Genomic DNA, 140,745 nt, shown 5'->3' with positions numbered 1-140,745 from the left:
GCTCCAGCTCACCCGGGCGCCTGAGCCTCGTTACAGCGGGCGAGGGCTGCCCTCCCTCCGCGCCTCCGGCTTTTAAATTACACTCTAGGGGTAGGGCAGACAAGACTACGTGGAGTCGGTTTTGCAGCGATTCGTTTCTGTCACGTTAGTTTTGTGGCACAAAATATTGCCTGTTTTGGACCATTTCAAATTAATTTAATGTTAAAATACGATTTAATACGAATAAAGACATCATGAGTTTCAATAATATGGATAAATACACTTATGAGTAATAAATTTATGAAAACAAATATTAGGATACATCACATTTATGAATATTATAGTTATTTATTCGAATGATTATGAGCTTCGATCATTAGTATAGAAAAATATATGAAAACAAATATTAGTAAAAACTAAGTGTATGATTAGTGATATTATGAATATCAATGATTATGTTTTTAAATATGTAGGTTTTAAATTTTTTATGAAGAATGATCATTATGGTATCAAATTGTATGAGAAATATTTTCGGAAATCCAATGATAGGAATTGAAAAGTTATGTAAGAAAATGCGCTACCGATTTTAATGTCTAAAATCGTTATTTCCTCATTTTGGTAGATTCTTCACTTTTATTCGGGTAGGTTCTTGGACTAAATTATTCAAAACCTTAATAAGTGAAGAATAAAATAAGTAAGTTTAAAAGTAGTATACGCATAGTACATAATACATCACTTGTATTTTTTAAAATTTAAACCTTCCAAAAAAACATTTTATACAATACGGCAATTTTCTTACTTTTCCTTAAAAATCCGGCAATTTTAGAATTGGAATACGGCAACCCTAAATTTGTCAGGAACAACACTGCAGCTTGCTTAAGATTCTTTCCTTGCCTTTTCTCTATGTTTCCTTGCTTTTTTACTTTTGGAAGTAATAATCCCACAATATAGGGAAAATACAATAAACCTATGTTTTAATCTATTAACAACTAGTAATTAACACAAATGTAAGTAGTTCTTGTTTATTCGATTTTTATAAATTTATTATTATTCTGTCTAATGGCTTCAATGGTGCGAATTTACAGCACACTGGTTTTGCCNATTATTTTAAATTTATTGCGTACCTAGTTGTAAATGAATACCACAACTTTTAAAGATTCATTAACTTTAGAAAAAAAGGTTTATTTATGGTATATTTATTGGTCATGAAAGTCTAAAACGATATTAAACAGGCTATAGGTACAATCCTCCATAAAATTCTGTTCACTCGCCCAGCATTTATGAATTTTGTCATTTCGATTTTAGATAAATATGGAACTGCTAGGTGTTATGAAAACATTGTCTATTAACAATGTTGAAACTGAGAGCGAGCAGTTATTATTTCGGTCTGTAGCTGCCGATATTGACGAAACTCCTACTGAAATTGTTCTTGCTGAATATACTGATAAAACTTTACTTATTGTATCTCAATACCAAAAAATTGGAAGTATGTTGATGGTTCAAAAGGATCAAGTCCTTAATCCTTTATGTGCAAATGACATTTATACAACAAAAGTTATTTTTGGTGATACAGGAGAAGAACAGCAAGTAGCTGCTAGATACCTGGCGGAAGCAATAAAAATTACAAAACCTCTTTGCATTTTTATAAACTTGAAGACATATGACATTGAAACAGTAAAAGCGTGCAAAGATATAATTTTAGACTTAAAAAAAGAAGATAGCTAAGAAAAAATGAAGCCAGTCCACAAATATTATGGTCAACTAATAATTGGTCCCCCAGGCGCTGGAAAAACTACTTATTGCTATAGAATGTCGACAGTGTTGAAGAAGAGTGGAAGAAAAGTTGTTTTGGTAAACCTTGACCCGGCTAACGATGGAATGTGTTATGAACCAGACATTGACATAAGACAATTGATACACCTGGAAAATGTCATGACCCAACAGAACCTTGGGCCAAATGGTGCCTTACTTTATTGTATGGAATATCTAGAAAAAAATATTGATTGGCTGTTAGAGCAAATAAAAGGTGAAAATTTTGCCGATTTCATATTTGATTTACCTGGTCAAGTGGAACTTTATTGCCATCACAACAGTCTAAGCAATATCATTAACAATCTAACTAACAATGGAAATCTTCAATTGTGTGTGGTCCACTTGGTGGATTCACATCATTGCTCAGATGCTGGGAAATTCATATCAGCTCTTATGTTATCATTGAATGCAATGTTGAAAATTGGACTCCCACATGTAAATCTTTTGACAAAAGTAGATTTGCTTAAGAAGCACATAAATAAATTAGACTTTGGAATTGATTTTTATACTGAAGTTTTAGATTTGAACTACCTTCTTGATTGCTTAGACAGTGATAATTTTACAAGCAAATATGAAAAGTTAAATCGTGCTTTTGTTTCAATTATTGAAGACTATAGTTTAGTCACATTCCAACTTGTTAACATGATGGATGAAAAAAGTTTGATGGCTGTTAAAAATTTAGTTGACAAAGTAAATGGATATATTTTTAAGAGTAATGAAGGAAGACATATAAATAGTATGTTAGCTTGTGTAATGGGTGTTACAAATCCTGTTACTGATGATATTGTGGAGTAAATAAAGGATTACTATGCATTCTAAATGTGTTTGTTTTATTTTTGTAATTACAGTAGTATACATATGCTATACTCCCTTCTGACCCGTGGAACACCAAAGTGGTACGTCGTCAAATAGTATATCCCTTTCAGGCCGGATTTCAGATTTTTTTAAATTATCATTTTTGACTACATAACATGTTTTATTATTGTATAAGGTACTCAAAAAAAATAATTTTAAAAATCCCCCTCGCCCCCCTCTGCGTGGGGGGACCCAGCACGATCGTGACGCTCAGGCTTAAATTAATTTACTGCACGAAAGTGACGGTGTCAGGTTTTGAAGTTAAAAACCTAAAAAACAATAAAATATTTAGAAACATATATTTTTAATACTCTTAAAAGGCGAAGGAACTTTAAGTAATATATCTGATTTAAATTGCAAATCATTTTAAAATAGCTAAAACGGTAGGCACTAGTAGATTTTTATTACATCTCTTGATGAGGAAAGAATCCTCTCCTGATGTAAAATTGGATGCTACTAAGACGGGTTTGTTATCCATTATCCGTACATTTTACAATAACAATGTCATTACTAATGAATATTTGGGACTCTTGCTTGATGTCCTTATTTTTCGTCCTAGAAATTCAGTTTTCATAAATGTGCCAGTTTCATGAAGCCCCATTTTATTAAATTTCTCGAATAAAAGTATGGATGAGAAAAACCAGTCAAAAGCTACAGAGCTAACTGCTTGCAATCTACTTGAGAGAGATGAAGAATTGCAGAAGTTCAAAAACCTAGAGATCTTCAAAGTTTATTGTTGCGGCCTGATAAACTTCGAAGACAATCATCAAACCATCATGGTTAGTAGCGACGAAAGCTCCTGTGAATATGGCTTTGTTTTTTTAATTGTCAAAAACCATGTGAACATGTCCCAGAGAATGAAATCCATTTGCTCGTCTACGGAATAAAAAAATGTTGGCTTTCTACTTTGTCTCAAGCATTCTAGACTTGAGTAGGCACAGTATGCCCTTCCTTCCGAAACTCAATTCTGGTTTTCCTACTGCAAGAGCTTCATCACTGTTTACAACATGGAAAGCCACACTAAAACTCAAAAAAGATCTCTGAAAATTTTGTCAGCAACTAAAGCTAATCTCATTCTATTTGACGCCAATACACGTGAATGCGTGGGGACGGAATACATTCCATGAAGAAATTAATTCAAACTTCTTTTTGAACTTTTTTGCTGAGGTATTCAATACTTTTCCCGTGGATAATTATTGGTACAAACAGTTGTTTGTACCAATGTTCAAAAAACATCGTCAAAAGCCTTCACTGTAGGTCAAAGGAGCCTACTACTGCTGACAATAGTTCTGGATAGTAATAATCCCTCTCCCTCTCCCTCTGGTTCAATGGCATCTGTATCAAGACCCTTTGGCCAGTCGCATGGCTTTCCGACGACTTTTAGAGAGCTATTGGCACAGTAACTGACAATGGACCTGGTCTTGGAGGTGATTGAGGCTCATCAGTAGGCATCAATGGCAAACCAAGACTTCTACATTGCCTTCATCATGTTCCATCTCTTCAATTTCGGAATAATTAACATGCCCAATAAGCTGAAGCAACAATTCATCCGTTAATTCTGTTCCTTAAAGCCGAAATTTAATTGAAAGCATTAAAATGGAATAGTTCACCGCCATACAAAGTATGTCACCGAATGTTGGGTTTGAGTCGGATCGTCACTATCGTGCAAACAAAATTTTGAGAGGTAATATTTCCCACTGCAAAATAAATAATGCCAAAAATTTGATTTACCGAATTACATTACTAACTAAACAAAATATTAAAACCAAAATTCTAGTAAAATAGTTGAATTAATTACCAAATAATTAGTACTAACGCTGACCACTCCACTCAACAAAAGAGGTCGACATCTTTACCTCGGTGTCAAAGAACACTGACGGCCTTCTCTCTCGCACCTGTGCGTTTAATTCATAAACAGACTAATGCACGATCGTTGGCTAGCGTCTTGGGCCCGAAAAGTTGATTAGAAAAGTTGCGAGATTTTTTTGAAATAACGTGCACGATCGTGTTAGGTCGTCCTGAAAGGGATATGACACCCAAAGTTGGCAAATAGTTCTAACCAAACATGTCTTTGTTATGATAGGAATAAGGTTGTGTCTATTTTGTGATTGTGTTGTCAACTTTAAAACTATAATTTGAACGAATTTTGCTATTAGTGGACAAATTTCTGCTCACAATGGACTAATTATCTGCTATACTCTCAACTCTCTAAAGCACAACATTTATAAAAATTTTGCTGCGGTAATGCACTCGCCACTTTGGGTGTCTCGAAGCACATATTTGACGTTGCTGTACGGCCGTTTGGTGTAGTGGCTCTAAAACGGACTACTATGCCAAGCAAGAGGTCCCCGGGTTCGATTCCCGGCCGGACAGAACTTGAAATGATGAATTTTAATTTCTCTGACGACTGGGTGTTCCTATGTATGTATGTATTTAAAAATATGTATAAAGCCTGGTCCGTGAGCACATATTTTGTCCAATGACCCCAAGCTACCCATCCTTATCGCTCGCGAGTAATTATTATATTGCTGTTGCGACTGTGCGACGGGCGCCCGCAGTGGGTGTGCGAGCGCGACAGCAACATAATTACGCGCGAGCGATAAGGATGGGTAGCTTGGGTCATTGGACAAAATTCTACGTGCTCAAGGATTGCTTACTTTGGGGCTAGATAGCGCTGTGTGAAATTGTCCAAAGATATTATTATTATTAAATATGTATGTACCAAAAATAGGGAAAATAGAATGAACCTTAAAACTACTAGCGACATCTAGCGAATTTTGTTTTAGGGCCCAAACAAGCGGGCTGCTACCTGCGTAAAGTAGACGCACGCAAACATTCCATTGCGTAAAGACCGCTTCACACCACACGGCCCACACGCTAATACACCACAAAATACTTTATTCATAATATTGTATTATGCGACCTTAACGATAATATAAAACGTCGCCACATACGCAATGTAAAGCTGGCAACGACCTTTAATAGGTACTTCATCGTTATTCATGACGAAACATTCGTTACGTCTAATCATTCATTTCTAGCTGCCCCTAATAAGTATCATAAGGGGGCGTCCATAAATTACGTGAGACAATTTTGGCCATTTTTCAACCCCCCCGCCCCCCTTGGTGAGATTTGGTGAGATTTTGCCTGACCCCCTCCCCCACCCCCCTAATCTCACGTGATATTTAGTAAAATGCCTATTTTGCAATGTCTATGCTTCGAGTCTATTAGATTTATATGAAAAAATCAGTAACCCAGTGTCGTGCCACGCGCAGTGCGGGGTCCCGTAGCTTCCCGTCGTTTAGTAAGACAAGCAATTGCTTCAACCTAGGACCAGTTTTTTGATTCATAGTTAAAATAAAATAACTAATTGTTAAATTTTGCTACTAATGGTTAAATATTAATAAAATGTAAACTAATATTTAAAAAATGTACTAAAAGTCAAGTTAAGAGTAGGCGCACAGCGTTGATTTTTCGTCGGCCGATAGTTTAGTCGGGCAGTTGATCAGTATGGGCATGTATGGGAGTGCGCACACTACGCCGATTCGATTTGGTTACTTTAACTACGAATACATAATATTTTCATACGTATGTAATGCCATTTTTTAGGGTTCCGTAGTCCTGACAAGGAACCCTAATAGTTTCGATATGTATGTCCGTCTGTCCGAGTTTTCGCTTGGAAACTATTGGCACTGGGGAGCTGTAATTTTGTGAAGGTATGTATGTATATTAATCACGCCGACAAATCGGTAAAATAAAATTTTGAAAAAAAAAAAATCTAGGGCAGGGCTCCACTGCATGTAAAGTGGGGATGAATTTTTTCAAGGAAAACTATAACGGTTAAGATACATTACTTAGTTTAAGAGTAATAGTCATTTGACTCATGTATTATACAATTTCTTAACCAGTAAAAATTCCTTAGAAGAAAATATGAAAAGTGACTTTAGATGAAGTAATTGCTTGCTTCTGAAATATATTGTGGTAACGACAGACAACTACGGAACCCTACACCACAAACTTGGCCAATTTTTTACGCAATAGCGATGCCGATAACGTTTTTTTTTAATTTCGAATTTTCTTAATTTCGACATTTATTCTGCATCTTTAGTGTTCACAAATGCAGACGGGGTTATTTTTCGTTTAATTTGATTAGGCGATTTAGAATAAATTGTCATTATCATCATAAAAAAAATTTTTTTTTTACTTCAATAACCCAGTTTTCTGGCAATTTTACTCTATTTCTTGCGGGAAAAATTACGTGATATTTTCCGAGACCCCCCCTCTCCCCCACGTGAGATTTAGTGAGGTTTTCGTTGACCCCCTCCCCCCCCCTAAAAGTCTCACGTAATTTATGGACGCCCCCTAAGTCATAACCAACGGGGATTGATCTCTTCTGGCAAAGTCAGTGTTGTATTCCTACCTAAATATTATTTTAATGTCGTTTTCGTTACAGATGGTGAGATGGCCAACAAACAACAGGCAACTTATGATAAATTACTACAGTTAGAAATGGAAATTAGCAAATTACTTGAAAATGATAAATTAATTCAAGTTTTGCTTTTGCATCAATACAACGACATAAAAGATGCCACACAAATAGTTATTAATCACATAGCAAATTTAGAAGGGACAACAGTAAATGAAATACATAAACGTTTGGGATTGAATGATTTGAAATAAAACACATGATATAATGATGGAACGTTTTATTTGAAGACAAATACAACTCTTTACAATTTTAATTCATCCAATATTTTTGTTGTTCAAACTAAAGTAGTAATGAACTTTTTAAAATTTTACATTGCAGTTTTACGTACTTAAGTTATAAGTGTTTTCAAAAAGCCACGGTTCCACGTTTGCTACTTCAATTACGAAAAATGTTATGTATTACATGACAAGTATTCTAATATATTTCGATTATATTATGTTGACAATATTAAATGTCCTTTGTCAGCAAACAAGTTTAAAATGTAATAGGTATTATACTGTTCAATAATCTAAAACTATAGTGAATAATGGATTTAAAAGAAAAAATAAAATCTACCTCCTTTGAATCACCACTAACATTACATTTAAGTGATAAAGAATAAGCAGCATGAATATGGTGATTTTAAAAGGCGTTAATAAGTCACCAAATATAGTTTATAAATAGTGCCTTTAAACGTTTGATATACTCAGAAAATATTACCATAGACGTATTATTCACGTCATCCCACTAACATGCTTTTATTGCTGTTACACATAATTCCTAAACAAATCAAAATACATTGAAGTTAAAATTCTAAAGTCTACACATCGTGTTTATTTAATAAGCAAGCAATAATATATAAATGTTTAAATGTATAATATAAAGTGCATGTCGCACGGAGCGACAGCTAGCGAATACGTAGCAGTGAGAGCGTTCTCTCGCGAGCCGAACGCTCGCTACGGGCGCGCGCGCCCTCCGCCGTCTGGCGGTTGTATTACGAAGTCGATGCTTTTTTGTTTGGCATTTAGTCATTGGAACAGCGCTGTGGCTGCTGTACGTGTGCACTGCACTCAAGTACTGATCATGTTTTCATTATTGAAATCAATTATATGTTATTGTAGCAACATATTTGTCTATGTTCCGGCCAGGGTTAAGCGTTCCAAAATTGTAAAGTCTTCATTTAGTTCCATTCTCGACTGGTGTGAACTGCACAATCAGAAGGTTCGTGAAATTTAAATGGAATGTGATGTTAATTGTTTCAGTTTTAACACCGATCGAGTCTTACAGTAAGACTTTGTCTCATTAATCTTGTTAGTCATTCCAGCTAAATTTAAGTATAACAATATAACAAATTTACAAAAATACATATAAAGTGAAGAACATTCGCAAAATTGTATTTCCAAAAATGCATATAAATATATCACTAACAAATCTACGATTTCCTATCGAAATAATACCCTATAGGAAGTGGAAATATCAATTTGCGAATGTTCGTTCAGTTTTAAACGTCTATCGTTAGACTTAAATCTATGAGTTTCAGACTCGTTTCAGGCAGTCCCACAGATTTCAGAGCACCAACAATCATTCAATAAATGCAATAACTAAACTAATTATTCATTCTTTCTAGCATTATGATGTCATTGTTTCATTAAGCAATAATTGCTTAATCTAACAATGCAACATAATCTTAGATTGAAAACAACTACAACATGAACCTTGATAAAAAACATTACTGTCATTCATTATTATAACTAATTATTTTCAGTTCTTGAATATGTTGTCGTAACCTTGCCTTTCGAAAAATATCGAAAGAAGTAAAGTAATAAAAATGTATGGCATAATGTTTTCTAACATGATTCATATTTAATACTTATCACACACTTCAAAGCCTAAAAGTATCAAGATTTCCAAAAACAAGTCTGAAAGCAATTTGGTTTAGCCTAAAAAATCAATAAGATTAGATCAAACATTATGTACTTTGGTGACTATAGTCATTCCTTCGCTAAGACTTAACAGTCTATTTTGATCTTTATAAAATCAAAGACAAATCTCAATTATTCAAGAGGATTTTATAGACCAAACCAAGCTTAAAAATAAAAATTATGATTTGGTAAATTGTAAATATACTATGTGTAAATAAATAATGTTGACTCAGTACTTCATATGCTTATAAACAAAACATACTAATTACTAAGTCATCTCACTTTTCAATTAAACGTGACTTAACAATCAACATTAATTTATTAATATATATTTCTAATTATCACTTGTCAAATAACGGGTGCTTTTGGGTTCTTATCTTTTTATAAGAGATATTGTACTACCTCAAGCATTAGAACCAATCATCTTGTACTACTTTGTCACATGCTCTGTATATTGTTCTTAATTAAGCAGTATTGCCATCTTTTTCAGCAGCAAATAACAAAATAGTATAAGAGGTGTCTTAGTAGGGTAAATGGTAGCATTTAAATGCCTTTTTCAAGCCGGTTGTCTTTAATATTATTATTAATTGAACACGTTGTGTGTCAATTAAAGTAATATAAAATCAGTCTCAAGATTGGGAAGTCTTTTCGATCTTCAGGCACGTATACTTTTTTAGGTGGAATCACACCTCACAGACAATAACAAAATCCTTAGTGGATTTATTTACTTATCTGTTCACAATTTTAAGAATTAACCCAAATACGTGCTAAAATAATTGTATTCACATGTCAGTTATTATTTCCCAAGAAGTTACATAAAGCAACTTTAACTTCAATGAGTGCTAGTGAAAGTTACACAAATCGTAAATATAAAACATCAATAAATGTAATGTTTACTTTTTGTGGTTCACGAGAATAAACATATTGCATGAGTAAATGGCTGTTTTAGGCTTTCCTCAAAACTGAATGGTGGAAAATTCATGAATGAACTAATTACTGTGAAAAACAAAGTTAAGACTACTGGTTGATGGAGAGAAATGTTGAACAAATAAATCAGTTACCTCAAACAAAAGTACTTAATTAGAAACAGGTGCATCGCCTTGGCCCATATGCTCCTTTTCAGATTTGTGGTTTTGCTCCATCTAAAATGTATGACAATATTATCAAGAGATGTGGAATGCTAACTAAAATTCGTTCGTGTAAGGCGAGGAAAGCTCTGTGGTAAGTCCTGTAGTTGTGTCGTCATCAGTGGTTGGTTGCAATTACTTATTCAGCAGTCACCTTGTTCTTATCGAGTGGCCCATTAACTTCTAACTGGGCGTCAGTCTTCGGATTGGAACTCTTCTTCTTGCCTTTTCCAATGTTTTTCTTCATATTCTTAGCAGTCTTGGTTTTTTGAGGCTGTGCTCCTATTAACAAAAATACATACAGTTATTCTTCTGTATTTCAAGTTACTCATTAACGATTAAAAATTGGAGCCAAGACGTAGGACTAAAGTATTTTGGGTAAATTAATTGACTTTACCTTCAACTTCATTGTCTGCAGCAGAGTTATCCTCATGCGGGCTTCCTTCTTCAACCTGTGTAGCAATGTCTTCCGGTCTCACCGTTTTCCTAGAAAGCACAAAAAACGTAATTCGTTAACGCTTATTCGGATCCAAAGGGCAAGCGCAAACAAGGTCTATTGTCGGAGATCTTTAAAAAGTATAAGAAAATACTTTGGTAACAGGTCCATTGGCTCTATACTATTATTATGCAGTGGAATAAGGTAGAAGACATTCAATTATCATAATGTTGTATGAACTATTAAAAATGACTATTTACGGCATTCGGGACTGTCATCATCCAGCTCCCAACATTTAATTTTCATAACTCCGTTTTAGGACTAGACTGAATTGATAATAGCGCGTACATAATGCTGTAAGACTGAGGTGTTAGTACATCAATTGAATTTTTTAATTAAGTTTAAATAATTGAAGTGTGTTTCTTAAGAACTTGTATCTTGGAATCACAGAGAGTCAACTAATATTGTTAGGGAGAAGCCACACGGTGTCATTGCGGCGTCCGTCGTGGGTGCAACACCTGGCAACCCTTACTTACTTAGCATTATTTTTTAACTGTTCTCTTCTCTTCACGATAAAACGCCATCGATGAAAAATAAAATGCAAATATCGCTATTACGTCTTTACAACGAGAAAATGGGAGAAATTATCAAAGTTCCATTCAACTGACATTTTCTGGTAAGGATTTGGAGGCCCCCTGAGCTTGGGGGGCCCGGGGCACTGCCCCACCTTGCCCCTTAGTAGCTACGCCCCTGCTTACATGGTGTCTTTTATTGTACAACTTACCCGTTGTAGAGTAATTGGATCGCGGTGCGCGAGTTTGCGCACTCCTGGCACACAATCAGGCGAAGTTATGAGAAGAAGTGATGACATTTGATAGCAGCCCGACGCGAAGTGCCGTATTTGTGGTGTCAAGCCCCAGAAGGGGGAGAATTGACTATGAGAAGGGACATGGATCAGAGAAATTTGTAGNAGTGGCCCGTTAACTTCTAACTGGGCGTCAGTCTTCGGATTGGAACTCTTCTTCTTGCCTTTTCCAATGTTTTTCTTCATATTCTTAGCAGTCTTGGTTTTTTGAGGCTGTGCTCCTATTAACAAAAACACATACAGTTATTCTTCTGTATTTCAAGTTACTCATTAACGATTAGAAATTGGAGCCAAGACGTAGGACTAAAGTATTTTGGGTAAATTAATTGACTTTACCTTCAACTTCATTGTCTGCAGCAGAGTTATCCTCATGCGGGCTTCCTTCTTCAGCCTGTGCAGCAATGTCTTCCGGTCTCACCGTTTTCCTAGAAAGTACGAAAAACGTAATTCGTTATTGCTTATTCGGATCCAAAGAGCAAGCTCAAACTCAAAGGTCTATTGTCTGAGATCTTTTAAAAGTATTAGGACAATAAATTGGTATCAGTTATTATGCAGTGGAATAACCTATTTCAGAAAACATTCAATTAACATACTATGGACTGTCATCCGGCTCCCAACATTCATAACTCCGTTTTTAGGATTAGACTGAATTTAGCCATTGACATTGGCGCGTACAGAACGCTGTAAGACAGTAAAGTAGGTAAGATGTACTTATGTACATCAATTGTATTTTAATACCCGCGCCGCGACCCCGCCCGCCGTACGAGTTGCGGGTGGGCGGCGTGTAGCCCACGTAGCCCACGTGTTGCTGGTGTCATCACTGCACAACTCACCCGTTGACAGTGAGCGTGGTGGGCTTGACCGGCTGCTCGGGCTCGTCGCGCCGCGTGCGCTGCCCGCCGTACGAGTTGCAGGGCGGCGTGTAGCCCACGTAGCTCGCTTGTTGCTGGTGTCATTACTGCACAACTCACCCGTTGACGGTGAGCGTGGTGGGCTTGACCGGCTGCTCGGGCTCGTCGCGCCGCGTGCGCCGCCCGCCGTACGAGTTGCGGGTGGGNATTCAGCAGTCACCTTGTTCTTATCGAGTGGCCCATTAACTTCTAACTGGGCGTCAGTCTTCGGATTGGAACTCTTCTTCTTGCCTTTTCCAATGTTTTTCTTCATATTCTTAGCAGTCTTGGTTTTTTGAGGCTGTGCTCCTATTAACAAAAATACATACAGTTATTCTTCTGTATTTCAAGTTACTCATTAACGATTAAAAATTGGAGCCAAGACGTAGGACTAAAGTATTTTGGGTAAATTAATTGACTTTACCTTCAACTTCATTGTCTGCAGCAGAGTTATCCTCATGCGGGCTTCCTTCTTCAACCTGTGTAGCAATGTCTTCCGGTCTCACCGTTTTCCTAGAAAGCACAAAAAACGTAATTCGTTAACGCTTATTCGGATCCAAAGGGCAAGCGCAAACAAGGTCTATTGTCGGAGATCTTTAAAAAGTATAAGAAAATACTTTGGTAACAGGTCCATTGGCTCTATACTATTATTATGCAGTGGAATAAGGTAGAAGACATTCAATTATCATAATGTTGTATGAACTATTAAAAATGACTATTTACGGCATTCGGGACTGTCATCATCCAGCTCCCAACATTTAATTTTCATAACTCCGTTTTAGGACTAGACTGAATTGATAATAGCGCGTACATAATGCTGTAAGACTGAGGTGTTAGTACATCAATTGAATTTTTTAATTAAGTTTAAATAATTGAAGTGTGTTTCTTAAGAACTTGTATCTTGGAATCACAGAGAGTCAACTAATATTGTTAGGGAGAAGCCACACGGTGTCATTGCGGCGTCCGTCGTGGGTGCAACACCTGGCAACCCTTACTTACTTAGCATTATTTTTTAACTGTTCTCTTCTCTTCACGATAAAACGCCATCGATGAAAAATAAAATGCAAATATCGCTATTACGTCTTTACAACGAGAAAATGGGAGAAATTATCAAAGTTCCATTCAACTGACATTTTCTGGTAAGGATTTGGAGGCCCCCTGAGCTTGGGGGGCCCGGGGCACTGCCCCACCTTGCCCCTTAGTAGCTACGCCCCTGCTTACATGGTGTCTTTTATTGTACAACTTACCCGTTGTAGAGTAATTGGATCGCGGTGCGCGAGTTTGCGCACTCCTGGCACACAATCAGGCGAAGTTATGAGAAGAAGTGATGACATTTGATAGCAGCCCGACGCGAAGTGCCGTATTTGTGGTGTCAAGCCCCAGAAGGGGGAGAATTGACTATGAGAAGGGACATGGATCAGAGAAATTTGTAGAGTCAAGCAAAGCGCCCGGGGAAAAGAGCCCAGAGCAAGTCCGCGCGCTCTCCCGAGATTCGGTTCGTATGCCGTGAGGCAGGAAGAACCATGGGTGGTGGGTTAACTCACCCGTTGACGGTGAGCGTGGTGGGCTTGACCGGCTGCTCGGGCTCGTCGCGCCGCGTGCGCCGCCCACCGCGAGCCGGCGCAGCGCCGCGCCCGCGCCCGCGGCCTCGTCCACCGCGCGCGCCGCGCCACCCGCGCCCGCCGTACGAGTTGCGGGTCGGCGGCGTGTAGCCCACGTAGCTCACTTGTTGCTGGAAAAAGACAATGCCGGAAATTGGCGTCTTTTTTTTTCGCGCGGCCATCGACCAAACCTTGTTTTTTTATTACAAAATAGTATAATAAAACAAACTTACTATGACATGTACACCTCTAAATTCAGTCTGAACTGAGTTACGAGCATTAGAAGTTTGATAATTTTCATACTAGATTTGCTTTTTGCGCGCAAGTTTTGTAAGAAATTGCAACAAAATAGTGACATTGTATGTGTAAACAAACAATATCATCCATTATAGGCTCCAGACATCAGTATGCAGCAGAATCAGCGCAATAAAAAAATAGCGCAATATTTTCATCAAACTTCTAATGCTCGTAACTCAGTTCAGACTGAGTTTAGAGGTATACATGCCATAGTAAGTTTGGTTTATTACACTATTTTGTAATCAAAAAACAAAGTTCGGTCGATGGCCGCGCGAAAAAAAAAAAAGACTCCACCTTCCATACAAAATCTGGCATAGCCATTTATCGTAACGTCAGATACAAAGTTTTATATCGCGTTGTTTCACGTATGCTGCACTCGACAGCGTAGCTCAACTTGTAAGTTACGACATTCCAATTGCCGTCTTGAGCATCTTCTGAATTTATAGCTTAACAAACCGCAAGATTACCAAAGGTATGTCCATTGTCCACAGTTAATAATGCGCATAATTAACAGGATTTGTCTAAAAATGACCAAAAAGTAAAGACCTTAAAAGCGCTCTGACGAGCTCCAAGTAGGGCTCGAGTCGAAAGTCGGGACAGAAGACATTGCTGAAGAAGGATAATAAAATTGTGATATTCAAATTGTAGTAATACACGGCACACGCTAATAAGTGTACAGCCAAAGTGCCGTGCGTGGAGCCTTGTAAGACTCCTTTAGTAAATCCACCACGTCTGTCACCAGTGGCAGCGGTGGCATCGCAAACCCCACCTCCAGACCTTTCAGGACGGCTTTGCAATATTAAACTCATAATAAACTAACGGCCGCCCGCGACTTCGTACGCGTGGACCTCGTTTTACCCCCGTTAGATATCATGTTTCCCCCGCATGAATAACGAACGTCAAAAACAGTAGTTTGTCCAGCGCTGTAGATTTTAACCAATGACGATAGATGGCGCTTTTTAGACAGGTCTTATTTATTTATTGAAATTTATTTGTCACATATTGTCATAAATTATAGCCTATATGTTAATCTGGGTTATAAACAATAATACTGTAAAGTTTCAACAAAATCTGTTCAGTAGTTTTTGCGTGAAAGAGTAACAAACTCCAGACATCCAAACTTTCGCCTTTATAATATTAGTAGGATAGTAGGAACACAGAATAAATAATAGTACAGGTACAGAATGATTACTCCGCAAGACGATTTAAATAAATGCGAATCTTGCTACGACGCGCGATACAGTGGAATTCAGCTCGCACAGCACTACGTACCTACAATTTTATTCACCTATAAGTTTTGTCTCTTTCTATCGCGTGCCTCTGAACTCTTCTTACGCTGTTAGGGTTGCTGTCTAGTGAAAAAATAATTAATCTAGGTACTTATTTGTAATGAGGTACGTATGTAGGTATAATATTATGCATTCATTAAGGAAAACCTTGGGAGAGGCCTTTGTCCAGCAGTGGACGTCATTTGGCTGAAACGAACGAACGAATTCTGAGCAGTAGTCATGGTAGGTAGGTTAGGTTCCTATACTATCCTAAGAATTATTGATTACCTACATGGCCAACATACCTTTCAGCATCTTTGGGAAGCGAAAAAAAAAGATAAATCCGGTAGATTTCTTTTCGAATTTTAACACCCGAACGCCGCACAATATTTCTTTCTCTTTATGTCCATTTTTAAATAATACTTCGATCATAGAATTATAATCATACTACAACGCACGCCAGCGTCCTGACGGGCGCGCGCGTGACACTCGACTGATATAATACCCGCCGGCGGGGCGCTTCGCTGTAGGTAATTATCGGATGTACCGCGCGGAGTGAGCCAGGCCTGGTAGGAAGTAGGATAGTTACCTGCGGGTATCTCTGCGCGCGCTGCGGGTAGCTGCCGCCGCCCCACTGGCCGACCACCACGCCCGCTATCTCGAGGCGCGCGCCGCGCCCGCGCCCGCGGCCCCAGCCGCCCAGCGCGCCGCCCACCACGCCCGCCACCAGCGGCAGCGGCGCCATAGCGAACTCCACCTCCAAACCTTCCAGGATGGCCTTGCGCATGCGCTCCACCTGGATAAAAATCAAAAATATTTCCTGTTGATGTTTGTTGATGTTGATGTTTCCTGGGTCAAAAAGCAAGAGTTTTAATTAGTCCGTCAGTTAACTTATCAAAAAATACTCTACACGTATTTTTCACTTTTTCAACCTAATTAAAATTTAAAGAGATAAAGCGCGCCAAAGTTCATAAGAAGAGACCCGTGACGTCAATGCGTGCATAAAAGTGCCGCACGTTGTGACGTCGTGCGGAACTTCAACGCACCATAACTATGTAATTATTTGTTAGATTGACAAATAAAAATATATGTGTCCAATATTTTTCGATATTAAACATGACGGACTAAAAAAATTTTTTTAGGAAACTAGCCTATTTAGACCACTAGTGTGGCACTTATGATAAGACAACTTTAGAGGTTAAGATCCAGGAAGTGGGAATGAGACAAGTATAGTGTAGCAGTGGTCATGACAAAATTCAAGTTTAAAGGAAGAGGGCAGGCGCCATCGCTTGCAGAACTGGTAACCTTTTGACTCGCTCGAGACGACCACAAATTGGAAAATACAGAGTTTGAAGGCCACTCCAAACTAGTGCTGCAAATCAGAGCCCTTCAATCGTTTTTAAATACATAAATAAATTCAAGTCAAAGGCAGCTTTTCAAACCCTTAATGGTATCTCAAATTACTTCACATTAGCTTGTGACCTTAACTACTTACTTTAATTCAATGGCCAAAAGTCTTCACTATGTTGACTCTATCGCCCGTATTCACAAACGATGCTTTCTTAAGTGAAGTAGCAAACCGAACGCACAGCGTTTAATAGAACTCAGTGAATGGTTCATGTGTCTCCCTGTGCGACCACGCGCACTGTGACATCATAGTTAATGTTTGTGAATACGGGCGTATGTTTCAATGCTTGCAGTGGTTCGCGCGGTGCAGGTTGCGTTGCAACAGCTTCCCGTCGAAGTAGAGCCACGGGGCGGGAAACGTTATACGAAGTTTCTAGTGCTGCCATCCCTCTCACGCATACGAGATGCCAGCATGAGTGAAAGTGACAGACAGACCCGAAATTACGTAAACAGTGTTTCGGAGTAGCCCTGCTGACTCGTTTAATAACAACAAGTCTACCGACCTTGACCACAGTATCGAGGTGGTTATCGCACAGCTGCGCCAGATGCTTGCAGTGGTTCGCGCGGTGCAGGTTGCGTTGCAGCAGCTTCCCGTCGAAGTAGAGCCACGGGGCGGGAAACGTTATACGAAGTTTCTAGTGCTGCCGTCCCTCTCACCCAAAGCGAGATGCCAGCATGAGTGAAAGTGACAGATAGACCCGAAATTACGTAAGCAGTGTTTCGGAGTAGCCCTGCTGACTCGTTTAATAAAATCAAGTCTACTGACCTTGACCACAGTATCGAGGTGGTTATCGCACAGCTGTGCCAGATGCTTGCAGTGGTTGGCGCGGTGCAGGTTGCGTTGTAACAGCTTCCCGTCGAAGTACAGCCACGGGGCGGCCACTAGCCAGGGCACGGGCGCGCCGCACGCGTCGTTGGCCATCAGGGCGGCTTCCGCGCCCGCCATCACTAGAGCGCCCAGTTGGACGCCGCGAGAGCTGATGCCGTTCACCTGATACACGGTATTTTTTATTTATTAATAATAATATTGTACCACCTTGTGGGTGGACATCCTACGCTGCGTTTTCCGGTACGCGGCCTCCACTCCAGAACCTGCTGCCCCATCGGCCGTCAGTTCTGCGTACTATGTACCCTGCCCATTGCCACTTCAGCTTACTAATTCATCAGGCTATGTCAACGACCGACGACATCATAAAGGTAGCAGGAAAGCGCTGGACGCAGGCCGCTACCAACCAGGCAACTTGGAAAGCATTGGAGGAGGCCTATGTTCAGCAGTGGACGTCTAATGGCTGAGATGATAATAATAATAATAAGTCATTTATTTCAACACACAGTCATAGGTTTAATGATGATGATGATGAATATTGTACCAGTCCAAATTAAATATTATCCGAGGCAGACGCACGTCACGCATATTGCCGAATGCCGACAGGCAAAAGTGCTCATTGAAAACCTACTTACAGAAAATAAATGAATATTATAAGTTTTTAATAGCCATTGGAGGATTGGATTTTTAAATGGCTTTTTTTTCCTTTTTTTTTTCATTTCATTGATGCAATTTTCGAGCAATGTAAAATTGTCAGGTCAGTGACAATTTTACATTTAAATCTTAGATGGAATAAAACATAATTTTAGTAACAAATTATGTTGTTACGCTATTATAGCGTACTATAATAGTGAGATAATGAACTGCTTACCGTCATTTCTTGCAAATGAAGAGCATTCATGAGATCACTAGAGAAAGCTGTAGCCAAGAACGCATCCAGTTCTTGACGCCTCAGGATTTGGATTTGAGATGTCATGATAAAGCTGAAAGACATAAAACATAATAAGTAACTACCATAATAAAAACTTAAAATTAATAAGTTAGAAACTGAAACTTACCGCAGCACAGTGCCCAATATGAGCAGATGTTGGGGCACATAGGATGTGTTCAGCATTAGCGGTGTATCAGATCGCATACATGAGAGGAAAGCGCGCATACGGCGGCATTTGTCATCCTGAGCGGTTCTGTAAATAAATCAATCAATTTTATGAGATTAAAAAAACAATAGTCCTTGAATTTATGAGTAAGGCCCAGAACAGACGGTGAAACGCAACTGCAACGAAACTGCAACTGCTAGTTACTTTTGAGTTGCATCTAAGTTTCTGCCATAGCGTCCGCTGAGAGACCACACATGACGCGACCAGTTTGAAACTTTCAGTTTCAGTTTCATTCATCAGAATCATCACAAAATCGTCTGTTCTGGGCCTAAGGGTGATAATAGTTCTTAAATTTACGAGTGTAAAGTTGATTATTCTTGTTATTTAAATAAAGCTCACCCGAACCAAAGCCTCTGCACAGTGGGCACTGGCCAATCAAGGCACACTCCTGGCACCATCTCAGCGTTCTTGCCAGGGTTGACGCGCGAGTAAATCCATTCGGATATCTGAACGGTGCACGGTCGATCGTTGTTCGCAGACGCAGATGTAGTGGGTTGGCCATCCTCTACAGAAAAATAAAAGAGTATAATATTTGCGACTTAACTTACCCAGTGTTTTTATTTGAGGAAACCTAAGGCGATGCCAACTATTCTGGTTTTGTCTCATAATTTTCACTCAAGCATAAAATACTTTCTACTAGCGAATGCGTAACATTTTTGTACCTTTGTAAAGGAAATTGATTGATAGTATAAAAAAATATATTGTAGAAATCGAGTTGAAATTAGTTTTACTTTGTGGTAGGAAGGGGGTATTTGTAAATGTTGAACCACTTTACCTTTAGCTTTCTGAGCCATGAAACGATGGTGGTGCATATTATACAGTATAGCGTAAACGTTCTGCCTGATCGGCCGGTAGAAGTGGTGGATAGAGGGTATTTCGCGGTGGTGGTCATCCTCCATCAGAACTGGCAATGCGATTTGTCGGTGGGAGAGTATGGAGAGCATATGCGGGTGCATGAGACCGCGCGCGTGTCTTTCCGCGCACGTGCGAAGTACCTCGGCGGGCGCCGGCGGGCAGTTGTCGTCGTTTGACAACTGCTTGCTCACTATCTGACGGTTCTGGAAAAGATTCAATTGTTTAGGATGTTGTTGAGATTGTATTTAGTTGCTGGGATTGGTGGCATTGTATAGTCTGGTCTGCGAGCACGTAGAATTTTGTCCAATGACCCCAAGCTATCTATCCTTATCGCTCGCGCGTAATTAATGTAATTATGTTGCTGTCGCGCTTGCACACTCACTGCGGGCGCCCGTCGCACAGTTGCGACAGCAATATAATTACGTGCGAGCGATAAGGATGGGTAGCTTGGGGTCATTGGACAAAATTCTACGTGCTCACAGACCGGGCTTTAGTCAATATGCTGCTTTGGTAATCATCTGTAGGATTTGACTTAATGCGTCCAGTCTTTCACTTCTCTGGTATTGAACACAGGATGGCGAAATGTGACAGTTTCCTTTGAATATTTCTAATCGGTGCAATGTTAATTTTAAATATGCGTCTGTGTGAGTTCATATTTTCAATGTTTTTATAATTAACAACTTGTTAAATCATACTGGCAATCGTTATATTAATTACAGTATTCAAGAACATTACGAAACAACATTCGTGTTCTTTGATTGACACACACAATTCCAGTTTAGTAATAGGTTAGCAATTGGTTGTCGTAACAAACATTCATTTCTGCAATGCGAGAAACTGCGTTCAAAGCCTAAAATTACCCTAATATTCCCATGTTATTTAATATCTATATTTATTTATCCTCAGTTCGATAACGTTTGTTACGCATCACCGAATTGACTTAATAATTAAAACACCAATTATTTTCAATGACGGGGAAAACAACGGTAGCATGAATGAATCACGTCTGACGATACCAATCACGCAAGCGGGAACGGGTGCTAGTTAGAAAAAATGTTGTTACAAGAGAATCCGTCACACCTCTTTGGTAGCAGGGGCCGGTTTGTCGTTTTTGTCGTTTACGGCGGGTTTCGATGGCTGCGCGGCGCTCGCGTCTCCTCCGTCCAGTGTCATCGCCGACATCCGCTGGTGAACGTCACTCGTGGCCTCCTCGGTGTTAAAGTCCGCGTTCATAGACGCGTTTGCTGTAGCCAATTTGTAATCTTCCAAGCCTTTTTGCTGTAATTTATTCGTTTTCCAAATAAGCTATCCCGAGTGCTTAGTGTTAAAATAAAATAAATACAAAAGGAATTTGAAAATGAAACAATTATCATAAATAATGGGTCAGATAAGGTGAAAACAAAATGGAATTGTGGATTAAGTTAACACGGCACTGAGACAATTTGAGTAAGATTTTGAAACATGCTGACTTATTGTATGTATGATGCATAATTTAATGGCTGCCAATGTTACGAATGATGTGCAAAAGGCGTGGATGACTATAGCTATTAAAGATGTAAATGAACTTAGGTCAACCTCATTTTCAGATGTTTCAGTCGCCAACTTGGAAGTGTCCAAATCCATGGAAGTTGATTGAGGGCTTATATCTGGCTTTTGGTTCTTTTTGTTAGTCTTTGGTCGACGTCCTGTAAAAGAAATATAATGAGAAAAAATTTTCTTTTTTCAAACTTTGCATCAAGGAATACATACTTACCAGACGCTGTTCTATATTTCAGAAAACCATCTTTGGTCCCATTTAAATAATATTGAACTGCTTGTTTTAGTTTGGCAGCACGCAAATCGTTGAGATCTCCGAATATTTCAATGCAAGCTGCATCAACATCCGAAGATGGTAATTCACGTACAAATTGGCACACAGTCTTAACCAAAGTTTCGGGAGGCACTTGCTGAAAATAAACAAAACATTTTAGAAGTTATGACACTTGAATTTAAAGTATGAAGCAAATATAAAAAAATATAATTTCTGTGACGGGTCTGGGTGTTTTCTATGTAATATGTATGTATTTACAAAAAAAAAGTATATAAGTATGTTTATCCCGTCGTCTAGTACCCATAGTACAAGCTTTGCTTAGTTTGGGGCTAGAGGCGCAGTGTAAAATGTCAAAAGATATTTATTATTTATTATAATATTGAGTGAATTTACCTTCTTTTGTGTGATTCCTAAGCGTTTATAGAAATCTGTAAGGCTATGCTCAGACAGAATTGTGCCTCCGAGGAGAGCAGCCATAAGGCAAAGCCGATCCTGAGGTACATCTAGGACTTTCGGCAATTCATGCACCATGTACTCTTTTGTCTCCAAAGATGACTGTAAACAAAGCCATAAATTAATATTAATGTTTTTTTTTTTAATTTTTAAAGAAAACAGTAACAATTTTCTAAAAAATAATAAATAAATACAAACGTTGTACTTACTCTGTATGTTAGCTTGAGTTGGGAGGAGCTGAAGTACCTTGGTGGTTGGAAAACTAAATACTCCCCAGAGCAACCCACCAAACCAGCGTAAGACTTTTCTCGGCACAATCCAACCACTTCTTGGCAGTGGTCATCAGAAGATACCATCTAAATAATAATTGAAATAATTATCATTACTGTTCTCATTCTAATTTTAAAGTAAAAAATACATAATGATAGTAACATTCTTACAATGGGTATGTTAAGGTATCGCAGAGCAGTTCTCAAGCAGGAATGCAGTCCTGTAGGTGGGACCCACCATACTTTTGGCGGTGGTGTACCTTTCATTACGATGTGGCGCAAAACCTGCAAATTTTAACAAAAATTATGAATAATGTCTAAATTAATAATAGGATTAGAAGGGAAGCACAGAAACTTACTATCAACAATCTCAAAGGTGAAAACCATTCAAATTTAAAACTAGATGTAGAACTAAAAGAAGTTTAATTCTATTTCAATGCAAGTCAATTAAAAATATCTGAGAGCAAGGGCAAAACTTTGCAAATATGTGAAAATTACAAAACAATTGATTTCAGCTCTGCATGTGCAAGAACTTGCGAGTAAAAAATAGTAAAGATGACAGTAATAATAAAAAAATGACACTAACAGAGTTGACTCTCTGTCTGTAAGTTGCTTGAGTTTGGATCCAATGCTGTGGCGTGGCTGGTGGTGCAGGGTGGGCTCCGTTAAAGCACACACACAAAGGAACTTGGTGCTCGGCCAGGGCCTGTGCTAATGTAGTCAAAAACTGAACGCACCGGGCCCATTGTCCTCCACATGCCCAATCTAAAAATACATTAATTATTAATATTATATTTAGACACATCTACAGGAAGAATTGTAGTATAGCTTAGGGATGGGAAGGGAAATGACATGGAAGTATCTAAATCTTTCCAAAAAGAGGGGCTTAGATAGTAGTAGCTCAAGAAATAGGTGTTTTAATTTCATACAACTACCTACCCTACCAATATTTTCAAAACTATTTATTTACATCTGATGCAATTACTTTAATTTGATTTATTCAAAAATAACACTTCCATTACTCAATAGGTGGTAAAGATAGGTTTATATTTTATGCTCAATACTGGCTCCGAAAAGTGACACGATATTTAAATATTTTGTGGAAAAATGGGTACATATAAATACCTGAAAAAAATCCTCCATAGAGGCGGTCTAAACATCCTTCAGCGTCGAGCACCAGCCGAAATCCACCTGCCTGATTTCTAGCGATTCGAAATAAATCAACTCCAACTCCTTCATTTTCTAAAAATGTTTGTAAATCTTGTATACCCATGATTGTATGTCACGGGCTTCGGCTACGACGGTAAATAGCGATTCGATCGAACACGGTCGTCTCAACAAATAAAAGGTCTGCAAAATAAATTTTAGCAGGTTAATTCACAAATATTTATTAACAATCGTATTACAACAACAAAAGTATCAGTTTTTGCATTTATATCAACAAAAAATACCACGAAATGGACATCACAACCGGCATGATATTTATAAAAAGGTTAACTACATTATCTTCAGAAACTAAAGTAATCTTCAAGAAAACGAGTAATTTCAATCATATTTCTACACTATAGATAGTAAAAACACAAACCTCGATTAGAAAACCATGCCAGCAAAGAATTACGATTGCCGAAAGTTGAAAACGGAAGCCATTTGTAATTTTTAACCCTTTAGCTCCTCCTTGACACACAGGCACTTGTCTATGAATGAGCTCTATGGTTAGAGCTCAGTTAAGTTGATAACTATTTATCCTCATGTAACAATGATACGATCGTAATACGATTAGTAATTGAATAATCGAATCCGTGTACCATAGACAAAATACTGTGTGATCTGTGATGTGTGGTTGTCAAAATTAAATGTCATTTAGTCGATTTGATTAATTTTCCGTGTTTGTACTTGTATTGTGTTCTTTCCCTGTTATTTGGGCGTTGTAAATTGTAAAAACATTATAATGCAAAATAATTAAGAAAAGGAATGTGCATATAACGTTAGTAACATTACAAGATGAGTATATCTGTACAGTAATCGTTTCTAAATAATAAAATGCTTTAGAGCTCCTGTATGCAGTTAGACCATCAGCAACTTTATAATCGGCTATAATTAAGATCACAAACATACGATATGCCGGAGCAAAGTAATGACTATCGGGTGGTGGTTTTTGGAGCGGGTGGTGTAGGGAAAAGTTCACTGGTTCTTCGATTTGTGAAAGGAACCTTCAGGGAGTCATACATACCGACGATTGAAGACACCTATAGACAAGTAAGTGCATTGTACTCATTGAAAAATTGATAAAATAATGACGCCTTCTTTCTTTCTTGATTATTTACTGACTTTGGTTAAATATACAAATCAATTTTAGTTTGTATGAGTTCTGAAGAATAATAATTTTGTGCTGTTTTATCAGTCCACTCCTCAGATGTTCTGAGAATAAGGTAAAATAATTATGTGTATTTAATGTTGTATAGTAAATATTAATTTAATAACTTTATGGTGAAAGTAGCCCTGAGCTTATTGAAATTTTGCCAAAGGCCATGACATGGTTGTTTGGAAAACAGCCAAAAAGATTCACTACTTACTTACTACTACCCCTTTTAAGGAATAATAAATTCGAAGATACATTGATAAAAATTATTACAATATTTTACAAATTATCAATTCATCAATAATCTCTTTTGATAGTTTAATTTATATTTTAAAGACCATTGGATAAGTTCCTTTGGAATAGTTGAGAATGTTTAATAAAGTACAAAAATAGTACCAATTTTACCCATTATTCAAAATTAAAACCTATAATAGAATAGAATAGAATGTGGTAACAAGTAAACATAGTCACATTATATTTTCATGTTAACTTTCAGGTTATCAGCAGCAACAAAACTATTTGCACATTGCAAATCACGGATACAACTGGTTCTCATCAATTTCCTGCAATGCAGAGGTTATCCATCAGTAAGGTGCATATTTTTTTCTTCAATAAACAAGTCCCAAAGCATTAAGTCAACCTAAACTAAATTGAATGAAAAAATTATACTGTTAAATTTCAAGATGCTTGCTAAGAGCACAAATATAATAACACTAGTCTAAGAGGGATGAAAAAGATAAATAATTTAATTCATAACAAATTCCAAACATGTATTTTTCAGGGCCATGCATTCATATTGGTATATTCTGTAAGCAGTCGACAATCACTCGAGGAGCTGAAGCCTATATGGCAGACGATAAAAGAAATTAAAGGAGTGGACCTACCCAACATACCTGTAATGTTAGCAGGGAACAAATGTGACGAGAGTCCAGAAATACGCGAGGTTTCTGCATCAGAAGGACAGAGTCAAGCTCAAGCCTGGGGTGTTTCTTTCATGGAAACATCTGCCAAAACTAATCATAATGTCACACAGCTTTTCCAGGTTAGTTATGGCTTTATTTTTTTTGTGCTCTCATGCCATTATCTCATTATGAGGGGAATTAGATAATATGAAAATATTTTTTTATTTATTTTTATTTATTTATTATTATATTATTTAGCCATTACATCTTTGATTTAAATAGTGTCTTAAATCCTCTTGAGGTTTATTTATTTATTTATTTGTAATAGGTAAACAAACAGTTTATTGTCTAGACACTATTGTTCTCTATACAATATGGAAACTGGGTGATTGCACATTGTTGCATCTTAGCATTACTGTCACTTACAATAAAATTATCTATATTTAAGTATTATTTTCGATCGATCAACATGGAAAGCATTGGGGGAGGCCTATGTTCAGCAGTGGACGTCCTATGGCTGAAATGATGATGATGATGATGAAGTATTATTTTGTGAGCAATATGACTTTATTGAAATATATTTTAAGTAAATAAATGAAATAAAACATTAAAGTGATTTATTTTTCTCATTTTCCCAGGAACTATTAAACATGGAAAAGAACAGAAATGTATCCCTGCAGGTGGATGGCAAAGGAAAGAAGAAAAAAGACAAAGTAGTGAAAGAAGGTGAAGCATCGGCTAGCGGTCGAGAGAAATGTCTTGTTATGTAATACGGTAACAAATTAGAACGATTTTAAAACCCAACTTTGAAATATTTAAGTACACAGTCATTTTACTTCTAGTCATTAAAACATGGTCCTGGAGGTTAAAGCACGGATTTATCCATAAGTATTTATTGTATTTTATGAGAATTGTAGTACCTAATTATTATGCCTTCATTATTTTCATTAAAACGGAGCTTGAAATTCATCAAAGCAAGAATATTTTGCTATATAGTACTTACATTAAGTTATTTACACTAGTTACATAATTAATGATGACTGACATGACACAGATATGTTGATTAAATCCGTATTGTTAGTGCGAAGATACAACGAAATGAAGTCTATAGGACTTAACTGTTATTCAATTGTATGCTGGTAAGTGTAAACAATAGACATAGTTTGTTGCGTTTAGCTCTAATAATTGTCTGAAGCAGATTTCATATTAATAATAATTGTTATCATTAAACATAATAATGTGCCACTGCAGCAATCTTGGTGGTGGTGGAACAAGTGCCTAATGTTTTTTTATACATACAGACAGCTATCATATATCTACTGTTTTTTATGATTATTATTTGTTATTATCGATGTATTTTAGCTACAAAATGATAGTAATTTCAATTTTCAGGAATTATAATATTTTGAATGTGAAAACTGCTTCAGCAAAGCAAATAGGCTTAGCAAAGTAAGGTGTGAAAGTAACTGTTCCTAGTCACTTTTATTTTTAACATTCCAAGCTAAATTTCTAGTCCCTAGTGATGTTTTCATCTCGTAAGTTACATAAAATTACAAGGATGAACATTGAGAGCATGATAGCATTGTGAGAATTTTTTAATTGTGCCAAATTAATAATCTATCACTAACATTTTTTTCTGCATTTACATTCTTAATACGCTGAAACTTACCTTTATAAAAGGTATTTATGAATAGTTTAACATTCACAGTTTAGCAGCACAAGACGTATTCCGAGTTTTGCAATAATTTCACTGTTTAGAGTTCATCAAGTCTCACTTTGGCTTTAGGGCACCTTTTTATGTAGAATTCTCACAATGATGATGAATGTTTTACTGTTAATGTAATTTGATTGGGGCACAGCCATCATTGGTCCGATTTTCATCAGATTCCGCTGTCAGATATAAAAATGTAAATTTATCAAATAATTTAAAAACTTCTATGTAAACTATTGCGTCAAACAGCGTGGGTGGCTAGTTACCTTAAATAACATCAAATCACATAAATACAATGAGCATGTAATTTTAAGTATACATAGATGTCTTTGATGGTATGATTGGTTGATACCATGGTAATATGTTCAGCCACATAATACTTAAAAGTAATTTTATTTAGTCTGAACTTCAAACAACATTTAATGTTATTAGTAACAATCTAGTCATTATTATTAAAATGTAGCAGTCGCTAGTTTATAATGCACTTTATTTATATCATTCACAACATATCCAATTAGATTTGTCCATATTAATATTTAAAGTTTTAATTAGTCAATGACCATCGTCATGTATCTAGTGAGGTATTTTATTATAATACGAGTGACAGTGCAACTTTATTTTAATGTGTGATTTGGCAACTAAATATTCCAGTCTATATAAATCTTAGGATGTTTGTACTGTTAACACTTTCCCCATATTAATGCATGCATTTTTATGTGTTACTTGTACCTTAATATCACTACACATTGTTCACGAAATTTGGTCTTTGCAAAAATATTTGCACTGTGTGTAATAAACTTTATTTGGCTTATTGGCAGTATCTGAATATTTATTGTAAGTAAACTATGAAAAAAATTGTTAACACTGTATTGTTAAAGCTGGACCAAAGTTGTTTGATGTTGATTGATGTAAGTTTATGATAGTTTTCATTTTGTCTGTTGACTTAAATGTTTTTGATAATATTCATCTGTTCTTTACTATAAATCTATAAAAATTTCATGCCCCGGCTGTTGCAAACTACATTATGATTAAAAATGTATGTAGTAACGTTAAAGTGGTTAAAGTCATGAAAAAGAGACATCAATGGAAAAGACATTCCGCACTTATTGCGTATGACTTTGGTTTAGTGAAATGAATTAAATTATTTAAAAAATCTAAATGAATCGGTAATTTTGATTTTTTAAAATCTATTTTCTATTGCTATTTTCCCTGAGCGATATCTACCATCCCTAACTCGTGAAAGCTTCTCCATGGATAATGTTTATGAGTCACTATCACAAAAATTACAATTTCAAAGCGGATTTGAAAATTGAGTACCAATTCAACAAGTACTTACCTATGTACAGTCAGTATCAAATAGTTCGTGACACCCAAAGTAGCCAAAAAGTTCGCAACACGTCTTTGTTACGTTTAGAATACGGTTGAGTAGTCAACTTTTTGGCCAATTTTTTGACGCTGACTTAAAACGAACGAACAAACGTACGTTTGCTGTTCGTGTATAAAGTACCTACTTTTTCATGGGCAAGAAATTAATGTGGTAGCACGAAGAAGTGACCGCCACACCATTATCAATTTACGAGTACCTAATAAAGATGGCAGAATTGTTGATCAGGGAAGTCTTGGAATGAAATGAAAATACGATCTTATAGAAACGAATCTAGTCTATCTTAATTTGAATTAATTCTTAAGCTAATTTGTATTGTTTTATTTAATTATTTTTAAGCTGCAGTAGGTATGATAGTCGGCATTTTTCAAAACGCTTTAAATCGACATTTGAAACTTCTGATTGAAATCACCGCACATAAATTTTACTACACATCCGTTTGTTGCCAAATATCTCGTAAGAGCTTTTTGCCACATTTTGGGGCCTTATATTTTAAACATTGTCTGATGCCTCTATGTCTAGTAGTTCAACGAAAATAATATTGAAGAAGTAAGACTTGTTTAGTGTCTAGTAGTTCACTAGGTAAATTTAATTAAAAATAAAGCATGTGAAAACATTCGAGAGAATCAATACAAAAAACATTGTGATTTTTTCCATATAAAAAGCTATTCAGCTGCAATTTTTTTTTACCTTTGAGGTACTGATACTGAAGAGTCAATTTCGTTGAACTAAAAGTCTGGTCTAATGTAATTTTCCCTTGAAGACTCTACTCACTCGTACTTAAATTCTCCTACTAATAACGCTTCTAATATTCTTCGAAATGGTGCCCATTATATTATATGGCAATAATATTATAGTAGTTAATAGATATTTCATCTTACATTTAGCATTTGAATAGTGACTAGTTATCTTGATAACTAAAGATAGGGTATTGTCCTTAGACAATTTGTCTGAGCATTAACACTTGAACAATGTCAATATCTTATGAAAAATTATAAACAAATGAAAGGTTGTTTTAATTACTATTTTGCTTGTTATTCCATTATTTTACAAAACATTCCTTACTTTATACATTGACAGAAAAATGTTTATTGCCATGGTACAGGTGATTTTTGTGAAAAAAAGTGAATCAATTTTATTTGTTTAAAATGTTTTTTTTTTAATTAAGCATATGAAAGAAAAAACAAATTCCATATAACTTGCTACTTGTAACACTATGAGTACCTATACTTTGAGAATTTTGATTGATTCAGATCTTATTCCGTCTACCCAAAACTTTCCCTGTCCATTAGTACAAATGGATAAGCCATTAATCGCATCATACTTTTAAAGGGACAGGGACATGGGAGCCTGTTAAGATTAATATTCGCGTAATATTCTTAAAATAAATAATGCCAAAATGCATTTTTTTTTGTTGATGTTAATTTATGGTTGTTCTGCAAGTTGGTCTTGTAACAATTATGTAAGCATTGACATCTGCATAGAGGGATTAGTCCATGATGCGGTTAAGTTTCGTCTGTAGATGTAGGGTAGCCTGATAGGATCGCGTCATTTTTTTCATAGCTTGGCTCGGGATGAGCGAGAATATTGCAAGAGCCGTATTTTGCTCATCCAATTTGGAGTGATGTTTGTAGTTGTAAGTATATTGATTTGTTACACTGTTATTTATTGAGGTTGCGAATGTTTGTTGACCAATAACGGAATAGATTGTACCTAAATAAGTATTTGAATTGTAACTAGAATTTGCTTGAAACAACGTCAGTTGATTTATTTTATATAAATAACGCTTAGTGTATTTGAACTGAAAATTTCAATTTATTATTATTGTATTTTTAATTGATCTTGTGACACTTCTAACTAAGGCATCACGAAATAAAACTTAACATATTATTCAAAGCTTTTATTGAAATTTTTTAGTAATAATTATAAATATGGTAAAAGTATATCACAGATATTTTCCTTCAAATAAGGCAGTAGTTTTAGTACTATCCTTCAAGTAGCTCTACGCATTTCAGCAGGACAGTCAATAAAAAACCTTCAACAGTACATCAGTCTAAACACTAGCATCTCGTGTAGTTGTTATAGGAGAGTATGTATGTAAATGTAAAATCTTGATGTGCTATCGATTATATCAGCAACTACAATGGAAAACAATTATGAACGTTAGTACGAATACATGCGATTAGATTTCATTATATTATACAATACAAAAACACTTAAAAACATAAGATACTAAGTTGATTTTTATATTACCTACCTAATTTCGACATTTGTGATTAAATTAAAACGACACTTAATTTATTACAAGTCTGAAAACATTACTACATTAATAATAAGCTTTTTATTTTGTACCACAACATAATTAGTTTACTTTTAGCATTAAACGATTAGCGACTATTTTAAGTCTATTTCGAACGTTATTGAACAATAAAACGTAATCTGACTTAGATTTCTTAGAATAGTTTCTTAAAGTTGAAAACTTTACTTAAGTTTTTAATTTTTTTTTTAATCAACAACTTTATAAAACTAAATAAACAAGTGTTATACATAGTAGGTAGATACATGGTAGGTAGTAGTGTATTCAGGGTGTCAAGTCCTTCTTTTAAATTTTCAGTTCCTTATATTTGCCAAGCCAATAACGTCTTTAGATTATTTACGACTGTCACCACCACCAATCATAAATAAGGGCTTAGTCCTTTTCCTTGTCGTGGATTCGGGGGCATCATAACTATTTACTGACGAGCTAGGCAGGCGTCCAGTACTCGCAGACCTTTTAATTGTGGAGATGGGACTAAAAGATGTGGTTGGTGCAATTTGTGGTACATTTCGCGAAGTATCTAGAGCGCGGGAGCACACGTCCAATATCCTTTCTAACGTAGCACTGCTTATTCTATCTGTATTTTCGTTCGATGGAGAATTGCTACTTGTATCTACATTTAGTGAACGTTTACATTGTTTTACTCCAATACTCATCAAGCCAAATAGATTTAGGCTGAAGGGAATGTTAAGTATGTAATTAAAAATAATCATGACTAGCAATACTATCAGCATAATATTTATAGATATAATTAATATACAGTGTAATATAACATCCAGCGGGAACCAGAGTCCACCTGAAAAAAATATGGAAGGTATCAGTCAAATGCATACCTACTCAAATAATGTGTATGTTTGGAAAATTTTAATACTCAAAATATAACATTGATGATGTCACTACTTTATGTTTACAGTTTGATAAGTTCTCTCTTCTCTCTCTCAGCTTGAGAGAACATTCTATAGTATAGGTGCACACTGGGCGACAGTCGCGGCGACTAGACGCCCATTCTTGTGTAAGAATAGGTGTCTAGTCTCCGCAACTGTCGCCTAATGTGCGCCTACACAGTCCTCAATTTTGTTTTATATAAATGAAGTCTACAAGAGGCACCTGCCAACAATAGTACATAAATGTATTTTTTATTCCTTGGTGGGTATCTAGGTAGGTAGGTAGATGTGGGGTTATTGGTAAATAACATAAATTAAATATAGCTTCAGAAATAAGTAAGTATCATAACTGTACCTGTGATTTCATTTATCATTGTGTTGACTGTACTACTCAGCACCAACATAGGTTCAGACAGAAATGTGGTGAACATTCTAATGCCAATTTTTAGTGGATTCATGTGCTTCATGAATATTATAGGATCAGGTGGAGGGACTTCACATGAAGATTTCCAAAAATGCCAGCTGCATTTATTTACAGCTGATAGAAATCTGTCCAGTTCTTGTTTCTCTGCTTCCTGAAATAAGAACATTTAAAACCTTTTATGAGACATGTAAAAACCAAACAATAATATGAGACATGTAAACATCTCAAGTAATAGACAGGGTCTACAACATACTCTGTCTATTACAAGAGATTTATTGTTTAATGTATGAATTTAGCATTTTTGGGATTAATGTTGTTAAATTAATAAAGATTAGATTCGTTTTTGTTTTGTTAAAGTAATCTTTACTAATATAAATACCTTATATGATATGACTACTTCATAAAGATACAATGCAGCAATGACTAGTATGATAACATGTTTATGAGACATGTGCATCCACAGCCAAAACAACACACCAAATGCTGCTAAACCTCCACAACACCATGTGATATAAGTCTGAAAAGATAGAGGTAGATATTACACACTACACCACACAAGACAAGAAATAAAAGAGATGGCACAATTTAGGTTTTACTACAGCAGGGGTGGCCAACTTGATTAGACATAAGATCTACTGTTTACTAACGAAACCCTGGGTGATCTACCACTTACATACTTCTTGAAATCTTAAATGAAACAGCATAGTTTAGTACACAATCATGTAGTATTTTTTGCCTTGCCACGATCGACTGGACCAATAGTCGCGATCGACCACACCTGTACCACAGAATAAGTAATAGTACAGGTACAGAAGGATTACTCCGCAAGACGATTTAAATAAATACGAGTCTTGCTACGACGCGATACAGTGGAATTCAGCTCGCACACCACTACGTACCTACAATTTTATTCACCTACAAGTTTTGTCTCTTTCTATCGCGTGCCTCTGAACTCTTCTTACGCTGTTAGGGTTGCTGTCTAGTAGTGTCTAGTAAAAAAATAATTAATCTACTTATTTGTTATGAGGTACGTATGTAGGTAAGTACGCATTCATTATGGAAAACCTTGGGAGAGGCCTTTGCCCAGCAGTGGACGTCATTTATTTTGGCTGAAACGAACGAACGCATTCTGAGCAGTAGTCATGGTAGGTTAGGTTCCTATACTATCCTAAGAATTATTGATTACCTACATGGTCAACATACCTTTCAGCATCTTTGGGAAGCGAAAAAAAAGATAAATCCGGTAGTATTCTTTTCGAATTTAAACACCCGAACGCCGCACAATAATATTTCTTTTTCTTTATGTCCATTTTTAAATAATACTTCGATCATAGAATTAGTTACTACAACGCACGCCAGCGTCCTGACGAGCGCGCGCGTGACACTCGACTGATATAACACCCGCCGGCGGGGCGCTTCACTGTAGGTAATTATCGGATGTACCGCGCGGAGTGAGCCAGGCCTGCCTGTACTACAGTAATTAATGTTAAGTTATTAATTTTACCTTGTATTCTATGAATAACGACTGAATATATTCACTCCATGCTATAGCAACTTTCTGTGCAAGAGAAGGTTTGTAAACAGCTTCTTCTACATAGGCAACTGCACGGCGAAACATATCTTCAGTCAGTGCAGTGTTTGATGTTGTGTAGTCCTTCAGGGTTTGCCAATGATCCTGGTCGAATTTTAACAGCAGGGATATATCGGTACTGCCATCTTCGTTTAACTGTAATTTATAAAAAAAAAAAAAAAAAAAAACAATCATGAATTGACAAGACAAATGACAATGACAACAAAAGTTGCAGCGAAGCGAAAACTAAAACTCGAACTGAAATTACGAAAAATTATCTTTCGCTAATATTTTTATAACACAATGTCTTCTATCGACTTTGATCCGTCTATAAAATTGTGTCTAAAATATTTGCATTCCAGTGCTCCTGATTCAACCGAGCAGTTAAGGTTAACTCTCGATGATATTATTAAGCAGACTTACGGCAATTCTAAGACCTTGGGCAATGTTTTGCCGAAGAAATATTTGGCTGATGAGAAGATGGGATCTCCTAGATCGAAGCATAAAAGTGATAAAGCTTCTAGTAGTAAGACAGTTCCCATTCCACAGCAAAGCCCTCAGCAAATACAGATCCCTGAGCGAGAGAATGATGACGGGTCTGTGATGGATGGCGAGCTGGCCTTCGACCTTTTAGAAGAAGATTTGACCTGTGCAGTGTGCAGGCAAATAGCTGTTCAGGCTGGCAACCGCTTAGTTGAGTGTGATGCCTGCCATGCTCTGTATCATCAGGTATTTATCTAACTAATTATTAGTAACATAAATGAGTACAATGCTCAATGTTTGTTTACAGTTAAATTAATATATTTTATTTTCAGGACTGCCACAAGCCGGTAATAAGTGACAACGATATGGGCACTGATTGGCAATGTGCATCATGTCTTTCGTCTCAGGGGTTTTCTGCTGGATATCCAAGCAAGGTTACATCTGAGGCCAAGTCCCCTACTCGCATATCCGGATCAACCACACCGGTTAAGATTTCATCGAGCAGTTCCTCTTCTTCGTCCCCATCTAAAGTTGTTACCCCTAACATCAATATAATATCAGCTGATAAACGTCTCCAGAACATGAAGAAGAAAGCAGCAAAGCAACACGAAAAGAAGAAAAGCTCAAAATAAATTAGTCTCGCTGTCATGTTTTATGATTATAAATAGATTATGAACAGATATCCAATCCTAATAATTGTAAAATCCAATTATTCCTCCTATAATCTTACTTCAATAAAGAACCATTAAGTGAATATCATGTTTTTTTAATATCCTGTTTCTTAATTAGTACAAGCTTTGCTTAGTTTGGGACTAGGATATCCAAATTTCCAAGGATATTTATTTATTATTATTTATTAAGGTTTCACATAAAACTTTCTAGGATGCTTCATATAAATTTTCGTTACTTTATTTATTTAGTGGAGCCCATTTTTCTTCCTGAAACATTTCTTATGTTTTTATGACAGAATAAAATATGTGGGAGTCATTGGTCAATTTTAAAACTATTAGGGATTATTTTTAGATCATATTTTCTTTTTGGCAGCTATGTAGGTACTGGTAGGTATTTCACTTAAATTATAGGTAGGTATATCACATCAGTCCTAAACACTGCACTGTAGTTAGCTAGTATGAATCAGTGTCTCCGCTTATGGTATTCTTGCTTCGTTCGTTCGTTTCAGCCGAAAGACGTCCACTGCTGGACAAAGGCCTCTCCCAAGGATTTCCACAAAGACCGGTCCTGCGCCGCTCGCATCCAGGCACCTCCCGCGACCCTCACCAGATCGTCGGTCCACTTAGTGGGAGGCCTGACCACGCTACGTATTCTTGTTAAGCAAAATCAAAATCAAAAATATTTTATTCAATTTAAACCAGTATTTTGGCAGTCATGCTCCATCCGCGGGTCGTCGTAAGAGGCGACCTAGGGACTAAGTACACATTAAACAGAAAAAGGGCAGCAGCACACTGATAAATCTTTTAAACTGCGATCTCAAACCCGCCTGCCAAGCGTGGAGATTTGTGGGGCTTTCCCTGCCAGATGCGAAGGGCCTATATCTACCATCTACTTAGTAGGTACCCACTAAAACCTGAGACAGTGCATCCTCCAAAGTCTATCAACGGAACTGCGAGTTATTGTTCGGGCTGGACAGCCTAATAGATCTTCTTATTCTTACGCAGCTCTGTCTCTGTAGAGCAAGCGATGTCTGACTAGGATTTTTTTTTGTTTGATGGCATAAGACGGATTATTCTACTTTGTTCACCTAGTCCTAGGTGATATCATATAACCTGGGTGAAGAGTGGAATGGAATTTTTAGTGTCCTCATTTTACCTCGGAACCATTTCATTTAGCAGTCGCCTTTGTTTAATTCACCCAGGTGAACAAATGCGAAAATGGGTGAATTAATTCCTAGGCGAACAAAGGCGACCGCTTTAGTCGAATCAAGTCACCAGGGTGAAATGGTTGACACTAAAACTTCACAAACAACTTCACCCAGGTGAACAAAGTGGTATACTTAGTCCTATAATACTTACTGCACTGAAAAAAAAACGAGAAATTACTTAAGTACGAGTAACACTGAAAATCCACTGTAATTCATATTATTATTTCTTCAGGCGATTTTTCCATTTAGGTAGTAGATACCTAGGTACCTAGTATGTTTATCAAATCAGATGTTGCTAAAGCAATTAGTAGGTACAGTTACATATTCGGGAATAACCATATTAATCACTGCATGTTAGAATTCATGTTAGAATTAAAACTGAACTGGAACTGAAATCAAGAATAGGTAGGTAAAGATTTTTTTATGCGGCTCTGTTTCTGTAGAGCAAGCGGTGTCTCTTTATGGTTATTTTTGTTTGATGGCATTAGACTGCACTGAAAACTACGAGAAATTAACACTGAAAATCCATTGTAATTCGTATAAATTATCATTTCAGACGATTTTTCCATTAGTAGGTAGGTAGGTACCTAGTATGATAATCAGATGTTGCTAAAGCAATTACAGTTACATATTCGGGAATAACCATATTAACCACTGCATGTTAGAATTGAAACTGAATTGAAACTGAAATCAAGAATACAGATTTTTTATTTTCACGACCCGACGATGTAACCAATCCTGAGAAAGTCGTCCTCTTATTGGCCGAATGCTAGAGTTGGGCGTTTCGGGATAGATAGGGATGCTGCATCGTTTCAACCGACACCCTTTTATTTCAGACTCTATTAAAAAAGCAGTAGAGTTTATGTTACCGTGTAGAGATTCTGATACTCTGAAGATATTGTTACGCCTCCTGTAGATTATCTTTTTGGAAAATACTCTCTTAACTGTGCAAGATTAGTTTCAGGGCGGAGTGCTGCGTGGGCGGTATCACTAGAATGGTATCCGCTCACAATATCAGTTTGTGAAACCCGTGAAAGTGTCGAAAAGTGGTCAGTTTTTGTGTTGATAAATTATTCCTTTTTGGCTAAACCAAGGGTCCTAGCTGTTTTAGTTTGTCTAGCTGAACTTCTATTAAGGTAAATTTTAAATAACTAAAAATTATTATCTACAACTATCATCTACTCGTACCTTCGTACCTTATTATAGGTACTCGCTTACTTATTTTGCACACTTTAGCTTTTCACAATTAGGTAACGACTGTTTTTGGTCCTACTGGTAGGTAAGGTTATCATATCTAAAACTAAGTGAAATTAGTTATGTTTTATTCCAGTATCTAACCATTACTTACCTATTTAACTACATGGATGGGCATAGAGTAAAATAATATTGCATTGCTGATTTTGAAGTTTTATTTTTTAGGCTTTGTCTATCCAATAATCTGCAGGAAGAAGTTTTAGGTAATTTGAATTTCTTTGTTTCATTACTTAGAATAAGTAGGTAGTTTCTAAGCAAACGTCTGTCCATCCAGAATCTTGATCATGAATCAAATCAACACCGGGCGAGCGCGGGTGCCGAAGTGCGCGCGGTGCCGCAACCACGGCCTGATTTCCAGCCTCCGCGGGCATAAGAAAGCCTGCGCCTACAGGCACTGCCAGTGCCCTAAATGCGGGCTAATCAAGGAACGACAGCGCATCATGGCTGCACAGGTATTTAGATTTTTTATCCACAACGAGGAAGATCTTGGCCTGCATCTCACCTGATGGAAAGTGATGATCGGGCCGAAGGTGGACTCAAGCTTCACCCGATATCCTCTACCACAGAGGAACTGGGTATCTTACCTACCTCCAACAGCCGGAACACAACAATATTCTTCTTATTGTCGTGTCGACAACAAACCTACAGAGCGTCAGTCCAAAACTCCGCCACAAGAATGGCGTTGTCAGTAGCCTTCACACAATATTGTTATGGCGATATACTTAGGTAAGCTGGTGGTAGCTAGCCAGGCGGTTTTAGAACCAAACCGAACAGAAAAATCTGCCCCCACTGGAATCGAACCCGGGACCTCTGAGTCTGCCTAGTATTTTGGTCTTATCACTAGATTAGAGGCAGACATAGTCCTTCCCACCTATTGCTCTTAGATCTATTGCTATTCATATAATTATAATATGTCAATACCTAATATTTTATGCCTGTCTACGATTTTACCTTTGTGTCATGTCAAGAATATTACATACAAATAGGAATTTTTATTTATTTCCATAGTTAACTTACATAACTCGAATTTACTATACCGTAACCAAAAGGCATTATCTGCTAGTTAACCTTTTTGACCTAAACAAAAAAAAATCTTACGCAGTAGGTACTTAGTAAAATATGATTTATCAATGTAAATTATTCATGTCTATAAAATTTAACGGTCGTGAAGTTGCTACTATTAATTTATTTAAATCTACTACATAGTAGTAGTACTTATTATTATTCTGTGATAGTAGTAATAAGGATAGTAGGTAAGTAGTAAATAAGTTTAAAATAATCAAAGAATAATTACTTAGGTCTATCTTATTTAACATGGAAATACTACATTCAGTTAAAATGCACAACGCTGCACTTTTCATTATTTAAAAGTCCTACGCGTTACCTAGTTGCCATCCAACGACACTAACAGAAAAGTTCCAATATGAACTTCCAATTCCAAAATAACTGCAATTTGGAGGCGTTAATGTGTTTTAATGTAGTGAAATCGAGCCGGGCTAATGCGGCGCGGTTTATTTGGACAAGTGGCTCGTGTTTACCGCCACGCCGGATGAACCATCGATCGTGTACACAGTAATGCATCCATGTCCCACTCTCATCTCGAATTCATCATTTTATCGGACGCATTTAGGTTAAAACAACGAGTTACGATTTAGATGTATAATTAAAATACTTTAGTAAAAATAATAATTAGTTAAAATTGAGAAACGTTCAGTTTCTTGAGTCTAAAATATCATCTCGGAGGGGAGATAAGCTGAAAAGCTTGTCAGGTATTTTTGAATTACCTCTAACTATAAAGTTTGGATGTAATTTTGATCGTTTTTGTAATAGGGCTGACTTATTTCTCTTTTAACCGCATAAAGGCAATAAAAGTGATGTTTTCATCAAGCTGGAACTGAGAAATCACCCGGAAACGTGAAATAATGATGTATTTGTACAACAAACCAAAACAGATCGTCCGGGCAGGAGCTAACTGATATAAATTCCGCAGCGGTTCAGTAGATTTGATTTTCGGGATCGAGTTTCGTTTGCTTTACCAATGAACCTGTCTCGTAGGGGCCGCCACAGCCGCGGGCGTTCCCCGTGGTGACCGCTCGCCACTACACAAACATGCACTGTTTGTCATTGATTTTCCGCCAAATTAATTTATCAGATTAGGATTTCTCTGTGATTGTGTGAACACGCGTTAGATTTCCATTTTTGTAGAGCGCTACGATGCTACGGATTCTACATGCTACGAAATAACTTTAGGTACAGGCCACACAGCTTCGAGTTTCGCCTGGGCGGCTAAAGCTACGTTGCACTCTTAATTATGCTTCTCATTAAGCGTTAAGGGCTGCTATCCAAATATGGCACGTTCTACTAAACAATCATTTAGGGTTAACTCCTGAAACACGTTCTGGAATTATACAGATTTTATCCAATCAATTTCTAATTTATGCTGGAAAAGTTACGAGGACTGGGGGCTAGGCTAGTGAGCTGAGACAAAGCTGGGCGGGGGGCTGTTGTCATATTTTAATAAAGAAACTTAGAAGATAACAATATGGTTCAGTACCTATTGTTAGAAACGTCGTCGCAGTTTGTAAATTTTTCAATAATTTTTGAAATAGGTAGCGCTGAAACGACAACAAGCGGCTGAAGACAAAATTGCTCTACATTTGGCTTCCGTGGAGACTGGGACTTCTTTGGAGAGCCTGCCCCCGGGGCGCATATACGGGATGCGGGTCACGGGGCCCTGCCCCAGCCCTGGGCCCGAGCCTGACTCCGCTGCTGATGATCATACGGTATGGAACGTACAAAGGCTTTTAATCCTACTAATATTATAAATGCGAAAGTTTGGATGTCTGGATGTATGGATGTTTGTTACTCTTCACGCCAAAAGTACTGAACGGATTTTTTGAAACTTTACAGTATTATTGTTTGTAACCCAGATTAACATATAGGCTATAATTTATGCCGATCTGTGACACTAAATTTCACGCGGGTGAAGCCGCGGGCAAAAGCTAGTTAGCTATAAAAAGAAAGACAGAAAAAGTAGAGACGGACCTAATCTGAAAGTAGTAATACATTAAAATCATTTTTGACTTGCGATCGCAGTTAAATTATAGTCAAATTATCATGCACTCTGTAAAAGGAAATAAATAATGAATATGTGACAAGATCGCTTTCTAAATAAGGCCGCCTATGCTGTTACGATTTGGTTTTTTCTTTTATGTGTCTGTTTTCGTTATACTGCTTTTTTGGCACATAATGAATAAGGCGGTTATCACACTGCGCCGCGGAGCGCGTGATTTTCTTATAAAAAATCACGCGCGCGGACGCGTTGCCAGTGTGAAGTGCCGCGCGTGTTTTCTATACAAACTGAGGTACTAGCATACAATGATAATCTGTCGCCCCGCCCGCGCTCCGCGGCGGAGCGCGGCGCAGTGTAATAACCGCCTATCAGGGTAAACACCAACGCCTTATCCAAACTCCTTATAGCAGGGGTATTCTTTACACTCAGATTTGCAAGGTTTACGTTTCTCACACAGCCCATCCACATCGACAGCGAAACGAGCGACTCTATGCCGGACTGCTGCACCACTTCGCCCGATTCTGCTGCCAGCTCTTCAGCTCCACGATCTCGGTACAACTTTTTTGTCGTTTTTCTAAGTAGGTATTTATGAAGTAGTAAAAGGTATGACTACACATATCACATGGGGAGAATGTAAGAAAATAACATGTAGTGTGCCTTTAGGTGTATGGTAGCTTTAAGTGTTTATTTTTTTTAATGCGAAAGTGTTGAAAATTTGATGAACGTAGCACGCTAAAGATCCTCTGTCTGTCTGTCTGTCTCTCTTTTACGCCTAAACCACTGAACCGATTTTGATGAAATTTGGCATAGAGATAGTTTGAGTCCCGGGAAAGGACAAATGATAGTTTTTATCTCGGTTTTTGTGACAGGGACGCGCGCGATAAAGTTTTACTGTGACAGACAAAATTCCACGCGGGCGAAGCCGAGGGCGGAAAGCTAGTTTAATAATAAATACTTTAACATGCGTATTATATTTTAAGTAATGTGACAGGGTAATGCGTAGGTATGGTAATACTAATAAATTACGATAGTCATCGTTAGATAGGCGATTGTTTTCTCACTAATTAAAATTACAAATGAGCATTGTTTACACTCCACTCTTCTCATGGATGTCGTAAGTAGCGACAAAAGGAGAACCACCTATGCGAACATCAGGCTTCTCCAACAAGTCAGGCTAACTCCTTCCTTTTAATCTGGCAAATTAGAAGATTACGATAGGAAATGAACTGGTTATGACGATGAAGATCGGTTGCACTAATGGAACTAATCCCACTCCTCTTTCTCACCACTGTAACTCCTGTATCGTCTGAACAATCTCATTGGAGGCGAAACTGTATACAGTCCTACCAGTGTAGGTTGACTAAGTAGTGCCGTGAAATAGGTTACAGTCTTGGCGGAAGTTCCACCATGGAACCCGCAATGAATTTAATCCTACTAATATTATAAATGCGAAAGTTTGTGTGGATGTCTGGATGTTTGTTACTCTTTCACGCAAAAACTACTGAACGGATTTTGATGAAACTTTACTGTATTATTGTTTACGACCCAGAATAACGATCTATGACAAACTAAATTTCACACGGGTGAAGCCGCGGGCAAAAGCTAGTCAGAAGAATAAAGAAGAGTTCGGAATATAACAACGACTTTTACACTAACAGCGAGGATGGAGTGGACATCGAGGGCGCGGTCAGCTCCGCCGGGCTGGAGATGCTTCGGAAGCTGTTCCCTGGCAAGAAGCGCTCTGTTCTTGAGCTGGTGCTGCGCCGATGCAACCACGACCTGCTGCGAGCCGTTGAACACTTCAACGCCACTCATGTATGTATGTTTATGGTAAGAAAAGTAGTATGAGTTATTGTGAATATGAGTAGGTATATCAAAAAGTTCATTCAAGTGATTAACCAAAATCTGATTTTAATTTATAAGATACTTTATTTAAAAAAACTTAGAGATGCGTTGAGAACTGCGTCTCCGGAAACTGTTATTTTCAATTGTTTCTTTTTAAATTTTGCCTAATTTCTTGATGAGATTTATTTTTTTGGAATCAGTCTTTTCAAGTGCGCTATTACACGTCCTAGCATCTCTAATTTTCCACTATTTTTCTTGTATTTTAGCCATGTTTTATTTACAGACTCAACAAGAAAAGGGGGCGGCCAGTTCCAGCGCTTCCAGCTTCGAAATGTCCGTATCAAGCACGGAGGAGGTTGAAAAGCGGTGGTCGGCTTTTCGTCCAGTTGGACCTCGCGCGCCTCTCCTCCCAGCACTAGTGATGGGCAGGGTCTGTGGCTCAGACTGGCTGGTGCCATTACCAGCGCTTCCCACTTTGTCTGCTCCATTACTTCTGCCCCTACAACACCCCCACCAGCCTCCACCCCCTTGCAACCCATGCGCTCCCGACTGCCGACAATGCAATGCTCACCACTAAGATAAACGCTTTAGTTTAGTTTATTGTATTTATATTAGGTTTTGTTGCCATTGCAGTATAGGAACTAAGATGTGATAATTTAATGCCAAACTGTTTTATCCTAAGTATGCTTTGTAATTATTATTGATATTATGAAAATAAACACCATCGTATTACCTATATTATTTCAATGCATTTTTTATTTTAGATAACANATAAGTATAGATGTATTTAAGGCTGAGTTGCACCACCTAACTTTAACGGTAACTATAACGATAATCGGTACTTTTTGTATGGAGTTTGACATATTTTTGACGTTTGTCAAAGTTAAAATAAGATGGTGCAACCCAGCCTAAGAGTACAACGTCCATGGAAGATGAAAGCTCAGACTTTATTATCTTTTTATTATCTTAGTAACTACCTAACTTACGCATCTTTAATTGATTATCTAGATAAAACTACTTACTTACTACCTATCTAATCTAGCTATCAGCAAGTCCAAAGTTCATACGAACGGACAGTATTTACATAGTGTAGCATTTAAACACCAAATCGCACATGACATTGAACCAAATCGTATCGTAATTGTTAGGATTATATTATCTTTGGAAGTGTATTAAATATTAAAAAGTTAACTGTTTCCGGTAGAACGTTCTTCCCTCTTCCGGCTATGTACGAACAAGATGTGTCTGTGTAAGAACCCGAATAATAAATGCTTATCTCGCTAACTATCGGTCTTTTCATTAAAGAAACACAAGTTCTGATAGTAATCTATATATATAAAAGAAAGTCGTGTTAGTTACTCCACTTATAACTCAAGAACGGCTGAACCGATTTAGCTGAAAATTGTCCGGGAGATAGTTTAGAGCCAGGAGAAGGACATAGGATACTTTTTATCCCGTTCGAAATAAAAAAAGTCTGTCCTTTTTATATGGCAGTAAAAATTTTTAATAAAATACCGAAACACATAAAATTGGAAAATAAATTAAGACCGTTTAGTAATAAACTTCAAGATTATTTGATCTCAAACTGCTTCTACTCACTTGATGAATTTTTTAGTTATCGCGACAATAATAATCTTTGAGATAGATCTGGATGACGTCTGTAATTTACAAATCACATATACCTCTGGGAGGTAGCAATGTAACATTTTTTTAACATCTGTCTTTAATATTTGTACATTGTGAAGTGAATAAAATGAATATGAATATGAATATGAATATTGCCATTAAGGCGGAACAAAGTTCGCCGGGTCAGCTAGTAAAAACTAAAAAGGAGAGCAGAGATTCAAATGTTTTTTTTATTAAGAAAATGTACGAGTAAAAGGAAGAAATTTAAGAATCTAAACAGGTGGCAGATGTAAAAACATAAGGGGATCATCCGCTTATTGCCGTAGGCTATTGTCGCAGACAGTCACAAATGTGTGACAATAATATAAACGAAGAAAAAAGACAACACAGCTTTAATACGAGTATGAGGGGTGGTTTGAACTTCCAATCAATGCAATGTATTTGGAGTCTTAGAATGATATACATTGCATTTCTATTGATAGTGAAGCTTCAAATGTGATCACTGAAAATATATTCAGGTTTTAAAAGTGTTAAACACTTAAGAAAAAAGAACATGCCGAAAAAGGACTACTACGACCAAGGAATGTGCCGAAACAAGAATATTTTCCATCAGGAATACCACGAAAAAGGAATCGATAATTGAGCAATTGAGCCAAGAAAGCATGGCAGTAAATTATGTCAAGAAAAAGAAATCTTTAAAATGGTCGACACTTGAATTCAAATGTATTTTACTTACTTGACGATTGTTTGTTACCTAAAGCACAGAATAAGTAATAGTATACTAAAGGTTAAATAATGCAATTAATTAGTCAGTGAGCGGTGCGTTGTGACGTCCAACCTCAGATCATTTCTATGATCTGAGCGTCCAACCGTGGAAAATTATTTGTGATACAAACAAAAAATATCGTTACTAAAAAATGTTTTTGTACTTTATTAGCTTTTTGATTATTGTGTACGCGTTGTTTGATGTTAATTATTTATTGCGCACATATTTCACTGTCATAAGTGGCTATTTGTTCGAAAGAAATTATTCACTTATCGATGTCACTGTTATTTATGGTGAGTATACGCACACCTGTTTGAAATCTATGTTTCATGAATTTCTAATGCTTTTATAACTAGCTACACTTTTGATGCCTAATTAAGTATGTACTGTTGTTATTTATTGTATCTTTAGAATCACTACAAGAATTAATAAGAACTGCAGAATTTTAAGATAGACAACAATAATTTTAGGTATGTGTACATTTCAAGACTGCGATATATGGTTCCGGCACATACGAGAAGCGCGGTTGCTTCGCGAAATAGACATAGCTCGATACCACTTCTACCAACGCACGGGCATTTACAGACGAAGCCGGCTGCTAAGCATTCGCTCGCTACAGGGCTGCACTTTGACCGTCTGTCACGAACCTATTGGACTCTTTGGACTATACAAGATCAATACAAAGGTCAGTTTAGAATGACATCATACATTTTCGTATATGATCGAAACAATACAAAGGTTAGTTATTTATCAGTACGACATCATAATTGTCTGTCCGACTCGCCGCATATCAGTGCCGATGAGATTAGATTTTGCCCATCTAATACCTGCTTTCCACCAAAGCGGAAAGAAGAGACAAGAGGATAATACGTGGTTAGAATAGCCAATCAGATTTCTATACCGAAGCTGAGCGGAGAGATGTGGAAATAACAAGCTTTTGGTTTTTCTAAAAACTTTTCCTCTCCTTTCCGCATTGATGGAAAGTCGGCCGAAACCTCCCAGATTTACACACTAACGTCCAAAGCTCTTAATTAGAATAGTTCTTTTTTTTCAGCTTGTGTATTGGGACGATTGTTCCTTGTTTTTTGAACATGAGATAATAACACTGAGTGACAATCGAACAAGATACTTTATAATATCTCGCCAGCACGCACTGGGTGCCCACGGGGAATCCATAGAAGCCTTGCTTGTAGGTCTGCCGGGATTGGGACCAAGACCTGAATGTCCTGAAAATATTAAGGAATGGCTGTTGAGTATGCAAATAACGAGCTCAAAAATAAGATCTTCGACATAACATTTGTTTGTGGCAGATTTGGTATTAATAAATTATTGTACATAACACCTTACATTTCTTTTATTTTTACTTTGAGGAAGTGTGATAAAGTGTTGAAAGATACCTACAAGGTGTAAAACAAATGCGAATAAAAAGTTGATTTGTTGGTGAATGATCCATCTTGTTTACCAAACAACTAAATTATGAGGAATATAATGGAAATGTAAGCATCTAAGTGGTTTGATTGGTTCAAAGAAATTTCAACCGTTTCTTCTATAAAAATCCCGTGCTGGTACTCAAGGGTGGGCAACTCTGAATTAAATAGAAAGATTTGAATTCTATGGTGACTAAAGAAACGATAAAATCCATCTTGATAAAGTCCCACACCATCGCTTGCGTTTTTTCAAGGTGATCCAATAGCGGAAGTCAAGGCTACAGTTTATTTATAAAATCAATGCTGTTGACGATGAGACGACAGTATTCAAATCTAACGCAGTAGTCCATATGAATATTACTGTGTAGTTTATAAAGTGCGGGTTGTGATTGTAAGCAAATGTGTACGCACTTGAACTTGACACTTCACGTGTTGTTGTGGTCTCGGTTTGTGCCTATCTTCAAGTTAGAAACCGGTTCAGTGACTCCTAAACACAGAGCACAGACCATATCTATACATATATGACGTAGCTTTTAACTGTCATCGCGCATCATTATCGCTAGTCTGCTGGCTTGTCTGTCACTAAACATTCCATCCGGTACTTGTTCGTACGTATTCACAAAATGTATTGTATATTTGCAACTGTGGTGGCTCTCCTCTATATTTTTTGGGATGTCAACTACTTCCTACGTATAGCTTTCACTATAGGAATTGGAAGGCTATTCCAGAAGAAGTGCGGTGTCCGTGACACAACCACAATTTACGGTAAGTTTTCATTCATGATTATAAGTTTAGAGAACGGTACTTATATTTTTATTGTAGGGTAAGTACGTTGGTTCTCGTCCAATTAGCGGAGTTGCCAGCTTTGTGATGCGAAATGAATATCTTGAAATACCCTTACCTATATGTATCATATGTCGTTGTAGTCCTTATATAGTCTACTTTACGTTAATATTACATAAGAATAAGTAAATATCACGGTTTTTTTTATAAAAAATATTTTATGCAAAAGAGGCGATTTCGCTAGTTTTCGTCCAAAAAAATTGGTTTTCGTCCTAGTGTAAGCTAGTTTTCGACCACTGTATAGAAAAAAGAGTGCAGTTGCATTATTGAGTTAAAACCAATTCTACAATACAGTAACTATGCATTTTGGTATATCATTTGAAAGGTAATTTTGTTAGCTTTCAAATGATATCAAAAAGATATAAATAAGTTTCTTACCTGAATTTAGGAAAATATTGCAATAGGTCGAAGGACAAATGGACGAAAACTAATCTACAGGAATAGCTAATTTTGGTTTTCGTCCACCCCAGTGCTTGCTCATGACGTCATGGACGAAAACACAACAACGTTTAAAGCTGTTTTTTGTTTTCGTCCACATCTTTTTAACGGTTTTTATGGGTTTATCACTGTTAAAAAGTGGACGTAAACTAAAATGTTTAATGTAATAGCAATAAAGATCATATTGGAAGAAAAAACATTGTATTTTGTAGGTCCATTGAAGTAAAATGATTATTAAAAATATTAACTAGGTGTCAGGGTTTCCGTCCACGTGGACGAAAACCAAAATCTTGCAAAATTGTTATGCTAGTATTAGTCCACTTAATTATCTAAGATTTCTATACAAAAACTTTAATAAACCCTTAAAATAGTGTTTATTATGCTAATAATTAGACATACGTGCCAAAAACATTACGTAAAGTAGCTAAAACAGTAATTAAACATACCATGAAAGTTCCCTACCGGCACGTTTTTTTTCTAACTTGACGACGTTTTCCATTCACCTGTGTGCAGCAGCAACTTCCGTAGATTTTTTTGGAGTTATTACTTGTCAAATTACATTTTCATGCAGGCAGAACTGTTACATAGATATTATAGATTGTAACAAGTCCAAACTTGCACGGAAAGTTAGGTTTGTATTCTAATTTTCCGTATTTGTTTGTGGCAAGTCGGTCAAATGGACGAAAACAGGAGCTGGACGGAAAACCGGCGCAATTACCCTATATTAACTATTTAGGAATCATAACATCAGATTACTTGCTGTGTGTGTACTTCATTAATAATATAAAATATTATGTGTGCTCAGTTATATTAAAATTACTTAATTCTAAAAAAACTATCGACACACGACCGTATATCAATCAGGTTTAAAAACTTTGTATTTTAAGTACTAGTTCGCAAAGCGGCTATTTTATTTTGCAATAAAAGTAAGTAGGGTAATGTATCTACTTATGTGTGTCTAATGTGCTTTCGATGATGTAAAATACTTATTTAATTACAATATTTCATATGCATTGATTGGATTGAAACGCATTCGTAGTAACTTTTAGTTTATTAAAATAAGTATTGTCTAATGTATAAACGAACAAGAGGTTCAAAATTAAAAGTCTAAATTGTAAATTACTCTTATCTTTAATAAAATTGATCTACATTGCATTTTCAGTAGTAATTTACTTTACTCATAATTTATTTAAAACGAACTTATACTTCGTTAAATTAGTTTTATATTCTGTCAATCTACGTTTAGTACAGCTTATGGGGCCTTATGGTTTACCTGTCACATTAATGACATCATTATGTTAAACCTGCTCCAAGTAACTATTTATGGCGAATAACGTCACTATCTGTATTTGTTAACCAATAAGCAATATTATTATTTATTTATTAATTCAGATTGTAAGTAAATATTTTTGACTCCACAAATGGAATTATTACTCAAATCAGGAAGCGACTAATTGAAATACTTAGGTATATGAATATTCCTCGTCTCGTTTACATACAATGCCTTTGTATTATTATATTTCGGTGCATGTACAGCCGACAGTACATCAAGCTATGCATTTTTGTAGCAAAATAGCATCTATTAAAACTTACGTAAGATGCCACAATGGGTAAGTTGATGTGCTCTCGGCCGTACTTTACATGTAACTTATTTTAATAATCATCGGTAGCTACCAACCGTCATAACAATGGTAGATGCAGTGTATAGTATCTAAATACCTACTTACTATTTTTAGATTTTTGCTTATGCCAATAAGTGCTCTTGTGACGGATTCTTAGAAAAATATCAATTATTATAAGAATTTTGTAATCAATCTTAACTTTATGCAGCTGTTTTAAAGCTGTATCGGGATTTAAACACAAGACTCTGGCTGCGGTAAAAACTTAAAAAGTATTTCATATTAACATTATATCCAATATTTCGATATCTCAGCAAATACGCGATGTATCTCGAAACTTCAAATTATACCTAAGTACATAAAATATTAAAATAAATGAATTAATTTGGCATTACCTACGTTGCCCTAGCCAGTTGCAAAATGCAACCGTTTGCGTCATGAGCACGACACTTACGCAACACCGTTATGCATTGCTTGCAGGTTTCTGCACCACGCAGGATGTCGACATCTTCCTGCGGCACATGAATAACGCGAGATACGTCCGCGAGCTGGACTTCGCAAGGTTCCACTTCTACGATCGCAGCGGCATATACAAGAACATCGTTGCCGTCGATGGTCACGCATTACAAGGAGCTTCCAGCATCAGATACAGGAGGACAATACCCATTTTTACTCCATACAAGATTGAGACGAAGGTAAATAACAAACAATATTCTGAATAATTCATGGTTCAATGAAGGACAAAGTAAAGATTTATTTTATTTACTTAGTAGCGATTTCGGTAATCTTTAGAATCCCTGCAGACAAAGTACCTACAGACTTTTTGTTAACCGGCAGTTTGGTCGCTGTTGGTTGAGTATGAAATGAAACACTATAAAATGAAAGTACTATTAAACCGATTTGGTACCTATCGGCAGATTCCTCAAGTACCTATCTACAAATTAGAAATTGACAAATTACCGATGAAGTCGGTTAGTAGAGGTCTGTCTGTAGAGGTCTTTCTCCACGGACCAATACCTACTTTTTCTTTAATTCAAAGTTGATTTCGAAGACTATAAAAAGACGTTGGAAGTAGGCGATATCGCAGCGGAAGTTAATTCTCTGAATTTTTTTCAGCTGGTTTACTGGGAAGATAAGACGTTATTCATCGAGCAGAAGTTCATCACGTTAAGCGATGGCTTCGTACGTGCTGTTGTGCTATCACGGCAAAACCTCATCAACGTGGACTTGAACACTCTCTTCAAGGGACTCCCTGGAGCCGACCAGAAGCCAGAGTGCCCTGAAGAAGTCAAACATTGGTTACAATCTATTGAGGTCTCGAGTGCCAAGTTAAGAAAGAAGAATTAATGTATTTTTTATAGAAAACTTTTTAAATGGAATTAAGGTGGCGGACTTAGGGTTGTCAGTATTAATCCTTCAAGGCCCGCGAATCTAGACACAAAAGATAATCAATTGTTATGACATTAATGAATGCCGTCTGGGACTCAAGCGGTTAATTATTAAAATAAATAAACAGCTCTTAAAACTTACCGCCACCAGATGGTAAAAAGGACAAAACAACATAAATATCGCATTACACCGCTACAGCACTCGCTGTCACGGGCGCGGGCCAAGTTACTGTGTAAACAACCTGTACATTATGAACACAAATATGGGGTTTACTACAAGACTGATGGCGTGATTAACCATATTATGAACTTTAAAACATAAGGACTTGAAAATGATACATATTATGTACTTAATTTGCTAATCTTAAAAGTACCTAGCTTACAATGTTGTACCTTTAGAAATATAATTGCTAATTGGTGCGGAACGGAAGTGTTATTTATTTGAATTACACTATTAATTAATTAAATTAAAATGCAAGTTATTTAAAAGGTTAATTAAATCACCGAAGTTAATTACCTACACAGAATAAAAAATCAACTTTAGTATTGTTGTTTGATTTGACCTTTTAGTTAGGTTCATTTCAGTTATTCACTGAAAAAATAACTGTATTAAAGATGTAACTAAATATACCAGTTGCTTATGGAATCCATACGACAGAAATGCTTGTGAAGTAAACTTTTTTTACTCTCCCTTATTAGCCGTTTGAGGCATGGACTAAACACCGCCACCCGACCACACACGACACCAAATTTTCGATGTCTTAGTGCGACTAACAAGGTTTTAGTTGAGTCAATTTTAATAATATCTTTTAATGAATAGATGCCTCAAAATTATTTAGGTAACGAAGCTAACTACATAGTAGGTTGCCGAAAACAAACGAAAACATTCACCTTTTCACTTTAGATTTTGTCATAGTTATGAATTACTTTATCGCCATTTAGGTAAATATCAATGTTCTATTTTTATGTATAGACATTTGGCTATGTTAAAACATGCTATTCTTGTAAGCTAATATTCGGTAATAGGAAATTAGGAAAATATTTTAAAATGACTGAAAGGAAGAAAGAAAATAGGTGCGTAGCCCATAGCGAATACACAAAATAATTATTCCTATTTATATAATTAATTAACTATAATTGTTCATATAAATTAAAATTAGCCTTAAATTATGTCTTTGCAAAGTATTAATCTCACCCGAGCGCACTATAAGTGAGGTGGCGCTAACCGCGTGTGTCTTGTCGCGCAACAATAACAAAATATCCATTAGCTTTAGTGTTTCCCGTGCTGGACAGAAAAAACATTTGGTACATTAAAATAGACTTCTTTAAGATATTACTTTACATATTTACATTTCATCACATTTACCTTTATTTCATTTAAAAATTGATGAGACTTTTACTCGTACAGATACCTCTAGCATGAACAACTTTCGTTTTCGAATCGTTTGCGTATTCGATAAAATTCGATACTCAATCTTCGAATTAAACGATAACGTGACAATTTTGATTCTCAGAATAAGTTTCGTGCAACCACATCTCATACTAAGTTCACTTTACGACACGTTTACAAGGGCGCTGTTGTAGTTTTCTTACTAAATCTTTTGATGGCGATTCGAGTACGCAAACGATTTGAACTCGAAAGTTTTTCGGGCTAGCCGTACTGAAAATATTTAGTTCAGTACCTCTAGTACGAAAAACTTTCGAGTTCGTTTCGTTGCGTATTCAAAGTGTCATCGAAAAATTTTGTATGAAAAATTAAACAGCGCCCCCTATATTATAGCCGCCCTAGGGGGCGCTGTTTAATTTTTCATAGGTCCTAATTTAACTGGTTTCAGGAGGCGATTCTAGTGTCTCGGATCACAATAAATTGATAGTCTCATTTTAAAATTACACTTTTTCATAGTTATTAGGGTTCCGTAGTCCTGACAAGGAACCCTTATAGTTTCGATATGTCTGTCTGTCTGTCTGTCTGTCTGTCCGAGGTTTTGCTTCGAAACTACTGGCACTAGAGAGCTGTAATTTTTGTGGAGGTATGTATATTGATCACGCCGACAAAACGGTAGAATAAAATTTAAAAAAATAATATTTTTTTAGGGTGTTGGATGTTTTTTTTAAATCTTCTACCCCATCGTGTGGGGTATCGTTGGATAGGTCTTTTAAAATGGCTTAGGGGTTTCTAAGACAATTATTTTTCGATTTAGGGATCCGTTTGTAAAATGTTAAAGTTTAAAGTGCCAATTTTCGTTCGAGTAGGGCGTCCCCCCCTCTAAAAACTAAACTGTTGGCTTGAAAAATCTGGGAAAATTCATGATAATAGTGCTTCTTGTGAACTTTCAAGGAAAACTATAGCGGTTAAGATAGATCAGTTAGTTTCAGAGTAATAGTCGTTTTACTCATGTATTATAAAATTTCATACCTTATAAAAATCCTTAGAAGAAAAGTGACTTTAGATGAAGTAATTTTGCTTGCTTCTGAAATATATTGTGGTAACGAAGGACAACTACGGAACCCTACACTGCGTGTGGTGCCAAAGGTGATGGTGAGCTTCAATATGAATATTTAAGTTGGCTTAACAAGCCTTTGTTTCCACGAGTTGTCGTAATATCTATTGTCAACAAATTGATGATAATATTTTTTTTATGAAATAACCTATAACCTATGAGTAAACACCGATGGTAAATAACTATCATTTCATTAAATGACTTTCAGAATGCGTAATGCTGTTGATATTTTACGTTCAAGCTTAGCCTCAGTTGGTAATGGACTTACTTCCATGAAGGCAGGTTTTAGACGTAACAAGTAACATACGAATTTCAAAATGAAGTTCCTAATATTTATAGATTAAATTGAAAAAGCTGTGAGAGACTTTCAGTTTGTATTTTAGTTTAAAATATTTTTTTATCTTTGGAACGATGTTACAGGACACCGTTTTATTTTTTCCGGTAGAAATATTGCTAACTTCAATTGTTAATCTATACCTAAATAGTTCCTATTGTTTGACTATAGTATCCGAAAAATCTCTTGATTTGTCTATCAGTAACAGCTTTACCTCGATGGTACCAGAAGATGGAGATTTATTGGTAAATCAGTTGTTGCAAGTCTCGGAAATGGGCTGCTCGGATTATATTGTAAAAATGCGAGACCCGGCAAGATTCATGGCTGCATTCGAAAGAGTCAATCATTTAGGAAATGTGAGACGTAGCGATCGTAAAGTAGTGTTTTTGCCTTACGAAGATAATAATATTACAAGAACAGATTTGCTCCAACTTCTTACGTTGAAAGAAACAAGTTTTTTGGCAAACATATTGCTTATTTTGCCTTCACTCGAGTCCGGATTGTGCAGTATCTACGATTTAGCTACACATAAATATACAGGGCCGGATGATCAAGTCGATCAACCTTATTATATGGATCGTTGGAATTCTTGTTCTTTGAAATTTGAAAAAGATGCTAATTTATTTCCACACGACATGACCAATTTGCATGGGAAGACCGTAAAAGTTGCATGTTTCACTTATAAGCCTTATGCTCTACTTGATCTAGATCCTCTTGAGGAACCTCTAGGTCGTGATGGCACTGAAGTCAGAATCGTCGATGAATTTTGCAGGTTAGTAACAACATTTATTGCATTAGACCAGCGGTTCCCAAACTTATTTTGTCTACTGCCCACTTTGAGAATAAATTCTTTTTAGCGCCCCCATTTGTACTCGGGAGGCGAGTGCTCAGTCGTTAAATGACGCCTCCCAAGCCTCTATACAACGTCCCGATTTATTTCTGGGTCTTTTACCGCCCCTTTAAGCCTGCAGCGCCCACAAGGGGGCGTTATCGCCCACTTTGAGAAAGACTGCATTAGACGGACATAATACGGATGTCTCATTGAAATGTACCTACTTAATGCTCTTTTAGATGGATTAACTGTACCATCGAAGTCGTACGTGATGATGAACATGAATGGGGTGAGCTGTATGACAATCAGACCGGGGTCGGTGTTCTGGGAAATGTAGTGAAAGACCGAGCTGATCTTGGAATAAGTAAGATGTATGACTTGGAATATAAATCGTAGACTTACCTACCAACACAACACTTATATTCTTTCTTTCTTTTTAGCTGCGTTATACTCCTGGTATGAAGAATATCTAGAACTAGATTTTTCAGGATCTGGAATAAGAACTGCGATTACTTGTGTAGCACCTTCACCAAGGTAAAAAATAGATTTTCGATTTAGTTGATTCATTTAAAAACAGCAATAACATTTCGTTTAGACTCGTACTACCTGCCAGTAGTTAACTATTGTAATTTTCAGATTGCTGGCCAGTTGGGAAATGCCTCTTCTACCATTCAGTTGGTACATGTGGATGGCTCTGGGTTTTACCTTTGTTTATGCCAGCTTTGCCCTTGCTATCGCAAAGGGATGCTCAACTGATAAAGTATTTTTGGCTACATTTGGGATGATGGTAACACAAGTTAGTTATAATGTGATGACACATCTAAACTTATAATAAATCTGTAGAGAAGTCAATTCTGTACATGAAATATATTTTCAAAATAACTATCAGGGGGTGATTAGTGATCGATACTGATGCCAAAAATGCAATCAGTAAAATTTTTGTCTGTCTGTCTGTCTGTATGTTCCTTATAGAAACAAATACTACTCAATGGATTTTAACGAAACTTGGTATACTTAGGAGCAGAATAGTGAATGGAAATTTTGGGAAAACGGGAGAAGTTATTCAATTTTTTAAGCTTCCGTCGCGTGTGCAGCCTTAATGGTTAAAGTTACATAGAAATCATGTATGACGGAAATATATCTATATCTGACAAAGGTGACTGACTGACTGACATAGTGATCTATCAACCCACAGCCCAAACCACTGGACGGATCGGGTAGGTATTTGGCATGCAGGTAGATGTTATGACGTGGGTGTAGAGGTGGGCGCCGATATACAATTGGCCGGCGGCGGCGCGCCGACTTTTTGACATCGGCGGCGGCGGCGTCGGCGGCGTGACCTTGTTTGACCTTTATTCATTTGGTTTTTTTTTAAATCTGCTTTTTTAGGATCAGTCGTCAAAACTAATCAGGTGATTTGCAGTTGGTTGGGGTTTGACACGGTAGAGCCACTGGAGCAGTGGTTTACCCTAGTAAATTAGCTCTCTTGATCATAGATACTTTGATATTTGGATAGCGGGTTTGGCTGAGATCAGGTTCTTGTGTATTTCCTAAAGGCGAGCGTACCAATGTGCCGATAAAAGTACATGTAGTAAATGTTTAGAATACCGAACCAAGTACAGTGTCCTGGAGTACTCCAGCTCTGCAGCTAAAAAGAGAAGATTTGGTCACGGAGTGTGTGAGTGATTTAAAACTGTTTGTCACTGAGATAAGAGACTCCATCAGCAGGTAGTAGAAATATGCTGGGAAGGTACTTTTTAATTTCATAGAGTAGTCCTTTAATACTAAACCTAGCTGAAGTCACAGGATTCGTTCTTTTCCAAACATTGTACTGATTATGGTCGGGTATACTTTATTACATGGGTCATACTTAGGCAAGGGAATAAACGAGCAAGAATGATCCTTTTCCATAATTTTTAAATGTCAGATTAATTGAGCGATAGAAGGAGAATTCGTTACGCGACTTGCCAGCCTTATGGATCATTTCCATAGTTAAGAGACTTGCGAGGTTCTCACTCAGTGTGTCATTGTCAAGACCATGGTCTTCATGGTGATCAGATCAAATGCAGGTGCTTTACGAGGGTCCATTTTGGCTATTTCTTTAGCTTAGCCATCTCTCTTAGCGTTCGTTCGTTCGTTTCAACCGAAAGACGTCCACTGCTGGACAAAGGCCTCCCCCAAGGATTTCGAAAAAGACTGGTCCTGCGCCGCTCGCATCCAGGGACCTCCCGCGACCTTCACCAAATCGACGGTTCACCTAGTGGGAGGCCTGCCCACGCTACGTACGTCATCCGGCTCGTGGTTGCCACTCAAGAACTTTCCTGCCCATCGGTCATCGGCTCTACCGTAGCGTAGGGCGGGCGTGCCCCGACCACTGCCACTTGATTTTAGCGATTCTGCGTGCTATGTCAGTCACTTTGGTCCTCCTGCGTTTTTCGTCTTATCTTAGCGTAGTAGGAATCAATCTTCTACTTTGAACTTGAGAAGGGTAAGCGGAAACATGGCAGCCAACTCCTCAGATAGTCAGGTACAAAGATGTCCAGTAGCAGCATATGAAAAGATGCAAAATGGGCCCTCTCAAATCACAATGGGAAGGTTTGGCAGCACAGCACCTAGAATGGCGGGAGATTGTGAAGAGGCGAGTCCGCGAGTTCAAGAGCAACGCACAACTGAACTCGACGCGAAACGCGATGATGTAAATCCCGTCCATCTACCGCCATTCGCTATAATTATATTGGCGATGTGCTCAGATACTCTCGGTGTGCGAGGAGTTTGCCGCGAGGATCGGCTGTAAGCCAACTTCGGGCGCACGAGTGCCACCAAGACATCTAAGGCGAAGTGGTCACCATGACCGAAATCGGTCGGATGAATCATATTAATCATCAGTAGGAATCAAAGGCAGGCATAGCTGCAAGTCTCGGATCAAGTCCAATACTTGATCTTATTTTTTGGATTGAATTGAGGATATTTGGATTATCCGTTAAATAAACCGGCTCGTCATGGTAGCAAATAGATCTGAGATTTTTCTTGTCAGTTCGCACATATTATTACCGGACCTAATAGGCGGAGAACACTTTGAGGGAGATAGGTACTTTGTTGCCTTCCAAATGAGAACGAATTTGCATTCCAAGACATATTTGTCATTATCTGTGTGAGTGATTCGCTTAAAGCATAATCCAATCGATAATATAATAAACATAAAACATAATAAACTTAATCGATGTGGTGACTAAACATGTAAGCGCTTTGGGTTTTCTGTAAGCTTATTATGTTGCTCATTAAATAAATAAATAGTGTGGTTGTCTGCCAGGCAAAGGCGGTGATTTTTTACTTGACAGCAAGAGGGACCGGCGCCAGTCGCGGTCAATTATTTACTAGACCAAGCAGCAACTTGAATAATAAATACTGGATTAACTGTTAATAGTTCGCCTTGTGTACCAATATCTATGGCATTAAATTATAAATATTATAGTTAGTTCTTCTGCGTTCGAAACACAAATCTAGAAAGTACAGTATAGGAGAGGAATAAATTGCAAATAGTTAGTATAGTATCAGTATCGGCGCGCCGACAGCTGGTCGTCGGCGGCGGCGGCGTGAAAAAATTCGCGGCGGCGGCGGCGCGCCGGCGTGGCGCCCACCTCTACGTGGGTGAATATCCCAAACACGTTTTTTACGCGGCGGAGCTGAGAATCGATGGGAGAAATGTAACTAGAGCGATGATTTTTTTTCTGTACATAGTTTATACAGCGTTTTACACGATAGCAAAGTCTTCAGGACAATAGGTAGTTATTTTATGTACTAAAAAAAATTTCAAAGACCCAAAATCTAATAGCGGTGGCGCGTCCTAACTCTATTTCTACTCATAAATTGTGTTATTCCTTCTTTCTCGGGGATTCTAGTAATTTAAAATTTACTAGACCAAGCAGTAACTTGAATAATAAATACTGGATTAACTGTTAATAGTTCGCCTTGTGTACCAATATCTATGGCATTAAATTATAAATATTATAGTTAGTTCTTCTGCGTTCGAAACACAAATCTAGAAAGTACAGTATAGGAGAGGAATAAATTGCAAATAGTTAGTATAGTATCAGTATCGGCGCGCCGACAGCTGGTCGTCGGCGGCGGCGGCGTGAAAAAATTCGCGGCGGCGGCGGCGCGCCGGCGTGGCGCCCACCTCTATTCCTGAATAACTAATACTGAAGATACTGAATAAGTTCTTTTTGAGTCCGCTTAAAAACCGTTATTAATGGAGCTACTTTTAAAAACCTCTGGGTACAAGTAAATACCCTGCAGACTACAGAGTTTTTGTCGGCTGATAGTTTGTTTATATCAGTATGAGGAACATACCTTTGTTGATTTGACCGGTCTCTCATAAAAATTGGAAGCCTATCAAACTATTGGCATACAAAACGTCTTTCGCCTAGGAGGAGTCTTGTCACTTACTTTCAGGTTTTTTAGAACTTATTTTAAGTACTGTCGCAAGCACTAAAGCTACCTAAGTTGGCACAGTGTTGTACCTTGGTGTGCGTACATCTAGTAGGTATACTCGTACCTAATCCAAGAACTCCCTTTCAAGCCTGAGTTACTACACTTCCCCGGTTGGCTGCATAAGTGCAAACTCCCAAGTTCCTAACCAATGTTAATGCGGGACTTTTAAAACTAAACTATGCGCGATTAGCGAACGCTGTAGGGTTCTTGCTGCAAGTTTGGTGCTTGGATGAACACAGTTCGGTAACTAAGGCACTTTGTAACTACGCGAGCTAGATAGAGATCTGCGATGGTGCTCAATGAATGTTTTGGTCCGAGACAAGTTCTGTTTAATGTGTATTTAGTAGAAGTTGCTTGTAGATAAGTGCTAAATTAAGCTAAGAGCCGTTTTGCACTTGTGTATTTAGTGATTAGGTAACTAAAGTTTTTGTCACACATGTCTTGGTTGGAGATACCAAGCATTTAAAAAAATGCTGGTTAGAAACCTTTATTTAAAGATCTATCGTCAACTAACGATCGAAAAAAATCAATAAAACTGACATTCGCCTAGTCATGTAGAATTCCTAATTACATACTTTAAAGTTTATTCTGTCTGATTGAATAGGTAATAGAAACAAAATGGTCAATTAAATTCCATAAAAGACTGTATTACTTTTTACTTAGGTCAATTAGGAGGAAAATAATAAACCTTGACCTGGATTCTGGAATCAAATGGGGACTTCCCCTACACGTGAAAATCAACTCAAGCAACTGAAACGGAGATGTTTACGAAGCCCACATAAAACTTAACGATATTACAAAACAGCTTACATACAAAAAGTACAGTCCTGAAAAATGCTGCCTACAATATTCTCGTAATAATAGAGCCTCAAGTCCAAAAGCAGTCTTTAAAAATAACGCCGTTTGTCCGTCTCCAAGAATCCTGCTAGGATTAACAGTATTTGAAGGTCTACTTCAACTGCCTAATGACTATTAGAAGTGAAGGACAAACTAAATTAACAGCGATTGAGGTCAAGTTACTCGACTGACCAGTAACTTGGTGTAGAACTGGTTAATAATTAAGGTAGTGTCTCCAACTTTGATAATGTGTAAATTATTCTGATAACTGTACTGAAAAGTTTACAAATTATAAACATCTATCCATAATAAACTTTGCCTTTAGTTAGAATATTGATAGGGTTTCAAACTATTTATTTATTGATTACTGTGATACATACTGGTCATTTTAAGTAAAAAGAGTTTACCAACTAACATGGTGTAGTGTGTGTGTGTGAGTCTGGGTGTCACAGATTCATTTATTTATTTATTTATTTATTTTATAGAAACCAACAGTGATACATTGAAAATGTTAGTTATAAGATTTAGACTGACAGTATAGCCAATAAAAGCTGCGATAGGATTTCAAGAACATTTTTTAAAAGGGAAGCATAAAGTCTTACGGATTCGCTAGTTGTATGAAGAAAAAAATAAAAATAAGATGAACCACCATTAGTTTCTCTGAAAAAATAATGTTTAAGTGCGCATCAGTATCATACTATTAGACAATGCTTAAAAAACGTGCTAGTGTTGCCGAGACTCTTTTATTTCAAGTAGCGCCAGTCAGACCTGGAAACTGGCAGCAACCCAGCTCAATTCCCCGTCCTCTTATTTTTCCAACTTCAGCCGAATCAGAGTTCCTAAAAAAGCTATAAATCCTGTAATTTGTGTGACCCCGCTAATGTGAATGAATGGACAAAACATTCCACCTAGCTAAATTAAACTCTCAGAATAATGAAGTGGGGGCATTTGTCTCAATTTGCGACAGAGCTCGGTTTATTAGATACGTATTAAGTTGTGGCGCGTGTAGAGTAAGAGGATGCAGAAAGTCTGCTTTGGTTTACAAAGGTGGGGTACTTCGCAGGTAGCAGTAGTGGGGGGATTGGTTTTGCAAGTCTACAAGCAGTAGGTAGCTTACAAAGTTCAAGCCTCTTTTCATCAATGAATACACTTGGCCAGAATGGCCAGGCAAGCACTAAATACGATACCATATACTATACCCGGTTCCTCCTCGATTAGTTTACACTGTCCTTTATAATCAAAATTTTACTGAACAAATTTTGATAGAGCTTTCACGAAATAGGTAAAGGAAAATACTTTGACGTGATTTTTATGCAGTTTAGCTGCCTAGTTTACATGCACATAGCATAACGAACAAAAAAGTTGGTGCTGTCAGTAGATCTACATATTTATACTTTCATACTCTGCAGTCAGTGGGTTATAAAACCTGTTTAAGATTCATTAATAAGCGTCTCTATCTCGTATATTAATGCACGGCGTCGAATTAAGGGTTTAATTTATGATTTAAACTGGACGCACTATTCCTAAATACACTGTGGCATTAAGTTGTAGCAAGTTTGGGTCGCGGACTGGACAGCGGCAGGATCGGATTGTTTGACAGTTCGTTCCTAGTTTGCTGAGAGAGTGCCCTTATGAGAATTAACATTCTTGCTAGTTTATCAAGTCTTTTGTGATGACACGTTAACTTAACATCTTTTAAAAACTTTTTGAACATCACTTGGTACTTTCTTTCGCATGAAATTGATTGATGAGCTTTAAGATATCTTAAAAGGCCAGTACACGTACACAAGAATATTGTAATATTTCTCGATCGAATTCGATTGATCAATTAGAACCTACGAGCCTAATAAGTGGCTTACAAACAAAAGCAATTGAAGAAAAGACTGACACAAAAGTATTCATGGATCTAACCAATTACTAAAAATATTATAGTTATAACGTTACCACATACCGAAAAACACAGTATAAGATGAAGTGACGACTTCATAAAGGGAGCAGGAAGGCGCTAGATGCATGCCGCTACCAACTGACAAATTATTTGCGGAGGCCTATGTTCAGCAGTGGACGTCCTGTGGCTGACATAATGATAAAAATGGTGATGATGTTATGACTTTTGAAAATAAAATATTTTTAATATCAAAGCTCAACTTAAAAGTTCAACTTACTCTTTGTTTTGCACTCGCTGCGACAGACAGTCAATTTGCTCTGCTCAAGAACTTATAAGAGATCGAACCCTCGTGAGACCATTGCGGTCTGATTGTCTGGCATGCATTGATTTTGTAAGGCGAAAGAAAAATCTTCTCACTGGCCCAATGTAAATTTAAACCTACCTATTACAAATTACTGAAGATTCGTTTTTATCTTGATATGCTATTAAATGGCACTTTTAGGTATTGTGTTACGAGTCTCTTTGAAAACAATTCAGTAGCAAACGTGTAATAACTGTTTTCACAGCTCAGAGTCCCGATTACGGTAATTTTTAACGTCTACAATCCAGACACGCTTCTCGATTTTGCGATACGATTGGTCGTTCAACAGCGTACGTCAGCTGTTTTGACCAATAGTATCGCAGAATCGATGAAGCGTGTCTGGATTGTAGACGTTAAAAGTTACCGTAATCGGGACTCTGGCTGGCTCAGTATAGGTTCGAAAAGATCTAAAAAATATTATGTAATAAGTAAAAGCTTTAATAGCCAGTGCGTCTTTTTCTTTACTGTGTCTTAATGACAACTTTTTCAACGACCACTAAACCTAAACTATGTAACTAATTAAGTAGTCGTTATTTTGTTACAAAAATGTACAGTCTAAGTCTATTAAGTAGATATTATTTTGTAACAGAAATGTAGTCTGATGTGTTTGACTCTACATTAAAAGCAGGCGAAATAATTACCATCTACTTAAAACTGCTGAGCTACTCGCTAACGTCGTTTCCATATTTTCAGGTCTAATTGTCTCTCTCACTCATGCCGGCATCTTGGAACGAGTGAAAAGGATGGACAGATCCAAAACTCCAGAAAACATTGCTGGAAATAAACCAATAATCTGTCGAATAAGCTGACGTGTCAGTATTCGCGTTGATTCACGCCTATCCTTTGAAGTCCACCGATGCCGGTTACCGATACGTCAGTGTGACGTCACAAACGACAACCCATCAAGGTATAGGTACTCAGTGAAATCTTATTGTGGTGGTAATAGATTCGATTTTGCAACCAAATATAGCTACAGTCTGTGCTGTTGGTTGTACCTTTGTAACAATAGCCTCACAATATATTCAGGCTTGACTGATTCTAGATCCAATGTGAACAGATATTATCTTAGGATTACAGATTACATAATACGATCGGTTTAACCAACATTTAGTTTACCGCCAACTTAATGCTTCTCTAAATAGTAGAAGATTTACAGACTTATACTTGTTTGTGTGTTTGAAAACAACTATTAGGTAAATATTTTGAAGATCCCACTTTATAAATAACTAGCTTTCCGCCTGCGGCTTCGCCCGCGTCGAATTTTGTCTGTCACAGAAAAACATAATCGCGCGCGTCCCTGTTTCAAAAACCGGGATAAAAATCCTATCCTATGTCCTTTCCCGGGACTCAAACTATGTGCCTGCTAAATTTCATCAAAATCGGTTCAGTGGTTTAGGCGTGAAAGAGAGACAGACAGAGTTACTTTCGCATTTATAATATTAGTATAGAGTATAGATAGTAACAATACTCGGTACTAAATAAGTAGACATTATTTTTAGGTACCTACAAAGCAAGACCAACCAAGTTATTTCTAATTTGGTAAGCAAAAACTTAAAACAAAAGTAGAAACACAAATGGAATTAGTTTTAATTCCCCAAAATGTCACTAATTACTACAAAATAACTTCTCTTTTGTGTTCTCATTCATTCCCTTTTTAATTAAGCCCGTTCTATTCAATACGGTTTGTGTTTACTCAAAAGACTAATTAGTTAATTGAGTTACAGTTATTCATAGTAACAATGTCGTTATAAAATGGCCACTTGATTTACATTCGAATGTCTTTTGTTCTTATCGTCCAATAAACGAGAATTATAGTCGGCCACTGTTCGGGAAAGTCAAGTATATTTCAAAAAGATTGTCTAATTTAAAACCGGTCTTGGTCCATAAATACGGGAGATGCAGTGAGCTTATTTCCCACTGGACGCCTAAAGCGGATCTTTGCAATTTTGCATGTAGGTTGAACGGCTGTTAAATCTACAGGGTCCTTTAGTTAATCATTGAAATACTATGGAATCAGTATTGAAATTTAAAACGAAATAATCAAATAGAAAGGTGTAATAAATAGCAGGAAAATGGAATGTTAAATCGCAAGATCCTCGCATATACTTGTTTACTTATCTCCTTTGCTTTGTATGTACCTACTATGTACCTATACTTACTCACAAACGATACGAAGACCTCTCTACCAATGTCTTGCTTTTCAGAGCTGCTGAAATAAAAGACCTTGAATTGCTAATTGAGTGAACTTAGTGAACAATAGATGAGAATTATATCCATGCCACCTCTCTACTTTTACGCTCAGTAGGCTAGGGAAGTTTTTTTTAGTAGGCATTTGTTTAAAGTCTAGTCCCCCACTAGGTGGACCGACAATCTGGTAAAGGTTACGGGAAGAGCCTGGATGCGGGCACAGAATAAGTATGATGCGGGTAGCGCTAGACCGGTCGTTAAGGAAATCCTTAGGGAAGCTTTTGTCTAGTAATGGACGTCATTTTGCTGAAAGTCTACTCACTCAGCCTCTATTATGCTACTAATTTTAAAGTCCTATGCAATTACTCTCCCATTCCGAAGGCTCCAACAAAGAATGTCGAAGATAACAAAGAGTGCATTGTGGGGCTTTTACTGGAATCATTTTAATCTCAGCATTTACCAAAGGGACAAGTCTAAGTGGCACAACTATTTTCTTGATTAAAAATAGACAGACATACTTGTCTTAGTAATAGAAATGTTTATTTTAATATAGGTAAATGTTTATTTACGCGCATATACAAAATTACAAAGTAATTAAAGCTGTTTACAATGCAATGTTACTTCAACACGTTATTATACTATAGGTACAAGCATGCTAATAAGTATAAGAGACTCATAATGTATTATTTCGATAAAGGGACAATACAGTCTTTACTACGAGTAATACCTATCATTCCTAAATACAAAATACCTACCAAATTATAACTATTACTTTTACATAAAATCAGTCTTAAAATTAAAAACCAGCTGCGCTCCCATCACTCCTTGGGTCGAATGCACCTTCCATCATCCCATTGGCGTGCCTTACCAAAGCCCCAGCTTGACCAACCATTTCGTCATAAGCCTCAAGCATTCTAATTTTGTGCCCACGGTTCCTCAAATAAGTAATCGTTTTTTCATCAAATCTGTTCTCCAAACTCAACTTGTCCCCGCCCTTTTTCAAGGTTTCACCATAAACCCATCTAGGTGCAGACACAGATTTCTGTAACCCTAACCCTTGCACTGCATATCTATGGAATACCGCAGCCTGTGTTTGTGGTTGACCATCACCACCACGGGTCCCGTAAACCATAATTCGTCCATCGTTTAGAATAGCAGCAGCTGGGTTCAAAGTGTGAAGAGGTTTTTTCCCTGGCTTCAAGGACAAAATGTGATCTCTTTCCAATGAATACGATATACCTCTATTATGCCATACTATCCCAGTTCTAGGCAAAACCACACCACTCCCGAAAGGGTGATACACACTCTGTATAAATGAAACTGAATATCCTTTGTCGTCCATTACTCCCAACCATACTGTATCTCCTGATCCTTTACCATTGGATATCTGATTGGCTTGATCTGGATTTATTCTTTTAGCCATCGATTCGATGTTGAAAGAAGCCAACAATAAATCTGAATCTACCTCCATATACTTTGGATCTGTGATATGTTTATTACGTAAGTCAAATGCTTGTTTTGTAGCCTCCACTGCTGCATGTATGAATTGCCCTTCATTAGTGCCTTTGATTCGCAAACGATCTAAAATTCCAAGGATACTTAGGGAAACCAAACCTTGCGTTGGTGGAGGTGTGTTGAAAATCTCTCCACACTCGTGCACTATACTTATAGGTTTTTTCCTAACTGCTGAATAGTTCTTCAAATCATCAATCGTGATTGGCATGTCTAGAAGTTTCATATCAGCAATTATAGAATCTGCCACTTCACCTTTGTAAAAACTGGTCAATGAATTTCTTGCCAAACTTTTTAAAGTCTTAGCCAATACTGGCTGGCAAAATTTGTCCCCAACTTTAGGTAGCTTACCATCTGGTAAAAATACACTTTTAAAATCGTCTGACACGGGTTGGGTGTTAACAAATCTTTCCAAATAACGAGCAAGTGAAACTGACACTGGAAAACCATGCTCAGCGTAGTAAATAGCGTCTGTCAGAAGTCTTGAAACTGAGATTCTTTGGTATCCGTTTTCTGTTACGTAGTTTAAAGCTTCATGCCAACCTGCTACAGTACCAGCTACTGTTATAGCTGATTTGGGGCCTGATACAGGTATTGCGTCATATCCTTTGAAGTATTCTTCAGTTGCTAAGCTTCCAGCGGCTCCACATGCTTCGATGACGACCGGTTCACCATGAGGAGGGACTATCAGCCAGAAACCATCACCACCAATGCTGTTCATGTGAGGGTATACCACTGCAAGGGTGGCTGCTGCTGCTACTGTTGCCTCCATAGCTGTTCCACCTTCTCTAAGGACATTTATAGCGCTTTGCGAGGCTAGATGATGAGGCGTCACCACCATGCCCCGAGGCGCTCTGTTACTTCGTTCCATTTTATGCAGCACTTCTCCTCATTCAATCTAAAAAAAAAAGAAAGTAAGATATACTTAGTACACTAGTGAGTACTTCGTATTGACTAGATTTGTTAGTGCTTAAAACTAAGTTGTTAATCAATAGTTTCATAAATTTTGAGTAAAGACCGTTTAAACGCACGACCGCTGGTATTTATAAATATGTCGCTTTTCAAGTAAGATATTGCAAATAAGTAAGCCGAAAATCTGAAAGTAGACCACAGGAGCATAAATTGCACGTCCCGATAGCTTTTAAGCCCGATGTCGTAAATACTAAGAGGCTGTATCAAAAATTACCCTCAAGGGTCTGTACAGTAATGCCATAAAATAAATATCGATGGTAGATAAATACAGCTTAAAGTATCCACTCCACATCTTATGGTAGATGCACCGAAATTCCGTCAGGGAAATTCTTTACGAATTAGAGTCACTGGACCATTATTATATTCGTACATAAACTTTTCAAAATAAAAAAACGGCAATAATTGATGTTTATAGGTATTTTGTTTTACAAAATACAAGCAAGAATAGTTTGAGAACACTTATCGTATTCTAGAATAAGTAAGGGTGCAATGCATGCAACTTGTATTTTCTGAGAATAGAATTGGACGGCGACACGTGTGTAAAATTGATGTTGGCTAGACTCTGAGCATGAGTAACTACAACGAAAAACAAGGCACGGTGGAAAAATTTAAAGCTTTAACCTCAGTCAGAAGGAGTCAGAAATTAGTTAAGTTGTGAATTCGGTGATGTAAGAGTCTATTCACGAGGAAAAAAATTGAAAAATCGCCCCTATTAGCCTAGCTAGGCGCAAACCACCGACTTTTTGCCGGCCGATTTCTCATACAAATTGGGAGTCGACCCAACTATCGGCCGACTAAAAGTCTTTAGTCTGCGAGGAGTCTTACAGATAGGGAAGTTTTCCATTACGTTGAACACGTCAATGTCTAAATCTACAGCGAATACATCTAAAACTGGGCCCAGATAATGTGAGGACCTCGCTAGTCGGTCGTAAACCTGCTCTGAAATATGTTCGGCACTTGGGACATACTGCGATATTGAAAATGAAGTCTCTGTATGCATTGGGGGTTTTATGGCGGGCCGTGGTGCGTGACGAGCGAACACACTTAGGCTGGGTTGCACCATCTTACTTTAACTTTGACAAACTTCAAAAATCTGTCAAACTCTATACAAAAAACACCGGTTATCGTCAAAGTTACGGTCAAAGTTAGGTGGTGCGACTCAGCCTTACCCTTCCACTGGTTGTAAAGGGAGACACTTTGCAACTCTATTCTTACGGTGTGATAAAGCTATGTAGTATTGTAGGTATCGGTGTAGTGTAGGGTGTAGAAGGGTGCAATCTTCAATCTGTATCATTACATTCATTACCTACTTACTACATAAGATTACAACGATTAAAATTTCATTACAATACCCATAGTACAAGCTTTGCTTAATTTGGGACTAGAGGCGCAGTGTAATGTTTAGGGTTATGTATATTATTATTATAATACAATCTATTTATAATCCTACTTAATATTACAAATTAATGCGAAAGTTTGGATGTCTGGATGTTTGTTACTCTTTCACGCAAAAACTACTGAACGGATTTTGATGAAACTGTACAGTATTGTTGTTTATAACCCAGAATAACACATAGGCTATAATTTATGACGTTATGTGACAAACTAAATTTCACGCGGGTGAAGCCGCGGTCAAAAGCTAGTTTTATTATAATACAGATGTTATCTTAGTATTTTTATATACTTTATTTAGTACAAAATCGACCGATAAACGAATGATAGGATTGATGGGGTATTTTTATACAAAGGACAACCAAACTTAGATTCAGTAGTTAACAACCCACATGGTAGAAAAATATGTTAATGATGATGAAAATCTAAAATATTGCGGTGCAGTCATCCTTAATTCAACAGGTCTGGGTTCAATTTGAGTCGGGTCACTATAGAAACGATCTATTCTAAATTAGTTTCTCCGTCGCGAGTTCCCTGAGGGTGTTTGAGTCGCTCCGGACAAAAATAGTTTTTTTTTATAAGTAGCTAAGTAATACAAGGATGCAATAGGCTAGTTGCCTAAAAAAATTTTTTTAGTCCGTAATGTTTAATATCAAAAAATATTGGACACGTATATTTTTATTTGTCAATCTAACAAATAATTACATAGTTATGGTGCGTTGAAGTTGCGCACGACGTCACAACGTGCGGCATTTTTAAGCAAGCGNTACATATGAGTAAGGGTATTTTAAGATATTCATTTCGCATCACAAAGTTGGCAACTCCGCTAATTGGACGAAAACTAGCGCACTTACCCTACATTGCACGGTTCACATCTAAGCATTATGAGTCGTTATGTAGGTATAAACGGTTAAAATAACTAGCCCCTATGAATGTGTAAGGACTTCGACTAACGTGAACTCGATGTTACGTGAATCGCGACTTATTAGATTCTGCAAACAGAGTTGCCACATGTATCAACCCACAAAGAGAAGACATCTAAGACCGAAGTAAAACAAAAACACAGTTCCCTCTAACCCTCAGCAGACATAGCATTGATGCATTTAGCGAACAAATTCCTTGTAATAATTACCTTAATGCCTCCAGCAGCGCCGCGGCCGTCAGATGTCGCCGCGACGTGGGCGAGCGGCCAACGCGCTCCGCCGGCAAATTGTCGGAGCTTCGCGTNTGAACTTTGGGGCGCTTTATCTCTTTAAATTTTCATTAGTTTGAAAAAGTGAAAAATACGTATAAAGTATTTTTTGATAAGTTAACTGACGGACTAATTAAAACTCTTGCTTTTTGACCCAGGCAACATCCCCATTCTGTTACTTGATAGGTAAGTTCAATTCATAATGTAAGAATTGTTATTGTTTTGAATTGAACACTAAACTCCCGTTCGTACTACTCTCTACTTTCGCAGCAGGTTCTGGGTTCATCGGGTGGGACAATAATTCACGTTGGCCTTTGTTCCCAAAACACTGGAAACTTGAATCGATCTGAGTGTCTTAAATAAGAATAAGATTGCGTTCTCCGAAGAACACCATAAGCCGCAACGTGGCCATGTCAGACACCAACTTGACACTAGCCAGGGCTGTGAACCTTAAATTATTTGTTTTTACAACCCAATCCTACTAATCCTATCCTACTAATATTATAATTGCGGAAGTTTGTGTGGATGTCTGGATGTTTGTTACTCTTTCACGCAAAAACTACTGAACAGATTTTGATGACACTTTACAGTATTATTGTTTATAACCCAGAATTACATAGGCTATAAAATATGACAATCTGTGACAAACTAATTACCTACACGCGGGTGGAGGCGCGGGCAAAAGCTAGTTCAAAAATAAAATAAATAAATAGGTATCTTATATATAAACAAGAAGGCTTGTTTTTGGAACATATTTATTAATATTCACTTCATGCTGGAAGGTACTACACAATGCCCTCTGGACCCTCACGTGCAGGGCAGCCATTACGTTCGGGACGCGGAGTGCCCTCACCACTCCACGACGACCAACGGTTACGTTTATCTAATTAATTTAGTTCCGACAACTTTCCCTTAGTGATATCCTAGAGAACTACTTTAAAATACAGTTACTACGTATAAATATATTTATTTTGTAACCATACTGTACCACGCCAATAGGCATATATCATCTATTTTTTTTTTTAAGATTATTAGTAATTTGTTATTACACAAATTACTAATATTCCCGTTAGCCCCTCGTACTAAGCTAAATATGCTTGTGTCACGAGTGAGCTCACCACAATAGTCGAGCGGCGGCGGGGACCGAACCCGCGTTCCCCGGATCACGAGTCGGCCAGTCCGACCCCTTCACCGTTCGGCTATCGTGGCTTCAAATTAGATTTTCATCATCATTATCATAAAGTACCTTTATGAAGAAGGTAAAACAAATTAATGTAGCTCTACCTACTACGTAAAATCCATAAAGATGCAATAGACGCATAATTTGTAGAGCTAAAATTCGCGTACAAAAATTTATTTTTTATTTACGTAGGTAGGTGTGTGTAGGTGTAGGCCCTTTTCAGGGAACTTGTACACATCTCAAAACGGTGCATGCCATGCTGCTGGGCACCACTTCGGGCAACTTATCGACTGGTGCTGAGAAGAAGTGGTGAAAGAAACTCAGTCACCCTTAACAGCCTTTTATTTAATACAGGAACGCTAATTCTTGTCTTGCTATGCAACACTGAGGACATTTAGAGCATAAATTAATAACTCCTAGCCTAGGTACCTTGATTTTACGAAATTGAATACTGTATTTCTAGCACGAAAATCTTTCGACATCGAATCGTTTGCTTATTCAAATCGCCATAAAACAATTCGAACTTCGAAGACGAAAGTTACGCGCACGAAAGGTGTTAACTATACCATAGAGAAAAGTAATAAGTAGGTACATTGAAAACTTAGTAGAAAAATAAGTGTCAATCGTGCGTGAGTCACGATGACTCATGCATGCTCATGATGCCTAATGTGACAGTATTTGGGTGTTGGAATTGATGCAAAATGCGACCTTAGAAATATTTTTTGAAAACAATGTAATAAACATTCTCGGGCATATTTTTACACAACGCCATCTAGTAAAAATATAAGTAAAGCTTGTAGGTACTGAACCGTAGATAGAGGATAGAGTATAGATAAGCTACTAATTAAAAAAAAAAATTAGAGTGAGAAAGCTTATATGTCAGATAAATATGGGAGAGCAGGACAAAACATTTTTTTTTGTCTCCGCTTGCGTATCGGATTTTTATGTTTGCCACCATTTGCTTTGGTGGCAGACAATTGCGTGGTGTTTTGATGTTTTTCATCAATTTATAGTGATTTCATGTCAAATAAAACAATCAGAACATTGTTCTACACAGTATTTTGTGTGATTTCGTTTGCAGTAATGGTGAATTGTTGTATAATTGGTTGTAAAAGCCGTAGTGAACGAAAAGAACCAAACATAACCTTTCATCGGTAAGTAGCATTTTTTCGCTATTATATGGTAACTGAAGGTAATAACATTAAGAAAACGATTGTTTGATGTTACCGAAATGTAAGTTTTCTCGTAATTATGTTAAAAATTTGATTATTCTAAACCTTTAAATTGGGTAATAACCGACTGAAGTGAAAGTCATCACGTGCCAGAAGATTCATTATGATAATACGTGTTATCTGTCATTAGTCGGGTTATAAGCCGCTGGGGATACCAGCAGGCCTAGTCAATTTTCCCTCATGTATTTTTGTTTTTAGATTCCCGAATGAACCAAGTTTAAGAAATAAATGGACGGAGTGTACGGGCCGAGTACATTGGCATCCAAGTCAACATTCTCGAATATGTTCCAGACATTTTGAATCCAGATGCTTTCAGGCTAACAAAAAAGGCATATTTTTAAGGCAGTCTGCAAAACCTACACTTTTCATTCATGATGTAAGTAAAGTTGTTTGTAAATTATCATATAAATATATGTTACGGTCAAAGTGATAAATGTGAAAATTATGAATAATCGCCGGTTATTATTAATAATTACCGCATGATTTGGTAAATGTGATTAATACGAGGTCATTTATGTGTGTATAAAACTAAATAGGCGGCTTAGTGCCAAATTATATTAATATAATGATATCAAAACGTTAAAAAGTTTGGCTGTACACGAGCACGTACACAAGATGTTGTTCTCTTTTATGAAATTTGTTAGTACTACGGTTGAATTATTAAATAATCACTGTTAAATGTGATTAATTTATCACTTTTACCGCGACTGTCGGTAATTATTCATAATAACCGGTTATTATTAATAATTTTCAATTTATCACATTAACCGTAACATATCTTCTTCTATCTTCTATATATATAAAAATGAAACCCGTTTCGCGTTGTCACGGCATCACGTGTGAACGGCTGAACCGATTTCGATAATTCTTTTTTTTAAATGTTTGTGGAAGTCCAAGGATGGTTCTTACGGAAAAAAATATTAAGAAAATCTCTACGCTAAGGCGGTACGAAGTTCGCCGGGTCAGCTAGTCTTCTATATATAAAAATGAAACCCGTTTTCCGTTGTCACGACATAACATGAAAACGGGTTGACCGATTTGGCTGATTTTTTTTTTGTAGTTTTCTAATACTCTGTACAAGGTTTTTACGGAAAAAAATATAAAGAAAATCTCTACGCTAAGGCGGTACGAAGTTCGCCGGGTCAGCTAGTATAATAATAAAAACTAATTTTGTATTTATTTGTATAATTATAATTTTCAACTTGATGTTCATTTTACCTGTGTTTTCCATAGACTGTACCTCAACATGATCAACCAGGTTCATCCAAAAAACCTTTGGAAATAGAGATACAAGCATTTGAGTCTTTGGTATGTTTGTCTATTCTATACTAATAATCTATGTTTATACTAATAATCTATACTAATATTATTAAGAGGAAAGTTTTTAATTTTTGTATTTTTGTGTGTATGTAAGTGTATGTATGTAGGGAAGTGAGGGCCGGGACGGAGAGGCAAGTAAGGGCCGGGAGAGAGAGGGAAGTGAGGGCCGGGAGCATATTATATAGGTAGCTAGGGACAGACAGATGGACAGACAGCGGGAAGCGACTTTGTTTTAAACTGTAGTGATGACGCAATTTTTTTTTTAGTCTAAAGTCAAAATTTCTTTATTTGTTTAGACTAATAAATAGTTCTTACAAATAGTTCTTAAAAGATTATTAGTATAGTCCCGTTAGCCCCTCGAGGTAAGCTAAATAATAATATGCTTGTGTTACGAGTGGGCTCACCACAATAGTCGAGCGGCGCCGGCGGGGTTCGAACCCGCGTTCCTCGGATTTCGAGACGGCCAGTCCTTTATATTTTTATTTTAGACAACATTATAATATGTAACGTAACGTATATAATATATAACGTAACATTTGCATAATAACTATACATGTATGATATTATAAAATATTCCTAAGTAATTACTGACTAATGCTAAATAAAATTATAGTAAAGAAAAATATTAACATTAATTTTAACTTTTAGCCCATTGTTACGTCCGTGACGACTACAATTTTACCACCTGAAGACATTGCTATGGAGATAGAAATAGAAAACACAATGGTGCGTTTTATTAATTCATCATTATTATTATAATGCACGTTTTACGTGTACACACTGCTTTTGTGATTTATTAATATTGAAAATTTCTATTCTAATATCGATCTTAACTTTCAGCCCGATGCTGCATCCATGACAGATGACGTGTCAGTTTTACCACCTGAAGTTGCTATGGAAATAGAAATAGAAAAAAACATGGTAGGTTTTGTATATCATTCATTACACGAGGCTTGAATAATTTTTTTACAAGAGTTTTATAAAATAGTTTGGATTTACTTCCATTGTAACTATGTAGCGTTTTATACATTTAATTCCTTTGTTTCAGACTCCAAAGATAACTCCTCGTAAGAAAAAAATAATTAAGAAATTGGAAAAAACAACAGCTGTTGGAGAAAAAAGAAAGAAGAAATTAGCAGCTTTGCGATCCAAAACCTGGCGTTTGCAGAAGAAAACGGCTGAAATGTGTACAGTCATACAGGAATTAAAAACGCGTTCATTGATTAATCAAGAGAGTGCAGATTTATTGTCTTCAATAGATGTTGTAAATAGAGATTTCTTGAAAAAGTTCTTATGTAAAGATAGTACTGCCAGAAAGTATACTCCAGAGCTGCGGAAATTCGCTTTAACTCTCCATTATATAAGTCCAAAAGCTTACAATTTTGTTCGGAAACAGTTCAACACCTGTTTGCCCCATAAGCGTACATTGTCGCGATGGTACCAGTGCGTTGATGGGGATCCTGGTTTTTCATCTGAGTCTATTAAAGCGGTAAAAATATTACATGAAATAAATAAAAATAAAAACCCGTTACATAAAACTTTATGTGCCTTAAGCTTTGATGAGATGGCAATTAGGAAAGGGGTTAATTTTGATGGAAATAACTGCATAGGTTTTGTAAATTTCGGGAATGGAGTTGTAAGCGATAATGACCAGCTAGCCAAAGATGCACTAGTTTTCATGCTTACATGCATGAACGGATCATGGAAGATACCATTAGGATATTTTTTGATAAACGGTATAAGTGCTGAACAGAAAGCAGGTTTAATAAAAGTTTGCATTGAGACATTAAGTCAAGACTGGGGTTGATATACTCTCAGTAACTTTTGATGGTTGCGCCGCAAATTTGTCGATGGCAAAAATTTTAGGGTGCAAATTAGACAGCACCGACTTAATTGACCCTACTTTTACTGTGGGCAACCATAAAATCGTAATATTCCCAGATCCCTCGCACATGCTCAAGTTAGTGAGAAATACGCTTGGTGAAAAGGGGCCAATCATTGATCCGCACGGCCGTGTTATATCCTGGGAGTATGTAAGATCACTTGTAGAACTTCAGGACAACGAAGGATTACACTTGGGTAACAAATTAAATAAATCTCATATCAATTTCGTTAAACAAGTAATGAAGGTGAAGCTGGCAGCTCAAGTCATGAGTGAATCCGTCGCAAATGCGATTGAGTTTTGCGATACAGAGTTGAATATCACCACTTTTAAGAATTCTGCAGGGACTGTTGAGTTTATTCGAAAAATGAATAATTTATTTGATGTGTTGAATTCTAGAAATCTTAAAGCATATACTTACAAAAAACCATTATCTCAGAAAAATTTTCCCGAAATCAAACAATTTTTAGACGAGATGGTTNTTTATTTAAATCCTCAAAAACTCAGTTTAACCTCTAAAATATAGAAAAAAGCTTGCACGCACACGCCATCAATCAAGTCCATCCAGTTGTTTAAGCGTAAAAAGGTAAACATACATACATACACACAAACTTTCACTTCACCTTTATAGTAATACTTACTTACTAGATTTTGCGCCTCAGTTTCACCCGCAGCTTACCTAATGAGTTTTCCCATGGGAATTAGATACTTTGGCGGTNATATTATGCAATCCCAAAGAAAAACTGGATTTATGGGATTTGTTATTTGTATTAAAAGCGTTGTTAAACTTTACGAAATTCAGGTGGTAAATAATAATCTCCAATTTCTGAGCACATACAAAATGAGTCAGGACCATCTAGAGTATTTTTTTAGTGCCATCAGGGCTAAAGGAGGATTTAACAACAATCCATCTGCACAACAGTTTAAATCTGCCTTTAAGAGGATGTTAGTACATGGAGAAATTAAACATATAACGTCAGGAAACTGTATTCCTCTCGAACATATAAACATTTTAACGCTAACGAAACCTGAATTAGCAATAAATAAAACATCTGAGAAAAATAGATTAATTGATAATGAACCTGTAAATACAGAAATGGTTGAAAATATATTAATGAAAGATCACGACTATTTAACAGACCCAAGTATTTTGACTGAATTTTCTAAACATATAATTATATACATAGCTGGTTTTGTTGTAAGCAAACTGAAAAAAGAACTTAACTGTGAGGAATGTGTGTCAGCTATAGTATGTAATACTAAATATGTTAGCCTACAATTGAAAAAAGACAAAGGCGGACTGTGTTATCCTACAGTAGATGTCATAAAAATATGCGAAATTTGTGAAATTATATTTCGTAGGAATAAAGGATTTTATAAAAAAAATCATTTAATAGAGCTAATGCAAGAAAGTCTTAAATACTGTTTGGGATATCCTTTTTTCTCCAAGACTTCACATTTTAAACAACAAACATTTCTTGACTGTCACTATTCGCTCTTAGTTAAAGCCATAAGTTTAAAGTATCTGAAAGTTCGAATACATTATGCAGCTAAAAAGCTTTCAGAAAAGTCTGACATCGTCAGGAATTTTTATAACAAATTAATTTTGTTTAAGGGTCAGTGATACCTACTGATTAAAGTATTATATTAAAGTGGTTTTTTATTTAAATCCTCAAAAACTCAGTTTAACCTCTAAAATATAGAAAAAAGCTTGCACGCACACGCCATCAATCAAGTCCATCCAGTTGTTTAAGCGTNATCACTGATCTAACTTGTTTTATAATTCTTCTTCTGCTACTTTATTCTAATTAATTACATATTTGTTACTCGTTGCTGTTAATTACAATTCTCAATCCGTATTTAATTTCTTCTCTCTACCGTGTTCGTACTACAGAGCCCCGATTACGGTAATTTTTAACGTCAACAATCCAGACACGCTTCTCGATTCTGCGATACGATTGGTCGTTCAACAGCGTACGTCAGCTGTTTTGACCAATCGTATCGCAGAATCAGAAACGCGTCTGGATTGTAGACGTTATAAAAGTTACCGTAATCGGGGCTCTGTCCTCGTAAAATCATCGTATCCGATTGTTGTAATCGGATTACATGAACATCACTCGACCATGTATGTCCATTTGGACATATCGGAATGGCACGCTTTGACTAGCAACTTGCTGTATCTACTCTAATCCATATCTGTGATCTACTCTAATCCATATCTGTGGTTTTGTGTCGTGAGACACTGTGTTATCGTGACAGTTGACAGTTGACAGCTGGGCTGCTCTGATTTTTGGGGACGTATTTTCTCTTTATTTCAAGAATGTTATCAAAATAGATAACCATTATGCTTCATTACAATAATATCGTATCCGTACGGTAAAGACGTTACAGTCGGGAGCGCGCAAAACAAGTTTTTCATAGATATGTCGTTGCCGTGATCGGAACCGCGTTGTGACTATTATTTTGCTACTTTTTGGCTTTTATAATTTGGTTATGTAAGGAATATCCTGTTGTGGAGAGTGTTACTGCACCGTGGGCAAAATGAGGACCGTAGCGTTGATCAGCGGCGGCAAAGACAGCTGCTACAACATGATGCAGTGCGTCGGGGCCGGGCACACGATCGTGGCCCTGGCCAACCTCCAACCAATACTGAAAGGTTACTTTTGTCCCTTCAAGCAAATTCGACATTTATTCCTCCGATGGAAAGGCCTAAATTGGTGCGACATCTTGTCGTAAAATATGTAGAGAGTTTGGTGGTGATGACTGATGGACTTTCTGTTGACACCTTTAAAAATAAATATTAGTTTTTCTTAACTATTCAGTAAAGAATCTGGCTGTTCAATGATAATTAAAAATTACCATCTACCCATTTTATGATCACAGTTTTTGTTAATTTCTCAAGTATATAAAAAATGTGCTATTTATTAAGTGTCTTCATTCATAAAACAATATATTTTTGACTCGGACTATACAGAGTGTTAGGTAAATGGATATATGAGCCGACACTAGCCCATGTTAACATGGTCATATAAATGGTATGGTGAAGTCAGAAATTTATCACCCTGTAGAATATGTACTCCTAAAGATATATTCACATTGTAGATGAGCTGGACAGCTACATGTACCAGACAGTGGGCCACCAGGGCATCGAACTGTACGCTGAAGCCATGGGCCTGCCGCTGTACCGGGAGGTCATCACTGGGGCTGCCGTGGACCAAGGGCGCAACTACGAGCCCACTGCCAATGATGAGGTTGAAGACTTGTACAGACTTCTGTCCAGGGTCAAGGTATGAAGAATTTAAAAAACCAGCAATACTAACAAAAAGTCTCTATTTTTGAGACTTATTCATTACATTAGTTTTGTTTTTACATATTAATGAATGAATAATTCAAGAAATAATAAAAAAAATAGATAATGGTGGACAATAAATCTCTTTTACCTAAGCAAATAAATCACAAAAATTTGCCACTCCTGGCCTAACTTTTTTGTCCTCTGAGCCTATACTGATAAATGTTTCTATGTACTTTATTTGTATGTTTATGTCCAAATGCTAACAATGTTGCATTGCAGTATATCAGTATAAATAAATAATCTTCATTCTAAAGCAAATATTAATTTGTTTATTAAGATAAACTTAGAAATGATAAGTGTTTCTTTATTGCGAGAAGATTCAATTAATTTAAATTACAAAATAGATTTCAAACACTGTCTCTCAAACATTTCACTTTAAAAAGTAAATGTAGTACCTAGTAACTAGTTCATGTACTAAAGCAATAGGAAAATGAGTAATTATGCAAATTAGCACATCATTAGGTGCCATCACTTTATAATCTTCAACAATATGTACATACATATTAACACACATGTAACATTATATTCATCAAGCAAACCACAATGTGACATTGAAGCAGAATCATTGACTCTTGTATGTATTTGTTATTAAATCAATATTTACTACACTCTGTCCATAGCTGGGAGGAACTAGCACATCTTATCATTTGACAACTATCTTAGCCTTATCACTGAAGTAATAGGGCATATACTTGTTCACTATACATTTCCGGATATTATCTGTATAACCCATAAATAAGCAGTGGAAATAGACTGCTTTATTTTCAATTTTGAAATTTTGAAACTTAGCCTTGCCTTTTTGTTCAAAATAACAATAAATAGATGCATGCTGTTTATGGCAAAAAGTTATTAGAGGATGTCTAAAAATGATTTCATTTATTTGTGAAGCATGTCTGTCAATGACCTCTAAGAACAGTGTTCAGCATTTCCATAATCTGAAGAAATTGTGGTTTGAAGCATGATAAGTCATAACACACATGCTACTTGTCACTGAATGTGAAGAAATCATTTGTTGTCTTGATGATGTTTTATTGTTTTAGGACGATATAGACATAGAAGCGGTGGCTGTCGGCGCGATATTGTCAGATTACCAAAGAATTAGAGTGGAAAATGTGTAAGTATAACAACCAGCTCGCACTAAGCGTTTCGACGACTCGTTTATAATGCGAACAGCTAGGGACTGGAATTCGCTGCCTGCTGCTGTGTTTCCTGAACACTATAATCCGTCCGGGCGTTTTCAAGGCGAGAGTGAATAGGCACTTACAGGGCAGATATGTACCATCCAAGACCGCATCTCACTTAACACCAGGTGCGATTGCGGTCAAATACCTGCCTTGTCTAGCATAAAAAAAAACTACTTAAAATCAATGTAGCATGTCTTCAGTTGAGAACTGGCTAAGAAAAGACCTTATTACAATAAACATAGTCTAGTAAATAAGAGTAACTTTCCCCACAGTATGGTTTGTTTAATGAGAGAGTTTGTTAAATAAATATTTCTTTTCCATTCAGGAAAAATATTTGTTATCAATGAACTCGAAGATAATCGGTCGTTAAGGGTACCATCACGCACGCATGTCTGCGATAGCACGGCCTACTATCATGATTGCAACTTCTAGACAGACTTCACCCACACTTGCGTAGGCCATTGGCCAAGATATCTGTGGACCGTGNCGGAGCGATGCGCTTACGCTAAAATTTCTACAAAGTGGTCAGGCGGAAGAGTCCCCGATAGTACCTTGAACACAAAAAATTTTCGGAACACTGTATTAGAATAGCCTCATGTTGCTTATGTGTAAAATTAGCACCCACAGTTTCCACTCATAAGAGAAAGATAAGATAAGAAAAACTTTATTTGACACAAAAAGAGAGGTAAAAGTTTCCGGGTTCTAGACTCGGGGAGGCACGTGAGGTAAAACTTTATTTGACACAAGAAGAGAGGTAAAAGTTTCCGGGTTCTAGACTCGGGGAGGCACGTGAGGTCAGCCAGGTTACGCGCAAAACGCACGATAGCACGACGTAAATATCATGATACCGATAGCAGTTTATTTTCGACGCGATTGCTAACTGCTATGGGGCCGTTCAAGTATTACGTAAGCAGATTTCTTACCATTTTTTACCCCCCCCGCCCCCCTTGTCATCAAAAGTAAGCAAAGCACTTACCCCCTCCCCCTATGCTTACGTAAACATTTTGTTATAAATGTTTTTTATATTGTCATTTTTAAAATAGGAAAATTCATGAAAATATTAGGTTTAACTGATACACATAAAGTAGGAACAAAAAATGCATCAATTACGCATCAACATAAACACAAATTATAACTTTCAATGCTTACAATATGTTTAGTATCCAAACAAACCACGCGCGCGGGAGTCCGGCCTCGCGTATAATAATATTTTATGCGGACTAAGACTCTCAAATTTCAATGGGCAATGTCGGCACGAGAGTTAATTATTAGACAAGTGAATAGCGCACGGTATTTTCCCTAATGTGCGGTAATTCCCCTAATCAGTTCTCAAAGCGAGTGCCTACGCATATGTATTATTTGCGGGAATCCCCGAAAAAACGTAAATAACAAACAATGACGTAATCATCATCTAGACCCCCCTACCCCCCCATGTCATCAAAATAAGCAAAACAGAGACCCCCCCACCCCCCCTTGGTGCTTACGTAATACTTGAACGGCCCCTATTATGATCTTTAAGAATCTTAATTAAGATCATAAGTTAAAAACATGTTTTTAATTTAATCATGTTGTCTATTTTCGTGACCTTTAATATTTAATTGATTAATATGTAGTTTTATTTTCTATCTATGGGATTACTTATGTTTTTAAAGTTTCCTATCAATACTCTTAACCTAAGCGTGTATGGATATAACAAAACAATAACTGCCATTATCGATCAAACAAATAATTGATGCGTGGGAATAAATTGTGCATAAACACTACATAATGAATTTCCTTCACATGAGTTCACATGACGCTGAAATATGATTGGTTCTTAAAATAAACGTAGTAAAGGCCACTAACAGTTAACTTTCTCAATTCATTTAATAAATTACGATTGTTTTTTGTCCTTTTGAAAATGTTTTACTTTTGATTTCCATTTTCAGGTGTCGTAGATTAGGTTTAGTGTCGTTGGCGTACTTGTGGCGGAGGAACCAAAAGGAATTGCTGCAGGAGATGATAGCAAGTGGCGTGGAGGCTATCATTATAAAGGTAACTGTTGCTTAAAAATCTCCTTCTCATCGTAAGATACAGATAAAATCGTTTTAAGGTGCGTCCACACTGTGTTCACTCAAGAGCAGGGTAAGCAGAATGACAAACGTGTCTCGTGAACTCGTGAGCCCAAGTGCCCGGTGTGGACGCTCCTTAACATAATGTGAACGTAGTAGCGGCACGTAACGTAACAAGTTTTACATTCGTAAACGATCTAGTGACATTGTGCGATTTTTGTCTTTCATGTTATTCATATGCATCCATTATCATACATACTGTTATTGGAAACATTAAATGAAAACCATTTTGAAGTACTTATTTTTCTTATGTTCTGAATTGTATTGTAAGTCACAGTTGATGAGAAACATCAACATTCAACACAAATTCGGTTGAAAATGGTCAAACGATTAGCGCCATAAATAATTTCAAAATAGGCGGCGTTTCCCCAACATCGATGAAGCCAATTTTCCGGCAGCCTACACTACCGCTGTGTTGTTTCAGTCCATGTGACCGCGATAGAAAAACCCAGATGGTTTGTCGATCCGCTGGATTTTTGGATTTTTTTGTCAATAAAGATGGGATTTCGGAAGCGTCGTAATATATTTCCAAAATTGCTTCGCTGTCTGTAAAAATGGGATTCCCTCAGCTACTGGTTGTTCCCAGGTGGCCGCGCTAGGCCTGGACCCGCGGGTGCACCTGGGCATGTCGATCCGCGAGCTTCAGCCGCACCTTCTAGTCATGCAGGAGAAGTACGGCCTCAACGTGTGCGGCGAGGGCGGCGAGTACGAGACCTTCACGCTCGACTGCCCGTTGTTCAGGAAGCGGTTAGTTATGTGAGTACCCTCTCTTTAATTTCAAGATTTTTTTTCATCCACAACGAGGAAGCTCTTGGCCCGTATCTCACCTGATGGTAAGTGACGATCAGGCCGAAGGTGGAAGCGAGCTTCACCCGGAATCCTCAACCACGGAGGAACTGGCTATCTTACCTCTAACTGCCGGAACACAACAATGCTGTTAACATTGTTGTTATGGCGACACAGACTTAGGTAAGATGGTGGTAGCTAGCCAGGCGGACCTCTCTGATTTTAAGAATTGGGATGATGACTGGGTAATGAAATCGAAATTCTATTTAGTCCGTCAGACAGATAATAAAAAAAAGTTGGCCACATTTTTTTTTTCATAATCGAATCATTACAGTATTATTATTGAGTTGATTTTTTTTTTGAGTAGATTTTTTTTTTGAGTAGATTTTTTACTCTAAACTGACGTCACGCGACATTTCAACTCCACTGTTTAGGAAACGATTAGTTCTGTAAGTAGTTTTATTCTGCTTTTTATCTTGTCTGAGAAATGCTTTAATTTCACCTTTTACCCTCTCATTAGATAATGTAATCACCTGTTTACCTATCAGCTGCAGCTCATAACTGAGTAAATTTCTGTGAAATAGTAAAGGGTGTGTTTTTGTTACGGTGTGACGCGAGATTCCTGTTACGTCACTTGACAGCAGAAGGGCGTGGCCTAACTTAAAATCTTTCAACTTCCCGCTAATTACTGAGACAAAACACTTTTAACGATGTAATTCGACATTATAATCATTCAAGTTTAAATCTGATTACACTTTTATTATCAGCATCAATTTTATTTACATAATAGGGTGAATACGAATTCAATTGATTTACGATTAAATAAAACCCTACCTTAATCCAAATGTATCATCACATTGGAAAATTACTGTGAAAACTGTGGGTATACTTATAAAAGACACCCATTTAAGTGTAATAAATAAGAAACTAACCGATACCTTTTCCTTTTTAGTGATGATAAAGAATTAGTGATACACACGGACGACCCGGTCGCACCAGTCGGATACCTAAACCTCAAGCTGCACTTAGAAGCCAAGCGAGGCGCCGAGGACGGCATCAAACTGCCCCCTACCGTCAAAAGCGCACTAGACTTCGTAAGCGACCTAAGCGACACCGTCTTCAGCGACATCAGCGACATAGAACTGAGCGAGACAGAGATAGAGTCCATCGAGAAGTTAGAAAAAGAGGAGAAGAAAAAACAGACAGAACTGAACCCTTTGCTCACGTACAATGAAAAGTCTGACTTAGATGGAGCGGACAGCCAAAACGATAGCGCTGATAGTATAGAAGATGGGTATTGTTACGAGGAGTTCGATAGTCAGTTCGAGAAACAGCCGATTGCGGACCATAGAAGTATATACGGGAATAGACACGGCTGGTATTTTATAGGCGGGATAGTTGGCGAGGGAGTCGATACGAGGCAGGCGACGGAGGACGCTATGAAGAAACTCATTAGTAGGTAAACTTTTTCCAGGCTTTCTTTTGTTAGTTTTAGTTGCATGCTTAATTTTAATGACGTGCTGACGCTTTATTTGATATTTTTTGTCTATGGTTTGTGGTGCTATCATTATTTCCTAACCAAATGTCTACTAACTATCGATGTTTCCTTGAATTATTGTCCCAATACAGGACCGTCTTTAACCTACTAGGGCTCTGGGCACTTAAGGATCAAGGGCCCCCCTTGTCATCTGGTAAAAGGTCTTTCGAGCAGATGGGGGCCCCCTAGGTCGCGGGGCCCTGGGCATATGCCCTAAGTGACCAATAGGAAAGAGGGGCCTACCCAATAATGTTGACAACTATTATTTGTTTACGCGACCATTTATGCGTCCCGGTTTATTTTTATCATTGCCGAGTAAACTTTCTCGATTACTTCATTATGTAACTACAAAACCGTTTATTCTAGATAGCTACAACATATTAATTACTATCTTAGTTTACAATTTTAATTGACCCATCTATGCCTATAGACAGCTTTATAAAAGCGAAGATAAAAGTATTAGCTTCTTATCTCGACGTAATATTGAAAGTCTTAATCGGTTGATAAAATATGTATTATGTTTCACATCATTTTGACCTTTTCGTCTGCCGCGATAATGTTTTAGGCCGATAATCACCTTGTTTGGGTGTGATCATGTGACGAGTGCCGCAGATAGAGTTACAAATTGTACATTTTGTAAACTGCCCAGCAGGACAATCGTGTAGAAAATAAAAATTATAATTTGTTGTCTAACTTTTAAAATTATTATTAGATATTGAAATGTGTTGAAAACAGTCTTAAGAGAAGTGTATTTTGCTTGTATCTGTTTATTACAAACAAAAACTAAATGGATAAAATAGACTCTTCATAAAATATACAATGCCAGATGTCAGTTGCAACATAAAAATAGATAAACTTCAGATAAGCTACACCGTATTTGACGTATTCCTATTTGACCTTCGACCGCCGATACTAGTGACGTAGGAACATAATAATTTACAGCACTTAAGACTATGATTTTTATTGTAAAATAGCACCTATTCCAACGACTTAAGATGCCACAAATATTAGCTTCATACGTTAAGATAATTAGTTTGCTTCATTGTTTGTTTATTGATATAGGTTCAAGTCATTAAGGTCCGGATTTCGAGATGTTTATTTTAATCGCCAGTAATTAATATAATCACTGTGTAGGTATGTATCACTTAATTTTATTATGTAACTATCTCTTCTACTTTATTCTGATTAATTTCGCTGCGACTTCTCAAGAGTACAAATCTCAAGAGTAAATACCGGATGTTCACAGTAAATCTTAAATAAATCCTAAAAAATACACACTCGTGTAGACTTATCAGTGAGGCACACATTGTAAGCCTCCTTCCTGTCATACTGTTTGCCTTGTGTAGATTTGTAGTTGCATTAAAGTATTGAATCTAAAGATTGTTTGTAATGACAAATGACAATGAACATACTGAATTCGAATACCAAGATGTAGTAATCCTACTATAATTTATGAATAGTTACGGAGGTTCGTGTTACTTTATTACTAGGGCTTTCTTTTATCTTCCCTTCCAAACAATAAGAAGAAACCTATTTAATATCTCTATCCACATTCGTGAGAAAAGGTGATATTATGTCCAAGAAAAGAGCCACTAGATAATCTTTATTATCTAACATTATAATATCGCGTGCGAAAATCGTGTCAACCCGCGTGTGGTGGGGTTACTAAGCGCCTTATCACCTCCTACAATGTATAAAAATGATTTCTTAATATAATGTTTTATAAGATATGCGTTCACTGCCCCCTACATAAAATTATTTATGCAAAACAATCATTGATACCTTGTATAAATTGATTTTTGTTATGACGATAATTATTATTTTCTCTTTTTTTGTTATGGTTCACGTGATAAAAACTATTGATAGCAATGATTTACCCTATAGAGTACGCCTTGCTGGTTTTAGCTTACCGCAAGGGTGAATAATTAAGTACAAGTAATTATTACTAAAACTAGCTGACCCGGCGAACTTTGTTCCGCCTTAATGGCAATAAATAACGGGATAAAAAGTATCCTATGTCCTTCTCCTGGCTCTAAACTACCTCCCTGACAATTTTCAGCTAAATCGGTCCAGCCGTTCTTGACTTATAAGTGGAGTAACTAACACGACTTTCTTTTATATAATAGATAAATGCAAATTACTAAAATTCTTTAAAAAGTCAAAAATTTTGACGATTTGTCGCTTGCTTTGTGACTGACAGTTTTATAACTATCTGACAATCTATTTGAGCATTTTTCATGCACATGAAGCCTGCATGCTAACGATTCGGTCAACGACTCACGGTGGGCTGAAAATCGCTTGGTAGACTAGACTCGATAATGGTCATCTTTGAAACATAAGGTTAATTTTTGGATTGTTTGGTGAAATAGATTGCATGAAATTATGCCATGCTTTTTCTAAAGTTAAGTGAAAACAAGTACGAAGTGTTAGTTTACTTATTAACTTGTTTGTAGGCCTGCTTGAGTCGGAAAGCATGCAGCTGACGGACGTGACGTCAGTCAACATCTACATGCGCGACATGGAAGAATATACGGAGCTGAATGACGTGTACGCGAGCCATTTTTGTTTCCCCAACCCTCCTACGAGGGTATGTGTTCAGTGCCCTCTGATGGACGACGTCGGACTTATATTGGACGCTGTAAGTTACTAAACTTTTCTGTAGATGTGATTGTTTATTTATATTAAGAGCATATTTATTTATATTAGAGTATATTTGGACCCAGTCTATAAATATTTTTGTAGGAAAGCGCGTCGTCTGCGCGTTTTGAATACGCCCTGTGGTTTTAACGGTTCTAAGAAGACTAAAGGTTTATACAATTACATTTAGTGGGATAATATAATAAGTACGCTTAAGAACTACTGATAGGTATTAAATTCGACTAGTATATGCTTACAATTCAGTTTTATGTAATTTTGAGTTTCTGGCATTCTACGCCTAAACTATTTTAAATGACAGCTGGACAAAAGCCTCCCTTGAGGATTTCCATAACGACCGGTCCTTAGTGCTTCATAATCATCATCATTTCAGCCATAGGACGTCCACTGCTGAACATAGGCCTCCCCCAATGCTTTCCATGTTGATCGATTGGTAGCGGTCTGCGTCCAGCGCTTAGGTACTTAAGTGTACTTTCCACCTACACTTCAAGACAAGTCAGTAAGATTAAAAATACGACGACTATTATATTCCCAGTCACAATAAAATCAATAAAATGTGTGTCACAGCCCAACAGTGACAGAACAATGCCTTTTATTATTGCTACTAGTGATCATTCACCCCAGGTGGCGCACAAGCCGGTCCCGGCCAAGGACGATAGTGATAGCTCGATCCCGAAGGAGCGCATCACTATGCACGTGCAGGGCATCTCGCACTGGGCTCCGGCCAACATCGGGCCTTATAGTCAAGCTATTAAGGTAACTATTTGCATGACGAATAATCTTTTCTTAAAGGTTTAAAACCTTTGTTTGTCACCTGTCATCCGCTTTGCAATGGAGGGAAGTCGAACCTTAATTTCGAACTCCTATGTTCTTCTGATTAATTTCGTTGCGGGTCCAATGACAGTTTAACTTTCCCCCGGGACAAACTTGACCTTCATTGGTTGGGTTTTTGTGGCGGTCAAGCTGTAGATCCTGGCTACACAGGAGTTGCAGTGGTGGGAACGAGAGGTGGAAATAGTCCCGATATTTGCATGACGAATGACGATATCGGCTCATTAGCCCGTCCCATTCATGGACGATAGCGACAGCTCGAGCCCGAAGGAGCGCATCACCAAATGGGCGCCGGCTAACATCGGCCCTTATAGCCAGGCTATTAAGGTATCAATTGCAGCAACAGATAGCGTGCGTATTTGAAATCAGGCAACGCATCCTCATGCTGGTCATCGTTTTGCAGCTACTTTGCGCATCTCAGCACCGCTTAGCTTGCTCACACATCTGGTAGAAATACAATGTTTCACAGTTTTGCTATGGCCTAGTCCCCGACACTAGCGTCTTTCGAATGCTGTTGTTTCGTTAGCGCCTGCGCAGCATCGACGCTAATGCTGAGTACAGCGGAATAAGGAGGTTGCATTACTAGTCCGAAAAAAATGTTGCTTTGGCGTTGTGCAGACGCGTCACCAGCGTTTCTTAGCGTTCCTTCGACGCTGCGCAGGCGCTGACAAGACGACGATGCTGGAAAGATGCTAGTGTAGGGCCCTAAGCGTTCTCGCTTATTTTCATGGCACATTTCTTGTGAAAAAGCGGTCTAATAATCCAAATATTTTCCCCAGTTAGGCGAGGTGATCAGCACGTGCGGGCAGATCGCGCTGGTACCAGGCACAATGCAACTAGTCGAGGGCGGAGCACGGCGGCAGTGCGCGCTCGCGCTGCGGCACCTCACGCGCGTCATCCGCGCCGTGCACCCGCGCGCGCACATCCGCAGCGTCGTGCAGGTGCGTGACGTCACAGCCCGCTGCAGGTCGATGACCCTGGCTCATGGGTTGCGTCATGGAAGTCGTTACATCAGTGCGCGCTCGCGCTGCGGCACCTCACGCGCGTCATCCGCGCCGTGCACCCGCGCGCGCACATCCGCAGCGTCGTGCAGGTGCGTGACGTCACAGCCCGCTGCAGGTCGATGACCCTGGCTCATGGGTTGCGTCATGGAAGTCGTTACATCAGTGCGCGCTCGCGCTGCGGCACCTCACGCGCGTCATCCGCGCCGTGCACCCGCGCGCGCACATCCGCAGCGTCGTGCAGGTGCGTGACGTCACAGCCCGCTGCAGGTCGATGACCCTGGCTCATGGGTTGCGTCATGGAAGTCGTTACATCAGTGCGCGCTCGCGCTGCGGCACCTCACGCGCGTCATCCGCGCCGTGCACCCGCGCGCGCACATCCGCAGCGTCGTGCAGGTGCGTGACGTCACAGCCCGCTGCAGGTCGATGACCCTGGCTCATGGGTTGCGTCATGGAAGTCGTTACATCAGTGCGCGCTCGCGCTGCGGCACCTCACGCGCGTCATCCGCGCCGTGCACCCGCGCGCGCACATCCGCAGCGTCGTGCAGGTGCGTGACGTCACAGCCCGCTGCAGGTCGATGACCCTGGCTCATGGGTTGCGTCATGGAAGTCGTTACATCAGTGCGCGCTCGCGCTGCGGCACCTCACGCGCGTCATCCGCGCCGTGCACCCGCGCGCGCACATCCGCAGCGTCGTGCAGGTGCGTGACGTCACAGGTCACAGGCTGGTCCACAGGGTATATGTTGCAACGGGGCGTCCTAGCTAGCTCAGTCTGACACCCCGCTGTATTACAATGTGGACAGCAATTCGCTAGGGACTCTGCGCAATTCAGCCGAGGGAACAGTATAGACGCGCGCGCGAACGTCTGGCTGTTGCGATGGCTCCCGAGCGAATGCTAGCTGCCCGCGGTCGCCGCCGCCTCTTAAATAAGCGCGGTCCCATTCACGGCTCTGCGGCGTGCGGCCGCGCAACCGTAGGCTTGTCAAATCTCCGCGTTTGGTGCTAGAGCTGTCGATGCGTCGCGGGCCGCGTCACAATGTCATGGAAGTCGTTACATCAGTGCGCGCGCGCACATCCGCAGCGTCGTGCAGGTGCGTGACGTCACAGCCCGCTGCAGGTCGATGACCCTGGCTCATCGGGTGCGTCATGGAAGTCGTTACATCAGTGCGCGCTCGCGCTGCGGCACCTCACGCGCGTCATCCGCGCCGTGCACCCGCGCGCGCACATCCGCAGCGTCGTGCAGGTGCGTGACGTCACAGCCACGAGCCTGGTGGAGGTCAACCCACCACCACCCATGGCCATTCCAACCTTCCTGCGTACGTCGTGGCAGGATGCACTCTGCCGCGCGCAATGCTTGACTCCCTACAAGTTCTTTGTTCTATTCCTTGTCCCTATGAGCTACTCTCCCCGTTCTGGGGCTGCTACTAGCACAACAACAGGTGGTAGGCACCCTATGGCGCCGAACTGATCGGGGCTGTTCGTTTCTCGTGCTACTTGTACGCAAACGCCTTGAGCCGGTTGAAGTTCGCCTCTGTTGCGACTAGATTGGGATACCAGCTTGTGGAGGTCAATGACCCTGGCTCATGGGTTGCGTCATGGAAGTCGTTACATCAGTGCGCGCTCGCGCTGCGGCACCTCACGCGCGTCATCCGCAGCGTCGTGCAGGTGCGTGACGTCACAGGCTGGTGGAGGTCAATGAACCACGCCACAAGCTACGTCATGGAAGTCGTTACATTAGCAAGCTATGAAGACGTCGACGCCGACTCCACTGTGTTTGGCCTTTACCACACTAGCAACTTGTCGTCGTAGTGTCTCTCGAGCGTCGTCGTCTTGCCAACGCCTGCGCAGCGTCGACGCGACACGCAAGCACTACCGTACGATAGATACGTTTGGCAGTCACTCAGCATTAGCGTTGCTGCAACGCTGAGTCAGTGCCGCGTTGACGCATCGCGGGCGCTGCACGACGACGACGCTCGGAAGACGCTAGTGTGGGCGACCTTATAGCTTGATTTATTTATTTATTTATTAGGTCTACCAACATAGTTACATTACAACATGTACACTTAAAAATAACAATTATGAACAAAGTTACAATGCAACAACAATTATAGGCTGACACAACATGCAATATAGATTCAATTCAGTTTGTTCCGAACCGTTCCATGCACACAAAAAAAACATTTAATCATATCAATAATAGTAGAATTTTGATTTAAACATGACTTATCTTATAAGTAGGTACCTGCTTACTTACTACAAATTGTTTCATTTACTAAAAAAAAAACGGTTACCATAGCCCAATCTGACACAAACAGTTGAGATGCCACAAAGGAGTTTTTTTTTTTTTTTAATAAATATCTTTGGACAATCTCACACAGCGCCATTTAGCCCCAAAGTAAGCAATTAATATGCTTGTGTTATGGGTTAGTCTATTTGATATGTTATTGTCCCTGACTTACTTGACTTATGGTCCTATGTCCCCTAGATGGGGCAGAGGGCGTCCACAACAGTCCTCCATCTCGTTAGGTCTTGAGCTTCTCGCTTGATCTCGCTCCAGGTTATTGTCCCTACGTTAATTTAATTTGCTATCCCTCAGAGCGTGTGCTACGTGAGCGCGGGCTGGGCGCGCGCGGTGGGCGAGGCGCGGCGGCAGCTGGAGCGGCGCACGGCCGGCGCCATCGTGCAGTGCGCCGTGGTGGCAGCCCTGCCGCGCCGCGCCGCGCTCGAGTGGCACGCCTGGGCGCACACCGACAACAACCGCTTCGACTGTGAGTACCGCGCAATAACAGCTTCAACTGTCTTTAGTAAGCGCGGGCTAGGCGAATTTAAAGATTATTTAGTGCACACCATCTCTAATATTCAACACCTCCCATCTCAGGATCAGACTATCTAGTAAAAATAGGAAATCCTCGTCCATAGTTTGCAACACCTGATATACGTCGAACCGCTACAAAAAGCTCACGCGTCAGTGTTCAACGCACGCTGCTGCTCGCCGCGCCCGCCTCAGACTCCAGTCACCGCGCATTCAGTGTGGACTACTATAGACGCACACTAAGGGACCCCACACTGGCGTCTACTAGTCTCTCAAGTGTCGTCGCGTTGCCAGGATGATCACTCCGTTCAGCATTGGCGTCGCGGCGCATTTGACGCTGTATAAGCGCTGTCAAGACAACGACATTCTATAGATAATAGTGTGGGGAAGCCCTAAATGTAAAGTTCTGTCAATCTGACAGATTCACCGGAATTAACGTAGTAGATTAAAAACGAATTGCATTCTCCGATCGTTTGTTTCAGACGAAGAAACTGGTTGCAGCGTGGGTGAATACAAAGTGGCCATTACAAGAAGATGGAACTATGAAAACACGGTCGCGGCGATCGTCTGTTACGTTGCGACTGGTAATTATTCCCAACATGTTATAGTCTACTTTAGTGGTTCTTAACCTTTAAGTCATGAGGGACCATTTTACCAAATTTCTGTTTTGTCAGGGAACGCCTCATAATCGGTCAAAACCAGTTTGACTGCAAAAATCAGTTAAAAGTGGTTTAACCAAAGTGTACAAGTGCAATTCGTGAACCACTTGGAAGGTCTCCAGGGGCCACCAGTGGTCCCCGGACCACCGGTTAAGAACCACTGGTCTACTTAGAGGCAAATTTGGAAAAAGTTGCCTCATCCTTTTATTCTCGATGAAGAAAGCAATGTACAGTCACGGAATGAAAAGGTTCGTCAGTTTTCAAATTGATTCCTTCAACGAATCGCGAGCACATATTACCTTTTGAAACTATGTTACAGAATAATCTCGAGTTAGAGAAAATAATCTTTAACTGTTCGTCAGTAAAGTTCAAAATTATTCAGATCAAAGTTGTTTGACGATTTAACACTTGTCAAGAAGATTATTATGATTGATAAACTAACCTTGTTAGTTCAACCTGCCATTATCTATTAAAAAAATACTACATTTTGTAACATTGCACTGATGGGATAGAAAAATAAACAAGCAAAACCTTATTCGTTAGCAAACGTCATATTTATTTAAATGTTAGCAGCAATGTTTCTTGCACGGTTATGTTAGCAGGTTTGACTCTTACAGTACCTAGTGCAAGCGAAAACCGACACTAAGGTGACGAACATATTTATCCATCAGGTTCATCCCCATCCACGTGCCAGCTATCGTTCCCGAGTTCAGAGGCTTGTGCATCGCACCGTGCGTTGGCGGCGGCGATGCCACTAGAAGAGCTGACGCGCGTACTTGAGTATGCGCTGCGCAAGCTGCTCAGCGACTGCCGGGACGACGAGCCCGCGCCCGCTGTCAAGCTCAGGATATTCTACCAGGTGAGTGGCTGGGAAAGGGTCATCGTATCTGCCCATCCTTGTCGCTCGCACGTAATTATGTTGCTGTCGCGCTCGCACACTCACTGCGGGCGCGCGTCGCATGGTCGCGACAGCAATATCATTATACGCGAGCGATAAGGATAGGTAGCTTGGGGTCATTGGACGGGATTCTACGTGCTCACGGACCAGGCTATAGCAACAACCAGCAGAGCCTGCTGGAAGCATTCAAGGTAATCCCCATCCACGTGTCAGCTGTCGTTCCCAAGCTCAGAGGCTTGTGCGTCGCGAAGGAAAAAAGAGAAAAGAGAGTGGGTTATGAGTTGCTACTCCTAGTCTCACCCAAGCAGAGTAGATTCTACCAGGTGAACGCACGTGAAAAATAGAACAACGGGGAACAATGGGCTATGAGGGAGCGAGAGACCTACAGAGAGGACTTCCTCTTGTCTCTTTCTAGCAAGTGCTATTCCAATAGTAACCGTAGCCGTAGAGGATACAGGAAGGACCCAATGCTTCAATGCACTGCTGAGAGGACTTTGCAAGGAGACTTACGAGGTAATCCTCTTCCACGTGTCAGCTGTCGTTCCCCGCGCGCTGTTAAGCTGAAGATATTCTACCAGGTGAGTGGCTGGAAAAGGGTATGAAGGAGAAAAGAGAGTGGCTTATGAGTGGCTACTCCTAGTCTCATTCCACGCAGGGAGAAAATTTTGCCAGATAAATAGACGGCTGCGAAATTGTACAAGTAGGAGGGAGGACAATGGGTCATAAAAGGGTAGCCCTAGTCTCATTCTAGCAACAACCAGCAGAGCCTGCTGGAAGCATTCAAGGTAATCCCCATCCACGTGCCAGCTGTCGTTCTCAAGCACAGAGGCTTGTGCGTCGCACTGTTAAGCTGAGGATATTCTACCAGGTGAGTGTCTGAGAAATGGGGGAAAGGGAGACAATGGGTTATGAGGGGCCCTTCCTAGTCTCACCCAAGCAGAGTAGATTCTACCAGGTGAACGCACGTGAAAAATAGAACATCGGGGAACAATGGGCTATGAGGGAGCGAGAGAGCTACAGAGAGGACTTCCTCTTGTCTCTTTCTAGCAAGTGCTATTCCAATAGTAACCGTAGCCGTAGAGGATACAGGAAGGACCCAATGCTTCAATGCACTGCTGAGAGGACTTCGCAAGGAGACTTACGAGGTAATCCTCTTCGGCGGCGGCGATGCCGTTAGAAGAGCTTACGCGCGTACTTGAGTATGCTTCTAAGCTGCTCAGCGACTGCCGGGACGACGAGCCCGCGCCCGCTGTTAAGCTCAGGATATTCTACCAGGTGAGTGGATAGAAAAGGGTATAAAGGAGAAAAGGGAGTGGGTTATGAGTGGCTATCCCTATGAGAGTCTCATTCCAAGCAGGGAGGAAATTCTGTCAGATAAATAGACAGCTGCGAAATAGTACAAGTATAAGAGGAATAATGGATTATAAGTAGTGACCGACCGAATATTCGTTTTCGTTTTCGGCCATTTTCGGCCAAAAAATGGACATTCGGCCATATTTTCGTTTTCGGCCAAAAACCAGCCGAAGCTTCGGCCAAACCGAATATCAAAAATACGTGAATAAGATGGTGACGTTTATCGTTCCGATATCTTCGGGAGTGAATCTGGTGCACTCATGGTTCCAATCAGACTAGAACGGACGCGGTATTGTCACACTCTTTTGAAGTTGTGAAGTGAGGTTACGTTGTAAAGAGTGTCCAGCGAGAATTTTCCAAGTTCAAAATTGAATACAAATACTCAATACTCAATACTTTTATTGCATAACCACATTAGCATTCACATTTTTATAGGTCTTACAATTTAGGCAGTTATACAATGTGGACCCAGTTAGGGTTAAAACCAAAGTTTAATTGTTTCAAAATAGAGTCTAATGCGGATTTGAAATACGCCATGAGTCTGGTCGGGTGCCCACAGAGCGTTCGCAGTTGAACAATAAGAAGTATTTGAAATGTATTGTCGAATGATCGATGAATGTCTGATACCACAACTGCAACTGCAACCCGGTCAACTACAGCCTTGGCCAAAAGTATTGAGCACCCATGATATTTATTAATTTTGAAGGAATTATACATGTGTCTGAATCAAAACAGTTTTTAACAGTTTTATATTGTTTATTAACAACAAAAAATTAATACTTTGTTGGACCACCCTTTGCCTTAATTACTGCAGAAGTTATTTTTGGTAAAGATTGTACTAATTTATTACAATCGTCACATGTTAAAGCGTTCCACTCTTCCCGCAAGCGACGTTTTAGGTCTTCTTTTGTTTTTATTCAATGGCGCCGGACCTTGTCCTTCAATAGACCCCACAAATGCTCGATGGGGTTCAGGTCTGGTGACTGGGCAGACCATTCAAGCAGCTCGATATTATTGTCAATAAACCAAGCCATCGTTTGTGACAAGGTGCGTTATCCTGCTGGAATTTGACGCTTTCCATGTTGATGTCACCAAAAAGTGTTGTAAACGAGGGCAGAAGTGCGGATTCAAGAACGTTTATGTACTTTTTAGAGTCCATGCGTCCTTCACACACAAACATTTCCCCAACTCCTGCGGCGCTCATGCACCCCCAGACCATCACACTGCCGCCGCCATGTTTATCGGTAGGTACCTTACACACCGGGGTAAATTCTTCGTCTACTCGACGACGGACAAATGTCACACCAGGTGTGCCAACAATCGTAAAGTAACGAAATTTTNGCGGCACCTCACGCGCGTCATCCGCGCCGTGCACCCGCGCGCGCACATCCGCAGCGTCGTGCAGGTGCGTGACGTCACAGCCCGCTGCAGCGATGACCCTGGCTCATCNACACGTGTCTTCAGCTTACACATAGAAAACAACTCATAGTTATGAAGTTCTAATGGCTCTAATTGAATGACTGAGAGGTTTGATGACTCTAATTAGGCTTTTATTGATGGTATACTTGGAATTGCTCTAGAGCCAATGAGGAAGTTGGAGACATTCTCATGAAAATATAGTGTAGCGAGCCAACGATCTAGTAAAGATCGTGTAAAGCACCTGGATACCCACAGCACAGAACTGGTCATAGTGGAAATACTTTTAGAGATCATTTAATTAAAAAGTCACGATAGCCGAACGGTGAAGGGGTCGGACTGGCCGACTCGTGATCCGGGGAACGCGGGTTCGGTCCCCGCCGCCGCTCGACTATTGTGGTGAGCTCACTCGTGACACAAGCATATTTAGCTTAGTAGGGGCTAGCGGGGGAGTATTAGTAATTTGTGTAATAACAAATTACTAATAATCTTTAATTATATAAAAAAAAATGATATGACGCAAACTGCTTTTGCTTTGTTATTACCACGCTCGCGCTCTGCGATGGATGTGCTATTGTCAGTGATACCAACCGGCCTAGAATGCGTATCGCGATACATTTTTATCGTCAATCTTAGGAGACAAAGGGCATATCGCCTAAAATCGATAAAATGCCTCGATAAAACTCACCTGTGGTGGTCCCGCAGCGCGCGCACGGCGGCGGCGCCGGCGTCGGGCGGGTGGTCGCTCAGCGATAGGGCCGGCGGGTCGGGCGCCGGCGTGGGCCCCAGGTACTGCCGGTGCGCCAGGCCGGCCAGGCCCGCCGGGCTGTGTACCGCCTCGCGCTCCGGCTCGGGCTCGCGGACCTCCTGTATCACGATTTTATTTTTCGCCAATTGTTTATTTTAGTCCATATTACAAAGTTCTGTCACCTTATTTATTTAACACCAATTTAATTTTATTCTATTATTGCACAGCACTGCCCTAAGGCAGCACTGGCAGCGTCGCCATGTAATGTGGGGACCGGGAGTTGTCAATGAAAGCAGTTTATACTGTGCGATGCGAGTATATTTGTGTATTCATTTACACAGCAACATCAAATATATAGGCTTATTTTAGTGTGAGGGTGGCGCGTACACATACTACAACAACACAATGTTTTGATGACATTGCTCGTTTTGCCCCTGTAATTTCACATAACTTAGATAACCTAAGGGGCCTCTGTCGTACGAGTGTTTCACGCCATAAGGCAAGCATGTGGCAGAGACTGCGTGAAGTCATAAGTCAATGCAGGAATATGGTAGATCTACGGTCCAAAATTCTGCCGGAATCCTGCAGAAACTTGGACAGGCTCCTCGCGTTTTGGATCAATCTGGGTTGATTGGAGCAGAAATAGAACCACAAATCACGCCAAACGGTTCAACCAGAAGGCTAAGTGCAAAGTAAGTTCAGAAAAACTAACGAACTTCAACAAAAATGCAACGGATGGCCGAGACAACGTCCGCGTCAGGGAGTTTTATGTTTCACCAGAAATGGACTTCGCGAATCATCGTATACGTAAGTTGTAAGGTCGCGGGAAGAATCAGGATGAGGGCAGCGCAGGACCGATCGTTATGGAATTCTTGAGGATTCTTTGTGCAGCAGTGGACGTCATTTGGCTGAAACGAACAAACAAAAGAAAGTAAAACTGGGTTGCACCATCTTACTTTAACCTTACCAATCTTCAAAAGTCTGTCAAAATTCATACAAAAAGTACCGTTATAGTTACAGTTAATTAAAGTTAGCTTGTGCAACTCAGCCTTATTTGTGTAAGTGGTATCACTGACCAGCGCATCGATAGCATCGTTCTTCTCTTCATTAGCATCAGGCGGCGGCGGCGCGTCATTGCCCGCCTTGGCGCGTATGCCGTAGTAGTGGTACTTGGAGTTGCCGCGCGTGCCGAGCCGGCGCGTGCGCAGCCCGAGGAACACCGAGCGGATGAGACGAACGAACGAACGAACGAACGAAAATAAATTGTGTAAGCAGTATCACTGACCAGTGCATCAATAGCATCATTCTTCTCCTCGTTAGCGTCAGGCGGCGGCGGCGCGNCCGAGCCGGCGCGTGCGCAGCCCGAGGAACACCGAGCGGATGAGTTTGCCGAACGACGCCGCGTTGACGGGCTCCAAGCGGTGCGCGCTGCAGTGACGAAGATAGTGCGCGTAGAGCGTCGAACGCGGGAGCGACACGCCTGCGATCAGATTACTGTTAAGTGCGAAGCCTAAGCTACATCAGAGTAGGCGCACACCGTTGATTTCTAGTTGGCCGGTAGTTGTGCCCGATTTCAAATTTTATGAAGAATCGGCCAAATCGAATCGGCGTAGTGTGCGCACTCCCATACATGCCCATACTGATCAACAGCCCGACTAAACTATCGGCCGACGAAAAATCAACGGTGTGCGCCTACTCTCAGTGTGATGACATGTCGCCATACGCTACGTACAATATGTTGGCCGGTAGACTACACTAAGCGTCAAATAGTACGTCAACAATACAGTTACGTCTGGACAACACCAGGAGACCAATTAGACGATATGTCGCTCTACGTGGGATGTGTTACTGTTCTAAAAATGCCATTATATTCAAGACTCATTAAAGTTCTAAAAGTTCACATTTACAATATAAAACCTTAACACATAATAAAAAGGGGAACAGATTAAATAAATATACACACACAGTATATTCAGTTTTATTTAATGATGTGGCATAAATGGCATCAGAAGTGCAGTCCAAATGTTTGAGGCACACGCATAGCTAAGATCTCCAACACTCCATTTGCCTCTGGTAAATCAGAGACGGTCGTTATCCTGTTGTGGCGTCTATAAAACCTTGATGATGACCCTTAAGATCTCCAAACACTAGTCAATCAGAGAGGGTCGTTCTGCAGTGGAAACTATGACCAGTAGGCCTAAGATGCGCACCGCGATAAACGGTTATCACGCTATTTTATCGATTTTGCCCATATATTTTGACGTCGATAAAAGTTATCACGGCGCGTATCTTATGCCCGTTTTCACTATCAATCCCTAATTTCTAAGTTAGAGTGTGGGAGTGTGAAACAGAACGCAAGGGAGTGAGTGAGAGGGAACAAATGAGTGAGGAAGTAAGAACGACGGGATTTCAAACAGAAGACGATTGGTATTAAGACGGTTAAGACTTTCCTATTTTTTGTGGTTTTTATCCTGGAGAAAATACAAATAAAGCTGAAGAAATACAACCTGAATTTTAATTCCTACAGCTGTAGGAAATAACATGAATTTTGTTTTCAAAGGGGTTACTTAAAAATGGGGTTTGATGGTAAAAACGGGCATTAGGCCTACTGATGACGATAATCCTGAAAGCTTAGCAGTAATCTCGTACCTTCAGCAGTCTCGTAGTGGTCGAGCAGCCATTGCACGGTGGCAGGCGGCATACGCGGCTGCGGCGCGGGCGGCGTGGGCGGAGACCCGGCCTCGGCTTCTGTCTCGTCGCCGCCCACCTGTGGGCAATGGGACTCCTGAGGTCTCAGTCACAACTATGACGCTAGGGCAATGGGACTAGTTAGGCCCAGAACAGACGGTGAAACGCAACTGTAACGAAACTGCAACTGCTAGTTACTTTTGAGTTACATCTAAGTTTCTGCCATAGCGTCCGTTGAGAGACCACACATGACGCGACCAGTTTGAAACTTTCAGTTTCAGTTTCATTCATAAGAATCATCAGAAAGTTGCAGTTTCGTTGCAGTTGCGTTTCACCGTCTGTTTGGGGCCTTAGTCTCAGTCAAAACCATGATTATACACTCGACAGCAAATAAATCGCACCACCCGCGACGCGAACTTTAAAGATTTTCTTTTGACACAATAATGGTGCCCCAACAATATTGGTGTTATTTGAAAGCCCAATAAATATCCTTAAAGAAAAACACATTTAATTTCTTAACATATACCATATATAAATAAATGATTAACATATACCATAAATGTGACTTGAAAAAAGACCTCACTTTGGGCTCACCTCTGGGATCAATTAGACCAAATTTTATGGTTATAAAACCAAATAATGATCACACGTGTCCTCTTTAACAGATGGATAGCGATTAATCCCAACTTAACAGTTTTATAGTCATAAAAAATGGCTATAGCGTAACTACCTATTTTTTGAAGAAGTGACTCTGGATCCTTGTAAAGACACATTTTTGGGGTAAAAACCTTTCCTATAATAAAATGAAGTTTAGAACTAGGCTTTTAAATGGTGCCAATATTGGTGGGAAGTAGGGATGCATACGTTTGAAAATGCTTGTCGCGGGTGGTGCGATTTATTTGCTGTCGAGTGTATTTAAAAACTGCTTAAAAAGAACTTTTTTTTTTCTAAGTACCGTCTATACTAATATTATAAAGCTAAAAAGTTTGTTCATTTATCTGGTTGAACGCGCTAATATCAGGAACTACTGGTTCGATTTAAAAATATATTTTTGTGTTGGATAGCCTATTTATCGAGGAAGGCTTTAAAGCGATTTAGGCGATTTAGCAGCGCGACAAATGCGCGACAGACGCGCTGCCGCGCTGATGCCTAATGTGAAAGCGCTCTAAGGCTATAATAACATCACCCTACAGTCAATAGGGGCGGAGCAGTAAAGAAAACCGGGAAATAACTATTTTCACGCGCACGAAGTCGCGGGCTCAGCTAATACTCGTATAAGCTAAGATCAAGGAGATTTTAATTAAATGTCCTTGATCATAGCGTGTATTTGTAGGTTGCCAGCACTGTCAGGACAGGACGCGTATTACAGCGCATGCGTGAATCTTCCACAATGGGATGTTCGCCTTGGCGCCACAGCGTAAGTTTAGTTACGTCGACATTCAAGTGCCCTTTATAATTACCTTTTAGGTTTTTCCTAACTAATAATTAATAATAATAATAATAACAATTCCAAGAAGCCCTCGAGCTCGGTTCCCTTCCAGCCTTCATGACTACCGGTGTCACCACCTTGCTCTACAAATCTGGTAGTACCATGGACCCAAAGAACTACAGACCGATTACATGCTTGCCTACCATCTACAAGCTCCTTACATCTATTCTGACCACAAAAATTAATACGCATATTGTCGCGAACAATATCTTGGCCCCTGCTCAGAATGGATGTAAGGTTGGGTCTCGTGGTACTAAAGAGCTCCTCCTCATAGACATGACCATTAGCCAACAAGTTCGACGGAGCAGGAAAGCTCTCTCTGCTGCCTGGATTGACTATAAGAAGGCCTATGATTCGGTGCCTCATTCATGGCTAGAGAGGATTTTAGAGTTGTATAAGGTAGATGCAACTCTGAGATCCTTTTTAAGCTCATGCATGGGGCAGTGGACTACAGTCCTTCGGCAACCAGGTGGTAGTGAGAGGTCTCCTGATCCATTGAACTTCATAAGGATTGAGCGAGGCATTTTCCAGGGTGACAGTTTGAGTCCCTTATGGTTCTGCCTAGCACTGAATCCTCTTAGCACTCTGTTAAAGGATTCAGGGCTTGGTTATCGGCTTCGAAGAGGGGGTGAGGTCATTAGTCACCTGCTCTACATGGATGATCTCAAGTTGTTCGCACCAAAACGACAAGACCTGGTGAAGTTGCTAAAAACCACACAGGTATTTAGCAACGCCATCAGGATGGAGTTTGGTGTAGACAAGTGTGCGGTCTTACATGTAGAGCGGGGAAAAGTTGTGAATTCCCCGAATTTACAACTTTCTGAGACAATGACACTCAAATCTCTCTCCGAAACTGAGACCTATAAGTATCTTGGTATGTCAGAATCGTTAGGTATATCTGTAGAAGACATCAAAAAATCGGTGAAAGAACGCTTTTGTAGCCGACTGACAAAAGTTCTTAATAGTCTTTTGTCTGGCGGCAACAAAGTAAGAGCTTTCAACGGTTGGGTGATGCCTCTATTGATATACTCCTTCGGCATACTAAGATGGACTCAGACTGAACTTGACGCCCTGGATAGGAAGGTACGTCAGCAGCTCACACAACATCGCATGTTACATCCGCGTTCATCTGTGATGAGACTGTACATTCCACGGAAGTGGGGTGGTCGAGGCTTTTTAAATGCCAAGAACCTCCACAACCGTGAAGTGTGCAGTCTCAGGGATTATTTCCTTGCCAATGAGTGCGGAATGCATCGCGATGTTGTGGCAGTTGACAAAGGCCTCACGCCGCTCTCCTTGGCGAACGAGAACTGGCGCAAGCCAAAGGTCCTGAGCGTCGCGGATCGGAAGGACGTATGGAAGAGCAAGGAGCTGCACGGGAGGTTCTATCGGGCCCTTACAGGTCCTGATGTAGACCTCCTCGCCTCGGTGAACTGGCTACGCTTCGGTGACCTCTTTGGGGAAACCGAGGGTTTTGCTTGTGCAATTGCTGACGAGGTCATGATGACGAACAATTACCGAAAATATATCCTGAAGGACGGTACGGTCGACATTTGTCGAGCATGCCACCGTCCCGGAGAGTCACTCAGGCATATAATTTCTGGTTGTTCGCATCTTGCTAACGGTGAGTACTTGCACAGGCATAACCTAGTAGCCAGAATCATCCATCAGCAACTTGCTCTTCAGTACGACCTTCTTGAATCTGAGACGCCTTATTACCGATACCAGCCGGTGCCAGTTCTCGAAAATGGTCATGCATTGCTCTATTGGGATCGTTCTATCATCACAGACAGGACTATTGTCTGTAATAAGCCTGATATTGTGGTGGTTGACCGATCCCAACGTCGGGCAATGCTCGTTGACATTACCATCCCGCATGACGAAAACCTCGTGAAGGCCGAGAAGGAAAAGCAAAGCAAATACCTTGACTTGGCCCACGAGGTGACCGCCATGTGGGATGTTGACTCGACGATCATTGTCCCGATAGTTGTCTCGGCAAACGGGCTAATAGCGAAGAGCTTCGACCAACATCTAAAGAAGCTCTCGCTGGATGGTTGGCTCAAGGGTCAGATACAAAAGGCGGTGATCCTCAGCACGGCACGCATTGTCCGGAGGTTCCTCAGCCTGTGACCCTGACCACCGGTAGCTTGGGCCCTGCTCCGCTACCAGCGGAATAACTATTTTTAAGTATTTTTTTATAATGTATTTTTATTTATTTTTTTTGATAATTTACATTGTAAAAAAATATTTAAAATTAAGAACCAAAGTTAATAAAGAGAATAATAATAATTTTTATTTCAATATAAACCTTTTACAAAATCTTTGACAATGGAATCACCCTTTAGGCATAAGGTGTACGCCAGGTGATACCGCTCTTCCCTAGACAAATATAATGTAGGTAGGTATTTTGTATAGAAGTGTGTGTATGTATGTACGTATGTGTATGTTTATTTGTGTGTGTGGGTGTGTGTGTGTGTGTGTGCGTGTGTGTATATGTGTGTATATGTGCGTGTGTGCGTGAAGGATGTAAGTATGAATTTGAGTGTGTAATGGGTATATGTGTGTTTGTAACCTAACCTAACCTAACTGTAGATAAAGTAGTATAAAACAATAGAACATGGAACACGTCGACGTCGCATTTGTTCTCTCGCTCAGCATGATTTCCATTCAACGCTATCTCGTACAATATACCAAGTACTTTACAGGGTTTTAAAATCATATAAAAATACTGTAGGCTTTGTTTGAACGAAAAACCTCCCCCAGCAAAAACGACAAAGAGAAATCTGTCGGTAAAGGTGAGCGGATAACTTTAGAGGGCAGTCAAAGGCACCCTGAAACAAGCGCGCGTCGGGAATCGCGGGATACGCCTCTACCTGTCTCGCGTCTAAAATTTAGCACGTCACTATCAATAGTTCTTTAAATTTCTTAAACTACTCTAAATATTTGAATTTTTGAATTTGAATTTTGAACATAGGCCTCCCCCAATGTCTTCCACATCGCACGGTTGGTAGCGGCCAGCATCTAGCTCCTTTCTGCTACCTTTATCAGGTCGTCGGTCCACCTTTTGCCTGCGTACTATGTGCCCTGCTCATTGTCACTTTAGCTTGCTAATCCGTCGGGCTATGTCAGCGACTTTAGCTCGTTTATCTCCTCTTTTGTGTGACCCATTAATCAAGCCCAAAACTTCAGTTACGTTTTTATAATTTCTTAAAATAATGTTATATTCACAGCTCACAGAAACTAAAGGGAAATGTGACAAGGGGGCGGGGCCGGTGTCGCAGCAATATGCCCAAAAACAGAACACATTGCTCGTAACAGCAATGATGACAGCAGCGACGTCGTAATGTAAACAGTTTACATTGCTTGCATAGTACTAAAGATTATTCGAAGTTGAGTACTGATATCGCAGTGGATAATGAACATAATTTTGATTACTTTGTGTATGTGAATTTCTAATGCGACACTGAGTTTCGAACTCAGCGCATTAGTTGGCATCACTCTGGCGATTATCACACTGCACCGCGCTCTGCCGCGGTACGCGGGACGACAAATTTAATCATTATATGCAAGTACCTGTTTGTATAGAAAACACGCGCGGCACAACACACTGACAACGCGTTTGCGCGCGGGATTCGTTATTGTCGCCACGCGACCGCGGCGGAACGCGGTGCAGTGTGATAATCGCCTATATCTCTATGGTTCTATTGTAATAAAAGTGCAGAAGAAGTATATTTACCTTGTTCAGACTCACCACGACTCCGTAGGCCGTGTAGTCGGCGGAGGCGCCGGCCGGCCAGTCGCTGGGGCCCGCGTCGCCGCTGCCCACCGTCGCCACGCCGTACACCGGGTACGTGCGCAGCGTCTCCCTGCGGGCCACAAGCGACTTTGTATATATGACGATAAAGCCTAAAGTTCGTTAAAGGTTCGAAACCAACGCAACCAGCGTGCTGCGCGATAGCGATCACATGTCGTATATGAATTAGTAGAGATGAGTTCACATCAACGCGTCATGTCGCGGCGTCGCGCCATCGCCATTGCCGACGCGAACCGCACGCGTTGGTTTGGCCGAAACTTAAGCGGCTCATTTGAGCATGCTGAAGTGGATACAAGGCCTAATCGATGAATGATGCCAGGGTAGCGGCACACATAGGTACAATGAATATCCGTACGCGCGATGGACGTCGGAAAAAAAGAATGAAAGAAAAATATTTATTTGGTAACACGACGTAGGTATGTCATCACATTCAACATTCAAATAATTAATTAATTATTATAATATCACCGATAACTAACAAGATACTAAATCAAAATGGTATATCCGCTCAGTTTATGGTCTTGACGGCACAAAGTGCGTCACGACTATTAGCATTCTGCGGATCCAAGAATTTTATAGGGAATTCGAGTCTTATTTTTATTTAAATTAAAATCCCGGCGTACACGGACAGCTTGAGCATTTAGTATTAACTAACTCAAGCATTCGTAATCAACTTTTTGAGCAGACACTTGCAAACCGTTGAGAGCTTTCGTAAGTGCTCAAGCAATGTCACATATTCTAATGAATAGAAAATAAGATAATTTCTATTTAGCCGCACAGCTTGAAACAATAATACTGACTGCTTCAAGGATGATGCTGTGTGCTGCTCGTAAAATCTTCACCAAAATGACCTCAAATTGCTTTTTCAGAGGCCCCAGAGGGGCAGAGGGCCAGTGCGATGAAAATCGCTCACCTATAAAACAAACAACTACAACGCGTCTCTAGAGACGCTAGACCGCATCTAGATGTAGTTTGATTTCCATGGCAACCGCTTTGTTCGGATGCAGTCGCTTGTAAGCTGGCACGTGGCTTGCACCGCCAATATTTGTTGCGAAGAAACTCATTGCGTGTAAATAAGCCCACCAAATACACAATTACATATTTAATGGCTTGCCGCAGCTAGCACAGGCTTGGTGTCAAGCTTAGAACGCCGGAAAATGTAGTATTCAAATCTTTGGTTGAAGGTTTGCTGTATTTTAAAGTACCAACGCCCCAACAATTTAGGGGATAAGAACAAGAAATTTATTGATAATGTTCATTACATGGTTCATTATAAGGTTTTTTCATTATGTTGGCGCAATAATAACAAAGATAAAAGATAGTAAGATTTTTTTTAAAGTCCCATATAAACTGGTTGTTACTGAAGCACGTCCAAAGGTATATGTTATTTTTAACGTAAAATGTGTGAAAATATTGATATTAATAAATAAAATCTTATTAGAAGTCATCGCAAATTCAAATCAGCGGCGAAAAATAAATTGTGGCTTGGTACACATCTTATTCACTTTATTAAAATGTATGGCCGCGCAGTAATTTTATGCCTACTATTTCGCATTGAAAATCACTTCTTCGAAAAATGTATAAATAAAACAAAAGAAAATTGTTTGTGTACGTAAAACAGGACACCCGATGGAGATTTGTGATGAAAATGTTTAATGAAACAAAGGAAAAGCTTACATTGCTTGCTGCTGGTGGTTCTGCCCGTACAGCTCCTGAGGCTCCACGTATTGCACATGGTAGTTCACGCCGTTACCGCCCTCGCCTGCGGAAAACAACCACTAATTAATAACAGTTAAATTAATTCAATACTGTTAGTACCACAAGATGGAGGATGTTAATGACTGTTAGCACGAGAGATAGCTACGAAAGAATAAGTCGCGCTCCAAGACAGCAGCCGATATCTCGCCCACGCCCAACGCTATAATGAATAATGATCTCAGCGCCGAGACAGTGCCACGGCAACCTATAATTATGGCACAGAAACCTTAGGCCCGGGGGTGTAACTCACAGGGGTAATAGGACCGGTAGCGAGGCACCTCCATACCGCCGGAGATCTCCCAGGCAACTTGCCCTGGACCAGACTTCCCAGAAACACGCACCGGCCTAACAGACGCCCGTCCCGCTCTAATGCGTGCGCTCTCGCTCTAGCGACACCCACCCTACCACCCCACCTGTATTTTGACCATTGTAAGAGAGATGTAAGCGATATAATTGCAAACTTTCCCCTTTGTAGAGCATTTATTGACTATGTACTGGATTTATTATACAGGCTGTCCACAATTCAATTTTTTCTCAATTTTTTAGCCCAATCGTATGTTTTATATACCAAGTACACAGTATTATTAAAAGTGTAGGTACGCGTATTTTTGCTTTTAACGACAGGCGCCGTTCTGTGAAACAGTTGGATGACGTCTTATTTTCTCATGTAAATAGACCAATGTTGTTTTTTTCTTTAACTGTCTTAAGCCTTACTTCTTTTATAACGAATTTAGCGCTTAGAAACATCTAGCGACTCTTTTTTTAAATCTATTTAGATTATAGATAATACACTGAGACAAAATCACTTTGAGCAACCTCCGAATTTAGCACTCTCGTTCTTCGATGGTTAGAAAGAATATAACTACCCCGGTTAAGCCAGAATTAGTACTTGAAGATTTTTAGATGACAGATAAAGCACCAAAGAATTGTTAGTGAGAAGTGTTATTGTGTTGCACAATACTTACTATATGTATCACACATTTTAACAAAAACTCATCAAACAAAATGATCAGATTAATCTCGATTTTATCTCACAAAATAATGTAAAGTTACAACACATAAACACGAAAAAAGGGAGCACCCGATTATCGCAGACACATAGCGGCGCGGGGAAGGGCGCTTGGCACGCGTCAACTCAAAGGTAGCCAGCACCTGTCGTGATATCTCTCGAACCATCCAGGTAGATAATCCGCAATTACACCCCATTATTACAACCCCTCCGCGATTAAAACTACTACCTACATCGACACACTAAAGACCATTTTTGATTGATAGCAAAAAATTAACAAGCACTTTTAATATCGCACTGACAGGTAGAGATAATCAGATTGAATTTCGGAGGGTGAATCTGTTGTGTATTATTTGTCCAGATCAAAGGCGCGATCAAAGCTTCCGCGACGTTAGTGTGTTGTGTGATATCATAAATAGAGGACATCGCAATAAAACCCTGCACCAAAGCACACGTAAGTTATTGTTGTTATTTGTTTGAAGTTCTTGCAAATAAAAAACAGGTCACGTGAACAGAAAAGTACAGACAACATGTTTCATCATCTTTATATCACGAATACACGCCAAAGTAATTTTGCGAATATGATGACATGAGAGATAACCTTTTTACATACAAACAAACAAAATTATACGGCTATCTATAATTTAGTAGAGTTATCTTGATTCCCAAAAGTAATCATCACGGTTACTCTTCGAAATCAAGAATTTTCGGCGCGCGCGCATCGATAATTTCACGAACAAAAGAACGTAAGCAGTTTTTTAAATTGCAAGAACCAAAATATAGCATGGTAAAGCCAACGAAAAATTAAAACTTGCTTTCTTGGTCACTGTCGGCCTCGGTCTTCACAGTCAGCGCCTCGCTGCCACGCCACGAGTCCTGCACTGCGCGCCCACACAAACAAAATAAAATGTGCTAAACAAACATAATGTGCAAACAAAAATAAATAAATACATGCCTACAAATAAAAGTATACATGCATTACTTAAACTTACTGGATTCTAATTTGTCCAAATTGTAAGGTAATAAATAAAAATAATAAGTGTCTTCTTTCGTGCCAAATTACGTCACAAGTCACAACTCACAAGCACCAGTTAACTGGCAATTTTTATTATCTACCAGTATGCAGTTTCTGTAATTCCTGTCTAATGGCACAGCGCTATGACGTCAATCCCCTGGGTAATCAAAATAAATACAAGTGACACGTGCATAGTAGCGTAAACAAACACTTACTTGCAACGGTTATGTAGGTGTGCTGGGCTTCAGTGGTGGGGCTGGACTGGCCGGAGCTCTCACCGTTGACCTCCACTTGCACAGTGCTCGACACCTGGGTACCAAAAACAATAATTTACAAAACTACTCAATGAGTTCAAACTACCTGCTGACAAAAGAGGACCCTCGCTGAAAATCAGTTTCGAGACAAGCCCTGGCGCGGTCTTGATGTATGCTGAGCGGGTGCCTTTTTGTCAGAGGGGCACAAGCAGCTATCTGTCCACTTGTGTATCTCTTTCTTTATGTACCTTTGTCTTGCCTGCTTGTATACCTTTCTTTCAAATAAAAACTATTCTATTCCATTCTACCTGCCAACGTAATAATTCAGCATCAGCAGAAGTGTAATTCAAATCGCCATTTCCAGTAGTTTTCCACAGACGGATATAAAAACTGTCTGGCCTGCACGCATAATCGCGCACGCAATGAAAATGCGTCACTTTCTATCAGCTGATGCTACCAAATTGTGGCAGCTTCTTGTAACATATCGCTTTTCTTTCATATACGATTGCAGCACCAAAATATACATCACAATATAAAAAAATATTTAAGCAGTTTCGGTTAAACTCAAACGTCAAGTTTCAAGTGCCTTCAAATTGACGAACTCCTTTTTACGAAATACTGAAATGGCTTCGCTTTTAGTGAAATCCCAAATTTTAAACATCCTGATATTATAGGAAATTAACTTTTTTTCTTTGCTTCATTTCTCGAACATCCTACAGATAGCCATCGAATTTACAACAAATAACTGCTTACAAAGAATTAAAAATGTGGGTAGAACGATATATCCTACATTTTTTCTAAAACATTCATTAAACGTTGTTCATTTCACGCCAATTTATCGTTACTATAGATTTGGGTGCTTGCCAAGTGAATGTGAAATGTAATTTGAATACGGTGCCCGTATTTAGGGAACGTAATCATCAACCCTAACATTATGACAAATCTAGAATAGTTTCAAGTCTCATAAAAGCCACCAAACTTCTTGTCGTTTCGCGGTAATTTACACACGTTTTCGTATTAGCGTAGCGCAATCAAGGTGAACTAACCGCCAAGGAAACGTTATAGTACCTACTAAAATTATCCAAGGACCGGTAACTAACTATGACGACTATGAAAATTCTATGCCGTGAGGTGAGGTGCCGAGAACGTCACTTTTGTCTGAACTGCGGGTAGCGTTCAACATCTCTTCATTTGCAAATGTACTCCTAAGCCCAATCAATTAAGATCTTTCAATTCTTTTACTTATCTTACTTCCATGGTCTGAAATAATGTACCTAGTTACTCTATCTATCAAATCGTTTGTTCGTTTCAGCCAAACGACGTTCACTGCTAGACAAAGGGTTTCCATACCGGTCCTGCGCTGCCCGCATCCAGGTTTTTCCAGCGACCTTCACCAGGTCGTCGGTCCACCTAGTGGGGATCTATTAATGATTACCTGCTGTATGGCGTGCTGCAGATGTATGGAGTTGGGCAGCTCGGGGATGACGATGAGCTCGCGCACCGCGCTCGGCGACCCGCCGCCGCCCGCGCCGTTACTCGTTCCCTGATCACAACATAGCTACAAGTTAGTTACAAGTTTAAGCTTCGGTTGTAAAACAATCAGATACGACTTTAAGCTTTTTTAAAGTAGACTCCCTGCGTGATCGAATCAGAAATGAGGAGATCCGCAGGAGAACCAAAGTAGTGGCAGTGGGCGGGGCACATAGCTCGCAGAGACGATGGCCGTTGGGGCAGGAAAGTTCTTGAGTGGCGACCACGGGCTGGAAGACGTAGCGTGGGCAGGCCTCCTACTAGGTGAACCGACGATCTGGTAAAGGTCGCGGGAAGAGCCTGGATGCGGACAGCGCAGGACCGTTCATTGTGGAAAACCTTGGGGGAGGCCTTTGTCCAGCAGTGGACGTCATTTGGCTGAAACGAAAGTAGACTCAAGCTGTAACTACTCGTGAGCTACTCATAAATAGGTCAATCATAATGAATCGATAGGAATCGTCGAAATGGAATTTCGATGTTAAGTCAAAGTCCATTTTCGGCAAACTACCTTGTGTATATGTAGTAGGATCGTGAAGCTATGAACTTGTAGGTATGTGTAGACAACTGGCGCATTAGTGAGGAAGAAAAATCGAAATAAGTATGGAGTCCTGCAGAGTTCCAAGATTGAGCTGCAAAACTTGAAGTCAAATAAAGCGACTTCTTCATACTTTTTAGTTTTATCTGGACAGATGGCCCGCTCAACGCAACGTTTCTGCAGCCCTCTGAAGGAACCTCAAACAGACTTGTCTTTACGTAGCAGCATCTACGTTTCGACAACCCTTCAAAGGAATCAAGTGAGCTACAAACTAAATAACTTCGGAAGAACCAAGTGAATGAGCGAATCAAGTGAGCTACAAGTTTGAAAGAAGGACCAAGTGAGCTAATGGCTGGTCCATAGCCATTTACCTGAGTGGGGGCCGCGAGTCGCGCCGCCATGTCTGGCGAAGCGGGCGGCGACGACTCCACTAGAACCTCGTCGCCGCACTCAAAATCTGCAACAGAATACCATACCCATCATAACAACTCTTCACAGTCCATGACACACATACCATGCTGTATTGTTTTAAGATGGCAGATAGACTCATGTTGAAAAATTAATTTGTGGAATATCGTACTTTACAAATGCGTCATTATGACGCAGTGGTTCAAAATTAAGATCCGTAAGGGTCTTCGCCACTGAATTCCACACGCGGCAATTTCGAAAAAAAAATCATTATATGTTTTTTTTATCTCGAATCTGGGTGTGCTAGAAATCGTAATGAAATAGCCAAAATAGGTCACAAATAAATAATGTATAAAAAATAAACCCATCATCAAAACAGAAACATTAAAAAGCTAAAAAGTAACATGATATTCATTACACACCAGATAATACCTATGCAACTTAATCTATGGCAAATTGCATTTCCCCCTGTTGTGAACAACAAGGGCTGCCACCCCTTTGATCTACCTGCACTCACTAATGAAACCTTATATTTAATTGCACATCATTATGTGTATTACTTTGATTGGTTTCCTCTATTATCAAAATGAATGAAAAAAAATATACAGTCAAGCATACAAGATCTATCAGCTTGTTTAACCTTTAACCAGTGACACGTAGTCTCACAGGCGTCGCATGTTTCTCAAATTCTTAGAATTGACCACTTCCCCTCGCTTGCCGCGACCCAGCGTCTTAGTAGCTTTTGTTTTAGAGCTAAAACGACCATCAAAGAAGGCAGTCGTGTTATCGGTTGTTTTGCACGAAAGTTATACGAATTAGAAAATCGATCGTAGCCTGTGAGGCTACATGTCCCTAGTTGTCATACAAAAACTTTTACACTCTACTTTTTGTTTTTAGTGCAAAATGGCAGAAAAGACTAGGAAAAGATAACTCCAGTCCACGAATTCATCAAATAATAAAATATTACGAACATTCGGTCCATCGTATGAACCTTTTGAACCTCGTCAAGGTTCAAATGATGGGACTGTCTGTTCCATCCTGAAACAAGTCAAGCCAAGCGAAGGGCATGCAGCATTTGTCTGCCTAAACTACACAGAATATCAATGTACACAGCGGACAGTGGCGGCGTAAGGGGGAGGGGGGGTCCGCCCCGGGTGCCAAGTATCAGGGGGGTGACAACGGAGTGACAATTCAGTCGCGCAGATTAGTACCCACAGGTGCATCTGCATGACAAGGACGTCGCATCTGATATGTCATGATAAGGGGGTTCATGCGATTGGTATCATCATATACGATAGCTCATGACTTAGTACTAACATCTTTCGTCTTCAAATCGGTAACCCGAAAATTCTGTAGGACGCCTGACAATTCTGGGGTTCATTAGCCCCCCGCAATATGAACACCCAACTTATGGTCTTATGAGGGGTGGGAAGGGGGGGAGGGGGTCGCCCCGGGTGCCAACCCATGCTATGCCGCCACAGTACACGTGTGTCGGGGTGTTACAATCTCATATGTTTGCAATGGTCTCGCCTTTTGTGCAAAAATTGCCATTGATTTTATGTCAAATTGAGGGGGTGTCAGAATTTTTATTTTTAGTTTTCAGAAGTGGCTTTTATGTTTTTTCGGTGTCTATATTATTAGATTTTTAGTAAAAAGTATTAAATTTGACAAAGAATTTATATAAAGTCTATTAAAATGCTAAAAAAGGACCTCATGTCAATTGAGGCTGAAAATTACCATAATTGGTATTTATAGTTTTTTTTCTATGTAATTATAAAAAAAATTATTGAATTCATTTAAATTTGTTTTATTGGCATACCAATAGTTAAATACAAACACAATTTTAAATAATCCACATGTAATTTTGTAAATTTTTCGATTTTGAAGTAGTAGCCTGTGAGACGTCATGTCCCTTATACTGCCGTCCGATCACTATAACGCCGTTAAGTGCAAAAACCACTTTCGGAGAAAAACGAGTTTAAAGATCACGAATTAAAAAAAAATCGCTGTTACAAAAGTAAAAGAGTAATTTGTAATTTAAATATATCATTTTAAAGGTATTTTTAAGAGCTACAATTGACACAAACTCTCACGACGCTACATATTATAGATTTTGAAATATTTTAATTTATACATTTTAACTCAGTATTATTGAAATAATATCTCAAAATATACACAACTAAAACGCCGGTATGGCTACCTTAACGGCGTTTAAGTTTTGGATCTTGAATAACTTTGATACATTTGTAAAATGAGTTTCTAACTAATAATTCTACTAAACTTTAATGCCGTTAAATAGTTTAACGACGTTTTAGCTCGGTAAAACTATTATTTTTTAACGTGAAAATACTTGCCTTAAATGCAGCTAATGTTAGCTAACGTCATTTAAGTCTAGTATTAACACATAAATTACGAAACTATTGGTATGCCTGTTTGATTCGTTTTGATTACAAGACTAAAATGCAGTTAAAAACAAAACTTTTCACCATAACGGCATTTAAGCTAAGTACTAGCTACTTAGCTTCAAACTCGGTACTTCTTTCCCAATTCCATAAAATTCAACACTTAAAGTGACAAAAAATTTTAAAATAGGTAGTTGAAACAAACCACAGCTAATTTTCATAGTGGACTGTACTATGCGATAAACATGTCAGTCAATTTGACAACCTTTGTCGGAAACATTATTCAATGAAAATATTGTCCGAACCCTTAGTATTTCTCTTCGACAAATACTTTAACACATTGTAAACCACTTTTCTTTCACGACTTTAAAAAGATTTTAGCAATTTAATTCACAAAATCAATTGCGCACATTTAAAATAAAGTTTGTTTACACTTTGACAGCAATAGACTGACATGCAAGGTGACATGACAATGAAGTTTTCAGTTACTGTTGCCATTAAAAGAAATTAGTACCATTACTTTTCCGCAACATGGCGAGGGTTTTTATGTTCCTGGTCAGGCTATACTCATAAAAGACAACACAAAATAAAAATATCTTTACATTTTCATTATTTGAGATCAATTAAAACCAACTATTGAAAGTTCTCAAACTTAGCAGTTTCACAATAATAAAAATAATAAGTGACGACACTTTATTACCAATGCCGCAATATATTTATATTATTTTGCCTGTTTACTGAAACATGTTACAACTACAATATTTTGTAGTTAATAAAAACTGAGATATAGATCTCGTAGTTATTTAATTCAATAATAATGTACAACGCGGCAAGTCTTACCTAATAAATTAACTTCACGCTGCTTATAATAATCACCTAGTTAGTGAGAATGGTGAGAATCATGTTTATCAAATGGAAATAAACTACAATTCTTAAATAAAATAGTATCAAATTAAGTCGACATATAAGTGGTTCACGGTAATATTCTCAATATAACTACACCTTTACTAAATTTAATTTTTTCTTCGTGAAATGTTGTTTTAATGACAGAAATATCTTTTTACACGTAATTACATAATGTTACTGTCCATTTGTTCGTTTTTCGACATTAAGGGCATATTTCACAATCGCTTAGTAAGGGCCTGTTTCACGACTTCTGAATAAGTTGTGGATAGCCTATGTGATGGATCATTTGACACATTTTTTATAGAAAATACGTGCTAGCTAGATTGACCCGACACTTGCCGAATATATCCCGTAGTCTGTACGAGATTAGAATGGTTCTCAAATAGCTAAAAATCAACGAGGCACCTGGTGATGATGTAATCACAGCTGAGCTTCTGAAAGCAGGCGGAACGCCGGTACAAGGCTTTTCAGAAGCTGTTTGATTCCGTCATCCTCAAGGGAAAAACGCCTACGGCATTGCAAAGAAGTATGGTGGTACTTCTCTTCAAAAAAGGTTCGTATAAAAACGTCATAATGTCAGTCCGTCTCCAGGATTAGGTCTCGAAACCTATCTAGTTGCAGCGAGGGGTGAGATAGGGAGACGTAATATCTCCGAAACTGTTTACCACCGCCCTGGAAGATGTTTTCAAGCTTCTGGGCTGGAGAGGATCATGTCAAATGTCCGTGTTGTACCCACTCCTCTAAAAGTTGGAGACTACACTCGAAGTTATTGACAATTATGTATACCTGAGACAAACCATCCAGTTAGGTAGGTCCAACTTTGAGAGAGACGTTGATCATCGAATCCAGCTCGGCTGGGCAGCGTTCGGGAAGCTTCGCGATATTTTCACGTCCGAAATACCGCAGTGTCTTAAGACAAAAGTCTGTGACCAGTGTGAGTTGCCAGTGATAGTATACGGATTTGAGATGTGGTCGCTTACTATGGGCCTCATAAAAAGGCTCAAGGTCACCCAAAGGGAGATGGAGCGTGCTATGCCAAGCATAGTTTCCCTGCGTGCTCGAATTAGAAATGAGGAGATCCGTAGAAAAACCAAAGTGACCGACATAACCCGCAGAATTGCTAAAATCAAGTGGCAGAGCTGAATATGGCCGATGGGGTAGAAAAATTCTCGAATGGCGACCACGAGCCTGAAGACGTAGTGTGGGCAGGCAGGCCCCTTACTAGAATCCATCTATATCATATCCATCGACGATCTGGTAAAGGTCAGAAGAGGTGGATGCGGGCGGCGCAGGACCGATCGTTGTGGAAATCCTTGAGGAGACCTTTGTCCAGCCGTTGAACGACATTAGCCTGAAACAAACGAACGTTATGTCTTCGTCTAACATAGAAGATGTAAAACAAAATGAACAAGTAAAATGATCGAACACGTCCAGGCTTCTTTTACTAATTTTTAAAATTAGGAAACAAAACGCAACGTTTTCTTATCATTTAAAACTCAGAGGCACACTGATGCTCAATTACCGCGCTGCCGTGTCCTAAAGTTTCAGTGCGCATTAGCCACGAAAATAGTGACAAGACAGCAATATCTCACTAACACGTTTCATACCTTGTTTATAACGACTAGTCTTAGATAATAAAACAGAAACATTGCACATCACATATTAATAAACAACAAACATAAAATTAAAACTAAATTTATTTTGTTGAGAACGCTAGGAATATTTCCGGGAGCGTTAACAGCGGCACATCAGTAACTCTGACTGAGCTTTTCTTTTCTTTCTTTCTTTCTTTTTTAAAGCTGAGTGATCGACGCACGCAACGATGCTTAGAACACTTCATTCAACTTTTTGAACATAGCCGCATTATAGTTTAGGAATGTAGGTTAACGGCATTTAAGTCTTGTAAAAATTTAAAAAACACATAGATTGTTACATTTGGTTAGCCTTAATGGTGAATTTACTAGTGCAATTTTAATAAATAAATTCATGTAATACAAAGCTATAATGCCGTTATTGGACCTTTGTTGCGTTTAAGTCTAATAATTTTACTTAACGGCGTTTTAGTCTTGAGGAGTCTATTAAAGCTTTGTAAAGAGCAGCTTAGCAATATTGTCGTTAAAGTACCTTAACGGCTGTATTGACTAGAAATTGTAAATAACGGCAATAAAGCTTTGTAATTTTTCTTAAATTTTTAATTCTAATAACAATTAAAGACGCTTAACCGCGTTTAAGCTAAGAAATGTAATTTAACTGCATTTTAGTTATGTAATCTTGCAGAGGCGAAGCAGTTAGCGGCTTTCTTATTTTTTTTATCTCAGGAACTAAACAAGATATAAAAATTTCGATAATAGTGCTAGATTAAGCATTTTTTTCTGATTCGGATGGTATTCAAAAGACAAAATTGACCAATTGTGGGTTAACGGCATTATAGTGATTGGACGGCAGTATAGTGTTATAAAATTGTCATGTCACTGGTTAAAGGTTAAAAAAAAATCTTTTTTCCTGTGTATGTTATTATACCTCAGTGAAAATTAAATTGAAAACTAATATTAATTTAAAATTTTAATATGTAATTCTAATCAACAAACAATGCCATTTTTCCCATATTAAAAAACAAAAGTGATTCAGAAAAATAGTCTTATCTAATTTTCATTTTATATTATGTAACAAATTATAAAGTAGAAACATTTAATAATAAAACATCAAACAAAATAAACCAAATCAAACAATTGCATAACGCTATCCAAGCGATAGAGATGTTATTGATCTGCCTGAGCTCGGGTGGCGGAGAGCCTCTGTGGAGCGTATCCAGGCAACACCTCATCTGTCCCTCCGCACCGTCGCTCTCAACATAACAACTATATAATAGCACTCACTCTCAAGGTAAAACACGTTCTCAAACCCCATTTCGGACATTTTGAATCGTTATTTGGGATTTATGAATAAAATAGCACTCTAACACAACAGTTACACATTATTGTGAGGCACTACTGATAGACACTGAGAGTTGTATTGATCAAACAACTGTTACTATGTGGCTGCTGCCATGTTAGGCAAGCTTATTTTGAGTACTTTGGTTCTGAGGTGTTTACCAGTGGAAGCGGTGTGTGTCACTGTGTTGGTGAGGGGTGCGTGCAGGTGTGCCGCGCTCCAGTGTAGCCACCTGCCATCTACTGACGTGACATGCATCGGTGAACATATTGCCTTATTTATTGTAACAGTTTATTGCTGCCATATTTATTGTTTTATTGAGTGGTGGTATGATATGTTTAGAATTTATTTATTATATGTTTATGTTGACAACTTAGATTTTTATTACATTAAAAGTTGTGTTGAAGTAATAAATCTAAAAATGTTAATCAATGTTAGTACAGTTGACATTTTATAGTTTTTTATGTGCAATAAAAAAATGTTCGTGATTATTGTATTTGCTTAATAATTTGATTCTGATTTCTGTACATAAAAAAATAACAAAAGTATTTGGATATTTTTGAGAATAAAGGATGTAATTTAGATATTTTGTGGGAAATTCAAATGTTAATCAAAAGTATGATATTTTTATGTGCGAAAAAATTATTACAATTTCAGTAAGTCTCCACCCACTCTCGTTTTGTGATAATCAAAGGTGTGCATGAAAAATTATAAATAAAGCAGGGTGATGTACTTTTGGTTTTACTTTTCCCAGAATATTACGGCGAGACAAGTGAGGCTCGTGCCGTGCCAGGCGCCGCCGCCGCTGCCCTCCCACCTAATGTATTCTGTGATAAAATTGATACGCAATCGTTCGCTCGCTCGGCCGGGATCGAGGGGAGACATTTGGGACGCCACTTGCCTTCCGGGATACACGTCTGATGTGTTGCTACCTGATTATTCCGCATAAGAATACAATAGAGTGCTTCAAAGTGATTTAGATTGATAAATTGAGACAAAATTAAACTAAATCCTACCTGCCAGCCATACTTTGATCTGTCAAAAAATTCTTCACTCTGGCCCACACAAAAGCTGCAATCACTGGTTAACCAAGATTTAAATGAAACTGCAGGTGATACTAAACGTGATATAAAGCGAATATTTATGAAGATTTATGTAACACGATAGGGAAATTGACTTATCAATGTTGTTGTCTTGTAGCTACACCCGTTTCCTAGGCTACGGTATCCCCGACCAAAAATGAAACTGAAATGAGACGTCATCGCTAGGTGGCGCCTGGGTCATATGGGCCAAATCGGATACATAGGAATAGAAAATGTAGGTATTTTTTAATTTAATGTTTTTCATCTTCATACCCTAAATACACCGCAAAATATTATGAAAGGATGGAATAAAAACATGATGAAATTATTGATTTATTAAGATAAAGATTGGTGTTTAAAACGTTGCCCGATTATTGTTTGTTTACTTGAACGCGCTAATCTCAGAAACTACTGGTCAGATTTGTAAAAAATATTTTTGTGTTGCTTAGATAGCCCATGAAGGCTTTAGGGCCTAAAACTTAAATCATCCTACAACCAATAGAGACGGAGTAGTAAAGAAAAATATTGCAAAAACGAGAAATATTAATCAAACTACTTTTACGCGTACGAAGTCGCGGGCACAGCTAGTTCAATCTATTTTCACGCGTACGAAGTCGCGGCCACAGTTAGTTGTATAATAAAAGTTAACCAAACCTTCTACATCAAAAATATATACAGAAGCGAATGGACTCTTTTCTTTAATTGGCTCCATACTTCGTCCTCCGAGAAATAATCTTGATCAAACAGCAGGTAGTAGTTAGTGCAAGGCTTTCAAATTCAAAAATCACCTTGGTAATTAATTATTGTTTACTGTTTATTTACAAACCAATAACCAATCCGTGCCAATTTTTGACGGAAAGTGATTTTACGATTTGGTTTTCTTTTTCATTGCTATTTTCTTTTCAGCCAGTACTTACAACATATTTTATCACTAAGAGTAGGCGCACACCGTTGATTTTTCGTCGTCGGCCGATAGTTTAGTCGGGCAGTTGATCAATATGGGCATTTATGGGAGTGCGCACACTACACCGATTCGATTTGGCCGATTCTTCATACAATTTAAAATCGGGCACAACTATCGGCCAACTAAAAATAAACGGTGTGCGCCTACTCTAATCCTACGCTTTATTTTTATAGGTGGCGAAACAAGAGTTGATAATCCCATCAATACAAGCAACGAAAGATTTATATAATTCTTTAGCGATTCTGCGCGTAGTCAGACTGACAAAATTAAATAATATTGAATAAAATAACTACCTTCATCATCATCATCATAATTTCAGCCATAGGACGTCCACTGCTGAACATATGCCTCCTCCAATGCTTTCCATGTTGATCGATTGGTAGCGGCCTGCGTCCAGCGCTTCCCTGCTACCTTTATGATGTCGTCGGTCCACCTTGTGGGTGGACGTCCCAAAAACCGTCCGTTCGTCTAGGAAACGTGGCCTCTCACCTTATACAGAAGCTCAAAGTTGCACAGCGTGCTATGGAGAGGGCTATGCTTGGTGTTTCTTTACGAGATCGAATCAGAAATGAGGAGATCCGTAAACGAACTAAAGTCGCTGTCATAGCCCAATGGATTAACAAGCTGAAGTGGCAATGGGCAGGGCATATAGTACGCAGAACTGACTGTCGATGGGGCAGCAAGGTTCTGGAATGGATGCCGCGTACCGGAAAATAACTAACTTACTCATTGATAAATTAGTGCAGTACATACAGCAAGCGAGAAAAAAGCACTTGTCAGAGTTGCGAGCGTTTTTGCTTATATTAATGGCCTAATGCTTCAACCACACCAACGCAGCGCGTGCAGAGCCCCGATTACGGTAATTTTTAACGTCAACAATCCAGACACGCTTCTCGATTCTGCGATACGATTGGTCGTTCAACAGCGTACGTCAGCTGTTTTGACCAATCGTATCGCAGAATCAGAAACGCGTCTGGATTGTAGACGTTATAAAAGTTACCGTAATCGGGGCTCAGATCGCCATCACCGGCGCGATCATAGGCGACCTGTCATTCATTGGCCTATGATCGCGCAGACGATGGCGATCTGCATGCGTTGGTGTGGTTGAAGCTTAATTTTATTATCGTGTTATTATTATTCTGTCTAATGGATTCAATGCAATGGTGCGAATTTGATGATTGCCTCAACTCGCGTTGCGCGGCCTAGAATACAATATAAAGGATGGATAAAAAGACAAAGTTCAAAGTCAGAGAACCAGAGAACGAAAAGAAATTGGTTGACGTTGACATTAATGACAGAAGTCACGTCATTCAAAAATATTTTCGCTTGGTTTGGTGATCAAAAAAATATAATTTATCAATAAAATCTTGAGATAACATTTTGCAAAACCAATGAATACGATTTGAAATACACGATGAAGATAACTATAAAAAAATTGCAAGGCGGTGAATGTACTTTGGAGGTAAAACCTACACACAATCATTGGCTCACACAACGACGCAGCGATATTATTAACATTTCAATACATGCTTTAATGATTAATATTGTTTCAGGTTCTACCAACAACATGTATCTCTGAAATCAAACGACAAATATCAGAAAAGCTGAAAATTCCTGTCGAGGAACAAAAGCTCTTACTACTTGGGCGAACGTTAACCGATGAACAAACTGTACAGTCTTATCCAACAATAAAAGATGGTTCAAAACTTAATCTAGTTGTTAAGAAACCAGATGGTTTATATGAGGCATCGATTAAATATTTCAAGAAACTGGGAATGTCGGATGCTGAAGCAGTTAACAAGGCGCATCGTCTCCTAAAAGTAGTACAGGATAAGTTCAATAAATTATCTTGGGACGACATTGACAGGTTATCAATGGACTGTCTGTTGGATGAAAGGGGATGCCGCCCGATGGTGCAACGGGATCTAGATAACAATGACATGTTCAGCTTGTGACACTGCTACTATAGGTCACATGCCTATCTGTATCAGTAATACGAATTTAAAAATAAATTTTTGATGAATTAACAAACATTCTATTAAGCAAAACTTTTAAGCTTTTTCTTGTTGTTTTCAATTTAAATAAGTGTGCAATTAATAAATGATAAAATTCATTAACATACTCCCTTAGTTTCCTATAGGCAAACAAGACAGTAGAGTATAATGGAAAGCAATGCTCCTTTTATTTAATCAAAATGACACCTCTAATTTTGATCACCTGATATGTATTTATATTGTTTGTAATCTTTACGCTTTCATGTTCATTTGTGTAGTGATGGTTGTTTTACTTTAAGTGTGGTGTAAATATTTTTCATGTCCTTTCATTAGTATAAGATTTAAAAACTCATTACAGATGAAATTAGGTTGATAAATATTATTCCATTGTTAATAGCTGAATAAAATACTTTTGTTTTGATCATGCATCATTTTATTTTCATACCTTAGATTAATATTGATGGCAAGTTAAAATACACAGACTGTTTTCAATGACTTAATTAACATCAAAACTTATGGTACACAAGCAGCCTGAGTATCATGCAGTGTGATGCTTCCATACATTACATACAATAACAGCTGCATGTTTGGTTTTTTGTAAGCATAAACCCACAGCTGCTCTGTGCCAAAAGATTAAAATAAATAAATGCAACTGTCACTATCTGTGTTTAAAATAAATTATACTGATTCATTTCCATTCTAACATTCAAAAACTAGTGCATTTTTTTTGTATAAAAATAAGTAAATAAAGAAAATAATTATTAATGGTCATATAGTAAAATTTAGCTACATAACATTCTAAAAAAGTAATAAAAGAGTTGCTTTTTACATATACCCAATCAGAGAAAGGTACAACAGTTATAAATATTAATGCAGTTATGAATTAGAGATCAAAAAATTAGACTCCGGTTTAGCATAAGATGTTAGCACATAGGCACTTCACTTAAACAAACCTACATTCAAACATTCACAACCTCGTATGAGCCTAAATTGTTGTTTACGTTTAGCTTAACACAGTAAAAATATTGTTAGGTATTATGATAAATGGGGGATAATATACTTGTATATAGTATACATACATAGTAGTATATAATATCTATCTGAAGAACTAGCTTTAATTGCAGGGCCGGATCTACCTATGGGCTGATTGGGCTGCAGCCCAGGGCCCCGGGGTTACAAGGGGCCCCCAGATCCCGCTAAAAAGTAGGCCATAATTTGAAAAAAAAAAAAGAAAATAGTTGTATGTAAAATCGGTTTACGGACGATATTTTTACGTGACAACGTCATAAGAAAATATTGATTAAAAATTGCATACTTTTATGAATGAATGTAGTTGAGGGGGGAAATACGTGTAAAAGGTTGTTTTCATGCTGTTTTTCATTAATTTTTTTAAAGTTAATAATGGCAACCCTGAGATCAATGAACCAATGTATGTGCGCGTCTATGGAACGGAACGGGGATTTCCCTGTATTTTTATCTAGGCGCAGAAAGATTTAAAAGGGACTTAAATAAAAGAAGACAAGTCTATGAGATAGGTATGTAGCAAAAAATTTAAATTTTTAATGGATTTGCAAGACAAAAATATCAAAAACATAGATTTGGAAAGTGCACGTCATATTATTGATTACTATCCAGATGACGTAGACGAGCATTTAGTGAATGAGTGCATTCAATTAAAATCATACTTACTATAATCTAAGCCAGTCTTACAACTCTTGCAGTGACATTTTTATGATCATGTATGAAAATAGGTAATTTATATAGAATTTTTTTTCTTCCAATTACTTATTGTAAAGAAAACGTAATTACTTTTAAACTAACAGGTAATAAAAACAGTAATAATGCTAAATAACAGGCGATACAAAAAAAAATACATAAAATACATAGAAAATGCCAACAAATGATAAAAAATGATAATTTTTGAAAAAAATCTGCTTCTAAATTCGTGTTTTTTTGGTTATTTGATAAATTTCTCCAAAAAATCCCCCTATAACAGGTAGTTTTTATTACTTTGTATTATTCTCTATCGTGTTACCTTCGTAAAACCAAAAATCGCATGTCTCCATCCCTGTCACAACGTTTGCAATGATCGTTTGAACTAAGCTAACGCTTCGTTAACAACGGAACTGAAAATTGCTCTAGATTTGTAATTTTTATAATTTATATTTAGTTTATTAATAATTGATAGTTAGATTTCAAATAAAAACAAAAGATTTCGAAGTAAAATAAGCATTTAAGTTAAAATTAAAATTGTCCCTACATTAGCGGAGAATAATGTTGTGGTAGGCCTTTGTTCAACCTATCATAGCAAATGTTGTGATAGGGATAGAGACATGCGATTTTTGGTTTTACAAAGGTAATGCGATAGATAATAATACAAAGTAATAAAAACCACCTGTTGTGTCATTTTTTGGAGAAATTTATCAAATAACCAAAAAAAACACGAATTTAAAAGCAGATTTTTTTCAATAAGTATAATTTTTTATTGTTTGTTAGCATTTTCTGAGTATTTTATGTATTTTTTTAGTATCGTCTATTATTTAGCATTAACATTGTTTTTATTTTATCAGGATATACCGCTTAGTTTAAAAGATATTACGTTTTCTTTACAAAATTCTTTAAAAAATCACAAAAAATTTTGACCTCTTTTTTGTCGCTAAAAATAAGTCTGGTTTCATCTATTTTCATATGTACACTTTAACGTGACTCACACTGTATAGGACAACAATGGCGAACTCTCGACTAAAGCATTTATCACTTCTGTCTATAAATTGTGATTTAACAAAAGACTTGCAATGCAATGACCAAATAAAAGAATTTGCAGCACAAAAATGTAGAAAGGTTAATTTATAAATTATAATTTATTTTACTGATAAATGCATAATAAAGAAATAAAATTATTTTGTTGTTTTTTATTTTCTTTTATACAATGTACATCTCTATTTCGGTTTTTCTCTCACCCAAAGGTTACCTGGAAGAGATTGCTACACAGCAATAAGGTCGCCTTTTGTACAAGTAATACTTGCGTAGATTTAAGTAATATTTATGTTTTTTGTGCAATAAAAATATATGTATAAGATTAATACATATATCATTATAGAAACAGTTTTTTGGCATGGCTATTAGTTGAGTAGGTACTAAGATAGGCCCCCAAGTAGTTTCAGCCCAGGGCCCCACAAATTCACGATCCGGCCCTGTTTAATTGTGTGATAGAGATGATGTTCTAAGACAGATGCTAAATAATAGTTACATAAAGTGAATTTGAAAATAACAATGCTTACAAGTTTTTTTTAAATAACAATTAGTTTCAAATATGTACATCCGGATGAAACTCATCAATTACTGATAGTGGAAAGTAAAAACAAAATAATGGGCAATAACTAAAGTAATGTTACTCTAACAAACAACTAAAAGGTCGGAAGCTTACAATTAATCCATCAGATACGTATAGTGAGGATTTATGTAACTTATAAAGTTACAAATAAAGTTGTATCCTATAATACATTAACGAACTCTACACTACTACACAATATTAATACATTGTCCGAGTTTCCTTGAAACTAGTATGTCGATAAATTCAATCGTAATAAAATATGTTGACGATCTGTTTTAATAAAAATACAGTTTCATATTGCTTTAGTCTGAAAATGTCGGCACTTTGTCACATCAAAAGTAATTCATACTAAACGAGTTAAATCAATCTGATTATTATGTGGGAAATTACATAAAAAGGAAGATCTAGGTATGTATTAAATAAGCACCAAAAGATATGAATAGTGGATACCTTATCTTCAGTACCAGACAGTATGCCAGAACCTAAATTTCATTTTCTGAGAATACTGTTTTTAGTTAGCCTTTGTAGTAATATCATTCAAACCACCTTATAATGTAGGTACGTATCGCGATAACAATTTATACATAGCCGACTAACGTTGCGGCAACTACGAATTTTCGAAATATATTTACAATGTTCATAATAATACCTTTCGGCTTTAATTGTAATTATAATAATAATGGCAGATCTGAGTTAAATCTCACTTTGAATTAAAATCGATTGCCTTTTTGTACGTACAGCCATTACATTAAAAAATAAAGCTGCGTTTGAGATAATAAAAAATATAGGAAGAACAACTCAAAAATAAAGTAATGTAATCTTACTGCAGCTCTCGGAAAAGGTCTCTACTCCCCAAAAGGATTTCGATATACATTATTTGTATCTATCGCACTAACCTTATGAAATGAGTGTGAGTGAAATAGGAAATGCTTCAAAATCGTTTTGTGGAGTTACCCAGTACACCGGGAGAGCAGTAGTCGTGAGTATCTGAATTGGAGGCGGCTTGCTAGGTTCAGTCATAGTCGCTGTCTTCCTCCTCCGAAGACTCGTCCGAGCTGTCGGGGTGGTTCTTTGTGATTTCGATGCAGTTGTCCACATCGGTCAGTCTTTTTAACGATTTTCCTGAAAATAAAAGAAATTATATGTACAATGAAACCGTTCAAATTTACTGCTTAGTAATAAGGTCAGCATTCATGAGCTTGTATTTCTACGAAATATTTTATCTTTTCCAAAAAACACAGTAACATGAAGTGAAGTCATAGGCGTTGTCATATACATGTGAGGATCTGCCCTCCAAATTAAATCTAAAAACAAGTCAAAGGAGGTATGAATAAATTGAGAGGAAACCTGTTGACTTGTGTAGGAATAGTAAGTGACAAGGCAAGGGTAGGAATAGGAAGTGACAAGGCAAGGGTAAAAGTGACAAGGCAAGGGTAAAATTGAAAGGCAAGATGGTAGATATACCTGTGAGTGTGGTGAGCAGCCGGTTCTCGTGTCCTGGCGGCACGTTGAGAGGTCCCAGCTTCTTCGCCAGCTCTCGGGCGCGGTCTGCTCCTGAAACTGTTAGACATAATACAAATTAGAACCCAAATCACACCTAAAAATGCGACTCAACATCGTTCGTTCGTTTCAGCCAAATGACGTCCACTGCTGGACAAAGGCCTCCCCCAAGGTTTCACGGTAACGGTGGGGCAAGGGGTGCCAAGAATCCCCGGGGGATGCCAAGCTACCAACACCGACGACCTCTGGCCCTGGCAACCTTCAACGCTCGCACACTGCGTACAGACGTGAAGCCAGTGACTCACGTCCGAAATACCGCAGTGTCTCAAGTCAAAAGTATTTGACCAATGCGTGTTGCCAGTGATGGTATACGGATCTGAGACGTGGTCGCTTACTATGGGCCTCAGAAGGCTCATGGTCACCCAAAGGGCGATGGAGCGGGCTATGCTCGGAGTTTCCCTGCGTGATCGAATCAGAACTCAACATCGTCATCATTATTTCAATCATAGGACGTCCACTGCTGAACATAGGCCTCCCCCAATGATTTCCATAATGATCGGTTGGTAGCGGCCTGTATCCGGCGCCTTCCTGCTCCTTTTATGAGGTCGTCGGTCCACCTTGTGGTTGGACGTCCTACGCTACGGATTAGTAAGTTGAAGTACATACCTAGATAGAACCTAAATGAAACCTTAATTAACGCAACTAATATCAATAATAATTAAACATTCTATCTATTATTTCTTACCTCTGGAACCTTCTTGACTCGCGTCCTCCGTCATGGCCACTCTTTCAGTCCTGTAAACTCCGCTGACGAGGTCCCACACGAATAGACACTAGAAAGGAAAACTCGTTTAGATTGTGTGGACTGCAAATCATAATAGATGAGCTGCATTAAATGTCCAAGTATTGCATTATATTATTTTAAGTAAGTAGGGATTATTGCTGTCACGGTGGTGTCACTCCACAATTCAGGTGATTTCGGCTAACGTTCTTCCTGGAAGGCGTATAACAGTGGGTTGGGTGAAATTGGCCTACCCTCAACCGTGTCAAAAGAAAGGCGTAGGCCACGCTTGCTATTTCTTTTTATTATGTTTGCGACGCTGCGTTACCGCTTCAACGTTGCGGACGCGCCGGCGAGACGACGAAGTTCGAAAGACGCTAGTGTGGGGGAGTCCTAACCGTTCTGTGGTGTTTGGTAATATTCAATATATGGTGCGTACCAGCGTCAACTATAGTCTTTTTCACTTAAGATGATCCGTATGACGTTTCGAGTTTGAAAAATTTAGAGATGTCACTTAACTAAACCATAGCGATTTATCTATCGATATTTTTCGAAGAGTTAGTAAAACCTACTTTTAGAGAAATATTTTGTATAGGTGTTATTTAACAAAAAACATGTTTTTTTTTAATTACAAATATTATTGTAACAATTTTTTATTGATAATATTCAAATTTCATGGTTCGTGTTAAAAAAAACGATTCTTAAAAAGTACTGGTACTGTTTCTTTAAATTAAAAACTATTAATTTATATTCAATGCGTTTATTAAAGTCAATAATCGAAAAATATAGTTGATTTTTGTGATGTTTTTAATAACTAAGTATTCACTGCAATCGATTAATGAACCGCGGAAATAATCGATTTTATTATACAAGAAATACCCCAGCACTAAATATATTCCGTTTCACACATTGCGTACATTAAATAAAAAATATTTTTACATCGTATTTAATTAAAATATAATCAATAGACTCAGATTTTGCTATATATTTCAAGACAAGTAGTTAGTTTTTTTTTATTATATTGCTAATAAAATACAAATATTTTTTCAAAAATATTCTGCATATGTAGTATGCGTAATATGGATAACCTTGAAGTGTCATACGGATCATCTTACGTGAAAAAGACTATAGTTCGTGAGATTCAGTCTCCAAAAAAAAGTTGATGACACCTTATTCCAATGAGGGCTATCGTTTTTATACTAACAGTTGGCACCCCTGGCGATTGACAGGACCTTACTCTACAGTGGCGCCATCTTGATGAGTGCAAATGCGATAGTCCTCCTACCACTTTCGCGCTCACCAGTTGGCGCCACTGTCTTCGCTACTAGCAAGTGACAGGGCCTTACTTTACAGTGGCGCTAACTGGTGAGCGCTAAAACGATAGCCCTCATTGATCCCGTCGGTGAGCCCAAAATGAGGTCTTTTTTCAAGTCACATTTATCATTTATTAAGAAATTAAATGTGTTTTTAGTTAAGGATATTTATTGGGCTTTCAAATAACACCAATATTGTTGGGGCACCATGATTGTGTCAAAAGAAATTCTTTAAAGTTCGCGTCGTGGAAGGTGCGATTTATTTAATGTTTAGTGTATTTCAAGCTGACTGTACACACGGCTACACTGTTAACTAACTATCCATTTCCGTTTTTGCTCTCGCTCTAATCAAATGGTGATTCTTTGCGATGAACGAGATGAAATGACTGGCAATGGGCAGTTAACACTGTTGCCGATAGTACGTGACTGACACAGCCACGTCTATGGCATCATAGACCAGATGGGACTGACCTCGGCGGCGTACTGGCGGCGGTGCGCCAGGCAGCCGGCGCTGGCGTCGGTGCAGGCGGCGCACTCGCCCGCGTCCGCTCCCTCTGAACTTGCCCATAACCACATCGCGCACAGCTGAAAACATTCAAAAATGAACTCACTGTCTTATTCAAATAATGTGTTATCTAAAGCCTAGGCGCAGACCACCGATTTTTAGTTGGCCGATAGTTGGGCCAATTCTATTATATGACTTATAATTTTATTGTAACCGATGTGGTGACTAAACATATAAGCGCTTTGGGTTTTCTGTAAGCTTATTATGTTGCTCATTAAATAAATAAATAAATTTAAAAAAAATCTAATTTGTATGAAGAATCGACCAATACCAAATCGATGTAATATGCGCACTTTCATACATCTCCGTACTGATCAACAGCCCGACCTAACTATCGGCCAACAAAAATGCGGTGGTCTGCGCCTAGGCAAAGATTGAGTGGCACGACACTGCGCTGCACATCGTTTACAAAATAGAGAACCTCACTGTAGCGGCACTCTAAATATTGAGACGCATTTGAGAGACGCGGCGCTGTGTGCTAATGCGATATACCATACAAAATTACTAAAAGTATGTTTACAATTATGCTGCGCTATACAGAGCGCAAAGCAATTTAGTGACATATTTTTTAAAATACTATTTAAAAAAATATATCACTAAAGTTCATTGTATCAATAATATTAAGTTAAAAAAAATCAAAACATACCCCAGACAGACACCCGCTCGACTGGCACACATCTATAACATGGCAGCCCCAGTCGAAGCAGTAGATAAACTTCTTCCCGTTTATTTTGCACAGTCGCCCGCAGACTTCGTTGCACAGTAACTCCGTGTCCAACGACCTTTGTTGTGCCCTAATTGTAAGCGGCGGTAGGGCTCCAGAATTGGAGCAGATGCGTTCCCAAGCGCCCGCGCCGACGGCCTGAAGAGGGGCGTAGCCCGCGCCGTGCGCTGTGAGGTGAAGCGCCACGTGGTAACCCGATATGCAGTCATCTGGAATTGAAGAATAATGGGTCAGATCAATTTTTTGAAGCTTTCAGATGGAAAATAAGCTGGGTAAACTATTGAATTTTCTGGAGTTATCAGTGTTCAAACTATACTGGTCATCACAAAAATCGGCCCACCTAAGTTTTACAGGAAAACTAGTTTCTACTGACACAATCATGGTGCCCCAACAATATTGGTGTTATTTGAAAGCCCAATAAATATCCTTAAAGAAAAACACATTTAATTTATTAATAAACGATTAACATAAACGCGATATACAATAAATGTGACTTGAAAAAAGACCTCACTTTGGGCTCACCTCTGGGATCAATTAGACAAATTTTTATGGTTACAAAACCAAATAATGATCTCACGTGTCCTCTTTAACAGATGGATAGCGATTTATCCTAACTTAACAGTTTTATAGCCATAGAAGTTGGCTCAAGCGTAACTACCTATTTTTTGAAGAAGTGACTCTGGATTCTTCTACATACACATTTTTGGGGTAAAAACCTTTCCTTTAATTAAATGAAGTTTAGAACTAGGCTTTTAAATGGTGCCAATATTGGTGGGAACTAGTGGGCAGTGGGGATGCATACATTTGAAAGTGCTTGTCGCGGGAGGGTCGATTTTTGTGATGACCAGTGTACTATGGAAAGTTAGCAATTACATAATTGAAAATGCATAAGCATATTGGTTGGTTTAATATACCTTCTGAGTCAGTGATAATCGAGGTGATTTCGTCGTCGCTCTCAACGAAGTATCTCGTGAAGAATTTGCTGCATTTGGAGTTTTCCGAGTGCACTAAATATGGGTCCTGCGCGCTCACGGGGCAATCAGATAGCGTCTTAGAAGTATTATCGTGTACTGACACCGTCTTCAAGGAGCCGTCATCGAGCATCTCCATGACTCGGTACTCTGATTCGCTGTTGCGGTCAGACTCCAACGCCGCCAGCCCCGACGGCTTCGGTTGACAACTGGTAGTCGGCGACGGAGGCCGGCTGATCTGGTTGTGAGCCCGTAAGACCACGCACTCCACCGGCGATTTAGGGCGCCGCGGCTGCGGTTTGCTCGTCGACCCTATAAAATATTTCCTGTTGCTCCTCAAAACTCTGTAAGGAACTATGTTTTCGTTGTTGTCTTCAGAGAACTCGTATTTTTTGTCGGCGAGGCGACGTTTGCGGAACATGCTGAGCTTCTCGCACTTGGTGTCGGCTTCCTCGACGAACTCGTAGGCCTTCTCGGCGCTGACGCGGTGCGCCTCGCTGAAGCGCGACATGCCCTCGGGCGGGCGCCGGCGCGGACTACGCAGCGGCGGCGAGATAAGCGTGCGAATTGCCGGCGCCGGTCCTTCCCACTCTTCCAGCAGCGCCGGCAATGGCCCCAATAGTAACTCGCCCGCGTCCAACGTCACCCGAGCGCCCATAACCGGCGCCTCGCCCTCCAACTCCGAAAAATCCGCGAGAATATTCGCTACCACATTACTCTGATACTTCGGCGACTGAAACGGCGCCGAGGCTTCCGAAAACGGCGTCCCCGGATTCGTGTCTATCGAATTCGTCTCCTCCCGGTCTAAAGAAAACTTGCTATCGTCCATCGCGTCGTTTCGCTCGTGGTCGGGCCGCACGAAGTCGACCTCCAGGATGTGGATGAAGTCCGTGTAGATGATGATCTGGTTGGAGTAGGCGAGCTGTACGACAGGCTCGTACATGCTCGAGTCTGACGTGCAGAAGAACTTTGTGTGGATGGCGAAGTTGTGTTCCAGGCACCGCTTGCCCCAGTTCAGATCGTCTGAAAAACAATTTGAGAATGCATTAAGTTTTGAACCACAAATGTTTTAAATGTACTGATATGAACTTTTGACTATCTCACCTTCATCTCTAGAGTAGGCAGCACATTTTTTACAACCTAAATGAGGTACTCCAATAACGCTGAGGTAGGATCGTTCTGAGCATGAGTCTCTGCAACAATAAAATAACACAATTACATTCACAAAACTTGTAACTCTAAATAGGTTTGGAAATGAAAAAAAAATTAATACTTACGCAATACCATATACCACGATAACACCAGGGTTGTGCTTCCACTGAGCCATGGAAATTGTAACTTTGCTATCGACGTCATCACCAAACAAAGGTGCACTGTGAACCGGCTTCACTATCCGACCCGGCACCCATAGCATAAAATGCAACCTACAAATAAACAGTGTACACTGATTTGTTTTAATTGAACTGAGTATTGTAGACAGAACATAATAATAAAATTTAATGATGTAATTGATACATAAATGATTGTGATTAATTGATTGTTGATACAAATAATAACTACATTAAATAAAATGATAATAAAAAATAATTCGCCTAGCATTATCAATAGTAATTACTAATTATAGTCTTTTTCACGTAAGATGATCCGTATGACACTTCAAGGTTATCCATATTACGCATAATACATATGCAGAATATTTTTGAAAAAATATTTGTATTTTATTAGCAATATAATAAAAAAAATTAACTACTTGTCTTGAAATATGTAGTAAAATCTGAGTCTATTGATTATATTTTAATTAAATACGATGTAAAAATATTTTTTATTTAATGTACGCAATGTGTGAAACGGAATAGATTTAGTGCTGGGGTATTTCTTGTATAATAAAATCGATTATTTCCGCGGTTCATTAATCGATTGCAGTGAATACTTAGTTATTAAAAACATCACAAAAATCAACTATATTTTTCGATTATTGTAAAGTCAATAAACGCATTGAAAATAAATTAATAGTTTTTAATTTAAAGAAACAGAACCAGTACTTTTTAGGAATCGTTTTTTTGAACACGAACCATTAAATTTGAATATTATCAATGAAAAATTGTTACAATAATATTTGTAATTAAAAAAACATGTTTTTTGTTAAATAACACCTTTACAAAATATTTCTCTAAAAGTAGGTTTTACTAATTCTTCGAAAAAAATCGATAGATAAATTGCTATGGTTTAGTTATGTGACATCTCTAAATCTTTCAAACTCGAAACGTCATACGGATCATCTTAGGTGAAAAAGACTATAGTTACATCAGCCCACCAGTTTGCATGGTTTACTGACATTGCCATGTGGCATGCACAAAGTGTGCATGTTCCTTAAGTGTTATAATGTAAGGTTCTTTGTCTCATACTAATGCACTACATACTCTATGAAGCAGCTTGCCAGGCTGTTCCAAGAACAGTATGAAATGACAAACATATAGCATTGTCATAATGCAACTATACTTCTACTTGGATTTTCAATCAAAACAAATATTTATTTGACCATGAGGGTTCATGGTTGCATAAGACCTTGAATACAATAAACTTTACGTCTTGTTTTGCTGGTACTAAATAGGTTAATGATTTAATAAAAATAACATTTTTATAAATAGCAAACAAAATACTTACGTAAACTTTGAACTCTCCCTAAAATAAACTTGTGTATTGCAACTGTACGTAAAGCTTAGTAGGAACTGCCCACACTGGGAGAAGCCCATGAAGATGTGCTCCTGCAGGTATGACATTGGCACGATGTCCATGAGGCAGAATCGAAGCCGGGGCGGTATTCGATCAAACAGTTTGCGGCTCTGCTCATGTCGTTTTCTTGATGTGCACCCAAATACCTTAAAGTGGAAATTATAATGACAGTGACAATGTTATCTTATAAATCAAGACAAAACTGTATCTCAATGACTTACAGACAAATTGGCAAAAGTAGTATTTATTTAAACATGCACTTTTAAGGTCAGAAAAAATTAAAAATTTTTAAGACCAGCTTTTATTTAGATTGTGATTGAATTGAAATCCAATCAATTATTGAGTATGGAATAATTTCTTAGATTTATTATTTTAAATAATTTTAAACCATAGAGGGATTTTTGCATCTCACAACAGGGAGAAGGTAACATTCTACAATATATTTTTTTACATTACTATCCAACATTACGAGCTACGAGGTTCACTCGACATCTGTATTTTAAATGAAATAATTGTAGATTCATTTTAAAATATACATAAAATATAGTACATTCCAAACATAATTCATTACCTATTCAGGCGATCGAGAAACAAATCTAAGATGCTCTCTTGTATACAGAAAAATAATCTAAATTAAATCAATAAGGCTTACCTCCCTATTGAATAATTTGTGCACAATATTCGTGTTACTGGGTAGACTAGTTTTGAGACTGTTGGTATTCGATTTTTCACACCCATTTTTATCAAAAGAATTAAATTTTTCAAGTTCATCAGCAGAATCCATGTTCGTTTGTTTGACTGAAATTTATTTTGACAAATAAATTATTCAAGGTAGACAACTGCAAGAAAATAACATCACAGACAACAAATGTCAACTCTGCTGCTCTATGGTATAATGCTTGCCATCAACGGCACGACTTATAGCATAGCTCATTTTTGTCAATAAAGGGAGGCTAAAACTTAAAATTCATTACTCAAAGCCATGACATGTTACTTTTCAATCAAATTAAAAAGTAGAAAGTCAAGCTGTCACTGCTGTCAGCTGCTTGCAAATTTTTAATTCAACGTACTTTGTTTTAAAAATCATAAAAACAATTTAACCAGCAGTGCTGATCTTAGATTAATAGTTATTTAGGTTTTAAATAGTTAATTGTATAAAATGGAGCCTATGACGCTGGGCAGCCCACCACATTCCCCATCAGGAAGCCCAAACGTGGGATATTTACCGCCTTTCCTTTTGGGTGAAATAAATCCACCAACAACTCCTCGAACAAATAGTTTATCGCCCACAAAAGGACGCAGTCTTGCTTTTGGTAAGCTGGAAATTCACTAAAACACAAAAAAAATGAAATGCTAATTAAGTATTACATTTAGAACAACCTCTTAAATTAAACTTGTTTCTAGGATCTCCGACCAGCCCGACTCAGACATCGACTCCAGAGCAAAAAATGTATAGACAGAACTTCACGATGCACCAGCAGGCTATTTTCAACCAACAAAATGCTTATTCTAACATGCCTACATCACCCAATATCTCATATTCAAGCAAGCCTAATGGTCCTCCTATAGAAGACTTATTTGACACTATAAAGAGTAATGAGCCTAACAAATCTGCATACCAAGACCACAGCTTTCTAGGATATGGCAATAACAATTCAATGATGCAGAACTCCTATGTAAATAACATGAATGCATCTGTGAATCAGTCCCTAGCAAATGCGTGGCAAGATGGGTGCCAGGAACAGGATGAATATTGGGTCACCATTTTTGGTTTCCCTCCAAATGCAGCAAACACTGTTTTAGCTAGGTTCAGCAATTGTGGAGCAATTCTTGGTAAGATCAATAACAATATTTTGAATTAATCATAATGAGTTACATTTTTGAAAAAATAAGTGTATGTAAATGCTTCTTTTCTATACAAATATCTGTTTATTTTTATACAGACAAACAATACCCCACCCAAGGGAACTGGGCACACGTCAGATATGCGACCCGAGCAGAGAAGGAGAGGGCAATGACCCTTAGTGGCAGACAGGTGCTGCCCGGGATCATGGTGGGAGTGATGGAGTGCCGGGAGGTGCCACGGATGAGCGTGGCCAGTCCTGGGTTAGCATCACCTGAAAGGTATTATTAACAATATGCACCATCATTCATTTGAAGAAATAACACCCTCCCTAAAAGTATTGTCACTCTGTGTAAAGAATAAAGCTAGGATAAACCTAAATAGCCTACTAAGGTAATCTTTATTGATAACTATGATCTGAATGTTATTGATAAAGTTACCGAAAATTGTGAGAGATTTGGAAGAGATGTTGAATAAGTGTTATTTATATTACAAGGAAAACAATACAGTGTATAAACTATGTGGACAAACATTTTAGACTATTAACATGTTTTCCCAGGTAGAGCCTAAGTAATGCTTGTTTATCAATAAACAAAATATATTTTCTACTAAAATTGTTTCAGGCCAATGTCTGGCGCGCGGTCGCTGTGCCCGACGCCGATCCCGTCCGCGCCAGTGCCCCAACGCTCTACGGGCATCATCTCCAAGGCCCTGGACTATGTACTGGGCTGGTGACAAATACCATACAATGAAATAACTAGTAAATCAAGAAAAAGTGACTCGAAGCTGTATACAATGTTTCCCAAATTCAACAAAAAGAAATATCATAGCATTCATTGAACTTAAATTAGTTAATAGGATTGTGAAAGCGACAATTAAATCACACAAATAATTTTATTTCTAGTAACTTTTATTTCTAAATATTACATACAATATAAAATTCTTAACTATAGGTACAGAGATTATTTCATTTGCTGATTAAAATGAAACTTGTATCTACATGATGAACACTTTATAATAAACTGTTGTTTCAGTAAAAATATAACTAGAAACTTGTGGATGTACTGAATCTTTTAATACTTAATTAAAAACATACATATTTATCAGCATAAAACGTTTATTTTAATTAATCCTAACTTTTCTCACAGTCCTGACAATCACATGGTATTTATCTATTGCAGCAAGAGAGCAAATAGTTTTTGTGAAGGAGACCGTATTTCTCCAGGTTTTTATTACTGTATATAAAAATTCAGTTATCATTCCCCAAGTGGAATTTATTTACCTGGATTTATTGCTTTAAACTTCCACTTGAGGTGCAACAAAAAATACCATTGACAAAATTATCAGAAATTCTTATCATAATAATGTATCTCAGAAAACAGATTAATGGTGTTCTTTTGATTGGTAAAATACTTACATGGAATTTCAAAGGTCAACATAACAATCTGAAAGATATAATTTGTCATATCATCAATGGCTGTTATGCAATATTTCATCACATGTTCATAAGTGAATGAAAATAATTTCTTGCAACATGTAGTGTAGAGAGAGAATGTTTGAAAACTAAACCAGTTGATCATTAAGAACACCATTAACAGTATCGACTGTCAGCTATCCCCTAAATCATTTAGGCTGTTCTATAGTTGCGTTTGCGAGATCAGTCATTTTGGGGTACTTGATGTTATGCTTGTCGAGTTCACTTTGGGACCACAGGATCATTCTTAGGAGGCTGCACAGCTTGGGATTAGTGTATTCTTGGTTTTCCATCTTCAGTATTGCTGCATTTAATTCGCTGGCAATCTGCAATCAAAGATATTATGAGGGTATCTGAAAAGTTTCTGATTAAAAGATAATTATTTTCTGTGAAACTTGTCATGGTCATGATTAAGGCGGTTATCACACTGCGCCGCGCTCCGCCGCGGCGGGACGACAGATTTAATCATTGTATGCAAGTACCTCAGTTTGTATAGAAAACACGCGCGGCACTTCACACTGACAACGCGTCCGCGCGTGTTAACCGCCTATGTTACAGACAAAATGATACCTTTTGACTATGGGATGGCAGTAACAAGTCAGCAAACGGCGAAGCGTGAGGATCCGGAAAGGCGAGTAGTGCAAGTGAACGCTCGAGTTCTGTCAGGGCGTTGCTGTCATTAGCACCGGCTTCTGCTAGCGTGGCACTAGCAAACGCCAGTGCTTCCTCTGCTCTTCCAGCCCGAATCAGTTCTAAAAGCTGCAATTGCTGTATAGAATACAAAATAATGGTTAGAACATTCATTACAACTTTTTGAAAATAAAATGAATATGAAATGTTTTTAGCATACCTGCAAATGGAAATACAAATATCTATCGTTGTCCAATAACTCAGGATGAAGTGCGTTGACCATTGCAATGGCTTCGGGTATGCGGCCGCCCTGCACCGCCTCCCGAATCATGATGCGCTCGTCGAGGGAGCTGCAGAGGGCGGGCTCTTGCAAACCAGCCTCTTGCTGGAACTTCAGGGCTGCCTCTTTGAAACCCTCTACGGACAGTGACAATTCAATAAATAAAATAGAGTAGTGTAAAAATGGATTAGACACATAACAAGTGTTTGTAGTTCTATTTTAAACCTGACAATTATAGAAAAAGTTCAATGTATCTGCTGAATCATATTGCTAAAAAATCAAAGTGAGATCAGATTCAGATGGCATTCTGGTCACAAGAAAAAAATCCTTTGTTTGGAGCACTCTTATGTTACATAGCTTAAATGAATACATGGGATTTCCTTAACCTGATCTTAATAATTATTTGAAAAGTGCCTAAGCTAGTTAGGCAGTAGCATTCTTTGGATTTTTAATTAATGGTGTACATACCTGTTACCAAGTAGTTCATTATTAACATATTCATATCTGTTCTGGATATTCTTCGGTCTTCCTTGTCGTAAATATTAATAGTAGTGTACTCTTTATTGGTATCATTTTGAGATGAATTATTGAGGCTCATTTCCCCAGTTGAATAAATCAATTTAAATAGAAATAAAAATATTTAGAAGGAATCAATGACACAGGCAAGAAAACAGACAGAACGACATCAAACGACATTGAAACTTAGTTGACAGCAGTACTACCAACAAAAAGAAAATAAATAAACCATCACCATAGACAAAATCATGAAGCTACAGATAAAAATGGAGGCCATACTCCGAACATGAAGCTACAGATAAAAATGGAGGCCACACTCCGAATACCTACTTGAAGCACAAATTAAGTATCACTATCTCGCTCTCTGTGGGCAGACTCGCTCTTTCTAAATAAACAAAAAATATAAAATTGCTCAAATTCAATGAAACCAATGTAAAATCTTTATTTCTTGACATAGGTATCATTAAAAATGATAAGTGTAATTACTGGTAAAACGTTTTAGGAAGAAATTACTGTAAAAAATGTGAAAAATGTTTACAATGATCCAATGTCGGAAATCACGAAATAAACACTTACGCGTGGAATCTTATGTCACTTCCAGCCTTCCAGGACACCACGTACTACCGCAACCACGCACTACAAAATTTTTCACCAATTCTTGTGATAAAACAATGATTATTTCCTGTAAACAATCTCAAACGAAATTAACTGCTTAATAAACAAAATAGTAAACAACCGCCATAATGGGCCGGATTGGGCCGATGTTGCCACATGGTACCGATTACCCAGGAATTGGGATTGTAATTCCCTGATTCGCCAACACATTAAGCCTAAATGGCCGACAATTTTGTGATTTTATATTTAACTAGGTAATCTTAGTTTCAAATATTAATTATTTATTTGTTTAACTTCTGATTTGGTTAGTGAATTGGCTATTTCGAAGAATTTACAAGGAGATTTAAATCAGAAGATAGCAATACTACAGTTCACACTAAAAAGAGAGGTAGGGCCGCAGAGAGCGAGATAGATATAAGTAGGTATTTGACTCAAGTTTTTGTTCCAACTCCGCCCTCCATTTTTATCTGCAGCTTCATGGCAAACACCAAAAATCAGGCGTGAAACTGTCAGCTGTCACTGTCATCACTCATCTTTTTTTTTCCATCGCGTTAACAGTTTGAGGCGGAGCCCATAGGACGGTTTATTCCCGTTGTTTCCACTGGAACGGGACACAATGGGAATTTAAATAAATAAATACAATTTACCACGCCACTTACGCCACTCCTCCAGGGCTCCGGCCAGTGAAGACAACGGGAATAGAATTGAGCATGAATACAGGTGGTCTTAATCCTAAGACATTAAGTTCTAAGTTCTCCATCCTCTCATTTACTCCTTTTTCGGGTAAAATAAGGCCCTTGATTAACTTATTATTTTCACACTCTAGATCTAGGGTGTATCAGCTACCTATGTAATATTTCATTGAAATCTGTTCAGCCATTATTGAGCTGTAAAATGGTTGTTAATAGTGTAACATTATTAACATAGTGTTTCGTTAATATTAAAAACATGACTATTTTATAGTGAGGAAAGCCTCACTATAAAAAAAATCTGTAGAGGAAATAAATAGCAAGGTTGTTCAATATATAACATATGTGTAAAGAAAAACAATTTATAGGTGTTTAGCTAATTTATTTTCAGTTCTTAAACGCCAATAACCTACTAATAATGAGCTGATAATACAATTTAAAAAAAACCTATCCTATGTTTTTTATTGAATAATGCTTGGTAACAAATTATATCCTTTCGTATTCAATAAAAAGTTACAACTAACAAGAATATAAAACAATTCTCAATAATGCACGCGAAGTGCGTTAGTAGGCCGCGCCGGGTCGCATCACGCCGCCGCGTGCGACTCGGCACGTTTACCGACTCATACATACCTTATTGAGATGAATAACTTAAAAATTTAAATAAAGCTAATGTAATAATTTTCTAATAAGCCATGGATGTATCAGTGAGTAAATTTTGAATATTAAGGCTGCATTTTATTGGAATATAATTTCGTTACCGTTACTGTGAACACTATAGTCGCTAGTCCGAACTGTCTGATACCCGAGGCTGTCTTGCCATAGAACTGCGCTTGCACTTTTTGACAAGAATATAAATTAACAACTACAACTATAATTCGACAGAACTAAAAAAGTAAAATTAAATATAATCATATCAATCAAAATTATGGCTAATTAGCAAAAACCATTTGAGGACATTGATTTCTTAACAGGCACTCTGTGTGATTTGTGTTTAGAATCTAAGTTACTACAGGTTCTTTCGTAATCTTTAGAAAATATACAAAATACAGTAAACACTTGGCTTCACGTCTGTTGTGTATACATTTGTTAACAAACCCGTTTATACGAAATATGGCCAAAACGAAGCCGCGACATGTTTCAGCCATCGCGGTTTCCTCAGCTATGTCGATCCTCAGTCTATGAACACAATTATCCAGCGAACCTTACCTAAAGCATTAAAAGCTAATTATGTTTATGTGGCATGAACAAAACAGCGGAATTTATCTAGGTCGATATTGTCTTAAGGTTACAATATAAATTTGTATAATGCATTCATAATCATAGTAATTAGTAGGCACAAACGTGGTCTAGTTTTAGTTCATAATACTGTCAATAATATTATTGTGAGTCAAATGGAACTAGATAATAATATTTGTAACAATATCGACGATAGATAAATTCCACTAGCAATCACAAGTTCTTGATTGTATAGGATACTCTATTCCCGCATATAATATTCACATATACCAAAATATGTTTGTCTTGATATATTTGCAGTATTATACCGCACAGCCCCACTCCTATACTATTATTAGGACAGATCTGAAACAAAAAATAAGAAAATATTATTTATTTATTTATTAATATGCAGTCTCATGTTTTTATCAGTTAGAGAGGAAATCCTTCGAAAAGGTAATGGGACTCTATTACTGTCTCAGTTGTCTGTCTGTAAGCACAGACTGTGTTTCACTCACAAACACACTATTTTATACACTATTTGAAATTGGCACAGCCAAAATGTTTTATGATAATGAATTGAAATGATCGAATCACAAATTAGGAGATCCGTAAACGAACTAAAGTCGCTGACATAGCCCGACGGATTAGCAAGCTGAAGTGGCAATGGGCAGGGCACATTGTAAGCAGAACTAACGGCCGGTGGGGCAGCAAGGTTCTGGAGTGGAGGCCGCGGGAAGGCGCTGGACGCAGGCCGCTACCAACCGGGCAACATGGAAAGCATTGGGGGAGGCCTATGTTCAGCAGTGGACGTCCCATGGCTGAGATGATGATG

General features: G+C 38.5%; 17 protein-coding genes across 21 annotated transcripts in view; 10 read left to right on the top strand and 7 right to left on the bottom strand.

Annotated features, from left to right (window-relative positions):
- Positions 1-1,284: 1,284 nt before the first annotated feature.
- LOC114351508 (GPN-loop GTPase 2) lies at positions 1,285-2,611 on the top strand. The gene has a single exon (XM_028302755.1). The coding sequence runs from the start codon at positions 1,711-1,713 to the stop codon at positions 2,584-2,586; it is 876 nt and encodes a 291-aa protein (XP_028158556.1). The 5' UTR covers positions 1,285-1,710; the 3' UTR covers positions 2,587-2,611.
- A 4,726-nt stretch (positions 2,612-7,337) lies between these two features.
- On the bottom strand, positions 7,338-23,993 carry LOC114351487 (constitutive coactivator of PPAR-gamma-like protein 1 homolog). 3 transcript variants are annotated; one of them, XM_028302737.1, is made up of 20 exons: positions 23,883-23,993; positions 23,423-23,647; positions 22,884-23,062; positions 22,469-22,582; positions 22,238-22,384; positions 21,969-22,130; positions 21,519-21,711; positions 21,341-21,450; positions 20,846-21,043; positions 19,686-19,968; positions 19,250-19,415; positions 18,812-18,937; positions 18,625-18,736; positions 17,790-17,918; positions 17,431-17,526; positions 16,110-16,316; positions 13,899-14,086; positions 12,779-12,867; positions 12,536-12,663; positions 7,338-10,317 (listed from the first exon to the last, which is right to left on the bottom strand). In XM_028302737.1, the coding sequence occupies exons 2-20, from the start codon at positions 23,568-23,570 to the stop codon at positions 10,303-10,305; spliced, it is 2,790 nt and encodes a 929-aa protein (XP_028158538.1). In that variant the 5' UTR covers positions 23,571-23,647; positions 23,883-23,993; the 3' UTR covers positions 7,338-10,302. The 3 variants fall into 3 exon arrangements, with proteins under 3 accessions (XP_028158538.1, XP_028158532.1, XP_028158545.1); XM_028302731.1 differs by lacking the exon at positions 17,431-17,526 and having other exon boundaries at positions 17,694-17,918; XM_028302744.1 differs by lacking the exons at positions 17,431-17,526; positions 20,846-21,043 and having other exon boundaries at positions 17,694-17,918.
- A 182-nt stretch (positions 23,994-24,175) lies between these two features.
- Positions 24,176-30,344, top strand: LOC114351380 (GTP-binding protein Di-Ras2). Its single transcript, XM_028302575.1, has 4 exons — positions 24,176-24,553; positions 25,153-25,248; positions 25,438-25,698; positions 26,197-30,344. The coding sequence occupies exons 1-4, from the start codon at positions 24,416-24,418 to the stop codon at positions 26,326-26,328; spliced, it is 627 nt and encodes a 208-aa protein (XP_028158376.1). The 5' UTR covers positions 24,176-24,415; the 3' UTR covers positions 26,329-30,344.
- On the bottom strand, positions 29,923-34,043 carry LOC114351560 (uncharacterized). Its single transcript, XM_028302825.1, has 5 exons — positions 34,038-34,043; positions 33,783-34,004; positions 32,658-32,795; positions 32,210-32,429; positions 29,923-31,766 (listed from the first exon to the last, which is right to left on the bottom strand). The coding sequence occupies exons 1-5, from the start codon at positions 34,041-34,043 to the stop codon at positions 31,303-31,305; spliced, it is 1,050 nt and encodes a 349-aa protein (XP_028158626.1). The 3' UTR covers positions 29,923-31,302.
- A 22-nt stretch (positions 34,044-34,065) lies between these two features.
- Positions 34,066-35,085, top strand: IntS12 (integrator complex subunit 12). The gene is made up of 2 exons (XM_028302562.1): positions 34,066-34,577; positions 34,664-35,085. The coding sequence occupies exons 1-2, from the start codon at positions 34,152-34,154 to the stop codon at positions 34,961-34,963; spliced, it is 726 nt and encodes a 241-aa protein (XP_028158363.1). The 5' UTR covers positions 34,066-34,151; the 3' UTR covers positions 34,964-35,085.
- A 1,862-nt stretch (positions 35,086-36,947) lies between these two features.
- Positions 36,948-43,094, top strand: dmrt93B (doublesex-Mab related 93B). Of its 2 annotated transcripts, none has more exons than XM_028302714.1 (6): positions 36,948-37,346; positions 37,739-37,916; positions 40,074-40,247; positions 40,995-41,089; positions 42,196-42,352; positions 42,666-43,094. In XM_028302714.1, exons 2-6 carry the CDS (start codon positions 37,749-37,751, stop codon positions 42,957-42,959), a joined length of 888 nt encoding a protein of 295 aa, XP_028158515.1. In that variant the 5' UTR covers positions 36,948-37,346; positions 37,739-37,748; the 3' UTR covers positions 42,960-43,094. The 2 variants fall into 2 exon arrangements, with proteins under 2 accessions (XP_028158515.1, XP_028158510.1); XM_028302709.1 differs by having other exon boundaries at positions 42,196-42,367.
- A 1,778-nt stretch (positions 43,095-44,872) lies between these two features.
- Positions 44,873-46,077, top strand: LOC114351421 (protein THEM6-like). Its single transcript, XM_028302638.1, has 3 exons — positions 44,873-45,067; positions 45,245-45,459; positions 45,829-46,077. The coding sequence occupies exons 1-3, from the start codon at positions 44,926-44,928 to the stop codon at positions 46,066-46,068; spliced, it is 597 nt and encodes a 198-aa protein (XP_028158439.1). The 5' UTR covers positions 44,873-44,925; the 3' UTR covers positions 46,069-46,077.
- Positions 46,078-46,670: 593 nt separating this feature from the next.
- On the top strand, positions 46,671-50,948 carry LOC114351479 (protein THEM6-like). Its single transcript, XM_028302722.1, has 3 exons — positions 46,671-46,966; positions 49,582-49,796; positions 50,218-50,948. The coding sequence occupies exons 1-3, from the start codon at positions 46,825-46,827 to the stop codon at positions 50,446-50,448; spliced, it is 588 nt and encodes a 195-aa protein (XP_028158523.1). The 5' UTR covers positions 46,671-46,824; the 3' UTR covers positions 50,449-50,948.
- Positions 50,949-53,231: 2,283 nt separating this feature from the next.
- Positions 53,232-55,256, top strand: LOC114351549 (uncharacterized). The gene is made up of 6 exons (XM_028302816.1): positions 53,232-53,268; positions 53,937-54,096; positions 54,396-54,520; positions 54,597-54,690; positions 54,793-54,952; positions 55,251-55,256. Exons 2-6 carry the CDS (start codon positions 53,960-53,962, stop codon positions 55,254-55,256), a joined length of 522 nt encoding a protein of 173 aa, XP_028158617.1. The 5' UTR covers positions 53,232-53,268; positions 53,937-53,959.
- A 9,202-nt stretch (positions 55,257-64,458) lies between these two features.
- LOC114351526 (oxamate amidohydrolase proenzyme) lies at positions 64,459-66,325 on the bottom strand. Its single transcript, XM_028302777.1, has one exon. It carries the CDS (start codon positions 66,301-66,303, stop codon positions 64,717-64,719), a length of 1,587 nt encoding a protein of 528 aa, XP_028158578.1. The 5' UTR covers positions 66,304-66,325; the 3' UTR covers positions 64,459-64,716.
- A 10,526-nt stretch (positions 66,326-76,851) lies between these two features.
- Positions 76,852-95,270, top strand: LOC114351542 (diphthine--ammonia ligase-like). The gene is made up of 15 exons (XM_028302803.1): positions 76,852-77,258; positions 77,705-77,889; positions 78,995-79,068; positions 81,067-81,172; positions 81,836-82,005; positions 82,988-83,490; positions 86,026-86,210; positions 86,852-86,983; positions 87,838-87,999; positions 90,656-90,827; positions 91,354-91,455; positions 92,202-92,440; positions 93,180-93,296; positions 93,641-93,703; positions 94,899-95,270. Exons 1-15 carry the CDS (start codon positions 77,144-77,146, stop codon positions 95,268-95,270), a joined length of 2,697 nt encoding a protein of 898 aa, XP_028158604.1. The 5' UTR covers positions 76,852-77,143.
- A 611-nt stretch (positions 95,271-95,881) lies between these two features.
- Positions 95,882-117,917, bottom strand: Rfx (regulatory transcription factor Rfx). Its single transcript, XM_028302587.1, has 11 exons — positions 117,701-117,917; positions 110,409-110,494; positions 109,408-109,515; positions 107,934-108,027; positions 107,519-107,584; positions 105,614-105,698; positions 103,859-103,988; positions 98,595-98,712; positions 97,331-97,425; positions 97,022-97,177; positions 95,882-96,064 (listed from the first exon to the last, which is right to left on the bottom strand). Exons 2-11 carry the CDS (start codon positions 110,436-110,438, stop codon positions 95,882-95,884), a joined length of 1,065 nt encoding a protein of 354 aa, XP_028158388.1. The 5' UTR covers positions 110,439-110,494; positions 117,701-117,917.
- Positions 117,918-120,025: 2,108 nt separating this feature from the next.
- LOC114351363 (ubiquitin-like protein 4A) lies at positions 120,026-121,062 on the top strand. The gene is made up of 2 exons (XM_028302550.1): positions 120,026-120,192; positions 120,284-121,062. The coding sequence occupies exons 1-2, from the start codon at positions 120,145-120,147 to the stop codon at positions 120,683-120,685; spliced, it is 450 nt and encodes a 149-aa protein (XP_028158351.1). The 5' UTR covers positions 120,026-120,144; the 3' UTR covers positions 120,686-121,062.
- A 167-nt stretch (positions 121,063-121,229) lies between these two features.
- Positions 121,230-133,466, bottom strand: LOC114351352 (uncharacterized). Its single transcript, XM_028302542.1, has 11 exons — positions 133,298-133,466; positions 132,577-132,791; positions 131,190-131,336; positions 131,017-131,105; positions 129,856-130,935; positions 128,864-129,150; positions 128,124-128,237; positions 126,304-126,391; positions 125,523-125,618; positions 123,930-125,180; positions 121,230-121,845 (listed from the first exon to the last, which is right to left on the bottom strand). Exons 1-10 carry the CDS (start codon positions 133,427-133,429, stop codon positions 125,071-125,073), a joined length of 2,358 nt encoding a protein of 785 aa, XP_028158343.1. The 5' UTR covers positions 133,430-133,466; the 3' UTR covers positions 121,230-121,845; positions 123,930-125,070.
- Positions 133,467-133,804: 338 nt separating this feature from the next.
- Nup35 (nucleoporin 35) lies at positions 133,805-135,660 on the top strand. Its single transcript, XM_028302601.1, has 4 exons — positions 133,805-133,958; positions 134,050-134,478; positions 134,589-134,769; positions 135,112-135,660. Exons 1-4 carry the CDS (start codon positions 133,805-133,807, stop codon positions 135,221-135,223), a joined length of 876 nt encoding a protein of 291 aa, XP_028158402.1. The 3' UTR covers positions 135,224-135,660.
- Hou (GID complex subunit 8 homolog protein Houki) lies at positions 135,628-137,578 on the bottom strand. Of its 2 annotated transcripts, XR_003655780.1 has the most exons (5): positions 137,341-137,578; positions 136,813-137,009; positions 136,533-136,730; positions 136,036-136,288; positions 135,628-135,959 (listed from the first exon to the last, which is right to left on the bottom strand). XR_003655780.1 is itself a non-coding variant. In XM_028302614.1 (4 exons), the coding sequence occupies exons 1-4, from the start codon at positions 137,468-137,470 to the stop codon at positions 136,112-136,114; spliced, it is 702 nt and encodes a 233-aa protein (XP_028158415.1). In that variant the 5' UTR covers positions 137,471-137,578; the 3' UTR covers positions 135,628-136,111. The 2 variants fall into 2 exon arrangements, 1 of the variants encoding a protein (XP_028158415.1); XM_028302614.1 differs by having other exon boundaries at positions 135,628-136,288.
- Positions 137,579-139,057: 1,479 nt separating this feature from the next.
- LOC114351413 (akirin-like) overlaps positions 139,058-140,745 on the bottom strand; it is a 5,417-nt gene continuing 3,729 nt past the window's right edge. The window contains exon 3 of the mRNA XM_028302629.1: positions 139,058-140,276. Within this exon, the coding sequence (XP_028158430.1) occupies positions 140,266-140,276 (11 nt within the window). The 3' untranslated portion in view covers positions 139,058-140,265. The remainder of the gene's footprint in view (positions 140,277-140,745) is intronic.

This window comes from Ostrinia furnacalis, unplaced genomic scaffold, assembly GCF_004193835.3.
Source record: "Ostrinia furnacalis isolate ACB-3 unplaced genomic scaffold, ASM419383v2 OfSCF0088, whole genome shotgun sequence".
Classification (NCBI taxonomy): domain Eukaryota; kingdom Metazoa; phylum Arthropoda; class Insecta; order Lepidoptera; family Crambidae; genus Ostrinia; species Ostrinia furnacalis.
This window is presented reverse-complemented; position numbering and strand designations above follow the sequence as displayed.

What these genes read in the sequence shown, in the direction of transcription:
- LOC114351508 (XM_028302755.1), top strand. Translation starts at nt 1,711, where the DNA reads ATGAAGCCAGTCCACAAATATTATGGTCAACTAATAATTGGTCCCCCA.
- LOC114351487 (XM_028302731.1), bottom strand. Translation starts at nt 23,570, where the DNA reads ATGGGTATACAAGATTTACAAACATTTTTAGAAAATGAAGGAGTTGGA. An exon ending in AACTCAAGCTAACATACAGA is followed by an intron (nt 22,131 to 22,237) that starts GTAAGTACAACG and finishes CTTTGTTTACAG; the next exon opens with TCATCTTTGGAGACAAAAGA. An exon ending in ATATTGGGCACTGTGCTGCG is followed by an intron (nt 18,737 to 18,811) that starts GTAAGTTTCAGT and finishes TATGTCTTTCAG; the next exon opens with CTTTATCATGACATCTCAAA.
- LOC114351380 (XM_028302575.1), top strand. Translation starts at nt 24,416, where the DNA reads ATGCCGGAGCAAAGTAATGACTATCGGGTGGTGGTTTTTGGAGCGGGT. An exon ending in TTGAAGACACCTATAGACAA is followed by an intron (nt 24,554 to 25,152) that starts GTAAGTGCATTG and finishes GTTAACTTTCAG; the next exon opens with GTTATCAGCAGCAACAAAAC. An exon ending in ATGTCACACAGCTTTTCCAG is followed by an intron (nt 25,699 to 26,196) that starts GTTAGTTATGGC and finishes TCATTTTCCCAG; the next exon opens with GAACTATTAAACATGGAAAA.
- LOC114351560 (XM_028302825.1), bottom strand. An exon ending in CGTTATTCATAGAATACAAG is followed by an intron (nt 32,796 to 33,782) that starts GTAAAATTAATA and finishes CTATCTTTTCAG; the next exon opens with ACTTATATCACATGGTGTTG. An exon ending in AATGATAAATGAAATCACAG is followed by an intron (nt 31,767 to 32,209) that starts GTACAGTTATGA and finishes TATTTTTTTCAG; the next exon opens with GTGGACTCTGGTTCCCGCTG.
- IntS12 (XM_028302562.1), top strand. Translation starts at nt 34,152, where the DNA reads ATGTCTTCTATCGACTTTGATCCGTCTATAAAATTGTGTCTAAAATAT. An exon ending in GCCATGCTCTGTATCATCAG is followed by an intron (nt 34,578 to 34,663) that starts GTATTTATCTAA and finishes TTTTATTTTCAG; the next exon opens with GACTGCCACAAGCCGGTAAT.
- dmrt93B (XM_028302709.1), top strand. Translation starts at nt 37,749, where the DNA reads ATGAATCAAATCAACACCGGGCGAGCGCGGGTGCCGAAGTGCGCGCGG. An exon ending in CCGCTGCTGATGATCATACG is followed by an intron (nt 40,248 to 40,994) that starts GTATGGAACGTA and finishes TTTCTCACACAG; the next exon opens with CCCATCCACATCGACAGCGA. An exon ending in TCTTCAGCTCCACGATCTCG is followed by an intron (nt 41,090 to 42,195) that starts GTACAACTTTTT and finishes TTACACTAACAG; the next exon opens with CGAGGATGGAGTGGACATCG.
- LOC114351421 (XM_028302638.1), top strand. Translation starts at nt 44,926, where the DNA reads ATGTTTTTGTACTTTATTAGCTTTTTGATTATTGTGTACGCGTTGTTT. An exon ending in CGATGTCACTGTTATTTATG is followed by an intron (nt 45,068 to 45,244) that starts GTGAGTATACGC and finishes CAATAATTTTAG; the next exon opens with GTATGTGTACATTTCAAGAC. An exon ending in TATACAAGATCAATACAAAG is followed by an intron (nt 45,460 to 45,828) that starts GTCAGTTTAGAA and finishes CTTTTTTTTCAG; the next exon opens with CTTGTGTATTGGGACGATTG.
- LOC114351479 (XM_028302722.1), top strand. Translation starts at nt 46,825, where the DNA reads ATGTATTGTATATTTGCAACTGTGGTGGCTCTCCTCTATATTTTTTGG. An exon ending in TGACACAACCACAATTTACG is followed by an intron (nt 46,967 to 49,581) that starts GTAAGTTTTCAT and finishes CATTGCTTGCAG; the next exon opens with GTTTCTGCACCACGCAGGAT. An exon ending in CATACAAGATTGAGACGAAG is followed by an intron (nt 49,797 to 50,217) that starts GTAAATAACAAA and finishes AATTTTTTTCAG; the next exon opens with CTGGTTTACTGGGAAGATAA.
- LOC114351549 (XM_028302816.1), top strand. Translation starts at nt 53,960, where the DNA reads ATGACCAATTTGCATGGGAAGACCGTAAAAGTTGCATGTTTCACTTAT. An exon ending in ATCGTCGATGAATTTTGCAG is followed by an intron (nt 54,097 to 54,395) that starts GTTAGTAACAAC and finishes ATGCTCTTTTAG; the next exon opens with ATGGATTAACTGTACCATCG. An exon ending in CCGAGCTGATCTTGGAATAA is followed by an intron (nt 54,521 to 54,596) that starts GTAAGATGTATG and finishes CTTTCTTTTTAG; the next exon opens with CTGCGTTATACTCCTGGTAT.
- LOC114351526 (XM_028302777.1), bottom strand. Translation starts at nt 66,303, where the DNA reads ATGGAACGAAGTAACAGAGCGCCTCGGGGCATGGTGGTGACGCCTCAT.
- Rfx (XM_028302587.1), bottom strand. Translation starts at nt 110,438, where the DNA reads ATGGCGGCGCGACTCGCGGCCCCCACTCAG. An exon ending in CACCTACATAACCGTTGCAA is followed by an intron (nt 107,585 to 107,933) that starts GTAAGTGTTTGT and finishes GTGGGCGCGCAG; the next exon opens with TGCAGGACTCGTGGCGTGGC. An exon ending in ACGCGGCGTCGTTCGGCAAA is followed by an intron (nt 97,178 to 97,330) that starts CTCATCCGCTCG and finishes TCGTTCGTTCGT; the next exon opens with CTCATCCGCTCGGTGTTCCT.
- LOC114351363 (XM_028302550.1), top strand. Translation starts at nt 120,145, where the DNA reads ATGAAGATAACTATAAAAAAATTGCAAGGCGGTGAATGTACTTTGGAG. An exon ending in GCGGTGAATGTACTTTGGAG is followed by an intron (nt 120,193 to 120,283) that starts GTAAAACCTACA and finishes ATATTGTTTCAG; the next exon opens with GTTCTACCAACAACATGTAT.
- LOC114351352 (XM_028302542.1), bottom strand. Translation starts at nt 133,429, where the DNA reads ATGGATTCTGCTGATGAACTTGAAAAATTTAATTCTTTTGATAAAAAT. An exon ending in TGCCTACTCTAGAGATGAAG is followed by an intron (nt 130,936 to 131,016) that starts GTGAGATAGTCA and finishes ATTGTTTTTCAG; the next exon opens with ACGATCTGAACTGGGGCAAG. An exon ending in CGAGCGGGTGTCTGTCTGGG is followed by an intron (nt 128,238 to 128,863) that starts GTATGTTTTGAT and finishes GAATGTTTTCAG; the next exon opens with CTGTGCGCGATGTGGTTATG.
- Nup35 (XM_028302601.1), top strand. Translation starts at nt 133,805, where the DNA reads ATGGAGCCTATGACGCTGGGCAGCCCACCACATTCCCCATCAGGAAGC. An exon ending in AGGACGCAGTCTTGCTTTTG is followed by an intron (nt 133,959 to 134,049) that starts GTAAGCTGGAAA and finishes ACTTGTTTCTAG; the next exon opens with GATCTCCGACCAGCCCGACT. An exon ending in GGGTTAGCATCACCTGAAAG is followed by an intron (nt 134,770 to 135,111) that starts GTATTATTAACA and finishes AAATTGTTTCAG; the next exon opens with GCCAATGTCTGGCGCGCGGT.
- Hou (XM_028302614.1), bottom strand. Translation starts at nt 137,470, where the DNA reads ATGAGCCTCAATAATTCATCTCAAAATGATACCAATAAAGAGTACACT. An exon ending in AATGAACTACTTGGTAACAG is followed by an intron (nt 137,010 to 137,340) that starts GTATGTACACCA and finishes CACTGTCCGTAG; the next exon opens with AGGGTTTCAAAGAGGCAGCC. An exon ending in TGCCATCCCATAGTCAAAAG is followed by an intron (nt 136,289 to 136,532) that starts GTATCATTTTGT and finishes CTTTGATTGCAG; the next exon opens with ATTGCCAGCGAATTAAATGC.